This window comes from Anoplopoma fimbria, chromosome 6, assembly GCF_027596085.1.
Source record: "Anoplopoma fimbria isolate UVic2021 breed Golden Eagle Sablefish chromosome 6, Afim_UVic_2022, whole genome shotgun sequence".
NCBI classification, from domain to species: Eukaryota; Metazoa; Chordata; class Actinopteri; order Perciformes; family Anoplopomatidae; genus Anoplopoma; species Anoplopoma fimbria.
Window position 1 is genome coordinate 1,586,083 of NC_072454.1, and position 137,777 is coordinate 1,723,859.

General features: G+C 38.8%; 6 protein-coding genes across 15 annotated transcripts in view; 4 read left to right on the forward strand and 2 right to left on the reverse strand.

Annotated features, from left to right (window-relative positions):
* slc8a1b (solute carrier family 8 member 1b) overlaps positions 1 to 16,928 on the forward strand; it is a 123,631-nt gene extending 106,703 nt beyond the window's left edge. Inside the window, 5 exon segments of the mRNA XM_054599996.1 lie at positions 9,762 to 9,947; positions 10,879 to 10,968; positions 16,413 to 16,516; positions 16,657 to 16,813; positions 16,816 to 16,928. Coding sequence (XP_054455971.1) covers positions 9,762 to 9,947; positions 10,879 to 10,968; positions 16,413 to 16,516; positions 16,657 to 16,813; positions 16,816 to 16,928 — 650 coding nt within the window.
* A 16,760-nt stretch (positions 16,929 to 33,688) lies between these two features.
* LOC129092574 (uncharacterized) lies at positions 33,689 to 38,942 on the reverse strand. 4 transcript variants are annotated; one of them, XM_054600566.1, is made up of 7 exons: positions 38,835 to 38,942; positions 38,385 to 38,613; positions 37,958 to 38,149; positions 36,949 to 37,118; positions 36,633 to 36,782; positions 35,171 to 35,337; positions 33,689 to 34,262 (listed from the first exon to the last, which is right to left on the reverse strand). In XM_054600566.1, exons 2-7 carry the CDS (start codon positions 38,568 to 38,570, stop codon positions 33,862 to 33,864), a joined length of 1,266 nt encoding a protein of 421 aa, XP_054456541.1. In that variant the 5' UTR covers positions 38,571 to 38,613; positions 38,835 to 38,942; the 3' UTR covers positions 33,689 to 33,861. The 4 variants fall into 4 exon arrangements, with proteins under 4 accessions (XP_054456541.1, XP_054456542.1, XP_054456539.1 ...); XM_054600567.1 differs by having other exon boundaries at positions 36,949 to 37,115; positions 38,795 to 38,942; XM_054600564.1 differs by having other exon boundaries at positions 38,795 to 38,942.
* Positions 38,943 to 43,851: 4,909 nt separating this feature from the next.
* thumpd2 (THUMP domain containing 2) lies at positions 43,852 to 51,480 on the forward strand. The gene is made up of 11 exons (XM_054600482.1): positions 43,852 to 44,001; positions 45,504 to 45,642; positions 46,126 to 46,596; positions 46,695 to 46,774; positions 46,917 to 46,994; positions 47,689 to 47,741; positions 47,957 to 48,044; positions 49,112 to 49,183; positions 49,577 to 49,691; positions 50,479 to 50,599; positions 50,879 to 51,480. The coding sequence occupies exons 1-11, from the start codon at positions 43,891 to 43,893 to the stop codon at positions 51,225 to 51,227; spliced, it is 1,677 nt and encodes a 558-aa protein (XP_054456457.1). The 5' UTR covers positions 43,852 to 43,890; the 3' UTR covers positions 51,228 to 51,480.
* A 3,747-nt stretch (positions 51,481 to 55,227) lies between these two features.
* LOC129091987 (mitogen-activated protein kinase kinase kinase kinase 3-like) lies at positions 55,228 to 103,511 on the forward strand. Of its 7 annotated transcripts, none has more exons than XM_054599716.1 (35): positions 55,228 to 55,444; positions 69,553 to 69,610; positions 70,116 to 70,206; positions 70,383 to 70,447; positions 70,582 to 70,637; positions 71,518 to 71,565; positions 72,005 to 72,047; positions 72,171 to 72,243; positions 73,198 to 73,327; positions 73,740 to 73,804; positions 73,912 to 73,993; positions 75,154 to 75,270; positions 79,244 to 79,322; positions 79,447 to 79,505; positions 82,571 to 82,633; positions 85,572 to 85,624; positions 85,811 to 85,849; positions 88,035 to 88,106; positions 90,482 to 90,533; positions 91,261 to 91,630; positions 93,343 to 93,452; positions 94,333 to 94,374; positions 94,599 to 94,683; positions 94,813 to 94,892; positions 95,780 to 95,840; positions 95,965 to 96,082; positions 96,212 to 96,270; positions 96,498 to 96,601; positions 97,471 to 97,642; positions 98,160 to 98,228; positions 98,312 to 98,404; positions 98,581 to 98,651; positions 99,529 to 99,584; positions 99,681 to 99,731; positions 100,305 to 103,511. In XM_054599716.1, the coding sequence occupies exons 1-35, from the start codon at positions 55,349 to 55,351 to the stop codon at positions 100,390 to 100,392; spliced, it is 2,970 nt and encodes a 989-aa protein (XP_054455691.1). In that variant the 5' UTR covers positions 55,228 to 55,348; the 3' UTR covers positions 100,393 to 103,511. The 7 variants fall into 7 exon arrangements, with proteins under 7 accessions (XP_054455691.1, XP_054455692.1, XP_054455693.1 ...); XM_054599717.1 differs by having other exon boundaries at positions 91,261 to 91,453; XM_054599718.1 differs by having other exon boundaries at positions 91,261 to 91,453; positions 94,336 to 94,374.
* A 2,941-nt stretch (positions 103,512 to 106,452) lies between these two features.
* arhgef33 (Rho guanine nucleotide exchange factor (GEF) 33) lies at positions 106,453 to 120,932 on the reverse strand. Its single transcript, XM_054600821.1, has 17 exons — positions 120,881 to 120,932; positions 116,824 to 116,867; positions 115,047 to 115,211; positions 114,281 to 114,401; positions 113,942 to 114,028; positions 113,727 to 113,846; positions 113,124 to 113,250; positions 112,228 to 112,360; positions 110,731 to 110,838; positions 110,398 to 110,490; positions 109,419 to 109,567; positions 109,230 to 109,319; positions 108,968 to 109,140; positions 107,946 to 108,403; positions 106,969 to 107,193; positions 106,693 to 106,835; positions 106,453 to 106,582 (listed from the first exon to the last, which is right to left on the reverse strand). Exons 1-17 carry the CDS (start codon positions 120,930 to 120,932, stop codon positions 106,453 to 106,455), a joined length of 2,418 nt encoding a protein of 805 aa, XP_054456796.1.
* A 2,787-nt stretch (positions 120,933 to 123,719) lies between these two features.
* On the forward strand, positions 123,720 to 137,411 carry slc17a5 (solute carrier family 17 member 5). Its single transcript, XM_054599771.1, has 11 exons — positions 123,720 to 123,886; positions 125,610 to 125,806; positions 127,150 to 127,383; positions 128,337 to 128,424; positions 129,168 to 129,254; positions 130,203 to 130,321; positions 131,509 to 131,670; positions 131,798 to 131,930; positions 132,505 to 132,652; positions 132,742 to 132,832; positions 134,461 to 137,411. Exons 1-11 carry the CDS (start codon positions 123,808 to 123,810, stop codon positions 134,596 to 134,598), a joined length of 1,476 nt encoding a protein of 491 aa, XP_054455746.1. The 5' UTR covers positions 123,720 to 123,807; the 3' UTR covers positions 134,599 to 137,411.
* Positions 137,412 to 137,777: the final 366 nt, after the last annotated feature.

Below are 137,777 nucleotides of genomic sequence, written 5' to 3' on the forward strand. Positions count from 1 at the left end.
AAAGGTGCATTAAATGACTCCAGGTGGGTTTATCCTTCACTATTGTTCCAACCCTGTCACGTTCTTTTTCACTTTGACCCATTTACTGCACTGCCTCTCTTTCCATTGCTCTCACCATCACCCAATTAATTACCAAACATAGGAGGAAGGTTGAAGATTAATTACTTCTACGGTGGAATACAAATGTGTTGAAAGCGTGATGGAGGGGCGGAGGGGGAAAAGAGAGGGCCTGACTGTGAAAGAAGGCCAGGCCAGGGTCACCTCTTCTGGGCTTCGACCTGCTTGGATGGACGAATGGATGGATGGAGGATGGATAGATGGATATGAATGGATGGATAGAAGGACGGATGGACAGATGGATGGCTGGACCGTTGATGGATGGATGGATGGATGGATGGTTTAATGGATGGATGGATGGATGGATGGATGGATGGATGGATGGACAGTTGATGGATGGATGGATGGATGGATGGATGGATGGATGGATGGATGGATGGATGGATGGACAGTTAATGGATGGATGGATGGATGGTTAAATGGATGGATGGATAGATGGAGGGATGGATGGACAGTTGATGGATGGATGGCTGTATGGTTTGCTGGATAGATAGATAGATAGATAGATAGATAGATAGATAGATAGATAGATAGATAGATAGATAGATAGATAGATAGATAGATAGATAGATAGATAGATAGATAGATAGATAGATAGATAGATGGACAGTTAATGGATGGATAGATGGATGGATGGATGGATGGATGGATGGATGGTTGATGGATGGATGGTTGATAGATGGATGGATGGTTGGTTGGATGGTTGATGGATGGATGGTTGGTTGATGGATGGATGGATGGATGGATGGATGGAGTGATAAGAGAAGAGGAAGGTTGAGACAAAAGGTGAAGTTAAGATAAGAGACCAGAGGATCAACAAAACATCTTGTACTTCAACCTAGTTTACTAAAAGGAAAGAAGGAAGAAAAGAAAGAACCGGAATGGAGGAAAGTAATTAAGAACAAAAAAAAGATATGAAAAGTGTCTCAAAAAATTACTTAAATGGCTCTAACTGCCTGGAAGGTGTGAAAAGAAAGGGGGGGATTATGATGAAGCACAGCTAATATCTCTACAAACTGAGACATCTGTTCGAGGTGGACTTCACACACTTTTTGTTTTTTAAATTGGCGGCTCATCCCTTCAAACACACACCGCTGGTTCAAGAGCTTGAACAAGTCCAGAGCGGCTGGACACTCACTGATAAGCTGGCTTTGTCTGATCTCATCTCTCTACCCTCCATCATCCAGCCTAAAACTCTTATCTCCCCTTTAAAACATATTAGATTAAACAAAAGATTAAAATCACTTTAAAGTAGACTCACATATACTTCTTCTTCTACCAAAGACATTTAGAATTCCCCATTTTCTTCTGTCTGAAGTGTCAGATGAAATCTTGCCAAAATCATTTTGGCCTAAAAATAATAATCTGTTGCTTCTTAACAGATTATCAGTTAAATGAACAGCTTTTCTGTTGAAAATGGCAGCCATGGAAAGACATTTAAAACCTGCCAAGACTTAACCTCCAGGTCAACACATCATAACAACAATCTGGCACTTAACTGCACATATGCACGAAACGCTGCAGAGACCACGATTCATCTCCAAGCACCAAACCTGCGTTCAGCCATTAAAGCAACCTGAAATGTCAGTGTGTGTGTGTGTGTGTGTGTGTGTGTGTGTGTGTGTGTGTGTGTGTGTGTGTGTGTGTGTGTGTGTGTGTGTGTGTGTGTGTGTGTGTGTGTGACCTGTTTTCCCTTGTTCCAGTTTTGTTGTGTTTGTTGCTAACAGAGACTTTCCCCCTGATAAGCTAACACATGGAGACGGGTGGGGATTATGTGTGTTGTTTGTTCAGGTACAGTTTATGTACCAAGCTGCCAATTGTGGAGCAGCTTGGTAGTTTTGAGTCCTTAATGCATTTGTCGACCTTTTGGTTGTTGTTCTATACAGTGTCTCCTCGTACCTTAAAGGATGCAGGTTGTTCCTCCAGCCCACAGGGGAAAGAAAGGGAGAACCTTACTGAAGTGAATATAAGACACGTGGAGTGCAAAACAAAAAGGATTTTAAAGTTTAGCTAATGCTAGTTAGAGTTGGCCTAATGCCACTAATTCAGTTTTTGTGGTATAAAGACAATCTGTGAAAAATATGAATATGAAAATTACAGAAACAATCAGATTTCAACAAAAAGTGAGGATCCGTCCAAATTGGAAGGAGCCTTTCGTACATACAACATCATACATAACAATCAGTTTTGTTGCAAATATGTGCATGAGGATATGTTCCATAATTTATTGCAGTATATGTGTATAGTTTTATGAGTTTTTGTTGATGGTTTTACTGCCTTTCATGACTTGACTTGATGGACAAAGGGACGGACTTCCCAACTGCTGCTTCAGCTTACAGATGGAGTGCATCCTCTGCTCGGTGTAATACTCCTGCCCGGTTAACTGGCTACAGGTTGAACAAATACAACATTTCAACTTGATCTTGTTTAAAGAAACACATATTCTTGTTTGACTAAGAGCACAGCCACCAACCAGAGGGACAAGATGGAGGAAAAGAAAAATCAATGAGAATGAAATGACGATGGAGATAGTGAAGTGAACAAAAGAGAAAAAGATGTATGTGCATCCACTCCACACTCCACTGCCCTCTAATTACTGAGTCCACTCCACGTCGTTCATCACCTGCTTCTCTATGTGTGTGTGTGTGTGTGTGTGTGTGTGTGTGTGTGTGTGTGTGTGTGTGTGTGTGTGTGTTATATACTGTATGTCTGTGTGGGCGCAGGTAACACGTTATTATCATGCTTTTACCCCGTGGTCGAGTCGATGGTGGAGCAAAGCTTAGCTGGGTTTTCCAGACGTCCCTCTTCCCAACAATGTTTTCCATCTCTTCTTTGGGAACCCCGAGGCGTTCCAAGTCTGAGACCTCATGTATAATCCCTCCAGTCTGGTCTGGGTCTACCTCGAGGCGTCTTACCGGTTGGATATACCTGATGAAAACCACCCTGATCAGATGTTGAACTCCCTTTTAACCGTATCTCTGAGGCTGAGCCCAGACTCCCTACGAAGGAAGCTCGTTTTCAGCCGCTTGTATCGTCAGTTTCATTTTTTCAGTCACTACCCAAAGCTCATCCAAACGTCTGGACGTAGATGGACTGGTAAACCGAGAGCTTTGCCCTCTGGCTCAGCTAGCTTAGCATTCAAAGAATAGCATTAACAAGAAGATAAACAAGGAAGTAGTTATAGCTGACATTAGTTGTGTTGTATGATCAGATACACAAGAGACGAAGAAAAGACTTGTGGACAAGTATCATATTTCTTTAAAGGAAGTAAATATTCTTATTTTTTCTTGTGCCAAAGCTGCATTTCCCTTTAATAATGGTCTTTTCTGTCTTTGACATACAGCAGAGAGACCAAGAACCTCCTTTCGGCCATGATTGTTTCTCGCTCTGAACCATTTGTGCTGTTTGCATTCATAAACACACCTCTCCAGATTCCCTCACTGCACATACAGTTCACACCGCCTCCTGTCTGCCCTGTCTGTGCATTAATTGTAATTAGCACCCTTCAGACGGTGAATGACGGGAGTGAAGGGATGACTCACTGAGGGATGATTTCATTGATTTGTTGACATGCTGACTGATTGGCTTGTCAAAAGAGAGGCTGACTGGCTTTCTCTCTCTGATGGACTGTGAACGTCTGGCAGAGAGAGATAAAAGAGAATTCACTTTATGAATCCCTCTATGTCCCTGTTCTTATTTTATCACACACACACACACACACACACACACACACACACTCACATATATATATTAAAATCCATTCCATCTGTTTTTTGTTGATTGGAAACCCTTCACTCAGACGTTAGCAAAAAGCAGTGACATACGTTACCAAATGAAACTAATCGATAAGGTAAAGGGTAACGTGACTGTTAGCACTAAATGAGTCAACGTTAGCCGTGCTGAGTTTGGAAATAACTTAAAGGGATAGTTTGGATTTTTTCAAGTGGTGTTGTGTTTCTACTGTGTGTTCTGAGAGGTTAAATTACTGTCTTTGTGAATGGAGTCTGGTGCGAAAGCGATATTATGGCAGAAAAACATAACACATCTAAAAGAATCAATATCAGTTTAGGTAAACGCTATATTTAGAATATTTTCATCTCTTTACCTCGCTGTCAGACAGACCTTTATGATGCAGAACTGAAGCTGTTATTAATGCTCTCTTCAAAGACACAAGACTCCATTCACAAAAACAGTCATTTTACCTCTCAGAACACAGAAGCTGCTGATCTACAGCTCTATTGGTTAGACTGTTTCTATTATTGTGGGATGTTTGGATCTGAACGTTTTTGGAAGGACTTGGGAAAATACCATTTTGATGTAATTTTGATGTCATACGTACTTCAACCAATATTTCAGTGTTGAGTACATGAGTAGCAACCCTGGGAAGATACAGAATGAAAAAAACTAAAGAAAAATGAATAAATTAGGGACCCGCCCTTTAATGAATTTACACGCTGTGGTGTGTGTGTGTGTGTGTTTCAGTGTATTTCAGAGACAATGGAACGACAGGACCAATAGAACGTGAATATAAACATGTCTGCATGAGTTGTGACAAACAAACACAGAATCAGTATATATGTATATATATATATATATATATATATATCTTTTTATGTTGTAGCGGCTTCATTTCTGTGACTGGAACGTAGTCAAACCAACACTAGCGAGAGGCACGAACTCAAACTGTGGCTGCGTCTGAAGCTGCGTGGATGAATGACAGGATGTCTTCTGTGTGTGTGTGATATTTCCCACCATGCACTGGGTGTGTGATGTTCTCGCCTCCGTTTGAGTCTGTGTGTCTTTTTGTCTCTGAACCTGCCAAACGTTCCTTTGTGCCTGCACGGATACCGTCCTGCTTTCAAGAGTGTGTCTGTTTCGTTGATCTGTGATCTGTGTGTGTGTGTGTGTGTGTGTGTGTGTGTGTGTGTGTGTGTGTGTGTGTGTGTGTGTGTGTGTGTGTGTGTGTGTGTGTGTGTGTGTGTGTGTGTGTGTGTGTGTTAGCACAACCCCCGTGGGTTAGCCGTATGAACACTGACATGTTTTTATCCAAAGTCTCTCCCTCTTCTTCTGTAATAGAAAGTGATTGAAGGGTCGTTTTGGAGCTAGTTTTCTGCACAGAAGCTCATTTGTCCACATCAGTTTCAAAGTGTGTGTGTCCGTGTGTGTGTGTGTGTCTGTGTGTGTGTGTGTGTGTGTGTGTGTGTGTGTGTGTGTGTGTGTGTGTATAAAGGCAGTGGTATGAATGATTCTACACAAGTCCCCTGAGTTCATAAAGTATCACACACACACACACACACACACACACACACCTCTCTTGGCTCGCAGCGTGAAGCGATGAGCTGCAGTCCCACATCTGCGCTGACCTATGAAAACGCAGCTTGTGGGCACGCTCAGTAAGCAGCGAGAGATAACACCCCCCCGACACCTCTGCAGGGCGAGAGAGAGGGAATTGATATGTGTGTGTGAGTGTGTGTGTGTGTGTGTGTGTGTGTGTGTGTGTGTGTGTGTGTGTGTGTGTGTGTGTGTGTCAGATTAGATATTTCCTTATGTAGAGAACAGTAGCATTCTACTGCCTCTCAATAGAAAAGCCTGAGTGAGCAGCTACCAGATTAGCATGAGACGCTAACCGATATTATATATTGTTATATTCATCGTTTCTTTTTCCTCCTAGCCTCCAAAGGAGAAGCAGAGATGACAGATGTCTCTCTCACAGACCGGAGTGAGGAGGCTGCCTCTGGCATTTAGAGAGTGACAATAGGTTGTAGAGGGATGAGGGAGATTAAGAGGGATCAGCAGAGAAAGTGACGGAGAATACTCAATTATGTAAAAGGCTATATCAGCAAAGTGTGGCCGAGGATGGAAAGAGTCGGTAAGACGGAGAGAGAGAGGGAAGAAGAAAAAGAAAGAGAGAATCACTTTTGGAGAAGCACTTTATCAGTGGAACGTTTAACTGAGCGTGAGGAGAGAGAGACGAGGAGAGAAATGAAGGGAGATAGAGAGGGAGAGAGTGTGACGGAGACTTTCATGTTTCGAGGAAGCATATATACGGACATTAAATAAAGTTATTGACTTAATCTAACAAAGATGGAGCTTTTATTGCCCAACCACAGCGATGTAGGCTCATAAAACACTTCTTATGATGTCTTCCGAAAACTTATGTCGTTATTTTTAACCTTCAGCATCTTGAAAGATCAGCCCTCTATTGCAGAACCTGGAAAGGCAACGAAATATACTTGTTTTAGGTTTTGAAAGATTATGATTTGGTACGGAAGTGGCGTTACTTAAGAACGGAGGTTAAGTGACAAATAAGTCAGCATCACTTTTGGTTTTATATGCAACAAAAACAGCTGTTTACTGCTGTGTTTTTAGACCAACCTATCCACCCCCCACCTCCTCACTATGCAGATTACGTGGATTACAAATGTATGTCTTAAAGCTGCATTCTCTCTACTGTCCATCAGGGGGCGACTCCTCTGGTTGTATAGAAGTCTATGAGAAAATGACTCTACTTCTCTCTTGATTTATTCCCTCAGTAAACATTGTAAACATGAGTTTATGGTCTCAATCTCTAGTTTCAAGTCTTCTTCAATTGGTTGAAGAACCAGATACCTTTGGTATTCCTGTCTTCCTACTCGGCGGGTGTTTTGAAGATGACCCTTGGAAGTCCAACGTCCAGTACAGCATGCTGGGTACCACTAGATTGCCTCTCAAGGGCTCCCAACATGTCGAGCAGTAGCTAACCGTGCTAACGATGCTAACAGTGCAAACTACAGCCAGTCGCTCGCTGCAGTACGTTCAAGAACAGATGACGAAAGAGAGAGCTAGAGAACTACGGGACATATTTGTCAGTAATTAACTACAACAAATGTTCATCCGATCGACTCCAGACTTGGAGGGGTTGTTGCTGATGACATAAGGAAGGCTGGTGTCGAGTTTGAAGTTGTTTGCATGAGCGGTTCTTGAGAAAGCTTCTGTTTGAACGGCACTGCACCAATACCACAAATGTGGAAAAAAGGAGTGGACAGGTTTTATTTTACAGTTACATTTGTTCATTTTACACCTTTGACAATATTACTATTCTCCCAAAGTGGTCACCAAACACTGAGACTTAATTAACACCCACACACACCAACGACAGAAAAATGAATAAGAAAGAGAGAGAGAGCGAGGCCGTGATAAAAGAGCACATATAATTATTAGCAGAGGACGATTATGAGAGAGCGAGCTGGAAGTGGATCCATTCAGCCGTCACAGACTGTGTGGGAGCGAAGGAGCAGAACTGAGGGTAAAAAAAGTGACATAACTCAAGTGGAGAGCCTTGTTTTATAATCCATCACCAAGTGTGTGTGTGTGTGTGTGTGTGTGTGTGTGTGTGTGTGTGTGTGTGTGTGTGCGTGCGTGCGTGCGTGCGTGTGTGTGTGTGTGTGTGTCTGCACTGACCTCCTCCTGTTCATTTATACTTGATGATTTGATTTGTTCACCCTGTAAAGGAAGCATCTATTTTTAATGACATTAGAATAAAGGTTTGTGGCCCCTAGAGGAAACGTCTGGCCCTATTAAAGAACACTAATCTTTGTTATAACCCGGCTCGTTCACTCTAATTGGACAACACACACACACAGCCTGGATGTGGTTCATTAAATATCATAACTTCATACCTACAGCAGAAGGTCGGGCTGAGTACACTTCTTTTCTGCAGATGATTTAGTGTTTTTTATCATCTGTTATGACAGTTTGAACCAAAACTGATGCAGTCATGCATTCAGTCCCCAAACGACACATTTCAAAAGAAAGTAATTTATCCATCACTGAAACTGAAGTGGTGCATGTTTAAGAAAGAGAGAGAAAGTCTCAGTTTGTTTATTTCTGAGCTTCCGGTTTCCAAATTTTTCCTTTACAAAATATCAAAAACAAGAAGTCTTTTCATTGGACTTTCATCCAATCACTGAATGATTGGGAGAAATATTTACATAATAATGAATGTTAACTTTAGAAACAGTCAAGGGAGATGATGTTAGCTACTCTAAACCCCCCAAAACACCTCCAGTAGTATAAAGCTGTAAGATAATACAACAAAGAGCACAAACTCACTCAAAAACAAGCGTTTCTCAACGATTCACTGGATAACTTTGCATGAGATAGAGTAAAAATAAATGAATAAAAACATATAAAGTTAGCCTTGTAAAGATAAAAAGGATTCTCTCCAGACTCTTCTCAGTTTAAGGCGTAGATGTTTTTTTTTTGTTGGGTTGTTTTGAGCATTTGAATGCATCACCAGCTCTTAGAAGGTCAGAGAATGATCAATCAGAGAGCAGAGGATTATTACCGAGTCAGCGTGTTTCAAACAGCAGGTCGACTTGTTTACTCATTTGACTCATTTATAAACGATGCAGCCAACTACACACACACACACACACACACACACACACACACACACACACACACACACACACACACACACACACACACACACACACACACACACACACACACAGAGGAGTGTATGGACTGCTGATGGTGTGTGTTTGTATGTGTGTGTGTGTGTGTGTGTGATGTCATTATCAAAGTCTAATCATCGCCTCAGGATATGGACTACAGCCAACATACTGTTAGTCTCACACACACACACACACACACACACACACACACACACACACACACACACACACACATACACATACGCCGGTAAGGGGAAATAATGTCGGGTTTTAAATTTCTGTCGCTGTAGATTTGAGTTCATAATGTTTCTGTCTGTTGGAGTTATGAGTCCTTTAATCTTTTTCCACCTCAGGTGTCTCTCTGCTCGGTCTTGAACAGATAACAGACTCTTTACCTTCAGGGCTCTGAGTTGAGTTTGTTAAATATTCAGTAAAAACAAAATGTGTTTCCAATATCAGCTGTAAGTAGAGGAGACGGGGGAAAGAAAGAAGCTGAGTGAGACGTTTAATCTCTCTCTCTGACTGTTGAAAAGAAGCACGATCATTTCAACCTTAACTTTTTAGTATTTTTGTTCTTCTGTCTAAAATTTAGATGACTGTGAATTTAAATTGACATAATGTTCTTGCTCTAGGTTATTGATCACAAATGAACATGAACAACAGACGGTAATATAGGTGTTGCTAGCTAGCATGCAGGATTGTATCTCGGCTGCAACATGGCGCAATTAAAGCACTTTGTATGATATGAATTTCTGTTCCAAACAAACATATTTTATTGAATTTAAATGTAAATTAACTTTTGAAAAGGGTTTATTAAAATACATTTGTTTGTTCTAGTATATCAGTCAATAAACACATAGGTTTTGTATAAAATAATGTTTTTTAAATGTGTTCAAACTATTTTAGGTGTTGACAAAAAGTGTGAATAGTATATTTATTTGTGTTATATAAATATGAGGTGCTTCTATTTGAGATACAGTGGATTAATATGAATATATTTTGTCAGTGTCAGATTGTAACACTTTTACTTCTTGCATTAAATTAAATATTTCAGCCTTGTCCTTATTTGTAAGACTATATACATAAAATAATAAATGAATGCCCTTTTATATATCAAAAGATGACCTGTGTATTTCAAGAAGTCTACGAGTTATGAAGAAAAATGCAAAGTCATAAAGAAAATGTATAATTCTTCCCTCCCTCCAGGTGAGGACGACGATGATGAAGAGTGCGGTGAGGAGAAGCTGCCGTCCTGTTTCGACTACGTCATGCACTTCCTCACCGTGTTCTGGAAGGTTCTGTTCGCCTTCGTCCCGCCCACAGACTACTGGAACGGCTGGGCCTGCTTCGTGGTCTCCATCTGCATGATCGGACTGCTCACCGCCGTCATCGGTACGTTAACGATGAAGTATTTAAGAAAACAAGTTACAAGAAGTTTTTAAAGGTATTTAAGGGGAGATGAGACAGGTGAAAAGGATAAAAACAATACTAATATCACCATGAAACGTCCCCAGTTGATTACTGACATTAAAACAATTATTTGTTTGTGTTACAAGTTAAAATTTGTTAATTTTCAAGAACATAAATGTGATAATTTGATGAATCCAAGTTCAAAACTCTTGTTTTATTTTGTTGACGTATTAGACTCAAAGGTTTTTAAAGAGGGAAGTTTAGATATATCTTTTTTTATTCACTCCATAAATACGAAAATACTGTCAAAATACATACAAAGATTAATTTACTCCATGTTGTTATTAATAAAATGTTGTATAAATCAGGCTGTGAATGATATCTGAACAAACCCCTCTGTAGAAACCTTCAGAATATAGAGAGGAATGAAGCTGTAAAGTTTGGTGTATGTAAGAGCTACTGAAGTGGAGATTTATGGATCAGAGTCTGAGAAAAAACTCATTTAGAGAAAACGTCCTTTAAAGATATGTTTAGTTAAATTACATACATGTTGAAGACTCTACAGGTGAATAGGGTAAAAAAATAACTAATAGATATCAACATGAAACTTCACCAGTTGATTACTGACATTAAGACAATGTTTTTTTGAATTACAAGTTTTCTAAAATGTTATGTTTAAAAACGCAAGTGAGGCATTATCTAATGGAAACTTTTGGTAAATTTAGTAGAAATCTGCAGACGCAAATAGACAAAGAAGTAAAATAAATGTTTTATTTCCACTAGTCTGAAAAGAGGTGTTATGGAAGAAAAATAGAACACATCTTAAAAATGGCCTGGTATCTGAAGTATATCTAGCCCTTTAGAAATGATTTGATAGAAGCAGTGATGATTATGTTCCTTCGTGTCCTTACAGGCGACCTGGCCTCTCATTTCGGCTGCACCGTCGGCCTGAAGGACTCCGTCACTGCCGTCGTGTTCGTCGCGTTGGGAACATCTGTTCCAGGTGAGTGTGTTTCTGTCGCTGTATGTTCTCGTATTGATCCAACTGTGTTTTAGTCATCTTTAATATTCTGCTATTGCACTTTTACGCCAGCTTTAACCAAAGACCTTTCTTCTTTGGTATCTTGCTTCAGAAAGCCTTTCTGAGCATAAAAACCCCCACAGGGTCTTATATTCAGGAATAGATTTGTGCTCATCTGTGACCCCTTTTCAGAGAGCATACCTTGACATTTTCAAATACTTGCTTCAGTTTTTATTACTGGGAGCTTCATTCATCTTGGCGTATACTGCAGAATAAAATAAACTGCTGTATTCCTGCTACTATGGCTGTTTTCTAAAGCCTAAATAAAGTTAGAGCTCTTTTAAACAGAAATCATGTGAAACAAATCATTGGTAGAAATGCAGCAGAGGTTTTAGATATTTCTTGAAAGGAGGAATATGTGTAGGAAGATAATTGAGCACATAAAAATGAGAGGACAAATTGTGCACTCGCTTTGTTGAGCAGTGGACTAATCCAGTCACCAGGGTTTTGATCTACAATGAGATTTTTATGGTTATTTTCATTTATATTTATTTATAAGTTGGCTTTGGTTTTAAATAAGCACAAGAAGGAGGAGCTTCTACATTTTCAAAGGAACGACAGAGGAATAGAACATTTGGATTAACGAATAAATTAATTAAAGTTACTACAATTAACTTTTAACTGGTACTGAAACTCTATATTAACTCAGTTCAATACTGACGCCTCTATATGACCTTAATTATCAAACAAGACTATCTATATTACAAGGATACAAAGTTATTTTATAGTCTTTGTACACGAGGTTGCACAACAAAATGCAGATTTCAGGCCCATCTTGCAACATAACAAAAACAAAAACATAAAAACAAACTATAGCTACTATAATTATTACTAATGCTTGTCTTCGGGTTGGATTCTCCAAAACATCAAAAGAATCAATTCACCAAAAACTCCTTCAGCTCAGACTCCAGAGACCCAGGCTCTTTCTGCTTGGCCCGCTGAGGGGAAGGGGGGAACACGAGAACCAGAACCAGAACCAGAACCAGAACCAGAACCAGAACCAGAACCAGAACTAGAACCAGAACCAGAACCAGAACCAGAACAGAACCAGGACTAAGGGGGCAGACTGTCAAAACCTGCTGCAGTAAAATGAGAGGTTTTCTAAAGGGACTGGCAGCTGCAGATCTTGACATCACAAAGTGTTGATGCTCACCACTTTGTCCACAGGCGGCGCCAAAATCAACACAAAATATAAGTTCTTTGCAGTATATTTAAATATATAAACTAGTTGAAGGAACTAAGACTTTATTCAATCAAAGTTTTTACTACAACTGGCCCAGTTTAGCTCCCAGTCTCACCAGTTTATCTTAATATGTGGAAGTCTGTTAGAGGAACCGGTCTGCAGACAGCAGCATGCATCATCCTCTAAACATGAAGAACGACTGGCTAACGGACCGCTAAATATGTTTAACCTTGGCATGGTCTCCTGCCTCTACAAACACACACACACACACACACACACACACACACACACACACACACACACACACACACACACACACACACACACACACACACTTGTACTGTAAACAGCATGTGTTATTAGCATAAGGCTATTCGTCATGTCAGTCTCAGGTGGTCTCTGTCCTCCCATTTAGGGAGCTCTGGGGAAATAAAAGTGATGTATTACATACTATTACACACACACACACATATATACATAAAAAAAAAAACATATGCAGAAAATGTAATATTTGCACACACACAAACAGAAATACACACAATGTGTTGAGCTGCAGAATGGAAACAAAGTGGTTCAGCCTTTGTGAGGCTCTCAGCCTTGTTAACAGAACCTCCCGTGGCCCACACACACACACACACACACACACACACACACACACACACACACACACACACACACACACACACACACACACACACACACACACACAACACAGAGAGAAACAGACCTCAAGTTTTGTGGTTATTACAGTTAATAAAACCCATCCTGTGCTGTGGTTCCATGACGATTAAACTTGTTTATCACAGGCTCACTCCCACACACACACACACACACACACACACACACACACACACACACACACACACACACACACACACACACACACACACACAACTAGAGAAAGGAAGAAAAACAGCGGGAGTGAAGCTTTTAAGAAACTTTCATTCGTTGTTGGGTTGGGATTCAGGCAAAAACCTCTGAGCCTCATAAGTTAACGACTCCAGAGTCTATTAAACGTATTCTGTGTGTCGTTTCATGTCGGCCTCACAAACTCAATAAATACATTTATTGGCTTATTACAAAATGATCAATACACATCACTTTACTGCTCTGAAATCAAACACTGTGTGGTTTGATGCTCACCAGCTTATTGTAAAAAAAAAATGATATTCAACCCAAAGTCAATGGGTGACCACAGTCCAGATAGCAACAAGTTGTATCATAGGATATGATTTAATTGATTGACTAATATATTCAGACTTTATTATTTATCATCCTTTAGCATGTGTATGCATGAGTCTATGTATGATCTATGTTCTAAGCCTGTATGTGGATTGTGATGCAGCGGCTTGGAGCCCAAGACAAATTTCCCTGGGGGACAATAAAGAATATCTTATCTTATCTTAATTAAACTGAGGAAAATGCACCATCGGCTCAACGTATAAACAACAGTTACATAGGAAAATATATATACAGGTGCATCCCTAAAAATCATCATTAGTTTAGAATATTGTCCAATTGTCTGATTTCTGGTTAAGGAATGATCACAAATACTCATTTAACTTTTAAAATATGGTAAAGAGACAAACAAACAAATAAGATAAGGTTAAAGCAAGTATGTTACTAAAGAGTCAAGTGTATATTAATAGAAAAGAGTTGTGCAAAGGTGTGTAACTGTAAGAAATTGTCCTGAGGATGTAAGAGTCATAATCAGTGGAGGTACCAGGCTTTATTGATAAACTACAGACGGGAAGAAACAGTTTTTGTGGCGTGATGTTCTGGTCCTGATGGAGCTCAGTCTCCAGACAGAGGGAAGGAAAGAAAAGTGGGAAGTGACCCGCTGGAAGTGATGCTTATGAGCTCATCTCTGGTGAAGCAGCTCCTGGTATCACAGCAGAAAACATCTACGAATTACAACACATTCATTTCAGTAGATGGAGCTCCAAAAGATGTATGTAAACATCTTTTGTCCAACAAGTTGATCCAGGACAAGGTATCACAAGAACATAGTGCCATGTTTCTTTATAATTATCTGTGAATATTCATGAGCCCAAGAGGACGGATCATAATGTTTGATGATGAGCCCTGACCTTGACTCTCTCTCAACGAGTCCTTCCATTTAAGAGGAAGAGGAGAGGAAAGCGAGGGAGGAGAGGAAGAGGAAGAGGATGTCGAGAGGATGAATGAGGAAGAGAGACTGGTTGATTGACAGGAAGGGAGAGGAAAAGGGCAGAACACTCTCGAGGGAGGAACACACTCACACAGAAGGAGCTGCAGAGTGAAACCTGTTTATCTCTCACACACACACACACACACACACACACACACACACACACACACACACACACACACACACACACAAACACACACTCAGGCACCCACGCACCCACCCACTCAGTCGGGCACACGAGCACTCAGAGACCAATTGATGCACATTTAGGCCTCCTCCAGCTGGTGGAGGCCCGGCGTCTGATTGGATCCAGGTGGTGTCGCTCGCCAAACACACACATGGAGAGTGTGCATGCATGCAAATATAAAGCCTCAACACACACACACACACACACACACACACACACACACACACACACACACACACACACACACACACACACAGCAGACATGTCCCTGAGGCTTTCAGGTGTATGGGGAGATTTATCTTTGCTGCCTCTTCTTCCTCCTCCTCCTCCTCCTCCTCCTCTCTTCCATTGCCAGTTTGGCTTCCACTTCAAGAAAAGCCCTCCCCTGCCTCTCACTGTATCTATCAGATAAAAAAGCAAGAGGACACGAGGGAGTAACCAAGAGAAGATGGCAAGAAAATGAAAGCGCGATAAGAGCGCTAACTGACCGTTTCTCGCTCCATCAGCGGAGAGCCTGTTCGCTCCACGAGGAAGAGTAATCTGGCAAACATGAAACCAATTCAACCGACATGATTGACCTTTGACTAAAATCAGGCTGTTCTGTCTGCCAGCGACAGAACGTGTAACAGGATTAAAGGTTGTGCTTTCTAATTAAAGGTCTCCCTCGTCTAAATGTGGGAAACAGGATTTGCACATCGTTCTGTTTTCGAAATTACAAGCGTTTATCGAGAGCGTTCTTATGTAACGACGGCGTGTCGAGGTCAGGAGTTTAAAAGAGTAATTTGTTCGTATTCAGTTACATTTAATTTACACTAAAAAAAACACATTTAGTGTTATTACGGGCAATGCACTGGGACTCCAATAGTCAACACTGTAGTGGGTAAACGGCAGAACAGTTATATAACTGTAGAGGTAAAGAAAGGAGGTAAGAGAGACGTGATTGTCCTCCATCTATAAACAGAACACAGAGGAATGAAAAATAACAGAATGAAGCACAGGCTGCATACTACAAGATGCGAAAAACATACAGAACAAGATACAAGACAAGGTTCAAACACATATTCTACTAACAAACACAGCAGTGCAATCAAACAAAATATGAATACAAGTGGTGTTAATGCCATAAACAGAAACAGACGATGTTAGGTCCCTGAGGATGTTTATTTTGCAGAATTACTGGTCTGATGGTGTCACTAGAGAAGAGTCAAAGTTTCACTAAAGTCAATATATTTAGGAATTATTGTCCACACTAAATGGCACAATATTCTCCCTAATCTTAGGGACAGACATCAACACTGATAGTTTGGCTAACGTGGTTCCCAGCAGGGTCTAGTCCAGTCCAATCCATTCCAGACCGAACCGGACGGTGGTCATGGTGCTTTTATGTCCGTAGCCAATCCAAAACTTTTATTATTGAGGAGGGATTAAGACCGGCCCCTCCCAATTAAGGCCGCCCTAAAACATACTCCACTTTATGGTCTGTTTGACTCTAAATGGAGCATCATTTACTAAATGAACATCATGCTGTATTGAAGAAGACTTGAAACTAGAGATTGAGACCATAAACTCATGTTTACAATGTTTACTGAGGGAATAAATCAAGAGAGAAGTAGAGTCATTTTCTCATAGACTTCTATACAACCAGAGGAGTCGCCCCCTGGTGGACAGGAGAGAGAATGCAGCTTTAAGACATGAAGCAGTGACTTCACTTGGCAGATGATGTTCCCACCATACTTTCACTTTTGATGATCATCCGTTGAGCGTATGTTGATTGAAAATGCAAAGTTTGCCCAAATTTGATCTGTCTTCCTCCTCTTCCTCCTCAGATACTTTTGCCAGTAAGGTCGCTGCTACCCAGGACCAGTACGCTGACGCATCCATCGGTAATGTGACGGGCTCCAACGCTGTTAATGTGTTCCTGGGCATCGGGGTGAGTCCAGCTCATTTAACCACTGACTGACTGATTCTTACCTGTTTGAATAGTGTCGCTTGTGAAATTGGTTCATTTATTAGTTACGTTTTGACACTTTTTATCACGTTACTCATTGTGCTTGTGCTGCTGATTGACAGGTGGCATGGTCCATTGCCGCCATCTACCACAACAGCCAGGGGAAGGAGTTCAGGGTGGATCCGGGCAAGCTGGCCTTCTCCGTCACGCTCTTCACCATCTTTGCCTTCATCGCCGTCGGCGTGCTGATGTACCGACGGCGGCCAGAGATCGGTGGAGAGCTGGGGGGCCGCGGACGGCGAAGGTCCTGACCACCATGCTGTTCTTCAGCCTGTGGCTCCTCTACATCCTCTTCTCCTCGCTGGAGGCCTACTGCCACATCGTGGGCTTCTAAGGTGACGGAGGGGAACAGAAGGAGAGAAACATGGAGGAGGAAACCATTGATCTATCACTCCCTCCCTTTACGCAATAGATTGATTGACAGATGAATGGATGTACAGATGAAGAACGCATTGAAGCATCTAAACACAGAATGGAAGGAAATACCGATGCATGGAAGGACGACAGGAAAATCACAGGAGCTAAAGAGAGAAAGCTGGAAGAAGAGATGAGAAAATGGCAGAAGAAGGAATAAACTAAGGAATATGTTTGTTTTTTTGTCCAAACCAATCAAGTTGTCTTAAACCCCCGTTTTAAATTAAACTAATCCCCAAACACACACAATGTGTCTACGCTGGTTCAACCATAAAGAAATGAAGAAGATGAGGTTTTAACAAATCGAGGAGCGGATGTGAGGCTTCATTAACCCCCCCCCCGCAGATGCTATTCAAATGTCCAACTACAATAAGAGACACGCATGAGACAGAAACGGACTGATCAGTTTGTCCATGCATGACCAGACGATACTGAAAACACAACCGGAAGAAACCTGGATATCTATCGCCGCAACTGTTTAACGACAACAGACTGTGTGCGTGCTGTGTGTGTGTGTGTGTGTGTGTGTGTGTGTGTGTGTGTGTGTGTGTGTGTGTGTGTGTGTGTGTGTATCTGTGCTCGTGTGTTGTCGGGGAGATGGTGGAGTACTGTGAAAAAAACAACAAAAAAAAAAAAAAAAAACGCCTCTCGTTTTGCCGTCGCTGCGTGAGACGGAATATGCTTTTCATATCGGAGGTCTTTTTTGACTCTTGCGCTCTGCCGGCCTGTAGAAACGCTGAGTAAGACTCTTTTATGCAGGGAGGGCGCGTTCGATTTGAACACCACCGAGGTGAGGTTAAGAAATGTAAATACAACGAGCTCCGCTACTTTCCTTCTGAATGTCTCGGTAACGGGCTTCTCTCTCTCTCTCTCTCTCTCTCTCTCTGTCGCTTTATACAGTAGATGTAAATGATTTAAGGTCTAATTTGAATCAAGAAAAGGGTTAGTGTGCTTTTACCTTTAATAAGGCCATGTCTGAGAAGACAAAATGGCCGCTCTACCGTTAAAAACTGTTAGAGAAACTATTATCATTGCATAAATATCTAGGTTATGTGTGTTTTTGGTTTTTTTAGCTAGGAGATTGCCCCATCATGTGTCAGTCGTAACATTGCAATAGGCCCCGCCCTCCGTGAAACCTCATTGGCTGTCTGGTTCTTATCCACCCTCTGTTTGATGCCCGTTGGTTCACTCCAGCGGCTCATGTCATTGTCCCCGTGTGTCTTAAGCACCTCCCCCCTGGCTGGTCAGTGGACCAATCAAAAATCCTCAAGGGCTTTGTAAGAAACAACCACTTATCCCTTCACCCTGACCCGTGATTTATAGGTCTTCACATAGATCAGTCTTTAGGGACAGACATTGTCAAACAAAGTCCCCAGAGTTACCTACATTTTGGCAAAGCAACCCGATGATCCAAAGTACTCGTCCGGACGAGTCTTCAATCTTTGTTGGACTCTTTCCCAGTTAATTACAAAGACTTCCTATAAATTGCTGCAAATTAAACCATCCATGTAATGTCCTTTTATCACTCTGCTTTGAAAAGATACTTCCCTTCTGGCATGTTAATTATGAAGGCCTTAACCCAGAGGAAGCAATAAAGGTCTGACTTACTTTGTTTCTTTAATCAAGGACAAGTGTTTGTTCTTGACTGAAGAACCATATCTGAAGTCCAGTTTTAAGTCTTAACATAGAAGTCATCAGATGAAGGAATGTTAGGGTTAGGGTTAATATTTGCCATAATCCTGAGGGTACATTTAATCTAACACAGTCAGACTCCGTTTCACAAGCTCTCAGAGGTTTGGAGACAATGGTTTGGAGAACAAAATGGAATAATGAGATTTTTATACACCCTATTTAATTGGCCGTGTGTTGTAAAACACCTTCCCTACAGAAACTGCCCCTCTTGGACCTGTATCTTAAAGTGAGTTCATCTTGGTCATTCTAAAACTGCATTCACACCAGTGTTTTTCACACCAGTCCTCTCATTAATATGAACGTGGGTAGTGCACATGACCTGCAACTTTTGGAATTAAAAGAATCCACTTTTGTAGAAATGCAACCCATCGCCACACATAGCCAATCACATACGCAACGTTTCTGTGCTGTACACTCCAGCCATGAGGGAACAAAAAAAGCTAATTGGCTTGCAGTCGCTTGGTGTTAATGAGTGAAAGAATTCTGCACAACCATGCTCTAATCCACTACTGCAGCCTTTTAGAACCCCTAAAACAGAGACGTTTGAAAACGCTGCTGAAGCCGGTATAGTTTGAAAACTTCCGGGTTGCGTTTTAATGTAGAGGGCAGAAACGGAGACCTTTGACAACGATGACGCACATCTCATTGTTCGCTTCTTTGTTGGCTCTCATCAGTCGAGATGTGTCCTTCCTTGATTCGCACGATACTATCACGTGACCCTTTTTTCTGGATAGTTAATAACCATAACATTAGATGACTTTCATTTGGTCTGTCTAAAGAAAGTCCCATTATGCTTTCATTTTGTTTGGAAGTGCTAAGAATAATCAAATCAGATCAATCCCTGTGTTGAATCAGGACGCGACTGGAATTACAGAATCTTACCAAACAGAAGATAAATTATTGAAATCAATGTGGTCAACTAGCTTCCAACTTTGGGTCAAACGTCTTGTTTTAAAGCCAGAGGAGAAGTTTCCATTCTCTGTGTAAACACGCCGCTCTGTGCTCTTTATTGCTGGTGTTTTTGTGGTACAGTGCTTTAGCCTATTTTAGGATCCTGTAGGAGTGATGACTGTGTTTGTCCAGTTGATGCTTATCAGTTGTGCAGCGCTGGTTTCCATGTTGATCAGGAGAGGTCAAAAGTGAACCTGATACCAGAAAGCTCAAAGTGTAACTGAACCACCATTCTCACTTTACGATACAGGCAATAATGGGGTAATTTCATTGGTTTGAAGTATAACAACAAACATTGTCTCTTTGTCTTTACTAAACTACTTTCTGAGCTTGAGGAGAGGAGTTTTGATCTAGGAAATTCCGTCGATTGCTTAAAAAGCAACTGAGGGCATTAAAAACACGTGTGTGCAGTTTCAGGACAAAAGCTACCAAACAACCAATCGTCTTCAAAAAAAACCTCATCAAGTTCTGGGCTCGCTAGTAAACATTTTATCAATGAATCCACAAAAGCAACAGATTGACAAACTGACACACTTATCTGACTGGGAATCTTCTTCCATTAATCAGTCGTAGATACACAGTTCATCCTGAAACGATTCCTGCGCATTTTGAGCCAAACAAACATAAAAGAAGTCCCGTCCTAAAATATGTGTATTATAGATCTTAAAGCCCAAATATCTCGACCGTCAGAGAGGTTTACACTTCAGACTGTTAACTCTTTTACGTTCACGAAACTTACTGTATAAGTAGACATTTCTCAAAGTCCATCCATAGTTTGTTGAATGGCACTATATGCATCTGAATTGGCCAGAATTTTCCTGCTGACTTTGTGTTTTTTTTACTTGATGTATTATATAATCAGAAGTATTTTAAATGTCATCTGTAAAGTAAGTAGTCTGGGTTGGATGTAGTCCATTTTAAAACTTGGCAAAAGTCTTTCAACCCCTGTGAGAGAGTAAAGCAGAGCCGTGGATTGGAGGAGTTTGGCAAATCCATCATCTTGAGGATAACTTTAATATCTAAAATACATCTTTGAGGTTTTATAACCAGGCGTATATTACTGATCCACCAAATGATGCACCTGCAATAGAGACATTCAGTAGGTGATGCTGCACAGAGATCCAGCAACATACTGCAAACTCAACTTATTTACAATTTGGGAACATTTGCATAAGCTCTAACATTAAATGCCCCTTTGACTGCAATATGAATTATATTTGACTTGTATTTGCCAAACTCTGCCCAATGCACGGCTCTCATTAGAGTAGCTGTTCTCTTGAGAAGGCCTTGGAGTGGCAGTTTACCCCTGTTTTGCCAAAGGGAAATCTTTCTATCAGAAACGTACTACTTGCAGTCCTGCCTGTAAAAAAGGGGGTTTTCTAACCAATGGATCTTTTCTTAAAACACCAAATATTATTCATACATCATTAACACTTTGAAAGGAGACCTTGATGTTGTTTTAACCAGAATCTTTCTATTTAAATTTGTATGCATTTGTCTCTTCACTGGCATGGAGCTTAAGGTTTATACACTGTAAAAAGTTATGCTAGCTTGCGCAAAAAAGACAAAAAAAGAAAAAGAAATAACATAGTGGAAGCTGTTTGCATCACGTTTTCAGTAACTCCAGCAGGGTTTGGATTATCTTTGATACGACTAAATCATGTTGGATTTACTTCAGATGTGCTCGCTGCCTAGTTTTGTCCGACGAATGAAAAGCTTGCAGTAATGTAGTTGTTTGCATCGAGTTAGTTTTGCTGCACAAACTTTCCAGAAGCCTAACATGTTTTCATTGATGGGAGAGTCGGTTCTTTTGCTACGCTGCCTCTCTCAGTGTATCTACCTTGACTTAAAAAGCTAGTCTGGCGTGAAGCTAATGGCAGATTAACGACAGCTGTTCAAAGCCCCGGCGGGGTCCGGACCGAGGTGGGAAACGTTAGCACGATTAGCGAGGCGTTAGCCGCGACTAAAGGGTTTGATGGCTTTACCCAACAAGGTTTTTCTTTTCGAAGGCGACATCTCCAGGCAAAGAATCCCAGTTGAGGTGTCACTTCCTGCCTCGGTTTAGACTCTAGAGCTTTGAAGGGTCAAAGGTTAGCCAGGCCACTGCTGTAAATATAACAAGCAATGAGTAGAAACACACGCTGTAGACTGCAGTAGACTTTTTTTTTTTCTTCTTCTGTGGTGGGGTTTGAAGAAGATGGAAGGGTTTAAAATGAAGGAAAAGCATTGCACTGGTTCTTGTCGCTTATGTGAAACGGCTGTTGTTTGGTCAGAAAAACCCTATCAAAGTGGCTTCTGATGTAAACAACAACAGATTTCAGTTTTTTTTGATTGATGTAAACAATAATAATGTTGAACCTGATGTTAAAAAGGGAAACACAACGGCGGTGAACCGTTGATGACGTTGCTTCTGATGTAAAGATTGATGATGCGTCTTCATCGCCTCGTTCACTCCTGAACCGTCTGAGGAATAATAATGAAAGCGAAACAGACGGACGGACTGAAGGACAAACACCCCTGCTGGTACAAGCCGAGCGACGTCATGCTGAGACGTTGCTACGGCGATTAATGTACAAAAAAAACAAAAACCTTACCAGAGCTATTCTCTACCCTTAAAAGTGACATTTAACGAGTATGTCGTAAAAAAAAAGGATGACGATAAAGAGAGGAAGGAAGATGAACGATAATGAAAAACAAAAAAATGAAGTTACAGCCATACATTGATTTCTGGGTCAGTGAGATAGAAGTGGACTTCTCCTGCCCAGCATGTGTATTGTTATGGTGTCTTATCTGTCCCTCTGTGTGTCTCTCTGTCCGTCCGCTGCCAAACGCAACCAAAAAACTGGCAGCGACTCCTTTTCGTTCCTCTTTTGGACCCTCCGTCCCCCTCTATGCCATGTTTTCCATAATCTGGAATGTCAATGTGCTACTTGTTGACACTGTGCATGAATGATAACATGTCTGTATATAGTTATAGAGAATCGTATCCCATTCCCCTGGTGTTAACAACAAAACAACAAAAAAAAAAACAGTTTGAATGTTGTACAGATTCAGGTTTTCTGTTCATCTTTTATTCAGTTTGTAGAGCTTAAAAACAGTTTTTTTAATTTAAAACGAAGACGTAACTTGCACATTACTGATTAATTAATTAAGGCTTGTTTTGTTTTGTTTTGTTAAAAAGGCAATATCTGCTGTTATTGAATGAGAGCTGAGATCTTAAAGGAGTTATGTATCTTAAATAAATAATCTATACAGGAGTTGCATGGGTTATTTGTACAAAAAACCCCCCAAAAAAACACTGCTTGCTACTTCTAATACCGTGGCTGTATTCTCTGACGGAGGGCGAGGAATACTTTATGTACATCTAAAGGTTATTTTGTCATTAAAGAAATAATAATAATAATAATATTGTGTATATACTGTACAGTGTTATAAGTGAGGTGGACTTTATGGCCATCACGCCAAGCGTAGAGATTAATTCCACATATTTATTTAAAGAGAACAAAAACACTCACTACACTCAAGAATGACATATATTGCCTTTTTTTGTTTTTGGGGAGAAGTTGTATTTCACTTCAACTTTCTCAATTCTTCTTCTCTGTCTTTTATTTTTCTACCCGAAAAAGAAGCAGTTTCTTTCTCGATCTCTTCTCCGTTGGTTCTGACTCTGACTTTTTTTCCAGTTTTTGTCTTCTTACATGTATGAGTAGAATATATCTGCATGTCGTGTCTCCATCTGTCTCTCAAAGGATCATTTGTCCGTTCTTGAGTCGCCATCTGTCTGAATCAGAGCCGTCTGTCATTTTTTCTTGCTCTCTAAATCCATCTCTTTTCATCTTTCTTTCATTAATCCCTCCTCTGCTGCAGCACATCTTTTTCTTTTTGCCACCTCTACTCATCTTTTTCTTTCTCTTTGGGTGTAGTCGGGAAATTTCATGTTCGTCAATTTGATTTTGTGTGTTTTTCTGTTTGTTTTTTTTAAATGGAACAATAACCGCAACAGTTATAATGTTGGTAATAACGAAGATTATGTTTCTTTCTATTTTTATTTCTCGCTGCTGTCCTCTCTCTGTGTGTGTGCGTGTGTGTGTGTGTTAATTAATTAAGTTTATTTCTATTAATTTTTGTTGAACACCAACTGATCTGGAGGAAAAGTTGTTGTGTGTGTGTTGCCACTAACTGTGACTGCTCTCCATGGTACTTCTGATAAAAACCAATAAAATAAAGTTTGGGATACCCTGTTTCAGAGAGCCTGTGACTCCACTGCCTTTCTAGTGTGTGTGTGTTTTAAAAAGCTTTAATACGAAAACTGAATTATTATGCAAATTCACATTAGAGCTTTCACTCTCTCATTCAGAGGAAGTAAATGGGCAACCAGCTCTTTTGTGTGTGCGCGTCATTCGTTCTCCATCAAACCTCTCGTACAAACAAATCTTCTTTTGTAAGTTCAGACTGTCGACACAGAAAATGACATTTGTGTGTGAATGGAGCGACGTCTTATTAACTGTCGCCGGACTTGTTCCGTTCTTTGTGTCAGAGATGAAGCGACGGCTGCATCGCCACCGAATCATTCCGTCTGTTTGTGTCATGTTTAAGAAAAAAGAATGAATGCATTGTCTCCGCTTGTGCTGCTGCTTTTCTCTTCAACACACAAATATATAAATATATATTAACCAGTCTGTCTTTGTCAGAGAAAATTAAGAAGAGATAAATTATTCATTTGAAATAAAAAGAAAAGCTCCTATAAACCGACCGAAGGAGAGAAAAAGAGAATTAAATGTTTGACGAATGGACTAATTAAATCTTCTATCTATATCGCAGCAGATTTAAATGAACAGAATACAAAGAAGTTCATTTTAGCTTTAGTTTGGAGCAGCATCTATTATTTAACTCCTGACAAAGTTTACTTTTAATTATCTGCATTAATTTGCATTACAAAGTCAAAACAGTTAGGTAATAGTGTATAGAAACCTGTGTGTGTGTGTGTGTGTGTGTGTAAGTAAGTGTGTGTGTTTAAGGGGTCAGACAGAAACACAACAGATGGTGGGTTTGTGTTACGTGATGCCAGACAAGGTCAAACAAACCTGTATGCAGTGTTCTGACTGCGGCAGGGACATTTTTATGTTTAAAAAAGTACTTATTAATAAAATGTAATGTCTTAAGGACATATTTATACATTAGGTCAGTATCCAACAGGAAAAAATGTCTTCAAACTTGACCCAAATAGAGTGCAAATGGTCCTGCAGGCCTCAGTCCATTCCTTCGTCCATTATCACAAATGTTAGTCGAGTATTCACTCACATTTTAACTCTTCATCTCTGGTTTACCAGATGTTTGACATTCTTCACTGGTAACTCTTTTAATTTAACTCTCTTACGAAAAGTTACTCCTCATTATTTTCAAGCATTTTCCCACAAAAGTCCATCAACACAAGTCCATCCGCTCGTTAAATGAGTACAGTCTTTTCAAATGAACTTCGATCTTCACAGGAAACAGCTAAGTAAAGTTTAGGCAACAAAACTACTAAGTTAGGTTTTGGAAAAGATTGTGGTTTGGGTTCAAATAAGCACCGAAGTTATGTGATAAATAAATCAGCGTTGACTTATCGTTTCACACGATGAACAAACTAAGGTCTACTGGATGAAAGATCTCTGTTTGTTGACTTTAGACTTCCTCGTTCATGATAACGTGGATAACATACGAAATAGCATCCCCTGCTTTATGGTCTGTTTGACTCTAAATGGAGCATCATTTACTAAATGAACATCATGCTGTATTGAAGAAGACTTGAAACTAGAGATTGAGACCATAAACTCATGTTTACAATGTTTACTGAGGGAATAAATCAAGAGAGAAGTAGAGTCATTTTCTCATAGACTTCTATACAACCAGAGGAGTCGCCCCCTGGTGGACAGGAGAGAGAACGCAGCTTTAACACATGAAGCTTTGACTTCACTCCTCTTCATCATGAAGACCTGGAAACAGGACCGACTAGAGAACTCCTTCCACCATTCCGGCCTCTTCCTGTATGTGTGCTGTATTTCAATGTTGTTATTGAATAAGATTTATTTGTATAAAGAGATTAGTTCAGAAGAATCCTCATTGCTGCCTGGATTCTAAAATGTAATCCATTGGTTTCCATTTGTTAATCCCTTGATGCAGATAGAAGTGATTGTTGACCTTTTTCCAAGTATTTGCTGTAAATAAGAGCCCACTTCTAGTCAACAACCTCCGGTGGTTGAGACTCAGAGTGGTGACGGAAAATTACAACTTTCAAATCGTTTTAAACAAACTAAAGTTCCCCAGCTGGTCGGTAAAAAGCCTGAACTGTCTGATGGATGAGTTGTGTTCGTCTCCTTCTGATGGATCGCATCCGTTCTGGATTCTTCCCGTCGCGATTAATCCTCTTACTGTGTTTTTGGTTTTATCTCATTATAAACAAGCGCGTCTCGTATTTTTGCATCTAAAGTGCACGAGGATTTATGTACTTCTTGCAGAATGTGAGTCAGCAGAAAGCGACTATTTGTGTCAGTGTGCTTTATGCTGTTGTTTCCCGTGTACAGGTGTTCGCCTTGACTCTTTTCATCACCTGCCTGCTGCCGCGTCCCTCTACAATCCCATTACTCTGTCACATTTGATTTCTAGACGGGGGCTTGTGTCGACGGGCTCTGCTTGCAGGTAAGCATGCTGGGTAATAAGTGGAATTTATGTCTGTGTGAGTTTGCATGCTACAAGCTAATGCCTAAACTATCCTCTTTGTTTTAGCGGCCTGTCAGCCAACAGAGGGTGTCATAAATTTGTGGTTTGAGATGTTCAGCTATTTGAATAAAGTTTATTTGACTGGTGGAATAGTTGAGAACACCTGTGTGGGTGTGAAACTGGTATATTTAGGGAATATGCTGCGTTGCCTCCTGAGAGGATTAACTCAATCATTTTGAATCTCTGTGTGTTTAGAGACGGACCATGAGGTGTTCAGCCTGGAAACATGGTGATGTAACACCAGAGGAAGAAGTGCTTCTCTGTGTGGGCGGATTTTTTTATTTAATTTGTCTTCACGTCCTGTTTGTTTTTGTATTTGTTGGATTAATGCCACTCTTCCATTGAGGATGCTGCCTTGTTTTCATCTACAGACCAACAGAAAAAAGGATTTATGTTTCAATATGTCAATCTAACATTGTTTCACCGCCTAGACATTGATTTGCTTCGTATATTTATTCATTCTTTATGCCACATTTCTGCCTCTGACTCAGACATTACTGGGTCCAGTCTCAGAGGTCGAGGAAGACGGTTTGAACAGCCCTGGAATAACAATAATGGACAGACCTGTGCAGAGACTGCTTAATAGAAATGTTCTGTTAGGAAATGTTCTGTAATGTTGATCTGTGGTGGACCTTATGGACAAAATGTTTTACATGTAATGTTGCAGCCTTTAATCTCCTGGTGATGGCAGTTAGGTTTTAGACAACTTATGGACAAAATGTTATTATATTTAAATATTTGGCAGCCAGTTAGGTTTAGACAACAAAACCAACAGTTGGCAGGTTTAGATGGACAACAAAACCAACAGTTAGGTTTAGACAACAAAACCAACAGTTAGGTTTAGACAACAAAACCAACAGTTAGGTTTAGACAACAAAACCAACAGTTAGGTTTAGACAACAAAACCAACAGTTAGGTTTAGACAACAAAACCAACAGTTAGGTTTAGACAACAAAACCAACAGTTAGGTTTAGACAACAAAACCAACAGTTAGGTTTAGACAACTAAACCAACAGTTAGGTTTAGACAACAAAACCAACAACAACTAAACCAACAGTTAGGTTTAGACAACAAAACCAACAGTTAGGTTTAGACAACAAAACCAACAGTTAGGTTTAGACAACAAAACCAACAGTTAGGTTTAGACAACAAAACCAACAGTTAGGTTTAGACAACAAAACCAACAGTTAGGTTTAGACAACAAAACCAACAGTTAGGTTTAGACAACAAAACCAACAGTTAGGTTTAGACAACAAAACCAACAGTTAGGTTTAGACAACAAAACCAACAGTTAGGTTTAGACAACTAAACCAACAAAACAACAAAACCAACAGTTAGGTTTAGACAACAAAACCAACAGTTAGGTTTAGACAACAAAACCAACAGTTAGGTTTAGACAACAGTTAGGTTTAGACAACTCAGTTGGTTTAGACAACAAAACCAAAAGTCTTGTTTAGACAACAAAACCAACAGTTAGGTTTAGACAACTAAACCACTACCATAAAACCACAATGGGCGTCAAACATCGGTCTTCTGGTTTAAAGTCTTGTTTGTTGGACTCATCACCTCCACCAATAGTCGTCTTTTTGGATATTATAAAGTACATCACTTGCTCTGACTGCTGCTTTGTCACGTGGATGTATTTAATTTGTTTATACACCACAAAAAAGGCTCCTATTTGACTTTCCACTAGCATTATTTTCCTGCTGAGCAACACGAAAAAAACAATATTTCCTGTCCCCTTACACAAAACCAAAGGATTGCTTTTTTCACTATTTGGACTCTGAGTGTTCATGTGTTACCGTCTGGTGCTGGTCCCACCATGTTCTGTGTGCACCGGACCACATTTATCATTGGGAAGCCGGTGTGTACGTCACTCTCCTGTAGAATCAACCTGCTGCTCAACATCCAGCAGATCAAGTGGCATTTATGTGGAATAATAATAATGTCAAGAAGAAAAAAAGAGAGAGGGACGGGGATGTCTTCATCCGGCCGGGGGGTTAGGTTCTATAATGAGACTGTCACTCACTTCTTTCCTCCAGGCACTAAAGGTCCTGGTAGAACACACACACCACACACACACACACACACACACACACACACACACACACACACACACACATTTACACACAAACATGAATTATGTAGTAGAAGCCTACAACACCATCAGGCTCTAATACTGGTCATTACTGTGCTGTATTTCTGCTTTTAGCTCCACAAATTGAGGTTGTGTGTGTGTGTGTGTGTGTGTGTGTGTGTGTGTGTGTGTGTGTGTGTGTGTGTGTGTGTGTGTGTGTGTGTGTGTGTGTGTGTTGTAGCCATGTTAGAGGAGGTGTGTTTTGTTTCATACACATGGAACAGATTGAAATTAAATGTCAATGGCAAATACCAGAGCATGAACTCTCCCCCAGATCCGGTGTGTGTGTGTGTGTGTGTGTGTGTGTGTGTGTGTGTGTGTGTGTGTGTGTGTGTGTGTGTGTGTGTGTGTGTGTGTGTGTGTGTGTGTGTGTGTATTTAGTAAACATCTAAACCATTGTAACTGCCATATTTAATGCAGTAGAGGTCGACTCTGTTCAGGCTGTTCTTATACCTACGTAAAGTATTTCACTATAATTCTCGTATTCGACCAACGTAATCAAATTGTATGTAATCCAAGTAATCGTGAAGCAGGACAGGTTGATTTATATATTTCTTTCATATTTATTCTCATCATTAAATACCTAAGATCTTCCTCATTGACAGTGTATGGTTTACATGTTGGACAACCTTTTCATTAGCAGGTTCATCATTCCAACTGACGAGAAAGTAAAAATAAATGTGAAACCAGAAGACAACGTTTACTAATTTGTCACATCTGTAGTTATATTAATCCAAATTCTAAAGCCTTGCTGAAATGCACTTAATAATCCTGGCGTATATAATTCCCCAAATAATTATTATTTTAGTCAATTATGAAGAAAACTACTTTACTATCATGTGTGGTGTGAGGAAGACTTTATAATGTTAGTTAATAAGTTAGGAATAGAGACCCTTTTGTCTGCTTGATGCTTTTAACATGTTGAGTCGGCTGCCAAACGCTTTAACAACATGGATGTTCTGAAGAGGATCATTATATCAGCTTCAACAACCGAGTCTCAAATCTCTGAGGTTTTAAGCAACACCAACGGTCTGATAATACTATATTTTGATAAATAAATAGATCATTGTGATTGATTATCCATCTCAAACAAGTTCCACGTCAGTGAGAGTTCATTTCCTTCAGTGAAATGAAATGAATCCAAAGTGAAGATATGAAATCAATCTCCTGCCTGTATGGTTCTGTTAATGGGATGTGAGTTAACGGGCTGAAACATGTTAAAACCAACAGTGTGGCGCTTTAACACTTTAATCTTATTATGCTGTTGAAGATGCATTAATCAGTATTATTTCATGTGTAATGTGGAGGTTGATGCTCGTCGTTTACAAACCCATGAGGTGGTATATATGCTGATGACATGTCAGATGTGTTTTCAGTCGCTATTTGTAAGAGAAACAATAATTGAATGCACCTTTAAAGTCCTTGAAAACACATTTCATCAGTCAGGTTCTTTCTTTATGTAAAATGTTTCTACATGGAGACACAGATGAACAGTTTGGGTTATTTCTTGTGAGAGATTTCCTCTCAGTTGGGGTTGTTTTCAGGCTGTTTTCAGGCTGTTTTCATCCAGCGTTCGTAGCTATGCCTTTGAAAAGTATTGGCTGTAATTTGTAGATATCCCACAAAATCATTACGTAAGTTATCAATGGAACAAGGAACAACAAAGACTGCAATAAATGCTTTTTAACTTCGACATTTTAGGTTTCCAGCATCCATCTTTCTGTTCAAACTTTAATTTCTCCCTCCCTTCACACCTGAATCTCCTTCCCTCCTCTCCTCAGTCCGTCTCCTCCTTCTTTCGTCCTCTCTCCTCCTTTACATCCTTTTATTTCTGTGTCCTTTGGTCCCTTACTTTCCTTCTCCTCTACACTCACTTCTCTTTCCATCTCTCTCTCTGTTTCTTGTCTCACTCTGCTCGTTTTCCAGCATCTCTGTTGACAGAAGTCTTCCTCTCTTTGACCTGTGGGCACTCAAACCAGAACACACACACACACACACACACACACACACACACACACACACACACACACACACACACACACACACACACACACACACACACTCGGTAGCCTTTAGGTTACTCTGTGTCAGCAATGGTTCTCTGCTGAGAGGCGTGGGTGGCGTGATGATGTCGAGTTACTGTGGCGATTTTCTGTTGCCGCGGAGACGCTTTCACGTCAACAAACCGTAGCATAGGAGCACAAACACACCGACCAGGTGGGAGTCACCTTTCTGTCCCCACCATGTGGACAGCAAAAGAGACTCTGCTTACATCATAATAATGGAGTCTTTTGTGATTTGATTTTATTATTTTCTTTTGTGTGTTTTAGTGGATTTTGTGTTCTGGTTGTATGTGTGTCACTATTATGTTTGTATTTTTTACTTAATTTAATATATACATTTTTGAATTTTTTTTCAGTGGTTTGTAATGTTGCTGCACAGCATTAAAGCTCCTTGACTTGAATCCTCCAGTTGGTCCTTTGTCTTGTTTGTCATGTTCTCATCATGCACGGGTTTCCTCTGGAAGTTTAATCTACACTCTAATTAGTTTGCTTCAAGTTAAGTTTACTATATTTATATAACCTAAAGTCACAAATATGTACACCAAAAATAGACAAGATCGGCCTGTGGGTCAAACCTGACTGATGAATGTTTAAGTTTTCACTTCATAGTTCATCAAAACTTGTTCACAAATCTGTAAGAATTAACATGACCCATACAATACGTTACTGAAATAGGCAGCAGTATATGTGATGTTAAGAGTTCTAAAGTTTTTCACAGTATTTTCATTCAACCATAAATGCAAAATGTTGCTGATTATTTAAACGTGGATAACTTATAACTTTTATTTTATTTTGACAGTATGACATTAGTACAAACAGCTGACAAATAAAAAAATATATATACAGACATGAACACAAGACCTATAAAGCATACATTATGATTTGAACACGGTACAGATATTAGTTGTTTTTGTTAGTGGGAGTCTTGTTAAATCTGAAGAGAGTGAGGAGGAGGAGGAGAGGAATTAAATAAAAAAGACAAGAAAAAAGGAATTAGTAAATAAATCAATTAATAGTAAGGGTTTCAGTGTTGAGAAGGAGACGGATTCTTTCTTTCTTTCTTTCTTTCTTTCTTTCTTTCTTTCTTTCTTTCGTGGATCGATGCCAGTCGGCCTTGTCAACGTGTTCTCTGATGTCTGAGGTGACATCTTTATGTAGACTCTGCTATGAAAGGAAGGTTTGAATGTGACGATAAATCAATCTGAACTGAGCTGAAAAATACAGAATATACTGCAAGAATAAAGCACAGAGATATCAGGGAAAGCTAAAGAAAGAGCCGTTTCTAAAGATCAGAAATGGAAAGAAAGAAAAAAATAGAAATAGTGCAAGAGGAAGATGAACACCAGCGCAGAGAAGGAATGCTATGCAAATGATTGCTGCAGTGTGCAGAATGTGAATCACTTGCACTGTTTTGCATTAGTCTGATTTATATTACATTGAATTATAAAGTCCCATCATCTGATAGCCGGTGGGAGAAACGGAAAAAAAAAAGAGAGAGAAAGACAGGAAGAGAATAAAAGAGCCAGAGAGTAATAACACCAATCAGACGGCATTAGCAGAGCAGAGAGCAGTGATTGGAGCTGTGAAGTGTGACTCATCGACAGCCACCTGACACACACACACGCACACACACACACACACACACACACACACACACACACACACACACACACACACACACACACACACGTAGAGGAACCATCCACCTGGTTCCTCTCTCCCTCTTTCTCCCATCACTATCATCCTTATTCTCAAAGTAACTCACACACCCTCCTTTTTAATTCACACAGAATATTCTGCACAGATTCTCCACATCTTCCTGATCTCTACACACACACACACGCACACACACACGCACACGCACACACACACGCACACGCACACACACTCTCTTTAATTCCCCGGCTTGACATTCACACGCCGCTGCCAGCTACGCCACATAAGAGCTGCTTCCTGTGCAGCTTCGCCCACCTGCTGCATGGCTTACCATATAATACTGAGAGAGAGAAAGCTTCTTTTTATTATCAACCTTTTCTGAGCGACAAACACTCGACGACTAAGTGCCGCCTCTCCTGTGCTTTTCCTTTCACATACAGGAGAAACGAAAAGGTCGAGCGGACCCAAACACAATCACAGTCGTGTGATTTCAGTCCATTATTCTGAAGTAACATGACTTTGATGTGGGCAAGAAAATCTATTCTGCATTATTCATCATAAAAACGTCCAACCTTTTGAAAATCATATTAACATAAATATGTTTACGTGATTACAAGCTCAGCTTTACATTTATAACCTACACGGATCCTTAAGACAAACATATGAATATGTGTCACAGTATAGTAATCAGAGACATGTTTCTCCATGGCAACACGGTTACAGAACTGACCTCGAAAAACGTCACCAAATGAGATGATCCACGTCCAAATATGGATTTAAGATTTCAAAGGGAAGAATAATTTAATTTGCATGTCGTCATCTCTGTGGCAGGCTGTGTTATGACTGCTTTTGTCTCTTTACTGGAGCTGTGGACAAGAAAATCTGTCCATATTCAAGGCAAAGCAGAAGTGTTGTTGACATGTATGATTCATGAACAGTTCAGCTAAAGGTTTGGTTTGATTCTGACTGGATAATCTTTTATAAATCTTTAATCTACAATTGAAAAAGTAAGTTCGGTGATTTCGCTGTCGCCATACTGGATTTGCGTGTTTCCTTTCTGTTTTATGGATTTAAATGACAAAGTTCTAGTTGTTTTATGGATCATTGTTCCATTTTTTGTTTAGATTTTTGTTCATTTGTATTTTAGTATTGAACAAATACAAAAACAGGGAATGTGAACACTTATCTTACACCTTCCAACGTTTAACGACACTGACTGACTGAAAAGGGAATTTATTTTTTATTATGATTGTTTTGATTTGATTTTCTAATAATACAATCAGCTTCTAATGCATTTAAACTGGTTATGTACACAGAATATTCAACTTAGGAGGCTTGTAAACCTTTAAAGCAAAATAAAAAATGTTTTGTTTCAAAAAAGGTCACAGAAGACTTTTTTAAATCATTTTTAATTAGGTGTTTTTTATTGCTTTTAATTCACCAGTGCATTTAGAGTAGAAATCCACCATTAGAACATTTTATTTGTGTGTTGGGAACATAATTGGCTTCTGAATAAATAACAAACATTATTGTAAAACTCTGTAGTTTAGTTGAATGTTTCTCTTCTCCCGTCGTGTCTTTCATGAACTTCTTGCTCAGAGATTGAGCCTCTCGTCCGGCTGCGTCTCCACGATACTCAGATGTAAACTTTCATCTCTCTGCTCACATTCCTGCATCTCGTCTCCTCCATCACCTCCGTCCACTCTTCGTTCTCCATCAATGCCCTCTGCCCGGCCTTTTAAAAGCCCTCCATCACTTTTCTCTCCCCCGTTCCTCCCCCCTGTGCTGTTCGTACATCCTGGTTCATTTCTTTGTGTCCTCAGATTGTCACCAGCCGTGATAAAGTAGCTCTCCAGCTCTGCCACAGGTCCCTTATCAGAGAACAGGTGGTGCAGGTAGGCCTGGGCGTACTGATCTGAGGTGATAAGGTCCAGGTTAATGGAGGAGGACGCGGCTTCAGAGTTGCTATCGGGCCCAGAGACTCTACTTCTTCTCCCTGTAGAGTCCAATTTAGGTCAGTTAAAGGGACAGTCACCCCAAAATCAAATAAACATACTTTCCCTCTTATCTGTCGTGCTTTTAATCAGTCCAGATCATTTAAGTGTGAGCTGCAGAGTGTTGGAGATGTCTGTCTTCTATAAAGGAACTAGGTGGTCCTGACTCTGTGGTGCTCAAAGCACCAAAAATCCTTCACTGCTCACAATGAGGTCTGTGGATTATCTTCAGTGACATTTGTGTTGAGTTTCTAGAATGTATTTTTTGTTGCTTTGAGCAGCACAAGTCGAGTATCGTATCGTTCCATAACTCTATCTCCAACTTGATCATACTAAAATAATCTGGACTGGTTTCTCTCTTTTGTTTATGATTTAACAACATGTGCTAAAACATGTGTTTTTCTTTGTTACTTTAATTTTTTATCTGTGAAAAAAGTTTTTTTAAGTTTAACGGGAACTGTTGTTGTTGTAATACTCATGTTGACCACAAGGGGCTAAAGTTTACCAATACATCATGTTCTAAATAAAACTAAAAAGCATTTATGTTTTCTTCCAGATGAGTTTAAACTTTCATAACATGCTAACACACAATATTTGTACCTTGTGTTTAGAGTTCGTGGATAAATTACAACTCACCTGGAAGAATATCTGAATGTTTTTAGTCCCATTTAGAATATGGAGTAGTGGTGCACTTAAATGAGTTTCACAACAACACAAATGTTACCTACCCAAAACCATTTTTTCAAACTCTTCTTCAAAACAGGAGAGAAAATTATTTAGACTTTTCCTACAAGCTCACAATAAAATAATCTGGACTGATAAATAGCACTACATGTAAAAGGAAAATATGTATTTTTTGATTTCGGGGTGAACTTGCTTTAAATGTAAGAAAAGCAGTTATTTTGGTTACCTGTCTCCATGTCAGACAGAGGGACGGTCACCGTCCTCCCCGTCTCTCTGTCCGTCACACTGAGTCCCGTCATGGCTCCATCCTCCGGGGCCTCGCTGGACGAGTCACATGACGCCAGAAGAGCCCCTCGACATTTCACGACGCACACTGTATTCGACTTATAACGCCTAGGATGAAGAGGGGGGAAGAAATGGGAAAGAACAGACAATGTTTTAAAAACTGACTAGTTTATTTAATAAAGAATGTGATGTCGGAATAACCGGGAAAACAATTTTTTTACAAACGTAAAGCAATATTTTAGTGGAAACCTCCATCAACGTGTTGTTTTAACGCCCTGAGCAATAGAATACATCATGCAACTCATTTTTTTAGCGTCCATGTTGTTTCCACTATACGACCTAAAGCTCATGAACACACTGAAGTCTGAACAACTTCAAACCTCCAGGAAAAGGGAACAATCGGAGGATCAATCGAATGCCTCAGGTTACGTTTGTCAAAAAACCTTTCGTGCTAGCCCACCGGGAGAATATATAGATTGCATTGCTGTGCTTGCAGTTTAAAAAAAAGCCTCTACAAGAAAGATTATCAGTGCAATCTGGGTGATTTTGACCAGTCTATAATGCCCGAAAGAGTCGTACTCCACGGACCACAACTTGATGCTGCATCTGATGAACTATGATATTTACAGGCAGGACGAACTGTCTTGGAATTGTGTAAAATTTTATATATTACAAATATTTAAAAAGTAATTATGATATTTAATTAAATGATAATTTTTTGTTGCTTAAGAAGGGTGGCGCAAGTATTATCTATTGGCCAACCGCCCATGGTTTAGTAGTGGTAACTTATATTTTCCAGCTTATTTGCATCATTGCAGTCATGAGATGTTTACTGTCTGATGGTCAAAAATCTGTTGGTTAAAAAATGTTATTAAGTTTTTCCTTTCATGTCTATTTCATGTTGTTGATCCTGTTACGGCTTCAGCTGTTTGCAGCCTGCACACATTCTCTGGCTGTAACTGGCTGAAAGTTGAGGTCCAGACTCCTCTGACGGTCTGATGTGCTTGTTATGTTTTGTTTTTTTCTGTCATATCTGGAGCGACTGGGAGAGCTTAAAGTTTAAATTTAAAACAATGTCAGCCTGCAAAACTACACCGGACACTTGACAAAGTTCAGACGTTCCTCTGTTGGGTCGCCGATGAAAGAAGATGATGTCACGGCAGTTTAATCCCTGCAGCGATCATCAGCGTATCCACAGTGGAAAAACTACATACAGGAAACGATCTGGTGCCAAAAGAGAGTTGAGGTGAACCGAATAGTGGACATGAGGCATTAGACAGTGACATCCCAGCCCAAAAAGGATTAAAAAAAACAATAAAATAATCTTAATTTGCATCCTAACGTATCATGTCTCACCCTCACAGTAGCCAACAGATGGTGGATTGCTGTAGCTACTGTATTACCTGTATACAGGTATGATCTGGGTGAGGTCTTCCTTGTATTGCTCCAGTGCAGCCGTTGCACCCAGAGGTTCAGTCTGACCCTCCAGACCGGCCAGGTGGACCAACATCTGGATGTGAAACGCTGCTCCACTGGCCCAGTGCCTCAGAGACCTGGAGGAGCAGAACAGAACACACCGTCTTCACTTCTCCATGCAACTATTTCCTGTTCTACTCTGTTCTTTACTCTGTTCTTTACTCTGTTCTTTACTCTGTTCTTTACTCTGTTCTTTACTCTGTGCTGCTCTGTATCTGTCTCTACTCCGCCGTTTTCTCCCACCTGGAGTCACAGTCTCCCCCCAGCAGACAGGTCTTCAGCTGGGTGAGGGTGAGGCTCAGCTGGGCCTCAAGTCTGATGGAGTCCTGGATCAGCCGGCTTTTGTCACTCAGGTTGATCCTGCAGCGCTTCAGGTATTCCTCCATCACCTCCTGGAGCTCCGACACTCTCTGCTGGAGGACATCGATGCAGTATGATCACTCTTTTCAACAATCTGTATTTTTGGGGATTCTTAGCTTTTATTCTTAAACTCTCTGTGTTACTTGATTGCTTTCTTGTTACATTTAAAATGAAGATGTAGGTATTCATTACCAGTCTGATAATAAAAATGTGAGAAGAAAAAAAATGTTGCATTTTCTGATTTAAATTGTTTTTTCTTCTGCGTTTATGATATTTTTTACATAAGAACACGTTAAAAAAGGTTTTGCCAGGACCATCTTTCTAAGTTTATTTAATTTAATTTGTGAACCAGGTGGGGAAATATTTCAGGATCATCTTTCAAAGTTTCTGTTATCTTTTCATTAGTGAAAACCGATGAAAAAGTGGTTGTAATACACATTTTGGCCACAAGAGGCTCAAGTGCACCACTACATCATGTTTTCTTCCAGGTGGGTTTTAATTTGCATAACTTGTTAAAACACAAGATATGTACACTGTGTTAAGAGTTCATGGAGACATTGAAACCCACCTGGAAGAAAACGTGAATGCTTCAGTCCTATTTAGAAGTCGGAGTAGTGGTGCAATTCAGCCTCTTGTGGCCAAAATGAGTATCACAACAACAACAATGTTCTTAACGCTTAAACACAGGAGAAAAAACTATCTACATCAGACTAGAATATTCTCTATTTCAATATTTCAGGAAGCACTGTTATACTTTTACAAAATCCCTTGGTTATTTGGCTTCCGTACAGTGTGTGTGTGTATATATATGAATATTCTCTATTTCAATATTGATTAAGCACTCTCATTACTTTTACAAATTCCCTCCATTATTCTCTCTCAGAGGTTTCACCTGGCGCGACGATGACCCCGCCGACTTCCCTTTAACGCCTGACCGTCTCGAGGACGTGTAGGCCATGTCCATCACCACGGTAACCGCCAATCCCAGCAGGCCGGCCAGGCGTGGCTCATCGGAGAAGGACGACAGTCGGCCAATCAGGTCCTTCAGGTACGTTGGCGCCTTGTTCCCGATGTCGCCCTGCAGCTGGAAATGAAGAACCACAGTTTTTTAAGAACAACTTTAAACTGCATTTTTTCATCATCATTATTTTTATTGATTAGTAGCCTCTTCACCAAACAGGTCCTCTCTTCTATACTGAGTCACATCGCTCTTTTTCTGAACGGTCTCAAGGCAACAACATCTTTTATTTTGCATCACTGAACGGATTTAAAGGTGAAATCATCACAGTCACACTTCTGTTTTAATTCTTATTTTGCACCTGTTTCAGTTGTTCCTGGAGGCGGGCCCGGGAGTCCAAGCTCTCGTCCTGATTGGTCAGGAGGAGAGGATGGACGACGCCGAGGTCGTGCACGGCTCCGCCTTCGACCATGGCATCGTAGAGGAGAGAACCAATCGCATCCCTCGCCTCAGAAAGCTCTTCTTCTGCTGAAAACAGCTGGCCCATAACGATGTCAGTGTTCCTGAGTTATGGAAGCATCTGAGAGAAGCTGCATGTAAGACAGCAAGAAAACAAACTGGTTCTTATGGTGAATCACATGCTCATCCTCGTGAATATCATGTGATATAACGACCTTAGGGGTTAGGTCACATGTCTCTGTGAGGGTCTTTAAAGTCTGCACAACTCAAGAATACATCTATTTAATTCATCTTATCAGACGTAACATTTACCAAATTCCTCCAAAATAGCAGCATAACATTTCACACTAACACTTCTGCAGCATTTCAGTCACATCTGATCTCTGTTACTGCAGACAGCTGTGTTCTATGAGCAGCCGGTCTCTTCCTCCTCTTCCTCCTCTTCTTCCTCTGCTGCAGAAAAGAGAAGAACCAAGAGGAGCCAGCAGCAGCATCAGCTCAGCAGTAAACCTGCACCTCCCTCTGGCTGCAGGGAGCAGGAAACACAGCCTGCTGGGAAAGTTTCTCACGTCTTCAAGGCCAAAGATGTCAATGTCCTTTCACGCCCTTGGTGCATGGAGACTTAAACCCTCTGAGATGATATATTTTGCATCTTATAGTGCTTTGATAGTGAAATGAAACTAATCCCCCCTGTGCTTCAGGGACTCCCTGGAATAAAGCAGAGGACCTTGGGAATGTGAGCGATAGCTTCAAGCTCTTTGTGTCTGTGTTAAACATTGACTAAATGGGCCAAGGGCTTTTCAGCTCTTTTTATTTAGCTAAATGGAACAGTGGCCTTGGTGGTGTTGACTTTCTTTTTTCTTTACTTGGTAAAATGTGGGGCAAGGGGATTTGGGATTGTAGAGTGAGAGATGTTCTTTGTCAAACTGGGACAAGGACTCGTGTTCAGGACTCAGAGTTGAATGTGTTTTTACAGGAAAAGATATATGAACTATATGTGTTTTAACTCACCTTAATGTCTGTTAATCATCAGACCTTCCTTCTTCTGTTTCTCATATTCTGTTTCCTATAAAGCCGATAACACAAAAAAAAAAGGAAAATAGGTATTTCTCACAGATGAAATGAAAGGGGTAATTCATAAAATGAATAGTGGCTGCTAAAGCCTTCGGAAATGTTAATAACACCTTTTGCTTTTGCTGCTTTGACAAGATAACATTTTAGGAGTTTAGTTGATTGATTTGAAGTAAGATAAGAAAACAAGACATTAGACACTGAGACACGGAATAATGAACATAAATGGAGAAAATATATATTTCTTATAGGAACCACGGTGCCACAGTGGATTTGACAATGAGAGGTTGATGTTTAAAGTATTGCAGGCACACAGCACACACACACACACACACACACACACACACACACACACACACACACACACACACACACACACACACACACACACACACACACACACACACACCTTTCCTCAGTTCTTCCTCTGCTCATCCTCCTGCTCTTCACCTCCTGTCAGTTTGATTCTGTGGTTACTGGTTTCAGCTCTACTGATGTGAGCGTCTCTCTCTTCATGGATGCTGGGCCCTGTTGACACACTTCACTCCCCTCTGAGGGCTCTAAATATTTAAATGTCACAGCAGCACGGATGCTCACAAACGCTTTACGTTGATTTGTCGCTCTGCGTCTCTGTGAAGGTCTCGTTTCCATCTGAGGGTGAAAGAAAAGAAGGTAGAGAGGAGGGAAGAGAGAGAGAAAGGGAAGATGAGGAGGAGAGAAGGAGAAGGCAAACAGTCCGGCCTTGAATATTAATCATCACTCACAGAACGTGTCGTTTAATTTAATGAGAGAACGCCTCTTGAAACTCAAGTTTAATGTCCAACTAGAAAATGGAAGATTCAGAGACCTAAGAGGACAAAGGAAGGTTCATGTCAGAAATCCTTATTGTTGCTGGAATCCACTGACAAAGGACCCAGTTTTGTACTGATGTATTCAGGGATCAGTCAGTGCTGAATTGCTATTCTGCAAAGTTTTTTTGTTCATTTACTAAGCTGGTTGTTTTTATATCTAAATGTGCTAAGAACATTCACATAAATAAATCAAAAAAGCATGATTTTAATGACAAGTTACGTTTGAGTCTCACCATGAAACACCAAAACCATCATATATTTAGAGAAAATTGGATTTGCCACCATAACATTACCCTGAATATATTAAACTAGATCCATAAAGGGCCTGCCTTTTCTTTCCATTTCTGCACCTGTGATGGTGGGGGAAAGAAGAATATTTATTGTATTCATTACATCTGACATGACACATATTTACAGCCCAGTTTATTTTACTATAGTTTTTGTTGGGTTTTTCTCATTTCTTTTGGAAGGTGGTGCTCTGAAGTGATTTAATTTGTGACCAAACCTCATTCACAGCATAGCGGACGTTAGATGGTTTAGTTTGTAATCACGTGACCTAAGTAACTTTTTGTGGTTCAGAAATATTGTCAACAGCCCTAAAAAAATCAATTTCCTCCATGTTTTTAGTACTAAAATGTTGTATAAATCAGGCTGTGAATGATATCTGAACAAACCCCTCTGTAGAAACCTTCAGAATATAGAGAGGAATGAAGCTGTAAAGTTTGGTGTATGTAAGAGCTACTGTTTGAATATGCAAGTGAGGCATTATCTAATGGTAACTTTTGGTGAATTTAGGAGAAATCTGCAGACACAAATAGACAAAGTAGTAAAATAAATGTTTTCTTTCAACTAGTCTGATAGAAAAACGTATTATGGAAGCAAAAGAAAACAACATCTCTGAATTGATCCGTTGATGAAAAGCAATGTTTTGTTGAAACTTTCCTTTTAAAAACTCCACATAAAATCTACATAAACACTTTGCAGCCAAAGCAGCAGTAATGAATTCAACATAATGAAGTTGTGAAACAAAGTTTTGGTTTTCTTCTCTCTCTCCTCTGAGCTCAGTATAAATGTATTTATCCTTTCCTACAGATTTCTATTTTCTCTATTCTGTGGCTCTTTCCCCTCATCATCATTTTTCTCCTCCGTTTTCTTCACCCCCCTCCCTCCCTCTGATCATTTATGGGTTGTGAAGGAGAATAAAAACAAGCATAATGTACAGTCATACATCACGCTGTGACTGCTGTGACAGCCGGCGTTCATTTATGTGAAGCTGTTGTGTTCACTTAGCAGCAGTTTGGCTAATTATTGCACATGGCAGCTGTTGAAAAGAGAATTAATGTTTCCGTTCTGCATGGATAAGTCCAATATTATGGGCTGATGGAAGAAGTCACAGGCTAAACTTTGAAGAGAAGAGTGACAAAGAAAGAGGGGGGAAACTGGAATGGGCCCCATTAATCCAACTTTACCTATTTTAATTAAATAATCATCCGTCTTGAAGCCTAATTAAGTTCATATGGAGCGTTTTGATCGAACAGGCTGACTGTGAGATGCTGGATGGTGATCATGTGACCCACTATGTGTCCAGTTACTTCAGTCTGCAGAGAAGCTTCATGCAAACAGAAGGATTGATGTGAAATCTATTTTATTTGATATTGCAAAGAAGAAAAAATTCACTTCCTGTGTTTTTAGATCAAAACATGAGGAGCTAAACAGATTATTGAAATTTGATTAGCATGCTAACACACACTTAGATTTAGCTTCTTGCAGGCTACACATTCGGCCTTTACCATCTCCCAGTTTCTACGTCCTCGATTCCTTTCCACGCTTCCTCCCAACGCGCCTTAGTCCTCGGGAAATGTGAGTGGAGGAGGCGAGGAAAAGATGCAAGGAAAGAGGAGACAAACCATCAGGCATTTAACAAAATGAGACATGATTAGGACAAATAGAACATAATCAGATTGAGTGGTTGGACATACATTATTGCACATATGAGGTAGGAAATACAAAGTACTTACATTGCTTTCTTAAATACGCTTTAGGAGGTTAATGGTAATCAGTTGTCGAATGTCAATAACTCATTTGGAAATGAAACATTTGCTGGTAAAACCTATGTATGAATTTGATGTGTTTCTGTTTGGATATTCATACATGACAATAAAAAAACTGTTAAATGAGGAATTACTGTCATTGATTCAGTGGGAATCAGATCCCATGGATGCTGTTACATCAATCAGAAGTAATACCCATGTTTGTTGTTGTATAAACATATTAATTTACCATAATTCTTCCCATTGTCTCGAGACATGCTCGACACTGTGGCAGGTCGAACCAGCCTGTGAAGGGTTTATGACACAAGTCAACGAGCAGAACACTGTTCATCAAGTAAAGTATGAGGATTAAATATGTCTGAGGGTCATTAAAGTGTCAGAGAGGGAGAAGAGGGAGATTAAAAGGTGTCAGAGAGGGAGACAGGGCGGGAGGACAGACACAGCGGAGGATTTATCAGAACAAAGTGAGAATTGTGTGAAAGTTCTTGTGATTTGCTGCATGTTTGTTAGAGGTTTCCTCACAGCTTTGGAGGGAACACCTGTTCAGATAATACACTGCAGCGTGTGTGTGTGTGTGTGTGTGTGTGTGTGTGTGTGTGTGTGTGTGTGTGTGTGTGTGTGTGTGTGTGTGTGTGTGTGTGTGTGTGTCCAAAACGTGGATTAAATGTGGGTTTATGTGCATGCACTTGTACGTGTAAAGCTTTTGTTGTTGTCTTGTTGCAAGTGTGTGTGTGTGTCTGAATACCTAATGTGTGCACTGAGGCATTGGGGTTTTAAGTGTGTGTGTGTGTGTGTGTGTGTGTTTGTGCATGTGTGTGTGTGTGTGCATGTGTGTGTGTGTGTGCATGTGTGTGTTTGTTTGTGCATGTGTGTGTTTGTGTGTGCATGTGTGTGTTTGTGCATGTGTGTGTTTGTGTGTGTTTGTGTGTGTTTGTGTTTGTGTGTGCATGTGTGTGTTTGTGCATGTGTGTGTGTGTTTGTGCATGTGTGTGTGTTTGTGCATGTGTGTGTGTTTGTGCATGTGTGTGTTTGTGCATGTGTGTGTTTTTGCATGTGTGTGTGTTTGTGTGCTGATAAGAGCCCTCACTTCAATTCAAGTATTAAAATAAATCACAAAATGAAGCCTTGTTGTTGTGTCCTTTGCGTTGCTGTATTACATTAAAATGTTATTATTACATAAAACAATTACCATAAACAAGTCTTTATTATAATTGTTTCCTTTTTTTGCATTCATACTGTGATAAATGTTTAAATAATTATGCAGATTGCTTCTATTTTTCTGTTTTCCAGTTTGTGTCATCAGTGACTGTCTCTCTGTGGAAGAGAGACCCCTGCTGGCCGAGACCTGTCACTGCAGCCCGGTGACGTAGTTCCGCTTCCGGTGTAAACAACCAAACCAACATGGCGGCTTCCTGTCAGAAACACGCTGGACACGATGAGTGAGCCGGACGGAGAGCGGAGGTCGGTCCGGTACTTCTGCACCGCCGGCAGCGGGATGGAGAGGTTCCTCACCGGAGAGCTGACGGAGAAGCTGCAGGCGGAGCAGGTGAGTTACCTGCTGAATACCATGTGACCATGCTACCTGTAACACCATGTTATATATATATATATTTATATATATTATATATATATATATATATATATATATATATGTCTATATAAATTATATATTTATATATAGTGTTATATATAGCTGTGTTTATATATTTATATATTATTTATATATTAAATGTCTATAGTGTCTGTCTGTGTGAACATATTTATTAAGTATATAAGTGTTATAGAGGACGCCATTTGTTCTGTAGCTGTGTTTAAATATATTTATTTATATATAAATATATAATAAATATATATTATAGTAGTAGTAATAAATGAACTACAGCATTATTTATTATATATTTATATATATTTATTTATATATAGAATATAATATATATATTTATTTATTATATATTTATATATATATATATAGTATATAGTTTTTAGCATTAGTTCTGTATATATTTATATTTATACATATTTATATATATATATAAATAAATATATAATATATATATATGTTAAAATATATATATATAGTTAAAATAGTATATATATATTTAAGTTAAAATATATATATATATTATAGTATATTTAGTAGTAGTTTTTAGAGAGGTATGAACTACAGCATTAGTTCTGTAGCTGTTTAAACCCTTTTTAAATATCTTGACATTAACTAAACATCTGTAATTAATGTTAACTATTTTGTTCCAGTGGTGAAAAGTAGCTAAGTACATTTGCAATATATTAGAATAATAACAGAATTTCAAAGTACTTGTACGTTTGAGTACTTTCTTTGTACTCCTACCTCACTAATGTTAAGAGGCAAAAATATTCTGGTTTTACACTCCACCACATTTATTTGTAAACGTTTATTAATTTACGTTACGTGTTTCTTTTTTTCAAAGTTTAATGAACAAATACATTTAGAATTGTATTTATTTAAATAATTTATATAATTTAAACAATAATTATATATAAATAAATTAGATTAGCCCCACATTTACCAGCTCCAATATTGATGAATACACAGAAGCGGTCGCTGGTAATTAAAAGTTTTCTGATTTATTTCAGTGAAAAGTAACTTCTTCTAAAAGGCACTGCACTAATTTAATAATTCAAACAATGATATTATATTTATAATTAAATGCGATTAGCCCCACATTTACCAGCGCCAATATTAATCCACACATTAACAGGGAAACGGTCGCTGGTAATTTAAATCTTAAATCTCAGGCTCCCTCCTTCATATTTAATGCTTATTAAATATGTATCAAAAGAAAATGACAATCTACCGAGCTAAACCCTGAAGTATCGACCAAAATATATCAACACCTGATCTATGTTTTACTTTGAATTATCCACCTCAACGATCCACCGTCGGTCATCTAAAGATCACATTTCAACACGATACTTTCAGACGGGATAATTATTAAATTGCCATTTTTGTATACAAGGTGATCTCTTTAAACGCTGGCCTGCTCTCTGTGTTGTCATGTCTGTCTCCAGGTGTGTCAGATGCCAGGTAAAGTGTTGTTCAGCTCCTCCGCCGGGATCAACAGAGTCAGTGAGCTGAAGGCTGCAGAGAGACTCTTCCTCTTCCTGAAACGAGACTCACCTGTCCGTCTGTCTCCCCACATTAATCCAGGTACCAGACAGACACTCTAAATACACAGATACATGTCATATGTAATGCATGAGGCAAATGAGTCATGCTTTCTTCAGTATTGATTACATCTAACTTTTCGAAAAACTAAACCAAAAATACATGATAAATACAATGTCGTAGATGGACAAAAAACTAACAAAACAAATAAGACTTTACATCTTTTTGAGAGTAAAAAAAACACAAAAGGAAAAGCTTAACAGTTATTACATTGTAAGTCCGTCCTTTAGTTCTGGTGTTTCTGTAATGTCTATTAATTAGTATCCTTTTTCAATTAAATTCATCAGGTCTGTGCACTTCATATAAAATGCTCAAATCCCCTTGGATGACCTTTTTAAATAATAATAGCATCATAATAATGATCACAAATAGAGAAAAATCCCAACAGAAAACAGAAACACTCTGGAATCCAGTGCCTAATTAACATTTTTGGTTTAATTTTTTTGTTCTCTGTAATGTTGGTAGCAAAAGCAGCCTCTGTGCTTCAGTCCAGAGTGTTGGGAGACATCGATCAGTGGACCGGTGCTGCAATGACGTGGAGCCGCCTGCAGGGGGAGCTGGCAGGCAGAAGGACGGCTGTCAAAACTTCAAGCACTGCCCCAGGGGTGACACAAGAGAGGGAGGAGGGGAGGCAGAGAGAGACAGGACAGAGAGGAACCTGTGGAGTTGAAGCCCGGATGCTGGAGACAAAAAGAAAGAGGGATGAAGAAGAAAAGGAGTCTAGTGGGGACACGAATGCAGAGAAACGGAAGAAATCTGAGAGCAAGAGACACTACGAAGAGGAAGATGGAACAAAAGGAATATCGGAGACAGATTCGGACGACAGAGGATCAGTTTGTGTTCAAGCAACAGCAGGACGAGACCACGATGTGGAGAGAAGCTGCAGGAAGACCGATGACACGGAAGAGGACTTTGCTGTGGAAAATGTGGAACATGGTATTCAAATTTATCCTTTTTTTCTGTTTCAATCCAACAGTTTTCTTTACGTTTCTGATTTAGTTTGTTGTTGTTTTTTGTTGTGTTTCCCAAACCAGAGCCGTCTGCTCATACCTCGCTCTCCTTTAGGATCAGCTGCAAGTGTACTGGATCTCTGTCCCGATACTTCAGCACACAGGTAGTGTACGTTAATATGAAGGCTAAAGTGTAATGTCTATGGCTGCTTTTATAGATTTTAGAAGTAATAAAAGATGTGAAACACAAATAAGTGCATGTGGTGTTCAGAGGAATAGTGTGTTTACATGTTGTATCTGATCCAGGATGTGAGCAGAGTGATCGGAGGAGGTCTGAGCAGACTGCTGGGCTGGAAGGCCGACCTGAAGAACCCACAGCTGGAGGTAAACAATCTTTTACTGTGCTATAAATCTTATCTTGATTTATGCATCAATCAAGTTTTATTTCATGTAGCACCTTTCAAACAAATTAAATGCAATTCAAAGATGAAGAGACTAATAAGCACCAAATTAAGTTCAGAAAAATAGTTAAATGAATAAAAATACAACACTGAATAAAATGATTATGTTAAAACAGTAAAATAAGAGCTAGAGTAACTAAGAAATGTAATATGTATAAATACAAAAAGCATAGTAAGACACTGTATGAAATCAGACTTAATAAAAAGACATTACAATAAAAAAGTAAACACCAGACTGAATAGATCGGTTTTTAGTTTCTGTTTAAAAATATCAATACTTTCAGTTACTCTCAGATCCTCTAGAAGTTAAAAACGTCTCGGAGCATTAACGGCTAAAAACAGCTTCACCAAATGTATTTATTCTGCTTTGTGGAGCAGCTAAAAAAGAAGAACCGGAGGATCAGAGGGACCCGACTGGTTCTTAAACTAAAAGCTTCTCCGAGAGGCAGTCTGTGAAAGGCCGTGTAGTGCCTCTATAACCAAAGAAGAACTTTAGAATCAATAATAAAGCTGTGTGTATTTATGGACACACTCCCTCTGTCGATGGCGCGGAGCTGAGACTGCTCTCTTGACTTTCCTTTCACATGTTACATCATTGGCTGTTTGTTTTTCTGCAGGTAAATGTTTCTCTGAGTGATGACTACTTCCTGCTCGGGTTTCCACTCACCAGGTTAAACACTTTCTCTACATTTAACACTAAAACAACTGTAAATGACTTTATGCTGTTTTCTCTGAGGCTCCATCAAAGCCCCTTAAAGAAGCAGACTTTAAATAATAATTATTCCACCTTAAACATAGTGGCTTTAGTCATGGTGGTTGGTTATACACGTTTCATATTGCAGCTTTAATAAATCTGATAAGCACTCATAAGTTATGTGTCTTCAGGTGTCCTCTGGCTAACCGGAGCTACATGAAGACCACGGGACTGAGGTCCACTGTCGCCTGGGCGATGGCCTCCCTGGCTCAGATACAGGTACCCACACACACTGCTGCTCTGTTCCTTATTCATGGTTTCTACATTTATGACCTCTATGAGGAGACTACCATATTATATGTATGCAAATGCTGACGTTGTTGTAGAGAGATCCTCTGTCATTTGGGCTGAGTTGCACCGACAATGTTTCATTTTTTAAACCTGATTCATTTCTGGTTTATCTTTAAATGATGTCGCACCAAACTTAAAAATTAACGAAACATTTTGAAAGATTCAATTTAAAACTCTCTTTAAATCTTCCTTTAGTTTTGACTCTAAACTTAGATTAGATTTATTTTTGTTGCACCAAAACTGTAGTGACATAAAACTTACACTTTAGGAGGTTTAACTTTGTATTTTAGATGGATTTAGCAAAATAAAGAAAAGTTAAGGGACAATCTTGCTGCTAAATTTCTCTAGAGAAGTAAGGAAAGGGAAAGAAGGAAGATTGGATCAACAGGGCGTCTCTTTCTTCCTAATGTGCTTTTTTAAAAATCTTATTTGGTCATATGTCTTCATTAAATTCCCAAAACAAGTTTTTTCTCACAGGAGGAGAAATGAAAGCTTCTCTGTCGAGTCATCACGAGTAACGTTGGCTAACTAACTTTTTAGCTAGCTAACAAACAAAGTTACCGTTTCCCCTCTTTTACTTACTGGGTCCCAGCTGCAAACAAATGTATTCATTAATTATTTGAATTTGAATAAGCAGGCATGATATTCATTAAACTCTATTTACTGTCTGTTAAATAAACAAAGGTAGGTTTTAATTGTGCAACAGAGCACATCTGGATTTACTCATTTTGAACCCTGTTTTGTTAAACTCTGATTAGCACTACTCTTTGATTAAATCTTTTTAAAAATGTTTTGTTTTACCAATCCCCTAAAAAAAAAGGTTTAGATTTATTAAATATAAGACCACTGAGCCTTAAAGCCGTCCTCGTTTCCAAACGTTCAGCATGATGTTTGTCGTCTGTGACGTGACAGTGTGAACAGTGTGAACAGCTGTATTTCTGCCCCTCTGTCTCTCTCTGTGGTTGAGCTTCTGTCTGTTATCTCCTGTTTCCCAGCCGGGCTCCTGTGTGGTCGACCCGATGTGTGGAGTGGGAACCATCTTAATAGAAGCAGCTCAGGAGCACAAGGTCAGACATGTGCACAGAGATCCTCCTCTTCATCTGTCAGGTGTAGAAACACTTCAGCTTTTGAAATCGGACAAAATATATAAAACATTTGAAAAAAGTTAGTCGTGGTTCTCAGTTATAAAGCTGTTGACTTGTTTCATGTGTTTCAATGTTAAAAGAAAGCAAATATATTGAATATTGTTCAAATATGCAATAATAAATATATCATTTTGTTGTTGTATTGTTTCCGTTTCACTTAACAAATCATCTCAATGGAAAAATCTAAGGTTTTTCTTTAAATCAATAAGTGTAAATATTGATAACAAAGTGTGTATTTAATATTAATAGTATATATTGTAGCGTGTAATTGTAACACTTCTACTATAATCTGATCCGTCACTCTCGATGATTCAGGATGTCCGTTTCCTGGGTTTGGACATTGATGACGGACAGCTGCAGAGAGCCAATGAGAACGTAGAGTTTGCAGAGCTGGGAAACAGGATCCAGCTGCTGAAAGCTTCATCGATGAGTAAGAAACTATAACCATGCATGTTTGGTATTAAACCTTTTGTATTTCTGTCAATACATTAATGTTAAGAGGGCGTCTCGGTAAAATCTATTTGTGGTTAGGAGTTTACCATACGTAAAGATGTTTATACCTTATTAAATTATCAAAAAGTCAAACGCCAAAACTACAGTATTTTGACAATAAATGCAAAAAAAAAAACGTGTGTCCCTAAATGAAAGATCCTCAGTTACAGATATCACACAAACAAACAACAAGTCATGTTGCTACATTCAAATTTCTCACATCATCATATCTCACATACCTTCCTGCTTCTGGGCTTTTAGTATACAGACACTTATGTATTCAAAATTGCATCATTTATACTTTTGAAATCTAATAATAATAATACATTTATTTTGTTTGGCGCTTTGAAAGGTACCCAAAGGCACTTGACATATATTACAAACTGAAACTAATAAGCAATAACAATATAAACAAAGCAGGAAAATGACATTATAACATTTAAAAAAACACATTGCCATTTTGTATAAGAGGAAGTATCTGCCTTTTGGAAAACTCACAAAAACAAATGGTGTCATTAAACTCAGGTGATGAAGCATTTTACTTCATAATAGAAATCTCTTTTATTTAGCTGCATGTCTTGGATGCAGCCTCCCGTCATGTATTAAATTACCTCTTGGCTTGTTTATCCTCCTCTGTGCGTGTGTGTGTGCGTGTGTGTGTGTGCGTGTGCGTGTGTGCGTGTGTGTGTGTGTGTGTGTGTGTGTGTGTGTGTGTGTGTGTGTAGTGCTGCCTCTGCCCACTGCCAGTGTTGACGCTGTCGTCTGCGACCTGCCGTTTGGGAGGAAGTTTGGCACCAAAACAAACATGGCTGCCAACCTGCCACTCATCCTCACGGAGATGGAGAGGTCAGTGCATCACTGTGGCAGTTTCATTGTTTCTTTAAGAATCACTCAGTGAGTCAGAAAATATGTGTGTGCGTGTGTTCACGTACTTTGCAGGATTTCTAACCTGTGAGTCATTTTGCAGAAATGATCTTGAACATTTTTTCCTCTTATTTTTTAGAGTTTCTTTCTTAACACTATTTTGTATTTATCTTAGAAATTATATGCATAAAAAAAATATCTTCTGTCCAAAGAAAAAAGAGCAATAACTGTAATTAATTGAATAAATGTCTGTGTTTCCAGAGTCCTCTGTATCGGGGGCAGCTTGGTTCTCCTTCTGAGTCCTCAGTTATCATGTCTCCTGAAAAAACTCCTCACACAGAAAGACGCTGGACCGACATCCAACCAGGAGACAGAGCCTCGATCTGGGATACAAGACTGCCCGTCTCCGTCTCCGTCTTCCACAAAGCAGCAGACTTTCCAAATCCACCAGGAGGTCAAATCCCCACCTACCCAGGAGACAGGCCCTCAGTCTGGGCTACAAAGCAGTCCACCTCCCCCTCTGTGCTCCCTGAAGCACCTGGAGACTGTTAGAGTCAGCTTAGGTGCAATAGATGGACTTATCCATAAATATGTGAAGACGGACACTTGATCGGTGTTGTTTGAAGTTACATTTCTAAGTAATCAGATACTTCTCTTTGTTATTTTATCATGAAATATAAGCAGGTTTGTTGAGATGCCATAATTAAAGTGGAAGCAACCGGATCTCTTTCTGTTTTCTCAGAGTGTAACAACTAACCAACAATGCAGGAAACACTGCATTTTGTCTTCTACAGTTACTTCTGTGGTTCCACAGTGTGTTTTCCTCTTCTGGGGAAATGACATGCAAAGAGCTGACATTGATACTCTTTGGTAACTGTGTATAGCTACCTGTAGCTACCAGGGAAAACAAAAGCGCTTCTTCCTGTTTGTGGTGACATACTACTTTGGTCGTAGATGGAGCCTTCATTTTCCCCTAAAATCGTACCCAGTGCAAGACCTTTTTTTTGTGAAGGTGTGGCTTATAGGGAACCAATCTTAATACCGATGTTGTATCTCTCCTACATTTATTTTACAGTTTTTCTCAGTTGTTAACACACAAAAAGCGAAAATTCGGCACAATTTGCACAACCTTCACTTCATGTACCAATCGCTCGACCCAATTTGGCACTACTTCACACTCCCTTATCTGCATTAGACTCTGACTTTCCTTCTTTACACTCTGATGTCAATTACACATCACCTTGTTGTCAAAACACTACACACAATGTTCAGTTGTTGCACACACTTCTCAAGTAAAATCTCAAAGCATCAACCTACAACACACAAATATTCAAATCTCTAAACATTCAGGTCTGTTGAGCAATTTGCAATCAGGACTGCAGCATAAAAGTGCCTGAACAATGGAGAACTTTGAAGAGATCGACAACCAGAGAAGGAGAGGGGTAAGAGTGAGAGGAGGAGGAGGAGGAGAAGGAGAACGGTCATCTCTAATGAGATTCGGGCCACTGTGGTAGACCATGTGCTCCACCATGGTTTGAGCATGAGGGAGGCTGGCCAGAGGGTCCAGCCAAATCTCAGCCGCTTCACAGTTGCTGCCATCATTAGAACCTTCAGGATGGAGAACAGGTACGAAATCTATTTGCCTTGTGTGCTGTAATACTGCATATCAATAGAATACAGTGTGCTCACAGTATTTGTATTTTGCAGGACTGAAAGAGAACCACACCGTGAAGGAAGAACACACACTTTCACAGCCGAACAGGAGACTGAAATTGTAAATATGGTTCGTGAGAACAACGCTATCACACTCCGACAAATACAAACTAGGATCCTGGCTGACCATGCTACATTCAGGAACGTCCAGACCGTCAGGCCGGTTTACAGTACTGTACTGTTCTCTGTGTGCACCGAAATAAAACTTTTTTTGCTGCATATTTGTGTGCTGTTTTATGTTTGACTATGACAAAAGTCGGCCTACACTGAGACATTTTACAAAAGGAGAAATGGCTCATTCTCCAGAGTCGTTGTCATTCATATGGTGTGTTCCATTTCTATGATTGTGTTTTCAATTTTGCACTTCAGTGTGCTGTAAATGCTTAGTTGTGTGTACTCAATGAATGGTATGTGTGTGTCATTTGAAAATATGGCTGTGTGTACCAAATGAAAACACAAGTTCCATTTTGTGAACAGTTAAGAGATTTGATGGCAAAGAGTCATCTTGCAAAGGGAGTGTCAGGTTTAGCATTTTGTGTGTGAGGTTTTCAGTTTTGTGTGTGCAGTTTTGAGAAAGCCGTTATTGTTTTGAGAAACGTGTGTTAACAATTGTGAAAAACTGTAAATTCAAAATCATCTTAACTGTGTTTGAAAGAACTTCACTTGTCTGAATCAGAAGCTTTTTATTGCCAAGTACGTTACACATGCAAGGAATTTGGCTCGGTGATTAATTGGTGCGTACAGTAAATAAAATACATCAAATGTGAAAATATACAATAAAATATGGTAAACAAATAAGTGTAAATTAAAACAGGTATATTATATAATAATCTGTATTGTTTTTGGATTATTTTTATGGAGTTATTCTGTTCTTTGTATCGTCAACAAATTCCACAAAAAGACCAAAACCAACAGTGTTCCAGTTTGTGTCTCATAACTGTTCAAACTCGCTGCCTCGTCTGTGGCACTCTGCCCAAAGCCAGTGAACATGCAAAAATGTAGTTTCACTAGAGTCTTTAGCAAATGTTAGTAAAACAGGAGTGAACAGTATGTCTTCTTAATAATGCATGTTTGGTGCTCTTGAGAGAATTAACAACACCAAGACAGTGAATGTCTTTGCTCACGACTAAAAAAGGAACGGATGAGCAAACTGTTCGGCTCACTCTGTGATTTTAATAGTTTTTTGGAGGCCTATTGCACAGAAGACGAAGCCATAACAGACTCTGCTACAAAGACTCCACTTCTAGGTATCAAATCATTGTTTGTTTGGGGCAAAAATATGGAATAAGAATAGCTTTATCCTGTTAGGGGACTGTTATGAGTTATGTAATGGGACTTTTGTTCTGCCTGTAACACAGACCCCATCACAATGTTGCCATCTGCCTCCCGTTTAGCCCTGCTTAGCCCAGTTTCATGCAGCGGGGCCAGATGAGGCCATGCAGGGCTTAGTGTTTTGATTCTTTTCCCCCATTAGATGTAAAATTCCTGCGTTTTTGCTGCCTGTGCAGATTAGAAAACAACAATCAGTGTACAGATCCAGTAGAGCTGATACATACAGTACCAGTCAAAAGTCTGGACACACCTTCTCATTCAACTACTTTGAAGAATGTAAAATATAAAACATATTCTGGTTTGTTGAGCATTTGTTTGTTTACCACATAATTCCATATGTGTTCCTTCATAGTTTGGATGTCTTCAATATTAATCTACAATGTAGAAAAAAATAAAAATAAAGAAAAACCATTGAATGAGAAGGTGTGTCCAAACGTTTGACTGGTACTGTTTATGTAGTTTAAACTAAACTGTTATTTTTGCACTGAAGTTACTTATTAAATGAGAAAACAACGAATGCTGTGTGTTCTACATTTTTAGTGTGTAGCTTTTAACGATGATTTTAAATGTCTGTAAAGCGTCTTTGAGAACTTTAAAAAGCACTCTATGAATAAAATGTATTATTATCATTATTATTATTATAAAATACTCAGTACTTTGTATTTTTCGAGTATTTAATTCACATACAGTACCAGTCAAACGTCTGGACACACCTTCTCATTCAATGGTTTTTCTTTATTTTTATTTTATATATTTTTTATTTTATTTTATATATATATATACAGTACCAGTCAAACGTCTGGACCCACCTTCTCATTCAATGGTTTTTCTTTATTTTTATTTTATATATTTTTTATTTTATATTTATATATATACAGTACCAGTCAAAAGTTTGGACACACCTTCTCATTCAATGTTTTTTCTTTATTTTTTATTTTTTCATTTTTTTCTCCATTGTAGATTAATACTAAAGACATCCAAACTATGAAGGAACACATCTGGAATCATGAGTTAAACAAACAAATGCTCAACAAACCAGAATATGTTTATATATTTTAGATTCTTCAAAGTAGTTGAATGAGAAGGTGACACCTTCTCATTCAAAACTTTATTTTGACTGGTACTGGACATCCATATATGGAATGATGTATTAAACAAACAAATGCTGAACAAACCAGAACATATTTCACACTGTGCATTCTTCATGCATAAATGTACTTCATGCACAGCACATGCAGCACTGTGCTTATGCATATATATATATATATATATATATATATATATATATATATATACATATATATATATGTATGTACTTCATATATATATATATATATATATATATATGTGAAAAAATATATAAAGATATATAAATATATATATATGTGTATATATTATATATATAGCACATGCAGCATATATATATATATACATATATATATATATATATATATATATATATATATTCTTATATACATGCAGCACCCTGTGCGTCCTGCATGCGCTCCGTGGTGTCCATTGCGCATGCGCATTGCGCAGTGTCGGCCATGTTGGATCTCCTCTGGACTCGGGCTGAGGCTTTCTGACGCCGTATTGTTGTGTTTTTCTCTCCTCTCAGACATCCGGGTCGATCCCTGCTGGACTCTGTGGGCCTCGAACACACGCACACCTGCGGCCGCGGACGTGATGGACTCCAGCGTGGACCTGTCCCGCAGGAACCCGCAGGAGGACTTCGAGCTGATCCAGCGGATAGGAAGCGGCACGTACGGGGATGTGTACAAGGTAGAGCTAACCTGATAGCACCAGAGGCTAATGCATTGACTCACATTCTACCTTTCTGCAGGACGAGCTCACCTGTGCAGAGGGCAGCAGGTGTGCACTGCGTGGTCGTAGTGAGGAGGTTTTTATGAATGACTTTCAGGCGTCTGCGTGTGACTGACAGCTGCGCAAAAGCTGCAACAACAAGCCGCCTGTAACACCTCCTGTGCTCCCATCCGAGGCTGTGACACCAGTGGAACCAGTCACAGCTGCTCAGGGGGACTGGGAGGGCTGTGGGGTGTTTTCTGTCGTGTTGTAGGCCCCTGAAGATGATCCAAGGCCCTGTGCTGGAGGCTCACAGCCTGGATGCACCATGGACAGCAGCACGCTTATTGAATACTGCACAGTAATAAATGTAGTTTATTACCGTATGACTACATGTAGTAGAGCGCAACGTTGAGAGACAAGCAAGGGCATGCAACATTTATCATTTACAGAAACAGAGAGGTAACAAAAAAACACAATAGACAACTTAAATCACATTAGACACAACTTAAAACACATTAGACACAAGTTAAAACACATTAGACACAACTTAAAAAGACACAACTTAAAACACATTAGACACAACTTAAATCACATTAGACACAACTTCACATTAGACACAACTTAAATCACATTAACACGTGCCATGATCTCTCTTAAATAGACACAATTTAAATCACATTAGACACAACTTAAATCACAATAGACACAATTTAAAACACAATAGACACAACTTAAATCTTTTTATAATACTATATTCACACGAAAACATGATGGTTGCAACAAAAAAACACAATAGACACAACTTAAATCACATTAGACACAACTTAAATCACAATAGACACAATTTAAAAAACAATAGACACAACTTAAATCCCTTTTATAAAACTATATTCGAAAACATGATGGTTGCAACTTAAAAAATAAACACAATAGACACAACTTAAATCTTTTTATAATAAATATTAGACGAAAACATGAAGGTTGCACACACAAAAACACAATAGACACAACTTAAATCACATTAGACACAATTTAAATCCCTTTAGGATACTGTATTCACACGAAAACAACAAGCCGCCTGTAACACCTCCTGTGCTCCCATCCGAGGCTGTGACACCAGTGGAACCAGTCACAGCTGTGCAGGGGGACTGGGAGGGCTGTGGGGTGTTTTCTGTCGTGTTGTAGGCCCCTGAAGATGATCCAAGGCCCTGTGCTGGAGGCTCACAGCCTGGATGCACCATGGACAGCAGCACGCTTATTGAATACTGCACAGTAATAAATGTAGTTTATTACCGTATGACTACATGTAGTAGAGCGCAACGTTGAGAGACAAGCAAGGGCATGCAACATTTATCTTTTACAGAAACAGAGAGTAACAAAAAAACAATAGACAACTTAAATCACATTAGACACAACTTAAATCACATTAGACACAACTTAAATCACATTAGACACAACTTAAATCTTTTTATAATACTATATTCACACGAAAACATGATGGTTGCAACTTAAAACACAATAGACACAACTTAAAACACAATAGACACAACTTAAATCACAATAGACACAACTTAAATCACATTAGACACAACTTAAAACACATTAGACACAATTTAAATCACATTAGACACAACTTAAATCACAATAGACACAACTTAAATCACAATAGACACAACTTAAATCTTTTTATAATAGATATTCACATAAAAACACAACTTAAATCACAATAGACACAACTTAAATCACAATAGACACAACTTAAATCAATACTGATTCACAACTTAAATCTTTTTATAATAAAACATGAAGGTTGCAACAAAAAAAAACAATAGACACAATAGACACAACTTAAATCACATTAGACACAATTTAAATCCCTTTAGGATACTGTATTCACACGAAAACAACAAGCCGCCTGTAACACCTCCTGTGCTCCCATCCGAGGCTGTGACACCAGTGGAACCAGTCACAGCTGTGCAGGGGGACTGGGAGGGCTGTGGGGTGTTTTCTGTCGTGTTGTAGGCCCCTGAAGATGATCCAAGGCCCTGTGCTGGAGGCTCACAGCCTGGATGCACCATGGACAGCAGCACGCTTATTGAATACTGCACAGTAATAAATGTAGTTTATTACCGTATGACTACATGTAGTAGAGCGCAACGTTGAGAGACAAGCAAGGGCATGCAACATTTATCTTTTACAGAAGAGGTAACAAAAAAAACACAATAGACACAACTTAAATCACATTAGACACAACTTAAAACACAATAGACACAACTTAAATCACATTAGACACAACTTAAATCACAATAGACACAACTTAAATATTTTTATAACAACTAATAAACAACACAATAGAACTTTAATCACATTAGACACAACTTAAATCACAATAGACACAACTTAAAACACAATAGACACAACTTAAATCTTTTTAAATACTGTATTCACAGAAAACAATGGTTAAAACACAATAGACACAACTTAAATCACAATAGACACAACTTAAAACACAATAGACACAACTTAAATCCCTTTAGGATACTGTATTCACACGAAAACATGATGGTTGCAAAGAAACAACACAATAGACACAACTTAAATCCCAATAGCCACAACTTAAATCTTTTTATAATACTATATTCACACAAAAACATGATGGTTGCAACAAAAAATCCCAATAGACACAACTTAAATCCCAATAGACACAACTTAAATCCCAATAGACACAACTCAAATCCCAATAGACACAACTTAAATCCCAATAGACACAACTTAAAACACAATAGACACAACTTAAAACACAATAGACACAACTTAAATCCCTTTAGGATACTGTATTCACACTATATCAGATAAAACAAGTCTATAAAGTATGATAAATTCAAGATAAGCACATTTCTAAGTATGAAAAACAAGTCATAAGCTCTCATTGAAGCCTCTTTCTTAATAGGTTTGGAGATGTAGTGTTATATCAGCCTTTATCGGTTACTAACATAGATAAACATCTAAACTAGTTGTTTGTGCTGCAGTCACTCTGTGGAGGTATTTCATTTCACCTCCGTGTGAGGGCGAGGCCTGTGGCAGACTGGAGGTTCATTAAACGCTGTAATCGGACTCGGTGATGTTTGGTTAACCTCTCGGCTCTTTAATGGTAATTACAGGAATATAAATGTACGCTAGAGACTGGAGACTTTTTGAACACAAAGCTGCAACTCATTCCAGAAGTACAGCTAAAAACCCTGCTGTCTGTCATCATTTCTTCACCTTTTTTCATGTTTTCCATATTGCATCCCTCCCTTGCTGCAGCTAATCTGGTGTGTTTCTAATTTAGGTTCAGTATCTTGCCTCGTTGCAGACACATGGTCTGGACTGGATCCCTTAGCGGGCCGGCACCTCAGAGCTAGCTCTCCTGCTGTCACAAAACAGTGTACAGATGATTAATGTGCACTAATGTAAAAACAATATGTCCTCTGTTTTACATGACGGGGATATCAAGTGAAAAATAGTCAGTTTTGCTAATAGTATATGCATCCATTCATAAAGCTGACATATATATGATTGCTACAATTATTATGTGGCTGACCTGGGTTTTGTTGAAGGACACTTGGGGGCTCAAACCTGAAAACCTCCAGATTAAAAGATGTCCTTCTAAGCAGCTTGGTAAACCTCATTGATGCCTATATTTGGTTCCAGCGCTCTGTGAAAACCTGTGGCTTGGTTAGGAATGTTTGAGCAGGGAACAAAGTGTGAGCCATAGCTAGCTTGTTTTCTATTCTCTGTTTGAAGCCTCGTCAGAAAAGTGAAGGAGGAGGATTGGCTGATAGCGAGACCGGCCTCCTGACCACGAGACCACACAAAGATTCAGTTCTATCCTTGTTGACTGTGTCCTTACAGGGCTCAACACTGGCTGGCAACCAGGCATCGGGGTTTGGTTGCCAAATCTGAATATACCGGTTGCCATTTTTAGTCACTTTGTATTTTGACAAATTAAGATACTATGCAGTTAAACGTTGGCTTAATAATGAAGAAGATGAGTGCTAATGTGCTGCGGTTAGCATGTTGTCTCTTTTCCGGTTGCCAGCTTGTCAATGGTAGCGTACACAGACTGTATAGAAGAAGTGGACGTAGTAATCCTGGCGTGTGGACTGATGTTTTGAAGCCTCAAATTCGGCGTTTTGGCTGTGGCCATCTTGTTTTTTGCAACCAGTGAATAGAAGTGACCATATATGGACTGAGGAGGAGTGACGTAGAGACGCCGTATACGTCTCTGGTGTGGACCTGTCAATCAGTGTGTAGCCCCGCCCTAAAGCATCCCCTGCTTTATGGTCTGTTTGACTCTAAATGGAGCATCATTTACTAAATGAACATCATGCTGTATTGAAGAAGACTTCTAATCTCACAGTTGTTTACGATCTATTCCGTTCTGCTAACGTTAGCTGCCGTACTTTAGCTTAGCAGCTAGCGATGGCTTCCCTCTCAACCTCAGTTCCTTGTTTATAAAACACCAGTAGTGCAGCTGCTTCTTCACAGATCACTTTTTTTGCAAACATTTTGGGGTGCACGTTTTTCGGTTTGTTGTCCTTATTTTTTTAAAAACTGGTAGCAGCTAAAAGGCCAAGAATTGGTTTGCCAGTTTTCTCAAAATGGTTGACAATGGCAACTGTTGCTGTCAAACCTTGCCTTACCAGAGATTAAAATACCTCACCTCTCTCTTAAGGGTTAGGCAGGGCTGACTTCTACAAACGCGCCTCAGTCTGTCTAGTAATAAAAGAAAATACAGCATTTAGGGTTGAGTAATCATCAATGTTTCACACTGTATTGATTGTCATTGTACCAGCTCTCCCAGAATGATTCCTTAAATACTTCCAGTCCAGTGTAAACAACACAAACTATGCATGTTCACAGTTCCCAAACAGATATCATTAGCTGTGTCGATATTGGAAGAAAGCCACCCGACTGCTCTTGTGTTAGACGTGACAGCACTGAGTGATTTCCAATTTCTAATCCCTCATTAAGCTGCACTTCACGTTTTGTGGTTTGGAATTCCAGTGTAAGGCAACTGTTTACATCCACACTGAGACCTCCTGCAGCAGGATGTCAGTAAACTGCACACGGCATGCTTATGTTTACCGATCTGAGTGAAACTATCTGACTTTGATGAACCAGGTTTTCTCTAAAATGCCCATTTGCTCACGGATGTTAAATATACTATTTCTATTTATTTATAGCTTCGTGTGTGGGGAGTAGAGCCACACAACGCTCCTCTTTTTCAATCCCACTTTGCATTTAGAGCTTCAATAAATACCAGTATCGATATATAAACCTGCTCCGTGGGTTCTGCTGCAATAGAGAGGGCACAGGCCGAGTATTTACCAATACACAGGATGTGATGTAACTTGTGTTGTTTGAATAGGATGACTGGCCTGGTTTTTTCTCAAGGTGACGGTGACTCAGATTGAGGAAGTGGAGGCAGATGACGGCCTTCAGCGGGATAGAGATCAGTCAATGACCGATCCATTTTTGGTGGACAGTATGAGCTCTAGAAACACGCCAGCCATCTGGGTGTGTTTGGACGCTCACGTTAAAGGGGGGGTCTTTGTTTATGCCTGCTCACTTTTTCTTTTTCTTTTTTTTTATGTTTTGGAGTGAGTTTAAAAGCACAGGAAGCCAACTATCCCAAAGACAACATGGTTATTTTAGGCATGTAAACAGTACAAATAAAAATGAAACGGTACATTTGGCCATATTGTGGGAAGAATTTCTTTTTGTAAATCCCCTTTTTAAAAAGCATTGAAATCTTCAAGACAATAATTGAAGCAATATTAAGTGGCTTTCTGAGTGTTGGCATTCACACACACACACACACACACACACACTGTGTGTGTGTGTGTGTGTGTGTGTGTGTGTGTGTGTGTGTGTGTGTGTGTGTGTGTGTGTGTGTGTGTGTGTGTGTGTGTGTGTGTGTGTGTGTGTGTGTGTGTGTGTGTGGCACAGCTGGGCAGCCGTGGTCCAGGAATGCAGGAATCTTCACTTCCTCCGTGTGGGTGTGTGTGTGTTCATGTCCTATTGTTTCATACTAGTGTAGCAGCACAACACACACACACCAAACCAGATGATTGTATTGTAACACATATAGACACGCACACACATGCACAAACGGCTGCAGCGTCACAATTAGAAGCTGCTGGCCCAGAACCATCCTGTTTTTGTCGCCGCCAGATGTTTGCTCACTGAGGTGGATATACAGAAAATAACTGTTACAACAATATCACTGAAGTCTGGTTTCTGTTTGCAGAGCTACAATTAATGCTCTCTGCCGTGCAGTGACATATTGATAAGTTAGCATAGTTAAACAGTAGTTAATGACACGGAGACAGAACCAGATGTACCAGTAAAAATAGCCCTCTGGAGCCACTTTACATTCAGCCACACGTGTTACGAAAGAAGTTTAAAGGCCCATCTTTAAGGAAATCACATAGTGATTTTCTTTAAGGTCTTTATTAGAGTGGTTAAATCTAAAGTAATCATGTTTTTAAATGTCCACCTTTCTTTTTAGGAAGTGCAGTATAATGTGTCCCACAGATGTTGAGATAATGAAATATGTTGCAGTCATTACGGACATGTCTATCTCCTGCTCAGGCTCTTATTGTGTTTTAAACATAAGGCCAAGCCTACATAGTTCACATTATCATGAACCAGGGCCCAACCAGCTATTTAAAGAACAGTTGAACCACGTTAATGCAGTTTAAAGAAAGATCCTGTCGCTTGTATTCACCAAATGATTATCAAAACGTCTGCAAGGATAAGCTGTTGGTTCAGAGAGTGAATGGACAACACAAAGGGAGTAGTGGTGTGACAGGTGAAGACGTCTGTTGGACTTCCCCCACAAACACACACGTGTTTACGGCTCTACGTTGCTGCATTTGGACGGGAAAGCCTCCACCCAGCAGGTTTCTACTCTGCTGAATTAGAGGAGCTGCTTCTGTCAATCATCACGGTCTGATTCATTAAATACCTCTTAAAGCAGGCGCCTTTTTAAGCTCCTATGAAAGGCCTCTGAAAACAAAGGTACGGTCACTAATTAATATGGATTTATTAGGAATTATTTTGCACTGCCATGACAGTATGAGAGGGTTTTTCAAATTGTCTAACTTGTTTTTTATCATGATTATTTTCACACAGAACACAAACGCGTCACTTTTTTTCTTAAGAACGAGTAACATTTTCTGAGCTTTCATGTCCCAAATAAAGATTTCAACCAATCAAGTTGAGTTGCAGAGTACTTAGAAGCATTTTCATGTTGTTTGGATGGAAAAGCATGTTTTCTTCAAACAGTTGCCAAAACTACATTGTTTATCTTTCCCAGAAGCTGAGTGACTCATCACTAAGCAACCGTGGAAGGTTTACCTCTTGGAGGCTTGTTTTGAGCACCTTGGTGGTCAGACCTCTGCAGGATACAAATCTGAACGGGTCCAGAACATCTTGGCAGCATGAGAACACAAGTGTCAAATCCTATTTTGAGAGTGTGCGCTCATGCGATGGAGAAAGTACTCAAACCTGGCTCGGACTAAATCATTGTTCAGTACCAGCTGAAGGCCTCTTAGGAAACACGATCAATCAATGGTGGCACCAATGTTCTTGTTTATTCTTTGGACTTTCTTTGCTTGTAATGTGATTTGTTTATTTTTCTATGAATCCTCTAAATCTGCAGCTACATGCACACACTGTACATGCATTCATACAGTGTGTGTGTGTGGGTGTGTCTGTGTAGTGGGAGTGTGTGAAGTGTGTGTGGTATGTGACTTCACAGGCCCACACTAAGTGAAGATCCCATTGGCGCAAATCGGTCACATTCATCTACATCAAACATGTCGGGCTGCTCTCATCCGGTTCCATGTATTCTACGAGTAGTCAATGTTGCTATTTTTGTCATGTAACTTGCATACATGAACTTGCACTTCTCTAGTTATTTTAACCAAAACACTGATCTTTTCTTAAACCTAACTAAGTAGTTTCGTTACCTAAATCTAACTGAGTTTCCTGTGAAGACGGAAGTTTATTTTGAAAAGTCTGCATGCATGTAACGAGCGGAAACCTACGCGTGTTGCTGGACTTTGGTTGGAAAACTCACCAAAAATGAGTTTATCATACTAACAGTTGTATGAAGATATGTTGAACTATGTGGCTTCATTGAAGGATTCCAGTGATAAGATCAAGTTTTCTCAAACTGGATAAAACTTGCTTTGGGCAGCGGTGCAGTGATTTTGTGCCTCTGGCATTGATTCCATAGTTTTCAGTGGAGCTCAGCCAGGCTGAGATGAAACAAATGACATTATATTGCTATTTGCAGAGCCCATAACTTGCTTTAAGAAAGAAATATTTCAATACTAAAGGCTGGATTAAATTACCTCTGGATGGATGAGTCTGCAGTGTATGGAAAAAAAGAAAATGTAAGTGTGTGTGTGAATCAGTGTGTGCACATATTTCTGAGTGTGTTGCTTGAGTGACTGGTTATTTGTTGAAAGACAGGTGTGCTAATTAAAAACTCTTTCCACCCCACTGGTTCTCCTCCTGGGGCCATGTGTGGCTGGTAACGGGTTAACGTTTAAGACGCAGCTTTCTGGGAAAACAAGCTCACAGTTTTGACAAAAACAAATACCAATGAAACCGTCTTCTAACTCACTGAGACAAATAAAAGGATGCTTTTGCCACAAAGTGATCAGCTATCAGCTGTTAACCCCTCTGTTTTCTGGAGAGGAAATGATGAGATGGCAGAGTTAAGATGGGAGAGACTGAAGTCAAAGCCTTGTAGAGAAATCGTGTCCCTAATAAATGACAGAAACTAAGATGAAGTGTTTTGTCTTCAACTTGTTCATTTTCCAAAGAAGTTGTTCATCAGTTTAAAAGTCCGTTAACAAACGGAGGAAGAGATATATTACATACGAGGTGAAAAAAGAGATTTTCACACGACAATATCAATGTTAAAAACAGGAAATTATGTCATTATGTGTGAGAACAAGGGAGAAGAAAACAAGCAGAACGCCACTGGTGCATGAACTAATACATCAGTTATCTTAAAGGTCAGAGAAGCCTGCTTGTGATTGGAAGGTCACATGTTAGAAACCTCAAATCACTCTGAAGCATCTTGTCGGAGGAGGAGGTGAATAAACAGCCATTATTGCCCCGGGACTCAACGCTCAGTGGCCTCAGCAGGAGGCTCAGGCTGCAGCATCGCAGAGAAGTTGCATGCTGCAAAATGCAAACTAACTCCACATGCTGAATGATATTTAATTTTTATGACAGTTTATTCTGCATAATGCAAAGAAAAGAAGTCATAAATTGAATCATAAAGGACATCAGTATGTGATCCGTGACACGATCCAGACGGACAGTTTTATGATCAATTGCACCCCCATTGTAGTGTGTTCATGTTTGAGATCAGAGAGGAGAACATCTGTGACGTTTCTGCATATATGCATGACGTAATACACTTTTCAAACTTCTGTAGATGAACTGAGAACGTCTCTGCACCCTGCGTTGACCTCTGACCTCATGTAAGACAAGCTACATGCTTCTGCTATCACTGAGGATGAACTGTAAATAAATAGTGTCAGTCAGAGCTGCAGTGAATAAACATTAGTTCACTTTAGACAGAATGTAAAGCACCATAATGCTTCCAGGATTCTTGCAGTAGCTGCAGGATGCTGCTCACGCTGAGTGGGCTGATTAGTCCGATGAGCTGCTGCTCTGCTTGGTTTTTCATGGTCAGAGAGAGGAGAGGGTGAAATGCCACACCGATGCTCCACTGAGCTGGCCATATGCTGAGTGTGTGACGCACACACACACACACACACACACACACACACACACACACACACACACACACACACACACACACACACACACACACACACACACAGCCTGGAAATGATGGATATGAGCTAAGTTTATAAAGCTGCTTATCTGGAAGTATAATATGAAGCATAAGTATGAGACATGGCCTCAGCCTTTAGGAAGAAATGAACACTTCTTAATTGTTGTTGTTGTTTTTTTAAAGTGTATTCTCATTATGTTAAACTTCCCATGTAGGGCCGGGTATCAAACCTGAATAGTTTTTGGTACAGAACCAAAATGTGTCCAAGAAATGCCGCAAAGTTTGTGATATGACATTTTCTTATTAAATTGTACTTTTTGACTATTTGCACTTCATGTGCAACCATTTGTGTAGAATGTATGAGATCTTTGGGCTTTTCTTTGTTAAATGAAAAGTGTTATTCCTCAAAGTATGGTATAGAAAAACATATTCTTTTTGGTATCAATTGAGAAACTTGACACAAGAATCACATTTTCTTTTTCTAAGTATACAGCGCTGTATTCCAAAGTACATTAATCAGTGTGTCACCATCACGCCCAGTCATCTGTGCCTCCACATGTAACGCTCTCTGTTAATGAACTGCTGAGACCATCAGTCATACATTCACGTGACCTTTTCAGCTGTTAGGTTTGGAGTTCTCACCCAGAGTTAATTAAAATGAGCAGATCAGCTTTGGGGTTTTCCAACCATTAAATGTAACGCAATGAGAAATGACTTTTGTTCAGTCGTTTCTCCGTTGCTTTCTGAAATCTCAGGGAATAATGGAATGTACTGCGTTGTTTCGGCATTTTTCAATATTACACTGAGAAGACCAAAAGAGGTTAAAGATGCACCGAGCAATGGAAACTTTTGAAATGCAGAAATAGAAATGTGGATTAAGCACATTTCCATCAACTGGATCGGAGTGAATAAACTAGTCGGCGTAGTTTGAGCTTTAGGCTTCGCTTAGTTTATCACTGTAATCTGCTAGAAAACAGAGTAGAAGAAGAAGAAGAAGTAGAGGCTGCGAACCGGAAACGAAACAAGTCTCCTTTGTCATGTAGCCATCTAGAGAAATAGAGAGAGGTCCTCATGAAAGTATTTTAATTATTCTTTCATGTCAGCTAGTATCGTCCATGTTTCAGACGCAAGAAATGATGCTACGTCACAACGTTTTTCCAAAATCCATTTAGTGCATCGACCTTTTTTCGTATTTAGCGTATATGTGTATGAACCCACAAAATCATTTTCCATTCAAGAAAAGTTTGTTTGTTTGTGCATAATTCACAGAAAATCTGCAGGTCAGACTGAAAGAATCTGAGGGGTTGCATCTCTAAAATATGTTGTCATTCATTTATTTGAATAAGAAAACTAAGTTGATATGATGGACTGGAGCCTTTTAGGAGTCAAACAGATTGTTATTGCGCGTTTTTGATTAAGCACAAATGCTAGAGGACATGTCTGCTCGTTGTTGGTGATTAGCACATGTGAGCGTTTGTTTCTGCTCTGGGTCGTTGGTGGTCAGACTGATTTGCTTCTGTTTTTCTTCTTCACTTGATCTTCTTCTTGAGGAAACAATCTTTTGCCTCCCTGACAAAACTAAGAGTCAGTTTTTATCCTTGAGTTCACAGGTTTTTTTGTCTCCCATCACTATTGTGTTTCTACACTCCTCCGATGCTTTGTTGGTGAAATCTGAGTTTCTGTAGGTGACCTCTTCAAATCATGGTGTCTGTCACTGCTCATGCTGACTCAGCAGTTCAGTTTGAACTTTTTGCATCACTGTATCACAGACAACATAAATGGAATTTGACATAATTTGTCAAAACGCCACATTGATACTGTAATATGTTAGGGGCATTGATTTGGCAAGAGTTTGTCCTTCTATTTAACAGCACTTTAATGTTATATTTTTATGCTTAACATACTGAAGAAGGCAGTAAAGAGTTTACAGGAGATGGGGAACCAGAGACTTTGAGTTTACATAGTGAGCGTGTTAAAACCCCCAGTAAGGAGAAATCCAGTAAAAGCAACTGAGAATGGAACTAGAAACATTCCACATCAGGATGACAGAGCCTCATTTTTAATATGTTGTAATTAGGTCTTGGTGATATGGATTATAAATAATAATATATTGAAAGGTTTAGGCTATATGTATATATATATATATATATATATATATTCCACATCAGAATGTCCTCATATTGTCTGAGTGACACTGCGAGGTGTTCTGCTTTTATTTTGAAGGGAAATTGGTCTGTGGAAACAGGAAGTTTCTGATGTGGTGTTATTGTGAAATCAGATTGAAATGTATTCTTTATTATTTAGTTTGACTTTGCAAGCAGTATTTTTTTTGAAAGTTATCATTAATTGTATCAATTATTTAATATTTGTTCATTTTGTTTTATTCATTTATTTATTAAGATTTTAACATATTGTTGTGTTTTTGACTTACTGGCTTATTGTACATATTAAGTATCTACATGTACAAGACAACAGGCTGTCTTTTTCAAACCTCCATCACTGCGAAAAGCCAAAGTGAATGTCATGTCTCTACGTCGCACATAGAAAAAGCTGCATAACATCGAGTATATACAATATTATAATATGAATCTATAAAAACCTGACTTGTAATTAAAAGTCTTTATATTATTATTTTTATTCAGAATATTTGATCATTTCAAAATGTATTGAGGCTCGACTGAAACAGACCGTTTGCCCCACAATATGTGACAGCGCCCCGATGAGTTTACAGATCAGGATAATTAGTCAAATGTCATGTTTTCTCTCTAATGTTGACTAAATATGCAGGTGAGGCTGCAGCCGGTATCCGGGTAGAACGGGTTCTGGTTCTGTCTCTGCACTGAGATAAGAAACGTTAGAGTCCAGACACTTTACTCCCAGGCTGTTCTGGGATTGAAGCTCTTGTTTTTTAATTTAAATGGTTTCTGTCTCTCTTTCTCTCACACAGACTTCTGTAGCACACACACACACACACACACACACACACACACACACACACACACACACACACACACACACACACACACACACACACACACACATTCATACTGCCACATTCTTTGGCCTGAAAGAAGCGATTCACTTCTCCTCTGAAAGACCAGCTTTTATTCATGAATATTTCATATAGAATTCCTCTCCTGCTGCTCTGCTGCTAAATGTAAACACGGCTCACTATTTATAGAAAGATCTGCCTCAGTATCCTGCTAAACCGCTGCTTTAGTATCGGCTTTTCAGGAATACAGGAAACGCCGTGTCGATTTCTCTGCTGAAGTCAATACATTCCTCTTTTTGAATGAGTTATGCATGAATTCTGGTATTTTGAACTTGCTTATCTGGATGCAAACAACATTTTAAATGATAAGTGTTTTGAGCGCTCAATAGTAAAGTTCACCAGATTCACATTATTTGCTGGATTTTCTGATTTCTTAAACATCATGTTAAGGATAAACCTGGTTTTGTAACTTTGGTAGGGGATCAGGAGAACTAGATTCCTCCTGGTGAACTCTGGTTTCTCATTCATCCATAGTACAGTGTTTATTAGTGAGTGAAGCTGATGCTTCATGTGTTAAAGCTGCATTCTCTCTCCTGTCCACCAGGGGGCGACTCCTCTGGTTGTATAGAAGTCTATGAGAAAATGACTCTACTTCTCTCTTGATTTATTCCCTCAGTAAACATTGTAAACATGAGTTTATGGTCTCAATCTCTAGTTTCAAGTCTTCTTCAATACAGCATGATGTTCATTTAGTAAATGATGCTCCATTTAGAGTCAAACAGACCATAAAGCAGGGGATGCTTTAGGGCGGGGCTACACACTGATTGACAGGTCGACACCAGAGACGTATACGGCGTCTCTACGTCACTCCTCCTCAGTCCATATATGGTCACTTCCTGTTTATTGGCTGCAAAAAAATAGATACAACATGGGAACGGCTGTAATCCAAGATGGCGACGGTGAAATCACCAAACTCGAGGGATAAAAACATCAGCCCAGAAACCAGAGGGTAAACCCTCGATGACTGCGTCCAGTCTACGGGTTTGACAAGAGTGGAAGAAACAGCTGACCCACTATTTGTCAAATTCAGTTATATTTGTCCGTCCTCAAATCAGTGCTCTACATTAATGTTTCATGAACAACGTTGCAGAATATTCCCTGTGTGCTTTAAAGCTTTTTCTGACTCTCTCTCTCTCTCTCTTTTTTTCCATCCTTTAGGCTCGTAATGTAAACACAGGAGAGCTGGCTGCTATCAAAGTCATCAAACTGGAACCGGGTGAGTTATCTCATCTTTCTACCTCCATGCTGCTGTCTCTTCCTCTCAATCATCCTCCATTCTTCTCTTTTTCTCTCTGCGGTCCTCTCTCCCATCTTTTTTCCTTTCAGCTTTCTTCTTTTTCCATCATCAGACTCCTTTTATAGCTCATAGTTGCTGGTTTCCATCCTCTGCTCTTCCATTAAAGAGAGGAAAACTAAAATGTGGAAATGTTTCATCACATTGTTGCTAAATAATCAAGTTCTTCAAGTGTGGTTAAAAAAAATCATTTACACACACACATAAAATCCATCAACAAACCCACTTCTTTTGTCTGTTGCTTTTTTAAACAATGATAATCACATCAGATTATTACAATAATAATATTGTAGAGCAACAGTCTAGACCTTCTGTGATTAAAATGTCTTGAGATAACTTCTGTTATGATTTGACACAGTTTTATTGAAATAAATTAACTTGAATAATAATGTGTGTGTGTGTGTGTGTGTGTGTCATGTGTTCCCAGGTGAGGACTTTGCTGTCGTCCAGCAGGAGATTATAATGATGAAGGACTGTAAACACTCCAACATCGTAGCCTATTTTGGCAGTTATCTCCGGTAAGTGTGTGTGTGAGAAAGTAACGGTGTGTGTGTGTGTGTGTGTGTGTGTGTGTGTGTGTGTGTGTGTGTGTGTGTGTGTGTGTGTGTGTGTGTGTGTGTGTGTGTGTGTGTGTGTGTGTGTGTGTGTGTGTTTGAAGATGTGTTGACGTGTGTCTTCTGTTGTGTTTGTACAGGAGAGATAAGTTATGGATCAGTATGGAGTACTGTGGCGGAGGCTCTCTGCAGGATATCTATCACGGTAGGAACCACACACACACACACACACACACACACACACACACACACACGCTGTTTGTTTTGACCTTTTCTCACTCTGTGATATTCTTCCATCCCTCTCGTTTTCCGTCTCTCTTCCTGGTTTTCCTCCTCCAGTAACTGGGCCGCTGTCAGAGTCACAGATCGCCTACATGTCACGGGAGACCCTGCAGGTAAAGTGGATTTTTATTTTGACTAAGAGAATAAATATAAATATATATACATATACATACATACATACATACATACATACATACATACATACATACATACATACATACATATAGACTAACTTTTCTCACCACTATCCCAAACTAATATTTCAACCTTCCAGAAGTCAATATGTCAATAAACCTGTCCAAAATTCCAAAATGTATCCTTTTACTTTATCGTCCTCTATAGTGGTCATTTGCATAAAAACACACAATTCAAATATTTAGGAAATACATGATTGTGTTTATATTTCAACATTGGCTTTGATTAAGAAAAATATTGGCATTAGTTCTATTAATTATAAACTGCTTAAAACTACAGTAAGGCAATTAAAATATTCTTGTATCTTTTTTATGTTGCTGTGAAAAAATCTCCTTCAAACAACTGGATTCATGCTTCTAGTTTCTCACCAAAAACTAGATTCTATAAGATGACATGTTGGATTCAGGATGCATAAAAGGCTTTTGTTGTGCTGGAATTTATGTTTTATGGTTCAAAGAACAAATTCTGTGCTACATTTTAACATTAATACATTTTAAAATAGAAATAATATCAAAACAAATTAAAACATAAATTAGACATAAAGTATTGAGTATTGAGACCAAACTGGAAATATTCCCCAAAACACCACATCTGCATAAAATAACGGAAGAAACTGTGCAACTAGTCAACATTGTTCACTGGAGCCAGTCCTCCATTACAGATGAAATGTGTGTAAGTCGAGCCAAACATCTGATTCTAATAAAGCCAACTGTTGCTTCTCTTGAAAAATGTCTTTATTTCATGTTTTTTTTTTCTTCCTGTGTCAATAACCGCGCTGCTGTGTGATTGTGTTCACAGGGTTTATACTACCTTCACAATAAAGGCAAAATGCACAGAGACATCAAGGTGAGTTTGGAGAAAACTGAATGGAATATGCAAGTCAGCAAAACTTTGAATTCTCAAGGCCTTTCAGGGTCGTCTGTTTGACTGTAACTTCCTGTTTGAAGGGCGGACAAAATATGGTGACACAGACAACAGCCTTAAAAAACCTCCACACAGTGAAATCAACACTTTTTTTCTAATGTCACCAGTGGTCGAATTTACTGCAGGGTCGTTGTAATAAATGACCATTTACTGCTGTTTCTATTATTTTTGGTAACTGAAAGATAATTAATCAAAGTCAAGAAAATAATTCAAACACAAACATTCAGCAATGTTTGAAATAGAAAAACTGAAGCCCCAGTTTATTTATTGTATTCATATTTATTTATTGTTGAGGTTGTTGTTGATTTGATTTGACTTGCAGAGTGAAATGTTGATGCGTGGCGTGTTTTGTCTCTGACAGGGAGCCAACATCCTCCTGACAGACAACGGCTACGTTAAACTAGGTGAGTGGAACATAAACCTTCTGCTCCACAAAACTGAATCTGAATAACCTCATTTACTGACACTCTTCTCCGTGTAATCATTTCTGTTCTCCCTCCCTCTATTATTCTTCTTCCTCTCCATAGCTGACTTCGGCGTATCGGCTCAGATCACAGCGACTCTGGCCAAGAGGAAGTCGTTCATTGGAACTCCGTACTGGTTAGTTGTCCTGTTTTTTCTCCCATCATGCATCATGAAGATATAGCATTCTATTTTTATTTTTATTTTATTGTATAATATGTGTATTTATTATCTGTTTCTATGTAGTTGAGCTGCTGCAACACCCGAATTTCCCCCATGGGGATCAATAAAGGAATATAATAATAGCAAACTTAAAAAATTCTAAGTTTATTTCTAAACTATTGAATCTTGTGGGGATTCAATATTTTTTTTTATTTTTTTTTATTGGTTGATATTTTTATTTTATTTTATTTTTATTAGTGAAGAAAGGTGCCAAAGAAGTATATATTTTATCTAGCAAAACATGGAAGACGGACATACAGACAATAACATAAAGCAGTTACGATGACATATGTAATTTAATAATAAATGGTCCGGGAGTAGACAAAAGATGAGGTGGAATTATTGCAGTGTTAATAAATAAATATGTGCTTCAACAGTAATATCGTTATAATAATAATAATAATAATAATAATATAATGGTATTTTATCATATATTAGTCATATAATATTAACAATAATAAAATAACATGTGATCATATAAGGGTTATATAATAATAATAAAATAAAATGTTATTATATCAAGTTCATATAATAATAATACTAATAACAATAATACTCATATTAATAATAATAATAAATTGGCATGTAATCTTATAACAGTCTTACTATATATCTGTAGTAGCATCAGACTACTCCCCTTTAACAAAACCTGAACAGACCAGGAGTGAAAAGCATTTGTGGAGCTCCTACAGAAGCAGAATCATCTGGAGGTTAACATCAGGGTCAGCTGCTGAAGCCAGAGAGAAATGTCTGAAAAGTTCATGTGTGTAGCTGTTTAATTAACCTTTCATTCTTTCCCTCATGTCTTGTTTGTTTCTGTCTTTCTCCTCCTCCTCCTCCTCCTCCCTCCTCCTCCTCCTCCTCTCATAGGATGGCTCCAGAGGTGGCAGCAGTAGAGAGGAAAGGAGGTTACAACCAGCTGTGTGATATCTGGGCTGTGGGCATTACTGCAATAGAGCTGGCTGAACTCCAGCCTCCCATGTTCGACCTGCACCCCATGTGTGTGTGTGTGTGTGTGTGTCTGTGTGTGTGTGTGTGTGTGTGTGTGTGTGTGTGTGTGTGTGTGTGTGTGTGTGTGTGTGTGTGTCTGTGTGTGTCTGTGTATATGTGTATTATAACTGTGAAAGTGTGTTGATAGCAGAGTGGAGACCTGCATTCAATGTTAAGCAATGAAAGGATGAAAACGAGATTTGATTCTTCCCACATGTGTTGATTAAAGTAAAGATGTTCCATCAGTGTTTAAAACACTTTATTTTCTCAGAAGGTATATTTTCATTTAAATGAGTGTGTCCTCAGTGAATTTATCAAACCTCCTATGATACATTCATCATAACTGTGTGGTTTCATCATCATGAATCAGTATTCTGCTGTAAAGACTCGGGGTTGAGTCTTCATCTCTCTTCTTCCTCCTCAGGGCTCTCTTCTTAATGACCAAGAGTAATTTCCAGCCTCCGAAGTTGAAAGATAAAGTCAAGTGGTGAGAGAACCAACCAGTGCATGATTTCTTTCTCTTATCAAAGCTTCTTTCAAGGCCTAACGATGAACCCTTTCTCTCTTTTTTTTCATCTCTCCGCTGGACGACAGGACTAATAACTTCCACCATTTTGTCAAACTGTCGCTCACCAAGAACCCAAAGAAGAGGCCCACAGCGGAGAAGCTGCTGCAGGTGAGCAGTGAAGCAACATATTCACAATTCTTTAAAACAAACAGGTTACAAATCCTAACTCTACTGTTATTATCGGATACTCACTGCAGATTGGAACATTTACACAATAAAGCTCATCATTCTTAGAAAAAGCAGGAATTTCTCATTGTTAGAAGACAAATATGCTTTTTTTGTTTTTGTGTATCAAGTTTCACGCCAGAAAACAGAATCAGAAAACAGTGAAAAGTAACATTGGTTGCTTCTTTATTATAACAAACTTCTGCTTTACTATTTCAAACACTGAAACCAGAGTTGGTGATTGTTGGAAGTGTGTAACGTTTTGTTTCTGTCAAGTTTGTTTTACATTGATCAGTGAGGTTTTTTGTCAATGGAGTCTGGTAGCTTTGAGGAGAGCATATTAACATTTCACATCTTACACTGAGAATTAAGGGTTTATTTGAACCAAACCAGAGTTGGTTATTGTTGGAACAGCGGATAGACTAACAAAGATGGTTTAAATGAGCTTTATTTTGTTTCTGTCGAGTTTGAATGAAGTTTGTTTTAATGATCTGAGAGGTAAAATGAGTTGTTTTGTACGTTCATAAATTATAATAATGGTCCAAATCCCTGTTGTTTTTTCTTATTTTATATTAACTTCAACGTGCCACATAGCATCGCACCAGAAAAAAGGTGTGGTGATTATCGCGTCCACTAAGATGTCGTGTTTCCATCACTGCTGATTGATTTTGTCTGATTTTACCCTTTATCAATAAAGAAAAAAGCCAGATGTTTGTGGGCCTTTTGTTCAGTGAGAAAGTGGATTTAGTCAGTGTAGTTTGAACAGAGAATGACTATGTAACGGATATAAAAAAGAAGTAACCACCGTTACATTTTCACTGTTTACTAACCCTGTTTTTAGCTGCATTTGTGACATTGAACGCAACAGTTAAAAAACAGAAGGCTACTTGTCTCCTATTTCTAGCAGGTTTTTGCATAAATATTGGTGTTAAAAGTGTAGAAGACAGCTCTGATTAACAGTGATTTTAGTTATTTTTCAAGCAAAAAAACTAATATCTGTCCCAGGCTGAGACGCTATAATGATTATCTAGAATAAGTGGAAACCTTTGTGCTCTCGATCAGACGTTTAAAACAGCTCTCCCTCTCCCTCTGTCGTCTCCCAGCACCCTTTCGTGTCGCAGCCTCTCAGCAGGACGCTGGCGATCGAGCTGCTGGACAAATCCAACAACCCCGACCACAGCACCTACAACGACTTTGACGACGACGACCCTGAACCAGAGGTAACCTTTGACCTTCTCAGCTTTGAGTGTCACAGACCTCGCGGACCGAGAAGTGATCAGGTCTTTTGCTGGATCTCGTTTCCTTTCCTTCCCTCCTAATCGTGCACTTCTATCTCCTCATTCAACCTCTGGCACATTGTGACTCATCTTACTGCCTTTGTCCCTCTCCTTCTTTCCTTTCCTTACCTTCCTTGCCTCTTCTCGTTTCACTCTTCTTGGCTTTTATCTTCTCCTTTCTTCCTCTTCCTCTTTCCTTCTTGTAGCGTTTCTCCTTTCTCTTTTCTCTCTTTCTCTCATTTTCTCTTGTCTCCTTATCTCCAACCCCCTTCTTCTACCTCCTCCTCAGTTTAAGTACAGGGGTCATTTCTTACCCATAAGCCCCGGCGCTCGGCGTGCGCCCCGTTTCGCGGCCCGTAGGAAGGTACCAGTTTGGGCTGCGGTGTCTGCAGTGATGTGGTTCTAACACAAACTGGACTGTCACAGGACTGAATGAAAAGAGATTCACTTCAGTGTCTACTGGTGTTGTCATGGAAACGGCTGATGGATTACATCATATTATGGCAGTTGCATAGTTAGTTCAACATGCCAGTGAGCACTTTTCTTTAACGTGGTTATTTTAAAATAATTATGACCTTTAGAATTACATGATTCTAAAATCACAGTTTGAGTTACCTTTATTCAAAATTGTGGAATATTTTCCATTTAGAACACACTGCAATTTATTTGAGTACGGCTGTATATTGTTATTACTACTCTCAGAAATACCTTTATTCACTTTCTCGCCAAGAGTTAGACGAGAAGATCGATCCCACTCTCATGTCTGGAGGGAAAAGAGACAGTTTGACTCCGTCCAAAGGAAACAGAATCCGACCTCCAGCTCCTCAAAGCTCACTAAATGACGCTTTATATCTAGCTGGGTTAATTATCCCTTAACTTTCTGAACCCTAAAAACCAGCAGCAGGATTAAGAAGCATTTTTTCTATTAAATCAAATTGCCAAAACTACCCTGTTTATCAAAGCCAGAAGCTGTAACCTCGATTATCGTCATTATCGTCAGATTTTTATCTTTCTGACGGTCTTTGAACACATCATGTGTGCTGAACGCTTCTGTCAAAAAGAGCAATCGAAATAGGGATATTTCATTGAAAGTATTTTATTCTACGTGTCTCATTTAACATTCCGCCACAAATAAACCTTTTGCTTTAACCAGATTCTGTAAAAAATATTAAATCCTGAGCTCCTCAACGCAACTATGAAGCCATGATTGATTCAGCTGAAACCACAGAATTGAAGCTGTAACTGACATTAAACTTTCTAGTGACAAAAAAACTGTCCTCACTTCCATGACAACATTATGGCTCCATCTTGGCTGAACCACAGCAGATCTCTGAACGTCAGCTTTCATTCTAGTTCTGTGGCGGCAGATCGCCCGTAAAGAAACGGCTCAATTCATGAAGATGGCTACCAAAGTGTGACATCATCACCCTCCTTTAGAATAATGCATCTGAATCCTGTTTCATGTTGAGTGGACAGAGCCTCTTCTCTTCTGCAGTGTGTTGCTCTGTTGTTGTAGAAAACACTCCATGTTGTTACAAAATCTTGTCAGATTCATGGCTCGGCCCTCAGACCCCTGAGCACAGTCGCCCAGACCACAATTGCTCAATTTGGCCGACTGCAAGAAGCATGAAACCAGTTTAAACCAACATCCAGGTCAAATCCCATTGGCTGACAAATAGTGTTGAGATTGTGGTTTGTTTTGTCAGAAATGTTTCTTACCAAAAACCTGGCTTCAGTCCATTTGTGCCCAAAGACAATATTTAGTGTGAGAAGATAAATGCCACAACTTTCATTCTGATTGGTTTAAAATCTTTAACTCTTGATATGGACAAACTTTTGGAAAGTATCTAATGATATATAATAGTATAATAATGTAGTAAGGAATATATATTGTATATCTATCACAGTACAGCTTTGATTTTTAGATCGACATGAACAATCACACTTTTATAAGTAATCAGTATATTTAAAAAATGAGGAATAACGCTAACATAACAGCTTAATTCAATTCCATATTACATTTTGTTTTTACACATTATAAATGTGAATATCTTGGATATTCAACTTAATGAGTTCATTAATACCAAATACTTGATGGTGCTACTTGTAGAGGGATGCAGACATTGTTTATCATTCTTTATTTAGTCTTTTGGCTCATAATCTTTCCCCTAAAAATAATGAAATATATAGAAAAAAGAACAGCGTCCCATCATGTGCCCAAATATATAAATTAAAGTATGATCTGAAAAACTGTCTTGATTTTGAAAATATCTTCAGAGTGGAGAACACTTGGAACTTTTAGGGAAAATATTTAAACCTCAGTGGAACAGCAAAGTCGGCCCATCTGTTGGGGAGTTTTTACCCGGCTGTGATTAAAAGATGAAATATTTTCACCATTCGGCAGTTTTGAAACACAGGATACAGATTGCATTATGAAAAAGGTGGGTGAGTATTTAAATATGTCAGTTATGGAAGCCATCTTCATCTACTTTGCCGTCACAAGTACTAACTGTTTGTGTTATAAGGTTTTAAATGTATCTATTAGTGGATCTGTGCTAAGAATGTGGCTTTGATAGATGCATTTCTTGTGTCTTGGTTTGTCTTTGGTGCTTTTCCAGCATGGTTTGAGGTTGCTGTGGATTTCTTTAGCTTCTTAAGATTAAATGGAGTGTGAATACTTCTGTGTCTCTGTGTACTGTGGTTTAACCTGTGAATGAGCAGTTGTACCGTATAAACATAAACGATGTGGTCATGAACCATTACTTTACCTCTGTTATTTGTAAAGGAAACCAACGGATTTGACCAAATAGACTAAATGGACCTCATGTAAGAACATGTAGATATTCTCATCTTAACTTCAAACGCTCTGAGCTTCAGATAGCTGTTTAAACCATAAACAATGACGAATGACACCTGTGTGTAGATGAGCATGCATTCTGTAAATTAGCATAATTAATGCCCTGATAATACCTACACTTCCTGCCCCATATGTGCTATATTGAAGTCCTGCTTTTGGAGATGCAAAAAGGAAATTGTATTATTTTTAACAGCTTCAGCCACTTCAGCCCAGAATGAAGAGAGCAGCTAAAGTGGTAAATAACAAGAGCTGTAAATATTCAGTATTGATATTTTTACACAATAGCACAAATAGCCAATTTTAAATGAATGGTGATATTGTTAAGTTATAGGAATACATTTAGAATTAAATCAGCCTATAATTCAAACAGGATAATGTCAAAATAAAATAGCTTCTAAGTATTTAAATAAACATCCATAGATGGTAAAGCTCAGGCTTGGATAACAGCAGACTAGTGTCACATGACCCCTAAAATTCAAACTATGAGAGTAGTGGTGAATGCGGCGAGTTCTCCTGAATCACTCGTATAACCACTTAAAATCACATGTTCCTTCAAACGGTTCCTGCTTAAGGAGGAATGTACTCTTATGGAAAGGGTCTGGTTTAGAGATCCAGTGATCGGTTGATGCAGAGGCAGTTGTAGTCAGCTGTTTTCCAGATGGGTCACCTCTATTAAAACATGTGATCCGGTCAATGCATGGCAACTCATGAGGACAGTTTCAACACCACGTTGCCAAGGAAAGTCTGTGTTTTCCCCGTCGGCCGTGTTGCTATGTTTTGGTTGTCTGGTTGCAGAGTGCAGCTGTCTGTTTTGCTGTGTCATCAAATGCTACAGGAAATAGCAGAGGGATTTTTTTTTAGAAGCCCATTGTAATCGTCTCAAGTGCCGTGTGTTAACTACTCCACTGTGTATATCCTTTGAACTCCTATTTGACTGTGTGTGTGTGTGTGTGTGTGTGTGTGTGTGTGTGTGTGTGTGTGTGTGTGTGTGTGTGTGTGTGTGTGTGTGTGTGTGTGTGTGTGTGTGTGTGTGTGTGTGTTGTTTCTCTTCCCTGATAGTCTCCGGTCTCTGTTCCTCATCGGATCCGTTCCACCAGCAGGAGCGCCCGGGAGGGAAAGACGCTGTCGGAGATCAACTGTGAGTTCATGCAAAAGGTCAACGTGAATAAATCTCACGCTCAGTCAGAAAAGCTCCCTAACTACACTTTGGTTTTTTTCTGTTTTCCTGCCTTTCTCTGCCTTTCACTTCCTGTTTCTCTCAGTTGGTCAGGTGAAGTTTGATCCTCCACTCAGGAAGGAGACAGAGCCTCATCATGAACCGGTGAGTTTAGTAGCTTTGGTGTATGTTTGTATGAATGAGAGAGAGAGAGAGAGAGAGAGAGTCTGTTTGGTTGTCACATCACCAGTAAAGCATGGCCGATCCTCACCCCGACCGATCCATGTGGTTCTCAATCTGTGTTGAACCAAACACGAAGCCCATCCACTTAATGGTTTCAGGATCTTTTAGCTGGTAATGGATGACATCCCACTGATTAAGATCAGAGTGTCTGGGTTCTTCTTTAGGGCCAGGGTGAGGATCTCAGTAGAACAGCTGCTCCTTTATTTTGAAAAGCTTCAGTTGAGGCCTCTGATCAGGGTGCCTCCTAGCTTCCTTCCTGTGGAGGAAATCTGGGCTTGTCTAAATCAGAGGAGACCCCTAGGATAAAACCAGAACATGCTGGTCCCACCAGACCCAGAAAGCCTCAGGACCCCCCTGTTAATGCTGGACAACATGGCTAGGGAGAACAACAAGCAGCAGAATGAAGAGGGTTGGATGCATAAGAGGATGTTCACATGTTGAGTCTAAAAACAACAGACTGTATATAAGAAGTGGACGTAGTCATCGTGACGTCACTCATTGGTTTGTGGACAGATGTTTTGAAGCCTTGAATTCTTTGATTTCGCCGTCGCCATCTTGGATTTTGGCCGTCACCATGTTGTTTTTCTGCTACCAATGAACACAGGAGTGATCATATATGGACTGAGGAGGAGTGATGTAGAGACGCCGTATACGTCTCTGGTGTGGACCTGTCAATCAGTGTGTAGCCCCGCCCTAAAGCATCCCCTGCTTTATGGTCTGTTTGACTCTAAATGGAGCATCATTTACTAAATGAACATCATGCTGTATTGAAGAAGACTTGAAACTAGAGATTGAGACCATAAACTCATGTTTACAATGTTTACTGAGGGAATAAATCAAGAGAGAAGTAGAGTCATTTTCTCATAGACTTCTATACAAGCAGAGGAGTCGCCCCCTGGTGGACAGCAGAGAGAATGCAGGTTTAACACATGAAACTTTGGCTTCCCTCAGCAGAACCGTAGGTTCCCGCCTGCCAAAAAACGCGTGAAGACGCAAGCCATGCCACTTTTACAATTTACCCAAGGTGCTTTGGGGGTTGCGCTGCACACTGCAATGATGATGAGTAATCCTCACTGACTAAACTAAACAAAGTCATGGCAAAGATAAATGGATTTCCATTCCCTCACAGTAGCTTTCCTTCTCCAATCGTCTGTCAGTTTAGCTGACCTTTAATCCAGATGTTGTGACGTCTTTGGACAGCAAGGGTGAAGCAAGTAAAATAATCCCTGGCACAGATAGTAAAGCGACATGTGAGCGGCCCCTAAAGCAGTAACCGTCCCCTTCTGTCTTCGGCCTGGTGGTGACACTGACTGACAGCCAGAGAGAAGCCTTCGACAGCTTCAGTGCTTTAGTTTCTCCTAATGTGATTGATAGAAATGTAAGGGCAGATGTTTATATTTCTAAATGCCAGCTCTTGGCATAAAACACTGGTTATTGTGTATTGTTTGAGCTGGTTGGTATGTTTGATTCTCTAGGAACTTAAGCTGGTTCTGCTTTTGCCTATTACTTCTAAAACTTGTGAAAGTGTTTGCTTGCTTGTTGAAAAATGGGATGGTGCAGGGTTCACACACAATCACAATCGTCTCCTTAAAGTCCTTCACTCCCTCACACTTTTTCTGTCCTTCCTTTGCACTCTGAACTCCCTTTTTGTATTCCTCCTCCCTTCAAGTTGGCAGAGAAAGTCCTAATCCTAAATCAATTTATCCTCCAGTTTAGATTCACGTTATGAGACCTGGTAGATGTTTGAGATACTCGTATGCATTCATCCATTTGTCCTTCAGTTTCTGATCTCTCCTTGAGAGTAATATGATCACATGGGGTCTCTGTCTGTCTTGCTGACCAGTGTGGTTTGTAGCCGTCCATTTAGGATTACAGTGCTCTATGTAGCATTTAAAAATCAATAATGCTAATATTGTTATGTATCAATAACGTTATAACAGCAGCATTTTTGTGGCATCTTTCCTGATAAAGAGACCCTGGCAAACACAGATGGTGCAAAGAGTCTTAATACTAATCACCCATAGCAACACTCAGGAGCCTGGATGAGGAAACAAGTGGTTAAATTCAAAGAAATACCACCAAGAATACCAAGGAATGTATCCAAAGGGAGCTAATGGCGAGCTGCAGGAATGATTCCTAAAACCTGGAAATGAGTCAGCGTTTCCCTCGTCTAGAAGTCAGCGTGTTCTCTTGATGTGTGTGTTCACATGTTGATATAAGGTCTGTGTAACTCAAGCTGAAGAGATTTTAAAGTTTTGTTCTGCAATATGAAATATAAAATAGAAGCTTAAAAAAGGGTCTAAATGAGACGACTAGACTTCATCACCACTCGTCCTCCTTTAGTTTAGTGGTGGAGACGTGAAGTCATGTGACCGTGGTGGTTCCTTTATAAGCTAACGTTAGCTTTTTACTTCTGCTGGTTCACGCTTCTAAAATCATTGATTTGTGAAGATTATCTTGATGAACGAAACCTGCAAAGTATCACAAACTAGATTATTTAAATAATAAAAATGGATAAATCCCATTGGCTTTTTGTCAAGTGAACCGCTGCGATGGCAACTTCCTGTTTGCTGCAGATATCCTTCATTCCTGCAGTATTCTATTGTGTCATTTGTTCGCTGATGGAGGCTACACAAAGCTATTCAAATTAATTTAATATTGTTTAAGCTTCATGTTGCACCAATGATAAATATCAATGTAACTTATTAATCTTTCTCTTCTCAGTTTTTCTGATTTTTAAACTCACATCTACCCCGGTTTCCTCCCCTCCCTCCATCTATCCCCGATTCATCCAACCTCCTCAGATTAATACTCCTGTATCTCCTCTGTCTTGCCGATTCAGACTTCAGAGCCCATTTTTTGGCCTTAATCCATTTTTTCATCCATCGTCCTCTCTCTTGCATCAGTGTGTCCGTCCCCCCCGTTCCCTCCATCAGTCCAGGTTAATGTATTAACTGAGGTCTCTCTCGCTCTGTCTTGCTGACCAGTGTGAATCTGAGCCCTATCTGGACTGTGTTGAGGAGCTCTACTATACCGCGAGATCTAATCTGGTAGTACTCTTTCTATCTGTCTCTCTCTCTCTCTCGACCTCTCCCCTGTCCACCTGCTCTTTTTTTATTTTCAATCTGTCATCATCTCTTTAACCTTATGTCTTCTTTTTTTAAACACCTCTGTCTTACTCTTCATAATATTTCTCTTTCATTCGTAATCTTTTTCTGAAGGACAAGTCCTTGTCCTTCCTTTTGGCTCTCTTGCTTTCTGAGCCCTTTGCCGTCTCTTTTTATTATTTATATTTTTCATTTTCCAGACTGCTGATTGTTTTGGCTGCTTCGTGTCCAACATGTTTTTTGTGTTCATTTCCACAGTTTTGTTCCATCTATTGGGGCCCTTCTCTCTGTTACTGTTCATTATGTTCTTCTCTTTCCAACCTTTGGCTTTGGCCTCACTAACTGGTGTTGTAGTTGTCATGGTGATAGGAGTCCGTAGTGATGTTGTTGTTGTTGTTGTTGTTGTTGTTGTTGTTGTTGTTGTTGTTGTTCTTCTTTGTTGTTTTCAGATACATAGGTTCAATACACACACATTCACACAATCAAAATTGTGAATCTTTCTTTGTGTGTTAAATGCACAATGAGAGGGATTTGTTGCTTTTTGTAAACACAAAGTTCAAAGTTGGCCCCGCCTCCCCACCGGTAGAAAGCCAACCACAGGTTCACTCCCGTTTTGAACAAGCTTTTTCTCGCTATACTTGGGGGTATTATTGTAGCTTCCTCTTGGATTCGTGCATTCCATCTAGTACCTATAAATCGTTCCATTTTTATAACTGCCAGAAACGTCCTGCACACGGAAACATTTTCTGAAAAGGCAGAGTGCAGTTGAGTCTTTACATTAAATGGAAAATCTGACTCATTTAGCCTGTAATTATTAAAATAATGATATGACTAACACACACAAACAAAGAAACAAAGGTTGAAAGTCACATTCAGTTACTGTGATAAATCACAATGAGAAGTTGGCCCCGCCTCCCAAGCAGTAGAAAACCAAACCCAGATTTACTCTCGTTTTGAACAAGCTTTGTCTCGTTATATTTGCAAGTTTTTTTCCTGCACTTGGTCCGCCATTTTTGTAGTTTCCTCTTGGATGCGTGCTTGCAATCTTGCACCTTTTTAGATCACTTCATGTTTATAGAGTTTGACGGACAGAAACATCCTGAACACAGCAAGATGAAATGAAAACATAAGAAAATGTTTAGGTGAAAATCCGACTCTTTATTTGCCTGTATATATTAAAATGAACACACAAACAGAGACAAAGGTCGGAGGTCAGATTCAGTTATCGAGCTGCACATCTGAAGGCTCGTAGTGCTGCAGTTCCTTGCTTGAAAGAAAATTTGAACGCAAACATTCCTACTTCCACAACTTATGAACATACACACTCAACCTTTTAACACTTTCTATCTTGTTCCTGATATGTGTTTGATCTTTCTCTCTACAGAATGTGTCTTTCTTCCATACATTGCTGCTTCTGTGTCCTCTAACCTCTTTACATCCTCTAGTCGACCAGAGCGGCGAGGCCTTTTTTCATCCTTGTGTCTGTATGATCTTTGTCTGCAGTATTTGTGTTTTTCCTTCTGCATGCTTGTTGCGTAATGTCAGTATCTTTAAAAGTGTTTTTCTGACTGGATGCTCGTTCACATTGTGGCTTCATGTAATAGAGAATGGTGCTTATTGTCAATCTAAATCAACCTGCACCTGGAAGCAGCTGCAGGAACATTAAACTATACGAGTAATGAATCACGATAATTAAATCCAGCACTCATTCAAACAGCTCTGAGTTCTCTTTCATTCAGGTTTAGAATGAAACACTTTTCTGACGCACCTGACTTCACATTGATGATTCATTCTTTAAATTGAACTGAACTGCTATTTTCCAATCATAGCTTAGCAACAGTAACTAGGCACTGCCATGCTCTGGATATCTCCACTCTCTGAAGCGGTGTGCATGAGGATGTAGAACTTAAAGAGTTTGAAGAGTGGTGTCCATTTTTAAGCCTTTCCAAAAACAAAAACACAAATGTGTTTATCTGCTTTAAGCATCCGTCACCAGCATGTCTTGTGAACTATTTAACAGTTACTAGGTATAAGTAGCACATTGACTTTCTAGGTTACATTATAGGGCTGAACAGAATGAAGCTTTGAATGTCGGTTGTCATATTTTCAAAGGAAAAAAAATGATTTTGTGTTGTGGTTCTTTAAATGTAATGTATGGTGCTGTTAGACTGCTGTAATCGATGGTGCTGTTAGACTGCTGTAATCGATGGTGCTGTTAGACTGCTGTCAGTAGATGGTGCTGTTAGACTGCTGTCAGTAGATGGTGCTGTTAGACTGCTGTCATGTATGGTGCTGTTAGATTGCTGTAATTCATGGTGCTGTTAGATTGCTGCTAAACTACTTAATACAGTTGCTGGCCTCATCCAGAACAAACAGTTTTTTTGACTACTTGTTTTTGAAAGGCTAAAAGCCAACAAATACGGATTGAAGCTGAGTATTTTGTTAGATGTATTCATTTCCAAAATTCACAACATGTCATTATCTATCTTTTATCAATCAATGTTGACTTTTACTGGAGTTACTGGAGATGTTTGGATCCCATGAGTTGGCCACAATGTGAACTCAGCAAGAGTCAGATCTATTGAAACAGACATAAACACAGTAGTCAAATGCTCACTGTGTTTACTTGTGTATGACTGTGGTTATGAAATGATGTTAGTGAGTTTTACTGGGGATTTTATTATTCTAGCAGCCACCACTGCTGCTTCAGTAGCATCCCCCTGCAGTCTTTTGCATATTTAACAAGGTTTCAGTTGTTTTATGTTGCACTTGGCTCCAGCACTTTATGTCCCTGGAGAAATCAAATAAAGTAGCACCTACTTCAATGAGCTAGTTATGAAGTATTATGTCACAGTACTAATGTCATTTGTCTGTCTCGTAGGACTTGCAGTTGGAGTACGGACACGATTCACCAAGTCTACTGGGAGGAAACAAGTAAGTCATTTACTGTCCTTTAGTCTCTCTTGTTTGAGATGTGTGAGCTGTTCTTTGTAAGCAGAACGCTCAGGTCCAGATCAGGGCAAACTATTTCTCAAGCATGTATATTTCCAATCTCAGTGAATAAATTATTATTGTTTGATAAAATGAATTGTCTTTTCTCTTTATTTGCCTGACAAACAGGAGTCTTCTCAAATCGGTGGAGGAGGAGCTTCACCAGAGGTAAGTCAGACGCCGTTCATACCTCGATCCACTAAAGGGCCTCTTGATTTGCTGGTGTTCTATCCACGCCCACCAATCACTGTTAATGGCAACGACTAATCGAGCCAATCACGCGGCACTAACGCTGTAACGACTTCAGGCTTTCACCGCTCTCAGCATTTTGGATTCTTCTGGGTTTTAATTTTTCCCCTCTGCTGCTTGCTTCACGCTTTGATGTCATCAGGAGAGAAAGGCTGCGCTTCATAGGAGCTTCCTGCAGAGCACGGCTTACAGACACACACACACACACACACACACACACACACACACACACACACACACACACACACACACACATATGTGTGTATACACAGTTTCTCCTGCAACAGCTGCAGCTAAGTCAATGTTTCATCAAATATATTATCTTCTAGATCATGTTGAAATAAACGTGTTATATTCTGTTAGTCTGTTGACTAGAAACTGAAATGTTAGGTAGTTTGAGTTGCTGCCAGTTTTTGTTTGTCTTTGTCTCGTTTGGAGGACCGATGTGATAGTAGAGTAGATGACAGTCTTTGAGGTTTTATCATCAGGACATGTCACCTGTTTACAGACGTTGGTATAATGCTTTTTTTTTTCTTTGCGTATACATGTGCCAGATTTGGTTGTTAAGCGTCTGACAGGTTCTAGTTTTGTCATAGCAGTTTTTTTAAATCTTACTGTGTCTAAATACAAGAAAAAGATCAATTTGTTGCATTGAATTTGGGGCTTTTAGCTGAATGCTACGCATGTACAATATATTCACCTTTTTATTATTATTTTTATTAAAGATCTTGAGAAGTTGGCCATTTGGAAAAGATGCCGTATTCCAAGAGAAACAGGCTTTGTTATTACTCTTAATTTTCAAACAAAAGCAGATGTTCAAATAACGGCTTAGTCTGAAGAAACAAATATAAGGCTTGTTTTAAACAAAGTGAGGGGTAAAATCTCCAAGAAGGAGCGTGATATCCTGCTATGAAAACGATCTCATTCTCTTTTAAAAATAATGCTGTTTTTATTCACAAATTGATTTCAATCGCTTTTACTTTGAGCTCTTTTCATCGTTGTAAAGCTGCTGTCAGTGAAATTAAGTTTTCTTCTTTCAGAATAAAGTTTTATTGCCAAGTTGTTTTACACATACGTGGAATTCACCTTAGGGTTTGGTGCAAACAATACACATATTAAAGAGGACATAAAACAATAAAGCAAAGTACTGCAACAGTCAAGACACATAGATACACGATAGAAAAGATTATGCTTTTAGAATATAACTGTTTTAAATGAGGGAGCTGCACAGTTTTGTGCAAAGTTTCACAATATGAAGTATAAATAGAATGTGTGCAATATAGAGAGATATTAGTAGACAAAAATGTACTTCCAAAATGACCATTACTATAATTTAGATTTGATTTAATATTCAGCTAAACAACATTTTAAGCTTCAATGGAAAGCCGAAATTGTGATTGTTCAATATTTGATTAATTGTGCAGCCTTACGTTAATTAAAGGCAGAGACACAGATGTGAAGACGCTGAACAACTGCAGATGTTTCACATAAAAAAAAAAACTTCCAGTTGCTTTGAAAGGCAGGACCCCTCCCCATTCTGTTAGACTTTTACTTTGAAAAAAACCCTGCAGGAAGTGTTGAGTTTCATTGACAAGAGCTTTATGCAGATGAAAAGAACGGGAAAGTGGCAGCAGATTATCAAACAGGAAGTTGTCCGACTGTAACGTGATTAAGAACACTCGTAAAACATGGGATGTAAACTGTGGATTGGACTGATTCGAGGTTTCTGTGTAGAGGAATGTGTAGATCTGTGAGGACTGAACAGGTTTAAACAGCTGAGATCACGTTTCAGCCTATAGGACGGATAAAACATCGATTATCGATTTTGTCTGGATTCTTCTCTTTTGTTTTGATCCGTTCAGTCCTGTCAGGGTTCAAAGGTCAGAGGTAGTTTGTGGATGAAGCCTCACTCAGATCTCCCTCCCCTGTCCCTTCTTCCTCCATCCTCCTCCTCTTCCTCCTGTTGTCATCCTCTACCTCCTTTGCTTGCTCCCTTAATCCCTCCCTCCTACACCCTCCCTTTCTCAACCCTCTATTTCAACTCTCCCCTTCCCTTTTCCTCTCTTACCCTCCCCCCTCCTCCTATCTCCACCTCCTCTCCCAGGGGCCATGTGGCACACTTAGGGGATGATGATGATGAGGATGATGGTGCAGATGATGATGAAACTCACACTCAGTAAGTTCTCCCCCACAGTCGGCGAGCCGGAAGCCTTTCACCCTCGCCTCCCCGTCCGTTCCTCCGTCCTTTCTCAAAGAGGGAGGGAGGGAGGGAGACGAGGAGGAAGGCTTCCTGTCTCTGCCACAGTTTCATCAAACGCATTTCTATGCAGCACACCACCGCCATCACGCCACATACGCCACCTGTGTTTGTGTGTGTTTTCTGTGCCATTACTTCTGTCTTGTGTGAAGTTAACCTGCTACTAACAGTAACCCAAAAGAAAAAGCTTTCTGTTTATTCTACATTTCGCCTCCAGACATACACGGATTTAAAGGGAACATTAAAGCTACATATTCACCCAGCTACACGAGAAAAATCTAGCTCGTCTCACATTTGGCTGAAATCAGAAGTTTTTGACGCCTGCAATGTGAGCTCTGGCTTTAGCTTCAGTGACCCTGCTGACCTTGACATCTTATCTGCTGTTGTCTTGTTTTGTTCTCCGCTCGCATCGCCATCTGTGTGCCTCCTTGCTGTGACTGTGTGCGTCTGTGTGTGTTTGTGTGTGTTTGTGTTCACGCCGTCCTCCCCTGCCTCTATAAAACTGTGTTTTTGGCGTCCAGCCTCATCCCTCATTGTGTAAAAGCCAATAGTCTGCGGTGGAGCAGAGCGTTCCACTGCAGTCAGAGAAGCCTCAGTACTTAGTACACACACACACACACACACACACACAGAGAAACAGAACCTGGTTATGACCACGTTGAACAATGTTTCATGACTAAGATCCCTTCAGAAATATAAAATGATTACCTCCAAATGTTTGCCTTTAGCTAAATCTAGCTGGCTTGTACATTAGCTATTATCAAGCTAGTATAATTTTTATGAAAAGAAAAGCATTTGTGATCTTCCGATACCATTATTTCCTTCCCAACACCGATTACCTGAGCGGGGAATTCCGTATATTATATAATTTTTTTTGTATTACTTTGTAGGCACGTGATATGATTGATATCACTGTTGTATATGCTGCCTCAGGTTTTTCTAAAACATGAACAAATACAGAGAATAAATGTCTTAGAACTTTATTTTATTATTTAGTTTTCTAGTGTTAAATATTGTCATATTGCTAACATGTTGCTAGCTCTGGCTAACGTTACAGTCTCCACTAGCACCTGACTGATCGCTACTGAGCATGTGCAACTCTGAACAGATTCAAGAGGTCTCACTCGTGATCATTTCTCTGTAGCTGATGATGGAGGTAGCTAACTAGTCAGCCATCATGCTTCTTTCTCATCTCTGTTCATAGTTGCACGTGCTCAGTACGGATCATGTAACAACTGACACGTGTTGTCGTTGTTTCTGTGAAGTGTAAATGAGCTGATAAATCATAATGATAACGTGATATCGGTATCAGAAAGACTCTCACGACTCATCTGTAGCTCAGTGTAGGCCACTGGATAGTGTGACAAATCAACCTGCTTTCCCTTTCAGACGCTCTTTCTGCCGGCTTTCTGCCCCCACATGCACCCGTCTTTTCGTTAGCACTCTTATCTGCTCTCCTGAAGGAGCTTCTTTGCTGTTTGCCGCCCACTAACATGCCACATTTCTAATTACAGCGCTTTTCCTAAACACTTAATGAGCAGTTATAATACATTAAGGGGATAAAACGTATATCTGTTCACCTCCATTCAACTGAATCACTGTGACTCATTTTCATTGGTGTTCCTTTAATTTGTGCTCGTTGTGATTGGCCCACAGCCGTTTGTGTTCTCTGATTGGTTGTCAGTCTGTCAGTCATTAACAATATATCTATGAGGCAAAATATCATAAAGTCTCTGTGAAAGCAGTGCTATTATTCTGTTTAACAAAAGAAAATATAGATAATGTGGAGAAGCTTTTAAAGTATTGTAGTAGTTAAAGAAACTGTCTGTTATCAGTCATTCAGTATCAGCGCTGCTTTTCTCAGAGACTTTAAACGCTCCATCTGTAGTTATTAATGATCTCTAGTTTGTCATTCTCACTCTGTATGTTTGTAGTTAACATTTTAAATGGAGTCGGGCTATGGTTGAATTTGTCATTTTGGAGCTTCTTTTAACATCAGATCACTACAAAAGTATAAAATACTACATCTAGTCTTGTTTGGATGCAAAGAAATAAAATGTATGTGAGAATAAACTCAGTCAAGACTTTTATGGTTTTTAAAAGAAGTTTGGATACTTAAATATGTGATCTTTTGCTTTAAAATGGCGAGTTAAACCAAAGCCTGAGTAGAGACATGTTGAAAACTGTATCTATTGTTTCCAGTGTAACTTTTGTTTGTAATAAATAGGAGTTTTTAGTTTATTTTTATGTGTTTTGTGATGCTGGATCTCAAATGTTCTCTTCTCTTGCTTCAGTAAATCCAACACTATCATGAGGCCGAAGGTCCCACCTCCTCTTCCTCCCAAGGTACGAACAATTTATTTAAAGGTTTATTTTGTAACGTGAATTCTGTTTAATGTCATTTAAAATGTGAAGACATTTTGGTTTATACTTTTTACTGTTAAATGCAAGAAATTCCTAAATAATGATGCTAAACACTGGTGTTCATATATTGTACAATGTTTTTATTTTTCAAATAACAAACAAATGATTCAAGCTCTTTGTGTTATGATACGGCAAAGTATTAGAGCCAGATATAAGGGAAACATTTGAGATTTTTTTTTTATGCATTTTGAGAATAAAGTCAAACTTTCAGTATTACTGAGAGGAAAAATATATCAAGAGTAGGAGAATTATTATTATTTATTTTTTCTTCATTTTCATCAGAATAAAGTCGAAATGTTGACAGTAAAGTTGAATAGTTCAGAATAAAATAAACATTTTGAGAATAAATAAAAATGTTGAGAATAAAGTTGAATTGTTCAGAATAAAATAAAAATGTTTAAGAATAAAAAGAAATTGTTGAGAATAAAGTAAAAATGTTGAGAATAAAGTCGAATTGTTCAGAATAAAATCAAAATGTTGAAAATAAATAAAAATTGTTCAGAATAAAAAAATGTTTAAGAATGAATAAAAATTGTTAAGAATAAAATAAAAATGTTGAGAATAAATAATAATATTTCAGAATAAAGTAAACATGTTTTAGAATAAAGTAGAAGATGTTGAATTATGAGAAATTGTGTTTTTTCTTCAGCCCAAGTCCATCTGCTCGTCCCAACAACCCCAGCAGCCGCAAAAACACGATGACAGCGAGGACGACGGCGGCGGGGGAGGGACCATAAAGCGCTGTCCGGCCCCGGAGACGGCGAGCCCCGCTAAGGCCGCCTCCAACGTCCCGCCGCGGCCTCCGCCCCCGAAGCTGCCGCCCCACCGCCGCAGCAGCCTAGGTAACGAGAGCCCGAAGCACGCGGCCATGGAGAGCTCCGCCCCAGAGGATGATGGGAGCTTTAGGCATTTCTGGGAGTGGCTCCACACGCCTCACACTGAGGAGGAGCTGGAGGAGGCATGGGAGGTGCTGAAGGAGGTGAAAGAGGAGCAGGATAAAGAGGAGGAAAAGGAAGAGAGTAAGAGCAGCCACCTGGTAGATGGGTAGACCAGACCCTGTCGTGTCCCCCCATTAGTCGGTCCTCGTAGTCTCGATTCTCTGTTCCATGAGTCCATTATTAACTCTGAAATCTCCTGTTTGTAGTTTCTTCCGTCCCATCAGCTCCTGCTCAATATCAGTGTTTGTCATTTTGTTTGTGTGATTGGTTGTTTAATCCAATCAATCAAAAGCTAGAAGTCTGCTACCTCCCCCCCCCCCTCCCTCCCTCCCTCCCTCCCTCCCCCCCCTCGCTCGCTTCCTAGGAGGAAGAAGGAAGAGGAGCAAACATCGTCCTGACGTTCTGTTCAGTTCTGATTCTCTTCATTATTTGATTCACAGATATATGTTCTAAAATGTAACTCAACAGTCTGATTGAACAGTAACCAAACTTAAATGAATACTTCTCTCTTAAAATGTTCAATTTTTTTATCTGTTACTCAACTTTTTGTTATCTTGAACCCTACGAGAAAACTTTTAATAATCAGAAATCAGAGAAAAGTCTTGGTGAAAAAGAAAGTTAAAAAACACTGAATGAGCAATTGATACTTTTTGTGGGTGAAGTATTCCTAAAAGAAACCACTTAAATTAAGGCTCTAGTTCAGACACTAACATTTATTTGCCTGTCTTGATCCGGCCATGAGAGATTGAAGATGAACAGAAACAAACTAATAACCGAAACAATATCCAGTATGATGTAGTACTTTGAATATTCCCAGCATTCCCATGTTGGACATTTTATAGAAGCCACAATTCTGTTAAATCTACCTTTTTGTATTTCCATGTTATCTCAGGTTAAATAAGTAGCAGCAGTTTGTCCGTCTGGTTCCTCTGTTGTTCTCTAGATGGATTGGTCGTTTGACAGATCTCTATTTGTGAGGACTCTGATTTCTTGGTTGACATTGTATGAAACCAGATTTTTTTACTCTGGAGATGTTAACTGAGGTGTTGGGGAGTTGAATCACAGAGATTATGATTATTTTAGTTACAAATTGTAACTATTGTATTGTTCTTGTATGTAAACAAATAGTCTGTCTGGAGCCACAATACGAGTTCAAAATCTTTAAAAAGCACTGATCAGACCACCGTTACCTGCAGAGGACGAGGATGGACGTCTGATCTCCAATCAGAACTCTGATCATTTCTGCAGACTGATGTTCTGCTTGTTGTCCAGATGTTGAGATGAACTGCTGCTGTTTCCTCCTTAACCTGTGAGGGTTTTTATTGTCCAGAGAAGACATTTGAGACAAAGACATCTCACTCCAGAACCGCTAACTCTGCATCGCATCAATACTCCGGGTTTTACTCATTTTAGCTTCCTGTTTTGAACAGAGTTTTGGGGGTCATCCTTATTTACCAGTCATTACTGATAGATATAGACTGCTCTCCTGCAGGTTGCATTCAGACCTCTGTTGGCTCATGACTGTATTTGATCCTCTGTGTTCTTCCTGCTGGCCTGCTCCCTCCCTCTCTGCTCCCACTAGTGTTTGTTTTCTGTTTGAGTTGAACTCCTTCGTGTCTCCAGTCCTGCAGATTTGATTGTTCTCATAGAAACAAACTCTGTGTTGCAAGCAGAGTCTGTTTCCTCACACTCTCTCTCTCTCTCTCTCTCTCTCTCTCTCTCTCTCCCTCACACACATTCAGTTTCTTGTGTTTCTCCTTTAAGCATTGAGTTTTGTGTCTCTGTTGTTGTAGGTAATGGGCTGAACACGGCTCCACATGGCAGTGAGAGGGAGAGTCCAGCAGAGAGACAGTCCACCATGCCCCCTAGTGTCCCCATACGGAAAGACAAGAAGGACGTTCCGGTAAGCAGACTCTTTGAAGACGTTCATGTGTCTGATCCTGAATTTAATGTTTAATTAGTATCCAGTGAGCCCATTACACAAATTGTCAATAACTGACGTAATGCTGTGGTGCAGATAAAAAAAAAAAGAACTTTTGTGAAGCCGGTCTGGGTTCAGATCCTTTTCTTAACTCTGGCATCTCCTGCTGCTCGATCAGCTGCACAAACAAAACAACAAAAAAACATGTATTTCTCAAAGCATCTCAAAGGGTGAAATGCACCTTTAACTGTGCTGCCAAACAATTAGCGTCTATGTGCTATTTGTAATTATCTAAATTATGTAACAAGCAGACATTTTCTATTTCTATGCAAATGAGCCTTGGTGCAAAAACAGTCCAATTAAAAAAAGATAAGCGCTGAGAGAAACACGCAGTTACACTCAAATTCTCAGCTTCCTTCAGAGAGTTGGTGGTGACCGAAGCACTTTTATAAGACGTGTAATGCCCAGAACTTACAGCAGTGACTTTAGACAAGTGAAGGCATCGTCATGCTCCGCTCCAACTCTTATATTTTGGAATGTAGCGACAGTTGAGTCATGAACAAAATAAATGAACAAAACTCCCATGTCATGTACATGTCAGTTTTTTTAAAACCAAGAAAAAAATGAATGAAAAAAGTTATTATAACAATGAGTTTGCAGGAAATTTTAACATTTGTAGGAATTGTTGATGATGTAAAAAATTAAGCAGTGTGTTACCAGGATCAGGTTCTGACTTTGTGTGTGTGTGTGTGTGTGTGTGTGTGTGTGTGTGTGTGTGTGTGTGTGTGTGTGTGTGTGTGTGTGTGTGTGTGTGTGTGTGTGTGTGTGTGTGTGTGTGTGTGTGTTTATCTGTCTGTCCTAGAAGCCAATCAGTAACGGTCTTCCTCCTACACCCAAAGTCCACGTAAGTACCCGTCTCTCTCTGCTCTGCTTTAGGAAACAGATGTTTTAGAGGTATTTTACACAGAAACGGAGATATGAGAGCGTCGACTTTACAAGAATTAATCATCATTTTTAACTCCAAACCATAATCAACACTTGGAGCGTCATAATCTGCAGAAATTCCATCAAATAATCAGAGTTCATCTGTTGACTCCCGTTCATTTGTCTCCGTCCTCCCGTTCACAGATGGGTGCGTGTTTCTCAAAGGTGTTCAACGGCTGTCCTTTGAAGATCCACTGTGCCACTTCCTGGATCAACCCCGACACCAGAGGTAACCAATAGGAAACCAGATCCAGTTACACCCGACCTCTTAAAGGAACTCAGTGTTGTCTAATGTCAGCTGTTGCTCTGCTCTAATAAATGGTGTAATGATGTCTGTTTGTGTTTGTGTGTGTTTCAGACCAGTACTTGATATTCGGAGCTGAAGAGGGAATCTACACGTTAAACCTTAATGAGCTGCATGAGACCTCCATGGAACAGGTGAGACTGGAGATCATACTGTTTAAGATAATAGTAATAAACTTTATGAAAATATAGTTTTCATCTTCTTTACATTTTGGTTTATACTTTTTACTGTTAAATGCAAGAAATTCCTAAATAATGATGCTAAACACTGGTAGTCATGTATTTAGCAATGTTTTATTTTTCAAATAACAAACAAATGATTCAAGCTCTTTGTGTTATGATACGGCAAAGTATTAGAGCCAGATATAAGGGGAAACATTTGAGATTTTAATAAAGTCAAACTTTCAGTATTACTGAGAGAAAAATATATCAGAGTAGGAGAATTATTATTATTTTATTTTTTTCATTTTCGTCAGAATAAAGTCGAAATGTTGACAGTAAAGTTGAATAGTTCAGAATAAAATAAACATTTTGAGAATAAAGAAAACATTTTTAGAATAAATTAGAATGTTGAGAATAAAGTTGAATTGTTCAGAATAAAATAAAAATGTGGAAAATAAATAAAAATGTTTAAGAATAAAAAGAAATTGTTCAGAATAAAATAAAAATGTTGAGAATAAAGTAAAAATGTTGAGAATAAAGTTGAATTGTTCAGAATAAAATAAAAATGTTGAAAATAAATAAAAATTGTTCAGAATAAAATGTAAATGTTGCGAATAAATAATAATATTTTAGAATAAAGTAAACATGTTTTAGAATAAAGTAAAAATTTGAGGAAAATATGTCAAATTTATGAAAATATATCATTGTACTAACACATTTTGACTTTATTCTCAAAATGCCAAATAGAAATAAATCTTGCTCATCTCATTTTTCCCTTCCACATGGCCCTAATCTTCCTCCTCTGTCTTTATTGTTCATGTGCTTCCTCTTCATCCTCTCTTCCTCGTGTCCGTCTGCAGCTCTTTCCTCGGCGGTGTACCTGGCTCTATGTCATGAACAGCTCTCTTCTCTCCATATCCGGTGAGCTACAACACGACTGCATGAGGGATATATTAGAAAGTTATATAGAAAAACTGTTCATTCTCATAGCTGGTTTACACATCTTGTATCTAAAGTGGACGTTATTCGTTCTTTACCTTTGCAGGAAAAGCGTCTCAGCTGTACTCCCACAGTCTGAGCGGTCTGTTCGAACAGGCCAGACAGTTACAGAAGTTACCAGTAGCCATTCCCACACACAAGCTGCCTGATAAGATGATTCCCAGGTAAACAGGAAGTCAAACATAACAGTCATGTACATAATAAGAGTATTTACCTTTGTGTTTAGTCTTAAACTATTTAAATTAAGGTGTTACTTTACATTATGAGTGATTTCTCTCTTTGTCTGTTTGTAGGAAGTTTGCAGTGTCCAATAAAATTCCAGACACTAAAGGATGCCAAAAGTGCTGCGTAGGTGAGTTTTTAGAGAAGTAGGATTTAATATTTTTTTGTTAAATACTGTAGTAGTACTGCTTGTTTCATAGCCGAACATAGAAACATGTGTATAATATAACAGTTAATACACCTGTAAATACTTAAAGCAATTATATATTGTATGTTTTACATTATATAAACATTTCACAGGTATTTGTGAGTTTAATATACAAAGGTTACTGATAGCTGGTGTTTGTCTCCATGCAGTCCGTAACCCGTACACAGGACACAAGTACCTGTGTGGAGCCTTTCAGTCCAGTGTCATGCTGTTGGAGTGGGTGGAGTCCATGCAAAGGTTTATGCTCATCAAGGTCAGTTTTGTATCGTTCATACAGTTTTTTTAAGGTTGCTCTAATGTCTTCTACGGTTAAAACGTTTGAAATTGTTTAAATTTTAAGCCCTAAAATCAAAAAACATGTCTTTAACCCTCTGAAGCCCAAAACCAAACGGTCTTAATGGTCAGAATTTCATCTTTCCAAGGATTGTTGAACACATTTGTGACGAATGCTTCAGAACAAAATTTGTGATATTTCATTAAAAAATAAAAACAAGATTTCTTCATGTGTCCTTTAAAATGCCGGCCCGTATAAACCGTTTACTCTAAACAGATTCTGTAAAAAAACATTAAATTCTGAACTCCTCAGTTCAACTATAAAGCCATGATTGATTCAGTTGACACCAACAGTCATGTGACAAAAATTCTATGAAACTTTGACTGAACTGCTGCTGAACACAGAGCAGAGAGGAGAGGCTGTAAAAATGTGAATATTCAATTAAGATATAACACACAGAGCCTCCATTTTTGTCTCCAACATCGGTATCACTTGTGGGCACTTGACATTTTTTTGGGGATATATAGATTCTATTGTTTTATCAATTTTTTTTTTTATGATTTATGTCATTAGAACTGTGTTATTCTGCACTAAAGACATGTTTGAGTTCCCTCTACTTCCTTAGAAAGGACTTTTAAAATGCAGTGAAAATCAAAACACCAGAAAGCAAAAAACAAGGGTTAAATAAAGTTATCAGCTATAGTGTCACCACTACCTCCTACTAGATGCAGATGAACCTGGATCTTTTTTCATTTATTGCACATCACAAGATTTATAAAACACTACAGTTGTCTATTTCTGAAGCTAGGACATTTGCTGACTTCCTGTCCCTTCATCTGCTTCCACAGAACATCGACTTCCCGCTGCCATGTCCGTTGGAGGTCTTCGAGATGCTGGTGGTCCCGGAGCAGACCTACCCTCTGATCTGCGTGGCGGTCAGTAAAGGCACCGAACTCAGCCAGGTGGTCCGGTTCGGAACCGTAAACCCCAACTCTACCTCCTCCTGGTTCACAGAAGCAGGTGAGAGCAGTGGGACCAGTTCTGTTACAGGAACTTATATGTACTGCTGTCAATCACAGTAAGCCCCGCCCTAAAGCATCCCCTGCTTTATGGTCTGTTTGACTCTAAATGGAGCATCATTTACTAAATGAACATCATGCTGTATTGAAGAAGACTTGAAACTAGAGATTGAGACCATAAACTCATGTTTACAATGTTTACTGAGGGAATAAATCAAGAGAGAAGTAGAGTCATTTTCTCATAGACTTCTATACAACCAGAGGAGAATCAGAAAGGTCTGTCTGACAGAAAGGTAAAGAGGTGAACATATTCTAAATATACTGTCCACTTAAACTGACATTGATTCTTTTCCACAACAGTTCATTACTTTGCTCCATCTATTGTAGTAAAACAGTGACTATGTCGGAGCACCTTTACACCTGTTCTCTCCCTTTAAACTAACCCTCAATGTGTTCTGCGATATTGTTGTGTTCAACATGGAGGCCAACATAACCCCTCGGTCTCTCTCTCTCTGCAGACACACCACAGACCTGTGTGATCCACGTCACTCAGCTAGAGAGGGACACCATCTTAGTCTGCCTCGACAGTAAGTTGCTCTTTTTAAACGCCATGTTTATCTCCACTGTGCCGCTTCCACTACCTGGATTTGACCTTCATCTCTCTCCACAGGGTGTATAAAGATCGTGAACCTCCAGGGCAGGTTGAAATCCAGCAGGAAGTTGTCAGCCGAGCTCACCTTCAACTTCCAGATCGAAGCCACGGGTAAAAGAAAAAAAAAGAGCCACACTTTTATATTTTAAATCACCCAAAAAAAGGACATAAATATAGAGACCAAAATGTCTTGTTGACATGCATTTCTTCCAGTGGATTTATACAACACAAGCTCATCTGTTCTTCATATATAAAGTCTTTGTTATTGTTTCTGTTTTTCTTTCCAGTTTGTCTCCAAGACAGCGTTCTGGCCTTCTGGAGGCACGGCATGCAGGGACGCAGTTTCAAGACCAACGAGGTGAGAAAAAACGTTGCCTTATGAAAGGGCGAAGTTGGGTTCAAGAGTACGGTTAAATAAGGTTAAATTGGTTACCAAGTTTGGCTCACCTGCTAAGTAATTTCTAAGCATGAAGAAGATGATTTCATAGATCTTTTATCACCACATCCTTTAGCGTATATGCAGGTTTTTCTTAATGCCGGAAAACACGCTAAAAACAGGCGATACCTTCTTCTCCCATTACCAGGAGATGAGTATGTCTTTGTTTTTTGTTTTTCTGGTGGGTCATATTTGACGTCACCAACACGCCAGAACACATTAAACTTGTTGTGGTGGTTCCTTCTTTTTTTATCTGTTACCATCAGTCTTTCCTTCAAAGTCCCAAAAGGGTCCAAGACGGTTTCGATGAGTTTTAAAACGTTTCTATTGAGTTTGAATGAAGTGTGTTTTTAAATCAGTCCTCGAGGTAAAATGACTGTTTTTGTCTGGTAGCTTTGAGGAGAGCATATCATTTCACATCTAACTGAGTGAATGAAAGGTTTATTTCAATTAAACCAGAGTTGGTGATGGTTGGAACAGTTTTATTTTGTTTCTGTAGGGTTTGAATGATCTGAGAGGTAAAAGGACTGTTGTCTGACTGGAGTTTGGGGGCTTTGAGGAGAGCATCTTAATTATATGTTTTGTACGTTCATAAATTATACTAATTGTCAAAACCTTCACTAGACTTCAAAGCTGCTGAATTCCTTAAATATAAGTGGATTAATTGGGCATGGTGTTGTATTAATACCTGCAAAAAAAATCACATGAAATTAACCCTAAATTAGCTATATATTTAATCATTACGCTACTCTAAATTCTCGTTGCGAGCTCTGACGTCTCCGTCTCTCTTCTTCATCAGATCACCCAGGAGATCTCTGACAGCACACGCATCTTCAGACTACTGGGATCAGACAGGTGAGACACACACACACACACACACACACACATCACATCATTCACATCACACACACACTCTCTGCTAACACCCTCTCTGATGTCTCACCACTGAAGACGTACCGACTGTAGAGATCCAGACACCGACAGAGGCCGCGCTCTGCCCAGGTACACCACGCTGCTCAGATCATGGATCAATCTCACTTTAAGACTGTGTGACAGGAGGAGAGTGTCTGATGGGAATTTAAGAACGGTTTTAAGTCAAAGACACCAAAATCATCTTTGTCTGCAAGCTCACACTGTTTAATCTGATAGAAGCGATATCACAAAATGAGAAAAATCAGTCAAATTCAGTAGATTCTGTCAGTTTTTTGTGAGGAACCTGCACAAAATATTATGATTTGAGCTACTTTTTGTATGGACTGGATGATTCTGGTGTCTTATTGTCTCATTTTGAGTTAAACGTGTGAATGTGTGAGCCTCTTAAACAACAGGGTTGGCCTTTTTTTTCCAAATAACAGGGCTTCTACAGGCTTGGATCGTATCCTGTGTGGGTTGTTTGCTGTCTCTACATATCGCTACAATAAAAAATCCTGGGTCTTGCTTTTTATATATTTATTCATTCCTGCCAGAGGAGGGCTGGGGCTGTTCTGTTGTCTGGGATTTAAAGGTGAAATAAGATAAATGTCAACTTCCCTCGAGGCTAAACTGGATGTTGTGTGTTTGTGTGTTTGTTTTTAGGGTGGTGGTGTTGGAGAGCAGACCGACAGACAACCCCACAGCCCACAGCAACCTCTACATCCTGGCCGGCCATGAAAACAGCTACTGACACACACACACACACACACACACACACACACACACACACACACACACACACACACACACACACGTTAAAACACTCTCTGTACCCACCACTAATGCAACGCAAGGGGGTGCGCAAACCGGGGGAGGGAGGAGGGGGGGAGACATACTCACACCCAACCCGTGTGACGGGGAGGACGGGGGGGTGATCCGTTGGTGGGTGCAGCAGTGGATTCCCCCGGTGGTTTTAAAATGCACCGCAGTGTTACATGTGTTTTAGTTAAAGCGTGTCGTAGTGGAGGCGGGGCTTAAAAAAAACTGCTGGTCTGAGGCCAGTTTGTGTTGAGACACCTGGGAATCCTTCCCACCTTTTACTGCACAGAAGTCTGACGTCAACACTACTTCTACTACTAGTCCTACACGTACTACTACTACTACTACTACTACTACTGCTACTGCTACTTGCGCTAAAGCTTCACTGAAGAGCCATCTTGCACAGAAATCCTTCATCGTCTCCTTCTTCCTCCTTCCTTCCTTCCTTCCTTCCTTTTCCTCCGCTTTTTTTATTTTTTATTTTAAACTACACCTTTATTTATTGTGGCATGATGTAACTTTTAACAACCAGGATGGCTTTCCTGTTTTAGTAGTTTTTTTTAAAAGGATTAAAAAAAAAAAAAAGAAAAAAAAAAAGTGAAAAGCTTTGCCACCTCCGCTAGCATCGAATCCCAACACCCGTCACCACACAAGTGCTTAATTGACCTCTATTTAATTGTTGTAAATATAAATGTAGTATTTTTTTGACAGAGATGAACACTAAGAAGACACGTAGGTCATGTAGATAGGCGTGTGTCAAACGGACAAACAGGGAGACGTCAGAGGAGTGACGGAGGGTGGGGGATAAATTCACTTCCTGGTTCCCTGATCATGTGACGAGGGTTTAGGAAGCGAAGACCCTGCAGCTCAGGATCGACCTGAGCGAACACAGGAAGCAGCATCGATTGGTCATTTTTCATTTTGCATGTGTCACCATAGAAACCTGCTGCTTGTTTGCACCATAGCAACAGTTACGAATTTAAGTTTGTTATTTTTGACATCCTCCCTTTACTTTTTGCAAGATTTTTTTGTTATTGCTTTTTTATTTTAATTTTTTTGAACCACTGGTGTTAGAAATTTGCACAGAGAAAAAAGGTATTTGACAAACAAATGTGATGTCATTATAATATATGACTTTGTGTATGCACAATGTGTGTGTGTGCGTGTGTGTGTGTGTGTGTAGACGTAGAATATGCACATACAAGTGCGTCATATATAGATCTGGTGACAGTTGTGTTTTTGGCCGAGGCCGCTTGAAAAGAGTGACGACATTAATACACATTTAAAAAAAACATGGATTTACACAGAAGGAAAAATCATTTATGTTTATTCAGCAGATCCGTTAAATAAATATGAACGGAAGCACAGAGAAGAGTGTAATAAAAAAAATCTGGTGATCCATTTTCTAAGTCTGATCTACTATGTTTGGCATTGATAATATTTTAAGTTACTTTTTTTTAATCTGCTAAACAGAGAAAGAATTATTTGTTTTCTTTTGTCAGGATCATTTTTGGTTGTTTGTTGTTGTAATACTCATTTTGGCCACACGAGGCTGAAGTGCACCACTACCACATGTATAAAAGACTAAAAGCATTCCTGTTTTCTTCCAGGTGTGTTTCAGTTTCTCATTGAAGAAAACATGAATGCTTTGAATCCTATTTAGAATATGGGGTAATGATTCAAATCAATATTATAACAAACAACACAAAAATAATGTTTTAATCTTCCAAAACTTTTTCTTTTTTTAAAACGATTTTCCTTGCAAAACCATATTTTTTTCACCTGTTCTGAAACACAACAGAAAAATCGACCCAGATCAGACTGGAATCACCAGAATGTGATTTCTCACTGGCCTCTCAGGGCTTCCGTACATATTAGCATTTTACTGAACTTTTGTGTATTTACACAGAGGTGGAGTTTGCAACCTATAAATGTAAAATGAACTTTGCTGTTACAAAAATGACATAAAATCTTGGCAGAAAAAAACCCTCATGTGGCGCTACAAAGAGAATAAAATGCTCCTCTAATAAAATGAATAGAGCTACGACACGATCCCACTGAGGCCAGATTTTAAAGTAAACATCCATTAACTAGCTTCTTATCTTCTAGCCTCCATAACAAAATGGATTTATCATTAAAAAAAAACTCTGTGCAGATGTTTTATTCCTTTTAGTCACATTTGGAGAAGTTTTTTAACCTTTTTTTTTTTTATTTTTTTTTTTTCCCAAAAGGGCCAACATCTGTCACTACATGCATGCAGATGTGCACAGTGTGGCAGTACACTACCGTTCTATACAAGCTGTGACACTAGAGAGGTGGATTCAGAAACATGAACACTAGTTTAGCTGATTTTAACTGAGACGCCATCACTAAACCTGAACTCCTACAGAGCTGAAGGTTCACGTTGTCGAGTAAAAACACTTCACAGAAGTCCGTTTTTAATTAATTTCATTTTCTACACAAGAAAAGTCACCTATCAACAAATACAAACAAGCTATGAAATGATTGTAATTTGCAAATTACAGAAGTTAATGAACTGCTCCACACTTGCAGCATCAGATCAATATCTGAAATTAAATATTTAAATGAGTAGTGATTATAATAACGGTAATATCTCTGAAGTTATTAGGAAATCTGGTATTTTATAAGAGCTTGACCGTAAAGACAGCACACTTCATTATCATGTTTGGAGTGGGAAATGTTTTCCTAAACTCTGGTTACAAATCAGCCATAAAAGAGATAAATGTCTCAGCTTGATTTAGCCACAGTCATGTCCTTCCAGCCAACGTCCGTTAAGACAAATATGAGTTTCAGAGCTGCAACCAAGTTTTTATTATATTTACACAATCAGGTTATTTAACAAAAAATCTACTCGTTTGTGCAATTTTGTGTCAAAAAGATGTGAGCACTACCAAGTAGACTGTCTAGCTTCACATTGACATGGTCATCCGATAAGCCAAAATAATCACATTTCATATTTAGGCTCAGTTTATGAGTTGATTGATTACTCTCTTACTGGCAAAAACAAAAATCACAATTTTACTTTAAATTTGGGATTAGTGTCAAAGGACATGTATTTTACCTTTTTTTTTTATGTAATGCCAAAATATGTTGTTATTGAACATTTTATGGCCAATTTTAGATATTTGAAAGACATCCATCAACAGCGTTTAAGGTTCGTGTTGAACCAAACTCTCCAAGTCTCCTAAAATGTCTTTGTCCTCAGTCAGCGTTTGTAAATGATTAAAAGTTTAGAAATCAAAACAAGTTACTAAAACACATATAGACAACGTGAACGAGAGAATCTACTGAAATTTTAAGGTTTTCTTAATTTCCTGAAATACCAAATTTCTTTTATTTTGAAACATCACATTGCCAAGAAAAAAGAATAGAATTTAGTTTCAACAGCATCATTTCGTTGAATCTCATACCTTTTTTTTTCTGTGGGGTTCATAACTTTTCATTTTGGTGGGAACTGTCTCTTTTTTTGATTATGTTTTTGTGGGATTGAATGACGCTTCCTTGATATTTAATTTCCGCTGCCATAGATTTAGGATTCATCTTTAATCCCCTGAAGCAGGTGCCAACACGGCCTTCCATTGTGCTGCAATGTTAAAAAGTATGTTTGTGTTTTTTTTTTTTTTACCTCTAATGGGTCAAATCAGGTGTGACAATACTCCAGAGGGATGTTTTAAGATGATGTGAACACCAGATATGTGGATGTTCTGAATGTCACGGAGAAGAAAAAGTGAATTAGCGTAATCTTTTTGCAAAAAGCCGTTTGTTTCCCAGCTCTCCTCCCGACTCACAAGCGAAACGTTCTCCTCTGTTCTGTCGCTATTACGTCACCTTTTGTGTTTTTGTTTTCATAATGCAATGCACACGTTATGAAATGTACATAGTGTAAAATAAAAATGGGTTTGTTTTACATACTGTATAATTGCCTATATTTTGTTTCAGAAGTGTAACAGATTTATGAGATGACAGGTTAACACATTAAAAAGAAGGAACTCAACCTTTTGGTGTGCGGTGGTTATTTCTGAGTGATTGATTGATTTATAATCAGCTGCTGTTTTTCATGTTTGTTCATATTCATGGTTTACTGGGAAACTTGAATAGAACGGATCTTAAATTAATATTATTTGTAAAACTTTGGCTTTTTTTCTGGTAAAAGGCTCTTGGATGTTTTTCTTTTTAAAAGCACTACCAGCTGAAAATCTGTAGATTGTTTGTAGAGTTTATGAATTAGAAATTAAAATAGGTTGTTTCCAAAAAAAGAAGACAATAATAATGTTATTCAGTTGCAGAGCTGCATTTCCAGGTCGACCTGCACCATCTGGAGAAAAGAAAGGATTTAAATACACACTTTCTGTGAGGCTTCATATTTTACATTTTAAACCCGTCACAATAATAAATATATATTTTTTTTTTCATAGTTAAATCTTTATTATAATAAATTACATATCTGCTGTGTATTATAATACATTTTTCTGGACCAGAAGTTTCCCAACTTTTGTCATATGACCCCTTAAAATTAGGGGCCAGTGTGTAGCATTAAGGGGGATTTATTGGCAGTTTGTTTTTCAACCAATCAACAGTATACGTCTCTGGTGTGGACCTGTCAATCAGTGTGTAGCCCCGCCCTAAAGCATCCCCTGCTTTATGGTCTGTTTGACTCTAAATGGAGCATCATTTACTAAATGAACATCATGCTGTATTGAAGAAGACTTGAAACTAGAGATTGAGACCATAAACTCATGTTTACAATGTTTACTGAGGGAATAAATCAAGAGAGAAGTAGAGTCATTTTCTCATAGACTTCTATACAACCAGAGGAGTCGCCCCCTGGTGGACAGCAGAGAGAATGCAGCTTTAAGACACTTCAACATCGGCTTCACTCGGCAGAACCGGAGCTTGCCGCCTGGCTGTGAACTGTTAGGATTGTTTAATTTGAGGGACAAAAAGGTGAAAGGATTCAAAATATTTGTGTTACATAACTACAGTATGGTCCATACATCTGACCAACTATGCAGATCTGTGCTTTGTGTTTTGTGCTAAATAGAGATGGTTTATCCCTTTAATCATCTTCTGAACCCTTCTGCTTTTTAACCACAAGCTGAAATTTACCGCCACTTAAATGGCTTATTATTAAATGTTTATTATAATAACGTATTAAATAAATGTATGACGCAAGTCATTTCATTTTCAGTGTTGACCTTTATTGAACATTCTTGATGTCACTTGATTGTCACATTCGTTCTGTTCAATGCATAGAAATGATTGACACAAAGAAAAACATTTAATGTTTTAAGCAAAATGCTCAAACGCATATAAACATAAATAACTACTAACAGTTGAATGTTTGTTCTCCTGAGTATATGCACAATATAATAATTTCTGGTTATGGCTTAAGACATTTAGCGGGCAGGCAGGAAGTTGAACTGTAGTGAAACATGAAATGAGTGTGAAGAGCCTGTTGAACGGGTGAAATGTTGGCGCTCATGTTCAGAAAACTGTTTCCCAAGAAGACCACCTGTCAATAATACACTTTTACCAATTCAATATAAGGTTTGCATAGATTTGAAAGTTGGGGATAAAATTAAACCTTAAAAAAAAATGTGTAATAAGGTAAAGAAAGTTGTTCGTTATCTGAAAAACGTTAAGAAACTGGAGGTAGAGCAGAGCTATTTACAGTGTGGGGATAGATACGGTTAAACTACGCCCACTAGGAGGCACATGTTACATTTGAAATGATGTGGAAAGCTAACAGCTAACAGAACTACCAGAACACACACTACTGCTGGAGAACATGAGCAGAAATTCACATTTTGAAATGATGAGAGGAAACGTTGCTTAGCTAAATAGGTGTATACTGTACAGCATCATTTATATACTAGTAAATGTAAAACAACCTCATCAGTGTGTATGTGTGCTTTAACTTGCTCGTCTTACACTTTATTATTCCATCAGTGTGTGTGTGATATGATGGTGTTCATACAGCCGTGCCACGGTTTATCTCCAGATGAGCCAGTTTGGGATTCTTCCCCGGTGTCTCATGTTCACCGTTGTTTTGGTTTTCTGGTGTTTTCTCACCTCCCTTCTCTTTCTTTTCATCACTGCTCCTGTTGGTAAGAGGGGGAAGAGTTTGATTCTTCCATGTCGTTCTATCTTTTTCAGCGTCAGTCAAAGCTGTTACCCATCATGCCATTCATGTGCATATTTCCATCCTTACTTCTTCTTGAAGAGTTTCTTGAAGGAGCTCCTGAAGCCTCCTTTGTCCTGCTTCCGACTCCTTTCGCTGAAGGGGGTGTGGTGATTCTCCTCTGTCCCCCCCCTCCATTTAGACTCGTTCCCCCATGATTGAAACCCGGAGTCCTGGTGGGGTTGAAAACAACATTATTTCAATAATTGTTTGATCACATTTTGTACCATTTATGGTGTTTCAGTACACTGAATGTCAGTAGAGACAGCTTTAAGGTAAAGATTTATTGATATGTTGACAACCCACAATGCTGAGCAGTCCATGGAGGTCGTCGCCCTGTTTGTCGATATCCGCTCGGTTCCCCGGGGGGCTGTGGACCTTACGGGACGGGGTGGGGCACCCTTTGCTGCCTTTACTGCCCTGGCGCTCCAGCTTGGCATGGCTGCCCAGTCCCAACCTCTGGAGGTGGTCTGATAGAGGAGCGCCATCCAGACTGCTCACTGTGTTGTCCATCTGGAGGCCGTTCAGGGACTAGACCGCAGAGAAGACGAACATGTTGATTTCAACACATTTCAGAATCTTTCTCCCTACTTACACTCTAAGAAATACAGGTGCTATCTAGAACCTTATAGGTTTGTTTGGCTTGTCCCCCATATAGGAAAACCCCTTTTTGTTCTGGAACCCTTTCAGAGGCTTATACGTATAAACCAACATAAAGGGTTAGATCTAGAACCATCTGTGAAGGGTTGTGAACACTTCTTCAGAGAACTCTTCTATGGTGTACTGGTTTCATCCAGAAGCCTCTCTGGACAATCAATCCAGTACCTTTTCACCTTCTAAGGGTGCTAACAAGTACCCACCAAAGTGGTTCTACCGAGAACCTACTTATATTCCAAGGGTTTCATCTGGAATCCAACCAGGAAGTTCTTCCGAGAACGGTTTTATATTTTAAAGGTTTCATCTAGAACCCACCAAGGGGGTCTAATGAGGCTCCTTAAGGACTGGAGCTGATGTGGTACAGCGTGGCCCCCAACAATCATAGTTCACATTCACAGTTTTGCATTCGTTCCCTTTTAAAACCCATGCTTTCAACAATCCTTGAAGAACTCTTTCTCTCTTTCTTTGAATAAAAGGGGTTCCTAATGGAAGCCTTAGTCTTACTAAGAACCATTGAAAAACCTTCTTCAAAAATGGGTCCTACAGAAACAAATGGTTCTTGGTAGAACCTCAGCCCTTCAGGGAGAACCCTTTCTACGAGTGACCATAAACACAAACAGGCTCACCTTGCTCTTACGCTGGCTGGCCTGAAGGGGGCGATGCTGATTGCGGTGCATCATTACGGCTTCATCCGGAGAGACGCATCCTCTGTTGGGCAGCTTGTAACCATTCCCGTGGCTTCCTCCGTTGCCAAAGACGTCACGGGTCGTTGACACTTTCGCTGCCATCGCGTGATGTGACGCCGTGGGCGCTTTGGGGCACTTCACAAAGGCAATGTCGATAGAGGAGTCCGAAGAGGCCGAGGAGCATTGGTCGAACATTGGGACATCATGAAGGGAGCCTTGGTCCTCTTCGTAGAGGCTCTCCATCCCCGGAGGATCTGGAGGGAGGAGGAACTCTCCGAGGGCGTCGGCCAGAGCAGAACCCGGTTGAACTTGACGGAAGTCTGCAGGTCTGGAGGGCAGATGACGCTGGCACGACATGGCCATCTCAGACGCCTCACTCTCCGGGATACTGCCAAGACCTGAAAGCCAAAGGTTGGTTGACTGGTTGACCGATGGGGCGATTGCCTCAAAAGCATTTAAGTGACATGGGTTGTATGTCTGTTTCTGCCGAATCCCTACATGGGATACACAAAGTGACATCATGAACATTTTTGCAAACACGGCTGATAAGCTCACAGATATGACGAGACAGATACCTGGGTGTCTTGTTGACCCAAGAGGTCATGGACGATTGGAGAAAATGTCTTATTTAAAGAGGGCTCAGACCAGGGCAAAATATTAAAAATTCTATCCATCTTCTGTTTCTTCTCATTGGGCAACAAGATGTAATGACTTGGCAGACCTTCCTTTATGGGGTAGGATCATGGTTAAACCCCTTTGTCTGCAACCAGTCACCCTGTTGTGTTCTTGAGCAAGAGACGTCCTTCATACCAGCTCCAGTTGTGCTACTCAAAAGGGTTCAGTATGCTTCAAAATAAGTAGTTCATAAACTCCCGGCATTCCTCTTGATGCCCAAAAGTATAATGTCTAATCAAACATAAACCACATAAAGATTCTAATCGGAAGCTTCTTTGACGACAGACCTGTTGGTTTGTGGTTCCGTGAGTCCATGTCGGGGCTGAAGAACTGGAGCTGGGTGGGCCACTCCGAGTCGTAACAATGCGTTTCGTGATCCTGGTCCCACTCCTGGAATCGATGGGACTGGATCTGCTCCAGGAGACGCTGCTTGCTCCGCTTCACCTGGTTGGCATGTTCTCTGTGAGGTATAGATAATTCATATGAGCGGGTTCATCAACAAATAAATAAGTTAGCCCTTAGGAAGTTAAGAATGCAAAAAATACTCACAACGTGGCACTGTTGCAAGGGTACGGTGAGCCAATGTTGTTAGCTTGAATCCCACTTTCCACTGTCTTTAACAGCTGTGTCATGGTAGACCTGCAGCACATGCATGAACACCTTATCTTGTCAGGTACAAACAGGGAGAACAACTCTTGCATTTTATGTTATTTTTCTATATAGCGTGGTAATCCTGACCTCTTCACCTCCTTGCGGTTGTGCAGCAGGAGCTCCTGGTTGTGCTGGAGGAGGTGGTGGTACTGAGCCGTGAAGGATCTGAACTGCTGGATGCAAACCAGCAGCAGGTAGTAGTCCGGGTGCTCTGCGTTGGTCTGCCTCAGCAACCCCTGAACACAGATATAATACTAATTTATGCTTACTCACCTTTGAGCAGAAGCTGTATTCAGCTCAAATGAGATATTCAACATATTTGTGTTATGTTTCTTTCTTTTAAAGCCCAGTGTGTAAGATTTAGTGCCATCTAGTGGTGATGTTGCAGATTGCAACCAACTAAAAACCACCATGCTCAGGAAAACTTTGGTGGCCTTCAAGTAGGGAGAGTTATCTTTAGTATTGTAGTACAACTAGAAGCTACTCATATCAATACTTTTCAAAAATAATAATACAAAATAATTGCTTTTAAAAATATATATAGAATTTTAAAAACAAAAATCAGAAGAGGATTAGAATTTATATTTAGAATGTCTAAATATTGTTTCTAGAGCAGCAACAGTTATGTTTACGACAACAAAATCACGATATAAAGTCAATAATATATCACTGGAAACAAATATAAAATGTTAATAAAATACACTTCTGAGTAAAGTTATAAACTATACTACGGGTTTCTGAACTCATCCCTACCTTCAGATAATTTAAAACACAAACAGCTCTCTAATGTCAGAGTTTGTTAGTGTTTGTTGTTCTGGGCTGATGTAGAAACATGGGGGTGCAAGATGGCCGACTTCATGGAAGACCACCCGTTTCCTACGTACTGTAGATATAAAATAAAACACTAATATTCTTAGTTTCAGGTCTTTATAAACTGATTAATACATATTTTATCCCATTGCTGCAAATTAATCCCCCTAAATGTTACACACTGTTCCTTTAACCATCATCTCAGTTTTTATTATAGTTTTTTATCTTGTTTTTAGTTCTTTTCTAGTTTTCTAACCTGCAGCAGCAGCAGGTACTCATGGATCCTCTGGACCGGCTGAAGGAGCAGAGTGTGGAGGGACGGTCTGGATTCATCGCCCAGTATTTCACTCTGACAGAAGCACCGTGCGTCCAATCAGGATGGAAGGAAACATTTAGTGCAGCAAGTATCAGCAATGTGACTTTATTAGCTGTTACTAGAAATGTATGAGCTCTGTTATTAATCTGAATCTGTATCTTTTAATCCCTTTTATCCAAAATCACATCCTGTCCTGTTATGTTCTCTAATGCCATACAGTATCACGTCACTTCCTGTCCTGATATCTCTTCTCTGTGTTTCTTTCTGTGTTACCTCCAGGAAGGCAGAAGGTTTCATGGAGCTGGAGGCGAGCATGGTGACGACGGACAGACAGTCCGGGAGCTCCTGAAGGTAGGACACGTAAAAGTCCAAGAAATCACTCTGTGGAGAGACGCAGAGAGAGAAACCATCACAATCCATCGTTTTCAGGCCTGCATTCAATTCTAATTTAAATATAAATACAAACAACAAACTACACAAATAAAATACCCCCCCAAAAAAGTAAAATGATATTTAAAAAAACAGTTTTATGTTGTATTTCTATATAATAAAGTAAAAAAACCACAAAAATAAGCTTGAAATTAGAGGATTCCTTTAATTATTTTTATTTATTTCCTTCCTCAAACTCTCGTGTACCCATAATGCATTGTGAACCTGCCTTTATTTTTTTTAAATATGTAGGTGTTCCTACCAATTACTTCATTTCCTCCCATTCACTCAGAGCCGATTAGCCACACATTGGCTCTAATAGTCTCGTTAGCTTCACTGTGTTGTGTCTGTTTTTAGCTTGCAGCTGGTGTTTACACTTTACTGATGTTACAAAACACTTTTTAAAGTGTTAGAATCAAGAATTTTTAATACTTTAAATCCACAAATGTCCCACAAACATTTTGTTTTTCAGACTACGGACATTATTGTGGCAAATTTAATTCTAATTGTTCCCCTCAAATGGAAAATGCAGTCTCACATGCAGGTTTTTAAATATTTATATATCAAAATCACTACATAAGAATCACCATTCAGTGTCTATATAATACCTGTGGGGGGGGGTCAGGTCTTAAAGAGAATTGTGATTTTGTCAGTAAAGGACTTTTATCCTTTTTTGCCCTCAGTAATGTGGTGGATAGATATCTCTGTTGTCTCTGTCTTCTGTTCTCCAGCTCTCTGCATGGCTCCGCTGGAATTTGACATTTCATTTAAGGTCCGTCATGGCTACCAAAATGATTCAGATTCATTATTAACGGCCAGTCACAAGACCCGACCTATGGACCCCTCCACATTAACAGCACTGTGGATTGTAAATGTCAAGGTTTCTGATTTACAGACAACTAAACTGGAGGTCCATATCTTTTCTAAAATATGGTTGTTAAAATATCCAGAGATAATTCTGAAGATGTTCATGTTTTGTTGATTCTACTCTGTGGTTATTTATTTTGGAGGCCGTGGTTTGTGTTGTTGTTGTATTGAATTGTATTATAAAAAGGTAAACTTATAAAAGGTATATATATAAATATATGTATAAAACCTTCTGGCCCAGGATTAGTAGTAATTTCCTGCACACATAAACTCTATCAAAAAAATGCAAATATAAATGAATGCGATTATCTAAATAAATATATATAGAAGTAAGTGAACAAATGCATTTGAAAAACAATTCTATATTGTTCTTTATATTTCCATATTTATACAAAATGGCACTCTTATGACTCCATATAAACCAACACTGGACCTTACAAATGGTGGAAGACAAATTCTGCGTTTGTAGTTTACCTCTTTGCTGGTGAGCCTCATGAACACATCCCCCATGATGCCTTGCCACTGGCTCTTGAGCACACGTTCCTGCAGAGTGTGAAGGAGCTCAAGGTGCTGCTGGATCAGAAACCTCAGAGTGCTGGGAAACGGACTACAGACAGCGAGGAGGAGAGAAGAGAAGGTAGAGAACACTTTGTCTGTTATATAAATATATACATATACACAGACATAAGAAACCAACATGATGAAAGTAATTAAAAGCACATTTTTGTTGGAATATTCCACAACATGTAAGGAAGCATTTTCAGCTTCCAGAGCCGGTGAACAGAAGTACTAAAGAAGTACCTGCAAACATCCTTAATTAAATATACTAAACATTATTATGCCATCTGATGTGACGGACATCTGTTAGCAGGTTAAACAGGTTAAAACAAATGCAATCATTTAAAAATACCATTTGACCCAGTTCAGCCTTTGCACCTTTTTCATTGGCTCCTGTGGTCATTGGGAGCATGTGTGCTGAAGCTAAAGCACTGATTTCATTACAAGTCTTTTCTTTATAGAGTATCCTCTCTGTCTCACTGGTGTTTGTAACCTGCTGTTATTTGATTAGTTGATTTCCTGTTATTCCCTCGAATCAGAACAGCTCTGAAATTAGATCAGCATTCTCTCCTGTAATAAATGGATGTTAGTGCGGGACCAAGATATAACTTATATTTATTGAGTTTATGGCTCAACATATCAGATAAATCTTTTTTCTAGACATCGTGTTTCTAAAAGTTGTGTGTTCACCTTCTTAAATGTACATATTGTTTGTAACACCGGCCAACAGAGTAAAAGTATTAACTGACCTCCTTATTGGTTCATTTGAATGATTTCAAAAGGTTTTTTTTAACCCTTTTGGTCAAACTCACCGTTTGTCTTTGGAGCTGAGAGCTTCACATCCGTTGAAGGAGATGTTGGCCTTCAGTAACAGAGACAGGTGGGACACGTAGACTCTCTCTGACTCCAGCAGCTCCAGAGCCACTCGCTGTCTCTTACCTGCACACACAGAGATGGAAATCATAAATATAAAACAAGCCAATCAGGTGCCAAAAGTGTTTAGGAGGGTGAGCGTGGGCTACGTAATCAATCCTGTATTTATACACCACAAGTATCCGTCCAACGCTCAAATAAAGCCGGTAAAATGTTCTATTATCTTTTGGTTACTTGTTTCTATCAGTTATCTTCCTTTACACCACCTTGTTGTACGTCAAGTGTCCAGGTTGACCCCTCGTATCCAAAAACACCCCTCTGGACCCGTAGCATTACATTTAATGGACAGGTTTAAATTGATATTGGTTTCCTCCTCTCACTCCTCGGTTAGACCTTAAAGAGGTTTATTTCCCAAAATGTCAAACTATTCCTTTAATGATTTGAGCATTTATTGTGTGGTATTAAGTGGTATTAAGCTGTGAGTAGTGATGAAAGTTCAGCGGTGTCATATCATCAGTTGCATGAACACGTGTATGTCTTACTGTTTTCAGTCTGACTGTTCGGTGTCTCCGTGTCGTCTCTGCTGTTCTTCCTCTCTCCCCACGCTGGAGACTTAGACGGACATCCTCTCTGCTGCTGAGCCTCCTGCTCAGAGATGGAGGCTGAAACACACATAAATGTGAGTAAATCGTCTGTTTCTCTTCACTTCAGCCTCCTCCTTTCTTGTTTAGTGGGTTGAATAGAGTGAGGTTCTCACTGTGAGTCGACGTGGTGCTCCTCTGTGGTGAGCTGCCGTGTGGCAGACTGGAGAAGAAGTGTTGAATAACGCTGAGGTCCGACTGGCCGGGCATGCAGATGTGCTCATCCCCTGATGCTGACAGCACATCTGCCCTGGAGCTCCTTCTGCATTTGGACCAATGAAAGATTAAAAAGTAAACACTTATTTTCCTAAATCTTTTTGCAGGGGAGTTTAAAAGCAGCTCTAGATATAAATAATAAAAAAGCAGATAAATGAGAGTAATATAAAGTATTTTTGTGGTTAAAACACATTAATTTGTGAGTATCTACAGTACATAACGTATGTTCCAGTCCCACCTGTGTGGAGCAGAGATGATATCTTTGGAGTTTTCTGTCGGCAGCAGCTCCATCCTCTTCTGCACCTCCCTCTGTCTGCTGGAAACATCCTCTATGTGGAACAACGCCACGTTCAGCTCCTCCTGAAAGAAGATTACACCAATTAACATCACAGCACAAGCCTTTCTCTCTTCTAAGAGAATGAGCTAATGCTCACTGCTTGCAAGGTTGGTGATGAAAGTTGCCTCCGTATACGTCACCTCGCTCCAGTCACGAAATACAATATTTTGTTTTTGTGTATAGGGAAACAAATTCTCTTTTTTTTTTTTTTTTTTTACAAATTAAACTAAATTCTCGTTAAGAAAAATGTTTACATTTATGGGAAATGTATTCTAAATGTCAACAATACTAGAAATACCATTTAGGTGTGGTAATCATGGAAAATGTGATGCAACTTACACACATACACATGAATACACACATTATATTCCACCTAAAGTCATCCTTAAGAATATTCCACGTGCATAAAATACCAAAAACATGTGCATCTGAAAGACCTTCCTATCTAATGAATGCTATTAGTTTACAGCTGCAGTCAGATGTTTTAAATTATGTTAAAGCGGCCTCTCTGCCTGACCAAGAATAGACTGTGTGTGTGTGTGTGTGTGTGTGTGTGTGTGTGTGTGTGTGTGTGTGTGTGTGTGTGTGTGTGTGTGTGTGTGTGTGTGTGTGTGTGTGTGTGTGTGTGTGTGTGTGTGTGTGTGTGTGTGTGTGTTTACACTCAGCACCCTGAAAGTGTTGAGTGAGTTCTTGAGGCCCATGATCTTGTCGTCCACGTCGGTCTGCTGGGTCCGGAGCTGCTCCTCCAGGCCGCGGTCCCTCTGACGCAGCTCGCACAGCTCCGTCAGAGAGGCTTGTAGCCCCTCACGCAGCTCCGCCACCAGGCCCTGCAGCTGCATCACAAGAAGCAAAAGGAATATGAATGCAAAACATCCTCTTCTTCTTTGAGGTTCTTGAGTCTTTTCAATCATTTTTCATGTTTCTTTCTACAACATATTTTGGTTTTGTACGTCTTCATTTGGATCTTCTCAGACTTCTTTTATAATAAAGATCTTCATCATTATTTATAATCCTGCTTTTGTTTTCTTAAACACAGATTCTTCTTAATAATATAGTTAAAGAAGTGGATTATTGGAGATAACAGTGGATTATTGCTGATCTCTCTCTCCCTCTCTCTCTCTCTCTCTCTCTCTCTCCTCTCTCTCTCTCTCTTCCCTCTCTTTCTCTCTCCTCTCCCTCTCTCCCCCCCCCTCTTTCTCTCTCTCTCTCTTCCCAGTTTTTCATTCATATCTGATTGAATTCACTGAGCAGAGATAACAGAATCAGCTCATGGGAACATGACATGGGTTAAAGCTGATCTCTCTCTCCCTCTCTCTCTCTCTCCCCCCCCTCTCCTCCCTCTCTCCCGGTCATGTGAACGGCCTCATGCAGCAGCCTGAATGGAGCGTCTGTCCCGTCTTGTCTCTCCTTCCTCTCTGATGCTATCTGGTCGACATGCTGTACTTCAGTCCTTCTCTACACTCGGGGGGGTCACAGTTCTACGACAGTGTGACTTCCTCATGAATGTTGTGATTGGTCCCTTTGAAGAAGTAATAATAACTCATTTAAACGCCACAATGTCTCAAAGTTCACGAGGACATGATGTGAACTTTGGTGGCCTCAGGGAGACACATCCAGAACTACATTTGTATTTCATGTTTTACTGCAGCTTTTCTTGCTTCAAGAGTTTCATTCATTTTTTGAATTATATTATATTTGAAGTATACTGTGTTTTTATGATGGATATACTTTTGATAACACTTAATGTGTAAAAGACAAACGAGGGACAAGAGTTGAAATGTAGAAACAGTATTTACGTCTGTTCATCAGTTTCATTCTCTTCTTTGTTGAAGAATCAGAGATATCTTTTAAATCACTTCTCCTTTTTAAGATTATATCACAGTGTCTTACTTTTCACTTACTAGTTGTCTTCTCTCATTTGCTTAAAATATATATTTTTTATCTTGGTTCAACCATGGAAAGCACTTTGTTTTGAAAAACGCTTCATAAATAAAGATTTATATTATTATTAATATGTTGAATTCAGCATCCCCATCACATATAATGAATCAAATTCACAGCTAGTGTGTGAAACATAAACTCCAGCTTAAATTGCCTAAATGTAAATACTTGTTCACATCAGGTCAAGTAAATCCTACGTTATGAACTCTTGCATAGTACTTTTTCATGAGAAGATCGTGAGAAGGTCACATGTCAAATGGTGAACAGTTGAGTCTTTTCCCATGAAAATTTGCAAAGTAAAGTTTATATGATTGGTTAGTAGGTTCAGAGTTCAGAGTTTAGAGAGTTTAGACCTCTCTCTTCTCCTCACAGGTGAAGGGAAGAGAGGGAACGTATGACGTTAGCTTTGTAAACGCTACCAGCTGTATCTGGTTGGTCATTCATTCATAAGATGTAAAGCAAAAGGTTCCTTTGGTTGTGTAGAGTAAAAGACTTCTTGATTACCTGAGCAATCTCCAGGTTAGCCTCCTCCACATGTTCCTCTTTACCTAAAAGAGAAAGAAAACTCTGTTAGTCAGGAAACAGTTCACTTTGTGTTGATTGATGCCATAAAATGATTATTTCTTTATGTGCTCATGAGCAGTGAAAAATCAGAGGTGGAGACTTGAACCTTACTGTTCACGGGGAAACCTAATCAAAGTTATTCATCTATATCTCAAAACCTTTACAGAATTATACCCAGAAGAGAGCAGCATTTGCATCTTTTATCTCCATCTCATAGCATCATCAATGCTTCTCATAATTAAAATAATTTTCCATAAATTCATCAGATTTCCCTCCAGATCCAACATATTATAAAATGTAGAAAATCAGCTGATAAACACTTTGATGTGATGGAATCTTTTCTTTGCAGTAAATGCATTTATGTTAAACTATGAAGGACATATGCTTTTTAACGTTTTCATGTATCCCTGTATCGATACCTGAGCTCTGAATATTGACCCATACCGAGCACCGATCAGATTCCTGTTTAATCAATAAGCTGTATTTCACTGAGTGCGAGTGACTGGTATCATGATTCTGTGTGTAAGGAAACATCAAGCTTGACTTAAATATTGTGTTCCTAGCTTTGTAAAACAACATGTTAAAAAAAAAATACACATATTATAAATTCACAGTTTTTTTATTATTAAAACAATCAATTGTGAATCAACAACATAGTAAAATAATCTTTAAAAATAGTTTAATTCTTCGGCATTATGCTTCTGGAGGTGCTTGATTAGGTTGGTTGTGTTATATTTTGGTTATATTTATTATTTCTTAGCAGAAAGTGCTGCTTATGCATGAAGTAGTCCGTGCACGTGACCAGACTAGAGCTGGCATGATTTTCACTGCATGATCAACGTGGCCAAAATAATTCACGATAACGACATTATAGAGTTATCAAAGGAAAATTTTAAATAATGATAATCCAATCAATCAGATTAACCTTTAACTCGGTTCATTGTAAGTTTTGTCTCTTTTTTTTGTAAATTAATCACACTCGAAATACGAGAGTAAGGAGGTAGGACGGTCTGTATCCATAACTGTATGAAATGATTTAAAAGGTGCTGAATTATTGACACAATATTATCGTATGTGTGTTTTTAACATGATAATAAAATTACATTTTTTAATATCACAGTTATTGTCAATACCGTTAGATCACAACACCCCAGTACATTGTTGGTTACTGGGATTTTCTACAGCAGATACTTCAATACTGTGATTTTTCCACAGTTAGTCTTTGATTACTGTTGATTTTGATTAAAAACACAGTAATTTAGTGTCAAAGTTGATGGACAATGTTTTCCTCATATTTTAGTTTTGTTTTTCATGTGTTTGTTGTGTCAAATGAGCTACAACTGAATTTCATGGTGCATCCCTTTGTTACATAATGACAATAAATATTTTAATCATTTAATGTATTTAACCAAAAACATTATGAATCATGGGACACAAATTGAATCTGCACTGAATCGTCTTATCAACCACAATATTGCATTAAAATTATCCTTCAATCCGCCCATCTTGACCTAATAAATGACATTAATGGTCAGATTGATATCACAGCAGCATAATAAACCTCTGTGGTGGATGATGTGTGCCTGCATGTGATTTGTTAAAGGTACAAAAACACATTTGCACCGGGGTTCATGACAAATAAAATCGAATGCCACGGAAGTCAAGGTTAGAACAGGAAGAGTGAAGTCATGTGAAAGTGATACACATGCCAGAGAGGTTCATCCGAGTCCTTTCTACTCGCTGCTGGAAGGTTTTGAGTGACTGTTGTTCATGTTCACAAAATTATCAGACTGCTTGAAGGAAAATGCTGCAAAATGAAATTCCTATTTAAAATGGATTTTTCTTTTAAATGAAGTACAGTTCTGGACAGTTAACTGGTTGTATAAAAGCACAATGCTGGTGTTTGTTTGTGGAAATGTCGCAGGTCATGGCTGCTGTCAACATTGCAGAGGGTCATCTGAAATACGTACTTAACATATATTATCGTGCATAATTGACGAGGACGCTGCTGCGTAACATTTTTTAGTGAAAGAAGGAATAGAAAATACAGTAGAGTCTTTCTGCCGACGTGTTTCCTCTGACAGCTTGGCTTTGAGCTATTGGCGTCCGTTATTACAGGCCAGAAAAAAGTTGGCGTCAAGATGTCAACATTAAGCTTTACTGTCCCAAAGTGAACTCAAACATAAAGACAAAAGTGGTTAATTTATTACCGTTGGGAAATAAAGAGGATGAGCTTCTGTGATCACTGATAAGAAAACACATGATGTTCCTTACAGTTTCCATTTTAAGTTAGTTTAAATTAATTTACCAATGACGTTACAACTAATAGTGCAACATTAACTTTACACTGTACATGGAATCCAGTAAAAGCTAATGTGTAAAAGGCATGGATGGGTAACTGATCAGGTCCAAAGGGACAGAGGCCATCTTCACCTGACAGACTGTCACTCAAAGAGATGCGTATAAACATGGAAGAGACTCAAAATGACCAAAAAGAGACACAAAACCACTTCAAAGAGACATAAAACAATTAAAAAGAGATTCCAATTTACCTCAGAGAGATACAGAATAGCTACAAAGATACACAAAATGACTTCAAAGTGACTCAAATGACTTCAAAGAGACATAAAACAACTATAAGGAGACATAAAACAACTACAAAGAAACTTAAATTGACCTCAAAGAGATACAAAAAATTACAAAGATACACAAAATGACTTCAAAGTAACTCAAATGACTTCAAAGAGGCAAAAAGAGCCGGAAAGAGACATAAAACGACTCAAAGGAGACACAAAACAACTACTAAGAGATTCAAATTTACCTCAGAGAGATACAAAATAGCTACAAAGATACACAAAATGACTTCAAAGTGACTCAAATGACTTCAAAGAGACATAAAACAACTATAAGGAGATATAAAACAACTACAAAGAAACTTAAATTGACCTCAAAGTGATACATAACAACTACAAAGAGACAGAAAATGACTTCAAAGTGACTCAAATGACTTCAAAGAGACATAAAACAACTACAAAGAGAAACAAAATGGCCAAAAAGAGACATAAAACAACTACAAAGAGAAACAAAACAACTACAAATATACACTTTCCAACTACAAAGAGACACAAATTAACTACAAAGAGACATTGACATAAATAAAACAAAAATGAATAAAGAATCAATTAAATCAAAGAGAGATGTGTAACGAGTCCGTCTTGCTCCGGTGTAAAGTTGAATTATTGATTCCTTTTTCTGTCTGTGCCCAGAGGATCTTTGTATCATAATCCTCCGATGGTGAAAGGGCTCAGTGTGAATCATTTTCTGTATTTTTAGCGTTTTTAAACACTTTTTTGTCGATTTTCTCAATGACTTACTGTGCACTAATTAAGCACTTTATTTACAGTATTTTACCTTAATTAGTATTAAATTACATAGTTCTTGGCAGGAAACTTAATTGGAAATTCCTAATAATTCACAGACCTGTTAATGTAATTGAATAAAAGCTGAGAGTTAAGACAAAAAGCAGAAAAATGTTCTTTAATTCTAATATGTAGAGAAAAAAGAAGAAAACAAATGAATATATTGAAGAAAAAGTTGATATATTTATAAGTGTGGTTTGTACGAGTTAACTCTTCATAGTCAGAGTATTACTACAGAAGATGTAGCAAAGTAATGTACTGCTTTTGATGTATTCTAAACTACTAAATGAATCAATATCTGTTTAAATGAACGCTATATTTAGAATATTTCACCTCTTAATATTGCTGTCAGACAGAACTTTCTGAGGTCTGTTATCTAAGCTCTCTTCAAAGACACCAGACTCATTTATCTGTTTGTTTGTTTTTGGTTATTTGTCACTTTTGTGAATCCAAACTAACCCTTTAAATCCATTGATTACTGCCAGAAATAATTAACACATGAATCCAAAATAACTATAAAAAATAGCCCCTTTTTTTCATAAATTAGAGTGAAATGTTGTTTTTTAAACCTGTTTTACCTTCTGACACGTCCTCCATCTGGTCTTCTGTTTCTGTTTTGCTGTTCTCCATGTTTAGATATCTGTCCGGTTCTGACGTCCTTCAGATCACTTCAGTCTGCTCCTCTCTGACTGGTTCCTCTCCTCTGAACCGCCCTGATCCCTCACTGTGTCTCCTTCCAAAAGCATGTGAGTCCTATGATTTCCCATTTGCACAAAAAGGCCCTTGTCTCCAGAGATTAGAGGGACAGAGGGGGAAAGATCAGGAGGAGAGAGAGAGAGGGAGAGAGAGAGATTTGTTCATCAAACAGCCACATACTGTTGCTAACTGATTACATCTAAAGAGGCGTGACTGGTTGTTAATAAGTACAGCAGCACTCTCAGCTTGAAAAGGAATTTACAATTAATGCAGTTGGTAAAAGTGAAACTAGCTGATTGGACTCTGCTGCAGTGATGGATTTCACTGTAGGACAGTTCAAATGAAGTATGATGATCCTCTGGTTCTTAAACCTGCATTCAAATAAGTCTGATTCTATAGAAGTCTATGAGAAAATGACTCTACTTCTCTCTTGATTTATTCCCTCAGTAAACATTGTAAACATGAGTTTATGGTCTCAATCTCTAGTTTCAAGTCTTCTTCAATACAGCATGATGTTCATTTAGTAAATGATGCTCCATTTAGAGTCAAACAGACCATAAAGCAGGGGATGCTTTAGGGCGGGGCTACACACTGATTGACAGGTCTGAGAGTTGTCCATATTTTCGTTTTACAACCTTTCACAGTGTGTCTTCACTCCATGAAGGTCAATTGTAAAAAAGAAAATATTCAGCTTTCAGTTGTACTTAATTCCAACTTCTCATGTTGCTTCTGGTTGCAAAAAAAACAAAATGGCAACATGCAAAATGCAGAATTTGTGGCTTCAAAGCTGTATTTCACAAACCAATGTTGTCACCATGACTACGTCCACTTCTTTTTACAGTATAGTTTATGGTCAAGGCCTCTTTGTCAAATCTAAGTAGCTGGACACATAAACTTAATGTGTTTCTACTTCTTTTTTCTCTTCCACTTTACCAGATATATGTGTTTGTCTCATTCGATCTGTGACACATTTATACATCTATGTGACATCACAGGCAGGGTGGCTATTTTACACATCCCACATCCATAATTTGGTGTTAAATTCATGGCGACTTGAATATTACTCTGTTTTTAGCTGAGAAAAAAATTGATGTGTTTTTTTGCAGCTACATTCTCCAATAGTTAGTTACTAATTTGCTCATTCTGCCATTTGGTGCTTAACAGGCAGAATGTAGTAAGTTTTACAAAGTTTATGCTGGAAATAACATAACATTTCACATTACACACAGTCATGTGACCCGTTGTTAATGAAATAATACGAATCAGAGCAGCTTTAAAGTACAACAAATCCATCTTTTAGCGTCATATTTTAGTGCTTTTCTCATCTTTGCATTTGATTGCATACTGTTATTTCCAATATGTGATTATTTAAGATGGGTAGACATCTCTTTTGGAAATAATTCCCTGTAATATTGTTTTATTTCTCACTTTTTCCTCATAAAAGGTCAGAGGTCAGAGTTCGGCTTTACAGAACAGCAACCAATGAGCTCTTGGAGATGTTAAATGTTAAAGTCCAACAAAGGTTTAGGAAAAGATTGGGCTTTGGGTTAAAGTAAACTCTTTGTGGCAGAAAAAACCCTTTAGGCAAACCTTTGAACCCGGCTCCTCGCATAGACGGACGCAGTATGACGCAAATCTCAACATTCAGGTCAAGACCTGTAATTGTTTATGCAATTCTTAAAACCTAAAATCCCCCAACAGTTTGACTCAGGAGCGAAGATGTTTTTTTAAGAAGCCTCACTGTTCAAAACAATAAGGCCCGGAGACAAAGAGCTGAGCATCTCCCTCATTTATACAACAAACATGTGTTTAAAGGTTACATCATTACCATCAGCTGATTCTGTGGTTACATGCGAATGTGCGCAAGGAGAATGAACTCTACTGTTTATTTGTTTCTTAACAACGAAACAAAATGTGTCTTATTCAACGATAATTAAATTCATCACAGGACCCTGTTGGGTCACTGGAAATCTAATGTTATAAAGTAGAACTGTTTATGTATAGCACCATAGGTTGTAATTCATTTACTCATTTCTGGTATTTATCATGTTTTATCAGTGGTGGAAAATGACTCAGTAAATTGACTTTATGTACAATTTTGAGGTACTTGTACTTTAGTTGAATCTTTACATTTCTCTTTTACTCCACTACTGATTATGATGTATTGTTGTAGGTTAAGCTGCCCAGCACTAATAATGTCTCAGAGGCAAATATTGTACATTATACTCAACTACATTAATTTGATGACTGTAGTTACTTTGCAAAGTTACATTATTAGTACAAAAATAATTAAAAGTAGCTCCATCTTCACGACCTTCAATACTAAAAGGATAAAGACATTAATGCGTCAATAATTATAATTCCATAATACAATATAAATGTTGATATTAGTTGATTTTTTATTTTTTATTTAATTATATTTATTTGATGCATATACTTTTTTACTTATGTGACATTTTTAAAACATAGCTTTAACTTGTAACAGAGTATTTTAACACTGTGGTAAAAGATCTGAATACTTCTTGCATCACTGTTTCCGGTTTTTAAAAAAATAATTATTATTGAGAAAAAAAGTAAAAATATAATTTTGCCTTAAGTTGAGAAGGGTCATAATCAAATAAAACACAAATATAATAGGAATAAAAAAATAAATAAAAATAAATTAAATAAGCGATAATATTCCTCTACTTCCGGTCCGGTGACGCGCATCACGTGACGTTGGGTCGCCGTGACGCGTCTCAGCTGACAGAGGTTCGCTTCCGGGTTCGCTCGTGTTGTTGTTGCGTCCGCTCTGGGACTCGGGCCGACGATGGAGCGCTACGGGTCGGACACGGAGGGGGACGACACGCCGCTGCTTCACCGGGGAACCGAGGACAGAGTCCAGAGAGGTGAGAGAACCCGAGAGAACCCGAGAGAACCGAGAGAACCACAGCTAGCCGAGGCTAAGCTAACGTTAGCTCTGTAACATATGTTTCTTTTCTCTGTTTCTTTTTGGAAGAAATATGGAAAGAAAAGTAACTTTGACTCCCTGACTTTATGTGAAGTGTTTTTATTTACTTATTAAAACATAAACATTGAACTTTATCATTAATGTATCTGCTAGATGAGCTGTTAAAGTTAAACATTAATATAGTTTGTATTGTTTTAATGTAACTCTGTTTACAGACTGCGTTCTCTCATGCACACTTTGCCTTTGCACACATGCACACTCATGCACTCACATGCACACTCATGCACACACATGCACACTCATGCACACATGCACACACATGCACTCACATGCACACTCATGCACACACATGCACACTCATGCACACACATGCACTCATGCACACACATGCACACACATGCACTCATGCACACATGTACACTCATGCACTCACATGCACACTCATGCACTCACATGCACTCTCATGCACACACATGCACTCTCATGCACTCATGCACACTCATGCACACATTTTTTTCTGTCTGTAAATATAATATTTCAGTTATTGTTGTTTTTCTACTGTTTTTTTTATTGCTTATTTATAATACTTGTTTTTTGATTTCATTTTTTATTTTTATCTTGTTTTTCTTCTACTATGTCTCTTGTTTGCACTATGCTGCTGTAAGCCTGCAAATGTCCCCGCTGCGGGACTAATAAAGGATTATCTTATCTTACATGCACTCATGCACACTCATGCACACTCATGCACACTCATGCACACATTTCAATGAGCCTGAGTCACGGGTTAAGGTGACCTGTCATGAGCTCACATCATAGGACACACCTGCTGAGTTACCTGAGCTTCAGTCATGTTTGCATCAAATAAAAGTTCAACATTCATGCAAAAAGCTGCAGCAGCTTGAGAAACAGAGTTTTTGTTTAAAGGTTTACTTTTAAGCAGAGCAACTTTTACTTTGTTCAACACATCTTGTTTTTCTGTGTTATTACTGGAATCCTGCCAGATTAAACACTAAAGTTTGTTATGCTGCTGTCCTTTATATAAAGAGGTGCTTTCCACTTTTAACATAAGCAATATAGTAGCAGTAGTTAGCAGAATGTTGCTTATTGTGAGACTTATTATACACCAAAGTTTAGTTATAAAAATAAATGGGACAAGACGTGAAAATAATATGCACAAATTAAATAATGAAACAACTACCTGATCCACTGAATGACTGGAAATTAATTATTGTAATTATATATATTTATATATATGTATTCATTTGTGATCAGATTATAATGTATATGCACTTAACAGCATGAATTAGCTTGCTGTTTTTTTCATCATATTAAGTTAATGGTGTGTCCTGTTTAGGCTGTTGATTAGAATGAGTAAGAAAAACATTAAAATTAAACGATTTATTAAATGCCGCCAAAAATAAGTCACACTTGATGGTTTGTATTCAGTGTACAGAAAAGAAAGAATATATAAATGTGCAGGAACAAACATTTACAAAAAGCTTAAGATCCATTTTGATGTTAAGAATAAATGTTTCCATGTTCTTTTTTCTGCATTTCTTTTCGTACAGAAAACTACACTCATGCTTGCATGTTAAAAGTTGCATTTTTTTGCAACGATACTTACTTAGTATCGTCTGCTAAACTCCGTTCTCTCCCTGCAGCCCCAGTATGCTGTTCATCACGCTACGGCCTGGCGCTGCTCTCCTCTTTTGGCTTCTTTGTGGTCTACTCTTTGCGGGTGAACCTCAGCGTCGCCATGGTGGACATGCTCAACAACACCCATCAGTCCGACACCAACCACAGCAGCTCAGTTTGTCCTGCTCACGCCAACCCTACACGGCCCAAACACAACCACACGGTGAGAACATGAGCGCATCGGAGAGAGACGAGGGATGAAATCTGGTCTTCCACATATGAGAATTTCCTTCATAAATTAAGTCAAATAAACAGCAATGCCAGTTAAATTTGAGTCTGCACCATATTCCCACATTTACTGCCTAAAACACTGTAAAATGTCAAACAATACGCAGTGAGTAAGTGCAATCTTCTACTGTCAATTCATTATTTTCACAAACGGCTAAGCTTTCACTGTGTAATTTCACGTTTGTGTGTTTCTTTGGTGGAGATAAAAAAAAGTATTGTCTTATTAAAAAGGCTAAAACAGTCCATTTCAGACAGAAGAACTCTTGTCTGGTGTCAAAAATGCCACACTGGAAAACAATCTAAGCTCTACAGCAAAGTTTTTCCACATTTGTCTGCTCTCCATGGAAAGAAAATCTAAACATGTCAGGATTATGTGAACCATGAGACCAGAGTAAACATCTGACATTCAGCAGTTTGTCTTGGAAACAATGAACAATAACAGTGTGTTGAGTGGAAAATCATGCTGAGAAAAAGTCACATTTTACTGTATCTGTGTGGATTTTCACACTATAACTTCAATGTTTGAGTATTTAACAATCTCCCGTCCCTCATTGAAACAATGTTTGAAAGGTAAAACATGTAACTTTTTCCACATTAAAATGTCTTAAACGACTAGACCTATGTTATATATGTTGTTGACTTGTGTACTTTTTACATTCTCAAATGTTTTCCAACAATTTTCAAACCAAACGAAATCTGAACGGAGGCGTTTATACTCTCTGTGCTGTGCGTTGCATTCTCCGAAACGCCAGAGAGAGTGCAAACAAAATGAACTGTGAAGAATCAAAAAGACAAAAGTGTAACTCATAGATATGAACATAGACTGTAGGTGTAACTGGAAAAACAGCATAAATTAACCTCCACAATGACGAGGAAGTATTGTAATTATCTGAAATCTCATATCTCGTATTCATGGACTACTTTATTACCTTTATACAAAGTCTGTAAAGAAAGAAGTCAAGTAATAAATGCATTATAAAGAAACAAAGGTTGAATATCCTGTAAAAAAATATCTGATTATAGCTTCTTAAATGTGATTTTTTTGTTTTTGTTTATTTACTCCTAAATGACTGTGAACTGAATATCTTTGAGTTGTGGACAAAAGAAGACATTTGAGGACGTCTTCTGTGGCTTTTAGGGAACAATGTCGTACATTTTTCATAATTTTATGACATTTTATAGACCAAACAAATAATCCATCCTTGTGCAAACAATCTACAGATTAATTGTCCTTGTTAAATACTTTTAATAAATATAACTCCACGTCTCCCCTCACAGGCCAGCGTGTACGACTGGGACTCTGCGACGCAGGGCTGGATCCTGGGCTCCTTCTTCTACGGATACATCCTGACACAGATCCCCGGAGGATACCTGGCCGGCCGCTACGGACCCAAGTGGCTGATGGGCTTTGGAATCCTGGGAACTGTAGTTTTTACGCTGCTCACCCCGGTGGCTGCCGACCTGGGTGCGAGCTACCTCATCGCTGTGAGGGTGCTGGAGGGGATCGGAGAGGTAGGCTGTTTCATTTTCATTTTGTTTTTGTTACGATCACGGTGGTGCAGAAAGAAAAGAAGAATCAAGAGTCGTACTTAATAATTATCTCAGTCTCATTATTCCTTATTTTTACATTTTCACGAGCTGAAAACACAAAATACTAAATCATTCTATAAAGAATTTCACATTTTGCTTTTAAGTAATTTCATCAGACTGATGCTTAACATCTTATTTCCTTCCTCATCCTTTCAACTAAAAATAAAAAACTTTTTTTAAATGTTCTGCTAATTCTCCTTTTGCTCTGTACATAACTACATACAGAACTATGCTGCAGTAAAATTACAGGTTTTCTAAATGGACTCTGGTGCTCGAAAAACACCAAAATCAACACAAAAGAAAAAGTTCCTTGTAGTTACTTTAAGTACTAATATTTCTGACTTAATTAACCCTCTAAATCCTCTTTATTAATAATTCTTCCTGCTATTTTTTGTGATATAAACGATGACTTTACATTGTTCATGTACTTCAACACAGTAGCTAAAATATGGGAAAGAAAGTGAACAGTAGAGACCTTTTTTTAAATCATATACTTTGCTTTGGTCAAAACAGAAATATTCTTAGACACCTTAGTGCTATTTAAGTCAGTTTTTCATCTTATTATAACACTTAAAAATCTAAATTATTTCAATATTAACTCCATCTATAGAGATGAAACTTTATCATCCTTTTTTTTATTAGCAAAAGACATAAACTTAGTTTTGTTCATGTCTTCATGCATGTGGAAGCCTGTTGTTTGCACCATAAACATCATCTGCACAAACTTCAAATTTGAAACATGGTTTGTTAGCATAAACTACTGGCATTAAAATGGGATTAAATGTAATAGACACGGATAGACTGACAGAGGTGGTTTGTGAGGACAGATACGTGGACGACACTCCTGTTGATGCTCTTGTTGTGTTTGTCTTCAGGGAGTGACGTTTCCTGCCATGTACACCATGTGGGCAGCGTGGGCTCCACCGCTGGAGAGGAGCCGCCTGCTCACTATTTCCTACATCGGTGAGAAAAACAAACACAAACGGCTCAATGTCAACATGAAGAAAACTAGTTTCTATTGGCACAAAACAGTGGCTTTTTGTATCGCCTGCCTATTAAAACAGTTACACCAGTATCCGATCAATGAAAAATGAATCAAGATGAAGTGATTTATCAAACAAAAATGCTAATTATTTGCTGGTTGCAGCTTCTGGACACACAAAGCTGCAGTTTGAAGACATTTTCCACCATTTTTTTACTTTATTTATTCAACAATTTATCAATCATTAAAAAAAACAGCAGATTAACCAACATTGACAGTCATCACTAGTTGCAGCTCAACATGCTAAACAGTTCATTCCATGTTTCTTTTTTATGCTCAATCTTATTGTTTTCCCTCTTTAAGAGCTTAAAACAGACGCTTTTTCAAATGCGTAACAGTTTGTGACAGTTTATTCCTTTAACAGTGAGTTGAAGTTTTCCAAAGCTATTAAAGAAGTGATTTATCAAACAAAAATGCTAAATATTTTTCTGGTTGCAGCTTCTGGAAACAGAAAAGCTGCAGTTTGAAGACATTTTCCTAATTTTCGGATACTTTATTTACTGAATAATTAGTAATTTAAAGAAAACAACAGTGACTATCATCAGTCTGATATATTAGTCTCACACTAAGTATGTGCACTAAAAGAAGCTGGACTACATCATTTAGTAGTTAAACACTGTTCAGACAGCTGTGGGGTACAGATGTTTTCTCTCTTCCCTCCCAGGAGCCCAGCTGGGGACGGTGATCTCTCTTCCTCTGTCGGGTGAAATCTGCTTCTACCTGGACTGGACCTACGTCTTCTATGTATTTGGTAAAACACCTGACTTCTGCTTTGTGGCTAAATGTTGATTTTTTTGTTTTTAATTTTTGAGGGATTTAACACTTTTACCAGATTTCCTTTTAGGAATCGATGAGCTTCACCTGTTCACTGTTTAACACAGCAACCTGTATTTATTGTGTTGCAGTATTTTTGCATTGATATCAGAATATTAGTGAATTTTAGATGTGATATCATTAATGCATTAGTTAGAAAACTAATAACTGGAAAGATTTCAGGTCATGAAAGTGGTGCCATTAGAGAAGCCTCGATTGGAATTTTCTTTGCCTATTTATTTTTGTTTCCAAGAACTATAATTTACAGAAGACAAAAAAAATGTCTAAGAATTTTTTAATTTAACTGAATGTTTCATAAAATACAGTTAGTTGGTCCAGATGTTTTAAGGTTGTTAAAAGGTGTTAAAAATTGCGAGCTCTTATGTCTTGTTCACGCTGAAGAACTTCCACGCCGACGACATGATGTGTAAGTTTATTGCTGTGACGTAATTTCCGATCAGCTGGTAAACAAATGACATCCGACCGTCAGAAGTGCGTTCTGACTTCTCCTCCGTATCTGATCTTCATGAACAGTTATTGTGTAGTTAAGATGTCTGAAACAAAACTCTAAATACTGTGAAATTATCATAGAAAATTGATATTTCTGCATAACCATTAAAAATATAATGCTCATTGGGAGAGGAAAACTTCTTAATGTCTGAAGGAGTTTCTGGTGAACCTTCATGATTTCATCTGGTTTCTCCAGAATCCGACCCGGTGGCTCCGATGACGAGCTTTAAGAATAACTTTATAGAAACAGACGATCTTCTCTCTGATGGTCTGTTTACTGATGGAGGTCTATAGAGGATCAGGACTAAACGGAGACTGGTTCAGGACCAGATTAAAGATCCTCACAGTAACTTTAAATGTTTCTTTGTGTGTCCAGGTGCTGTCGGTGTGGTGTGGTTCGTCTTGTGGGCCTTCCTCGTCTTTGACAGTCCGAACACTCACCCACGGATTTCAGAGCGGGAGAGAGTCTACATCACCAGCTCTCTCAAGAACGAGGTAACAGAAACCAGACCGTGTGTCCTCAAATTAGAAAAACATTAAAACATAGAAACATTTCATAAATTTATAGAAAGCTGATTTTTATTCCCACATTTTGTTAAATAATCTCCACTCAAAGAAAAAAGAATTTCCTTTATTTATTCATTTCTTTTCATAGATTTCTTTGATTTAATTCTGAATATAAAGTTGTTATTAATATGTAAATGTTAGATTAAATCCCTGATTGCCTTTCTGACGTACTGTTCTTCGCTCTAGTTGCTTACTCAGTAGCTGCAGATCGCTTGCAGGCATTTCTGGTCCAGTTCAGTCATGAGACACTGAAGTTACATAACCTCAGTGTGTTGCAGCGTTTTATTCTCTTATCTGTCTTCCTCAGCAGTTTGGTGACACAACACTCGCCACGACTCTGCGGTTTAGTGATGTTCAGACGCTGACACACTGAATTTAAGACAAGCTGTTGGATTCTTACCGGCTTGTTTCCGTTAGTTTGCAGTAACCAAGAACACAATGTACTAATAGAATGGGAGCAAAGCAATGCACTGCTGTGGACGTATTTTAGACACCTAGGAAAAATCATATAAGTTTAACTGTACGCTAGAATATTTAACTTGATGTCAGACAGAACTTTTCCTCTCTTCAAAGCCACCAGACTCCATTGATGAAAACAGTAATTTAACCTCTGAGAACACAGGACTTGCTGGTCTACCGCTGCCTCCATCTGTTAGTTTGTTTGTGTGACTTCGGTGTTTTAAATTGTTTAAAACACAAGAACACAAACTAACTGTCTATTTCTCCGAATGCCCTCCACTGTAGGTAAATACACTGACTATGGAGCAGTAGTTCTTACAACCACACTTCAAAACATCTCAACTCTCCCTTTAAGTAGGAAAATATATTGGCATTTTCAGGCCAATGGGGGAAATAAAGTATTAACACAATAAAAAAAAAACACAGTAAATGCAATAGAAGAAAGGTGGAAGATTGCATTGCAAGAAACAATAAAACTCCATCATTTAAGGCATATTACTGTATATTCAGAGGGACTTGAGCTTAGACACATGCTTTTGGTAGAACAGGATTTATTTGGGTACACATGCAATGCAAATTAATCACACAGATGAATAAAAGCTGAAAGTAAAATTGCTAATAACTGGGCTAAAAATTCTACTTCCTGTTTGTCCCAGCTGTCCACCTCAGCGGGTCACATCCCGTGGCGAGCCATAGTGACGTCCGTACCGCTGTGGGCCATCGTCGTGGCTCACTTCTCCTACAACTGGACCTTCTACACCCTCCTCACCCTGCTGCCCACCTACATGAACGACGTTCTGGGATTCAGCATCCAGCAGGTGAGGTCAACATCTGGTACAAAACACTAAAAAGAAAAATCAAATAAAGGGTCAAAACGAGACAAAAACAGTGTTAACGGTAATCATAAAAATATTCATGTGCCATTATCCCTCCTGTCCTCAACAGAACGGTTTTCTGTCGGCTCTTCCTTACGTCGGCTGCGCTGTGTTGGCTGTTCTGAGCGGCCAGCTGGCCGATTACCTGAGAGAAACCTGCCTCTACCGCACCGTCACCGTCAGGAAGGCCTTCTCCCTCGTCGGTACGGATTCATCGTTCGTCTTAAAAACCTTTTTACAGACTGGCTCATATTTAATGTGGTCTTTGTACTGCTTTATTTTAGATTATTTTATTTTATTTTAAATTTTATTTTATTTTTTTATTTTTTTATTTTATATTTTATATTTTTTAAAAAATGTTTTTATTTTTTTAAATTTAAATTTTAAAATTTTTTATTTTTTTTTATATTTTATATTTTATATTTAATTTAAAATTTATATTTTTATTTTATATTTTATATTTTATATTTTATTTAAATTTTAAATTTTATTTAGTTTTATTTAATTTCAATTTTAATAAACTTTAAAATTCTTATTTTATCCATTTTATTTATTTTCTCATCTAATTTTCTGTTTCATCAGGGTTCAAATTTAAACTTAGTCCGCCTTGCTTTGTCCGTCAAAGCACTTTCTAAACTCTGTTTTTAAAGATGATATATAAATATATGTATTATTATGTGGTGTGTGAAACTGACCCCTAATGCACCGTGTCGTCTACTTCACCGTGTTACTACTTCACCGTGTTCTACTTACTACTTCACCGTGTCGTCTCTGCAGGTATGATCGGGCCGGCGGTGTTCATTGTGGCGGCGGGATATACGGGCTGTAACTACACCTTGGCTGTGACCTTCCTCACCATCTCCTCGGCTCTGGGCGGAGTGTCGGCCTCCGGATTCAACATCAACCACCTTGACATTGCTCCTTCGTAAGTTCTATCTATGATCTCCTCCAGGTGAAAGCTGATGGATAATTACTCCGGACTTGTAACAAACAACGTACTATATATGTTTGCAGGTACGCTGGTATCCTCCTGGGAATCACCAACACCTTTGCCACCATCCCCGGCATGGTGGGACCGGTCATAGCCAGAGCGCTCACCAAACAGGTAAGAAACTGTTTATTATCCAGTCGGCCCAGTGGAATGGATTCCTTCACCCCATGGCTTTTTCATTTTTAATTTTAGGAAGTTGTAAGCGTCTATAATAAGTCTTTAATAAACTATGAAGCCAAAATACAAACACTCACACAAAAATGTCCCTGTTGTAACACATTAAAACCAGATGTTTGATTCCATTGTAATATTAAATCCAACAATCTATTATATCAGGCTTTCAATCTAGAGCCCTTGCTTTTAAATGATAGCTTTAATATTTTCCACCAGATTGAGTAATTTTCTCATGTTTGAAGGGGCTAAAAAATACCCTTACACTAAGTAAACAGACAATAATTATTTAAAAAAAATGTTTTTTCTTTTCCATAAAAAACAAAAGTGACATTATGTAAAGAAAACAAAGGGTTAAAGGGTTTTAATTCTGATTTTTTAAAAATAAATATTTGGTAATTATGATCAAGACTGATGTTGGTTAAAAGATTGATATTAGTGAAAGTGGAGAATAATATTCATATATAGTATTTTTATAAAAGTTAGGCGTTTTCCTATTAATCTGACACTGAAATTATAAATCAAAATCAATATTGTTAATTGACATAAATCATTGACATATCCCAGACTATGAAAACAAATCCCTCTAGCATTTAGTATACAGAAAATAATTTCATTTTTGTTATTTTTTTCACAATAACAGTGACATTATAGAAACAAACCACCATTTAAAGGGTTCAAATTCTGCAATTTATTAATATTTGGTAGTTTTTATGATCAGGACTGGTGTTTGCTTAATATTTAACTGAAAAATAATTTTAATATATAACTTCATGGCAGTTTTAGACATGTTCATTTCGTTTGCTGATTTTCATATCAACAAGTACGACTCACTTTAACAACTCGCCCAGTTTCATGTCTCCATGGTGACGCATGGACAGTTTCTAGTATGCTGAGGTCAGAGGTCACTCCAGGTCTCCTGACCTCTAGTGCCCCCTTATGGATGGACAGTCGGTCTCTTACTTTGGCTTGAAGATCTCTTTCCTTTCTTAATTGGTTTAGTCAGTACAGGATTATCATGTTTACATTTGACCACCAGGGGGCGCCACGGTCCTCAGTCTGTCCAGAGTGGTTTCATCTGGTTTGATGGAAGCCAATAAACTAACCTTGATACCTGCTTAGGTTTACATTTCCAAACAGTTTGTTAGTAATGGCAACCAAGTGAAGATTCAGAAAGTCAAAAAATAATTAACCAATGACATCATCTTTTAACTTATTAAAACAGTGTGTGAAATAAACACTTGATTATTTTTGCAAATGAGTATTTTGTTTAATGGACAATCCCAACATACTGTATTTCAACATTTTCACTACTATATTTAAATTTCTGGGATGATTCGTGATAAATGTCTTATTGTAATTTGACACTTAGACATTTTTTCCTCTTTGCAAATTGTAAAATGTTGACTACCAGGAAACCATTGATTTTAGTAAATATCATTATCCTGTTTCAATGTTTCCCAGAATGCATTGGATCCAGAGCTGAATCTTTAAAACCACAGTGTTGCAATGAGGACTAAACTCTTGTTATATTTGATTACTCCTGATCACCTGTGCTGATTGTCCTTCAGAACACCATAGAGGAGTGGCAGAGCGTTTTCTACATCGCCGCTGGCATCAACGTGTTCGGAGCGGTGTTCTACGCGCTGTTCGGAAGAGGAACCGTGCAGCCGTGGGCCGTCCACGCGTCCTACTCCCACCAAAACTGAGGCAGAGGACGACTCGTCTGTTTGATGATTCACATTTGACAGACGGTTTTATTCAACGGGTAATCAGGGAGAGATGTGTTCCAGCTGTGCTGATAATTCTCAAAGCGCTGCTAGCGGCTAACAGTGAGTAACAGTCATAAAACCCTCGAGGGTGCTCCTGAAATGGACGTAGCAAATTTAAGCAAAGTGATTATTTCTCAGAGGCAAAAATAATAATTGAACAGAGCAAAAAACCACAGAAGAGTCAGAGGAAGTTTGTTATTATGAAGCCGAGCACTCTTCTGAAAAAAAGGGAATGTAGTTAGTTTGAAAGCTGCAGGTTATTAAAAACCTTATTGATCGTAGAGCATGAACACCACGTTAAATAAGCTATGAAAGACAAATGTACAAAGTTTAGTTCCTTTGTGGTGTTCAGGTCTGACAGTTAGCAGAGATGGGTGAATGATACTGACGTTTGTTTCACTCCTGTGAAGCTCAATGTTTCGATATTTTGAGTTAGAAACGCTTGAAGAACACCATGTGACTGATGACGTCCAGAGCTTCAGGAAGAACGTCATTCAGTTCGCTTAGTTAACTGTGAAACATGGTGAAACAAGTAGAAGACTCCGCTAGAGGGCATGTCAGACCCTGCTGCAGTTAAATGAGGAGTCTGAAGGGAGTCTGGTGCTCAGAAAACACTACGACTTTCATCCACAGGGACCGTAAAATCACAAACACAAAGTTCTTTGTAGTGACTTTAATTAAAATCATTCACATTACGAGTCAAATTAAATGTTAAAGTTAAAACACTGGAGCCCACAGAGACTTAAACTTCACCAATAAGGTTCATTTTTGGATTATGCTTCAATTAATTATTTTACTGTAACATATTCCACAATACCATCTAGATTTATTGCAGCATTTCTTATCAAAAGTATTACAGTTTTATATTATCAATAATGATAACAAAAACACTATTATTGCAGATATAAAGCTATTAAAAACAGACAGATGTCACTGTGTTTGCTGCGTTTGAAGCTCAAAAGCTTCGGATCGTTTTCACCACGAATAGAAAGCTGTTTTCACAACAAACGCAAAGTGAATTTTCGCATTGCGTGTTTTGCGCTCGACACATCATGTAAATATGTAGAAAACGCTTCATCAATCACAAATGAAATAACCACTATTGCTGCTCTGTACATGTTGAAAAGTCCCAGATAATCCAGTAAACTAAACGCCATCATGTCTGAGTCCAAAACATCATCCAGTGCATCTAGCAATTCACACATCAGCTTGTTTCCTACAGCTGTATGAGCACAAAACAAACATTCCCTGTTGTGATAAACAGATAAAAGTGATGCAGAAATAACCACATAATAATGGCGATTTGTTTAAAGTCTGATTTCATGCTTTGTCATGTTTCTCCACAAGACAACAAGCAAACAACTTTTAAAATATTAGTTTTTGGTCCGATCATTGCTAGACTACGCTAACATCGTAGCTGCTCCATCTAAGCATAAATTCTGCAACAATTTGTACCAATCGCGCTGCGCATAAAGTTTTCCTTGCTGTTTGGTGTGAACCCAGCATGCGGCCTCATTCACCCATCACTACCAGTTAGCTAACCTGCTAGCCTCAATAATTATTTCTGCCTCCGGATCACTTCTGCTTTTAAATATTATTATTTACCCGTGAACCCCTCAGTAAACCCTCTTGAGTTATCGCCATAGTAAAAGTCTAAACTCTTAATTAAGAAGGATGTTTTCTTTCACTTGTGTGTAAAGTTTGGGATTAATCAAAATCAGCTGCTCTGCGACCCAAAACTAAGTGCCAATATTATTTGTTTTTAAGTGTTTAAATGGTTTGCTCCCTTTTAAAGATATGATCTAACAAAGGGAAATGTCATCCCAAACTAGATACTCACATTTGAAATCATCTTTTTAAAGAGTTTAAGACGACACAGAACACACAAACACTCGTTTGGGGGGAAAATGCCTTAAAGTGAAGCCTCTTAAAAATAATTTTAAAGCTCTTTGTGTTTCATGTAATTGAAACTGGACCATTTTTTATCTTGTATTTACTTGCCATAAGGTGATTTTTATGTGCACAACACTATGTATTGTCTTTATTGTTTGTTTATCTCCAGTTTAGGTAGCATACGGTAACGGGTCATTTTATTTTCACTGTGTAACACTAAGAAGATGTTTAACTGTTTCTGATGAAGGGAAAGATAAACAAAAAGTGCTTTATAGATTTATTTTACTGACAGGATTTGCACTTTCTGTGTCGATTCTCAGGTATCTTCTGTCTTATAAGGATTTAAAGGGATGTTTGTTTACTTTTTACAGATCGATCGGACACATTGAGGTGTGTGTTCTCAATTTATAAGTGTTAACTGAAGTAGAAACATTTAGAAATGATTTCAAATCGTCTTATAACATGAACTCAAACATGGTCAGTCCAGGATTCATTTAGTTACTGCTTTTTAATTGTTTTATTATTACAATATATAGAGAAAAAAACAATTTTGTATGATGAGAAGGTAGTCCTTGTAAAATGTCTTAAATCACGATCATGTGTTGTAAATACTTCATCATATACAGCGATGCTCAAATCTGATATTGTGTCGAGTTATTATTTCATTATTTAGCCATCGGACCATGTGGAGTTCATTTATTTCAGTTTGAGTGACGAGAGAAAATCAAATTCACCAACATGTCTGTAACCTCTTTAATTCACCTGGATTATTGAACACTTGTGCAGCTCCTTATTAGTGAAGTAGTTATGAAAAGCACACACACATACTCACACACCATCCCGTCACATGACTTGACGTTGGACATCTACATTCATATTACCCATTATTGCATGTCTGCATATGACACAAAAAATATCAAGGAAAATAATAAATTATTCCTTTTAATTGAATAGCTTTTAAAATAAGTTTATGTAGAATAAAAGTACATTTTTGTCATAGATTGCTAATAACTATTTTACAATATATACAGTACCAGTCAAATGTTTGGACACACCTTCTCATTCAGTGGTTTTTCTTTATTTTTATTTTCTTCTACATTGTAGATTAATATTGAAGACATCCAAACTATGAAGGAACACATATGGAATTATGTGGTAAACAAACAAATGCTCAACAAACCAGAATATGTTTTATATTTTAGATTCTTCAAAGTAGTTGAATG

Coding starts and splice junctions, on each gene's coding strand:
- LOC129092574 (XM_054600566.1), bottom strand. CDS start 38,570: ATGGGCCAGCTGTTTTCAGCAGAAGAAGAGCTTTCTGAGGCGAGGGAT. Junction 38,150..38,384: donor TCCAGGAACAACTGAAACAG/GTGCAAAATAAG, acceptor CTTCATTTCCAG/CTGCAGGGCGACATCGGGAA. Junction 35,338..36,632: donor CAGATCATACCTGTATACAG/GTAATACAGTAG, acceptor TCTTCATCCTAG/GCGTTATAAGTCGAATACAG.
- thumpd2 (XM_054600482.1), top strand. CDS start 43,891: ATGAGTGAGCCGGACGGAGAGCGGAGGTCGGTCCGGTACTTCTGCACC. Junction 47,742..47,956: donor CTCGGGTTTCCACTCACCAG/GTTAAACACTTT, acceptor ATGTGTCTTCAG/GTGTCCTCTGGCTAACCGGA. Junction 49,184..49,576: donor AAGCAGCTCAGGAGCACAAG/GTCAGACATGTG, acceptor TCGATGATTCAG/GATGTCCGTTTCCTGGGTTT.
- LOC129091987 (XM_054599716.1), top strand. CDS start 55,349: ATGGACTCCAGCGTGGACCTGTCCCGCAGGAACCCGCAGGAGGACTTC. Junction 79,323..79,446: donor GACGCTGTCGGAGATCAACT/GTGAGTTCATGC, acceptor TGTTTCTCTCAG/TTGGTCAGGTGAAGTTTGAT. Junction 88,107..90,481: donor GATGATGAAACTCACACTCA/GTAAGTTCTCCC, acceptor CTCTTGCTTCAG/TAAATCCAACACTATCATGA.
- arhgef33 (XM_054600821.1), bottom strand. CDS start 120,932: ATGGAGAACAGCAAAACAGAAACAGAAGACCAGATGGAGGACGTGTCA. Junction 107,194..107,945: donor CCAGCCAGCGTAAGAGCAAG/GTGAGCCTGTTT, acceptor TCTGCGGTCTAG/TCCCTGAACGGCCTCCAGAT. Junction 106,836..106,968: donor TCCATGGACTGCTCAGCATT/GTGGGTTGTCAA, acceptor CAACCCCACCAG/GACTCCGGGTTTCAATCATG.
- slc17a5 (XM_054599771.1), top strand. CDS start 123,808: ATGGAGCGCTACGGGTCGGACACGGAGGGGGACGACACGCCGCTGCTT. Junction 129,255..130,202: donor CTACGTCTTCTATGTATTTG/GTAAAACACCTG, acceptor TTGTGTGTCCAG/GTGCTGTCGGTGTGGTGTGG. Junction 130,322..131,508: donor CCAGCTCTCTCAAGAACGAG/GTAACAGAAACC, acceptor TGTTTGTCCCAG/CTGTCCACCTCAGCGGGTCA.